This window comes from Argiope bruennichi, chromosome 3, assembly GCF_947563725.1.
Source record: "Argiope bruennichi chromosome 3, qqArgBrue1.1, whole genome shotgun sequence".
Taxonomy (NCBI): Eukaryota; Metazoa; Arthropoda; class Arachnida; order Araneae; family Araneidae; genus Argiope; species Argiope bruennichi.
In genome coordinates, this window is record NC_079153.1 from 111,465,433 (window position 1) to 111,609,611 (window position 144,179).

General features: G+C 29.3%; 3 protein-coding genes, 1 long non-coding RNA gene and 1 pseudogene across 4 annotated transcripts in view; 1 reads left to right on the forward strand and 4 right to left on the reverse strand.

Moving 5' to 3' along the window:
* Positions 1–30,771: 30,771 nt before the first annotated feature.
* Positions 30,772–30,863, reverse strand: LOC129964368 (U6 spliceosomal RNA; annotated as a pseudogene).
* Positions 30,864–55,433: 24,570 nt separating this feature from the next.
* Positions 55,434–59,754, reverse strand: LOC129963660 (uncharacterized). The gene is made up of 3 exons (XR_008784005.1): positions 59,474–59,754; positions 57,848–58,014; positions 55,434–55,560 (listed from the first exon to the last, which is right to left on the reverse strand). It is a non-coding gene; the product is annotated as an uncharacterized LOC129963660 (long non-coding RNA).
* Positions 59,752–110,720, forward strand: LOC129963659 (runt-related transcription factor 1-like). The gene is made up of 5 exons (XM_056078154.1): positions 59,752–60,977; positions 77,199–77,312; positions 94,556–94,792; positions 106,035–106,196; positions 106,297–110,720. The coding sequence occupies exons 1-5, from the start codon at positions 60,611–60,613 to the stop codon at positions 107,169–107,171; spliced, it is 1,755 nt and encodes a 584-aa protein (XP_055934129.1). The 5' UTR covers positions 59,752–60,610; the 3' UTR covers positions 107,172–110,720.
* A 24,088-nt stretch (positions 110,721–134,808) lies between these two features.
* Positions 134,809–139,248, reverse strand: LOC129964300 (uncharacterized). The gene is made up of 3 exons (XM_056079079.1): positions 139,189–139,248; positions 136,734–136,910; positions 134,809–135,320 (listed from the first exon to the last, which is right to left on the reverse strand). The coding sequence occupies exons 2-3, from the start codon at positions 136,852–136,854 to the stop codon at positions 134,884–134,886; spliced, it is 558 nt and encodes a 185-aa protein (XP_055935054.1). The 5' UTR covers positions 136,855–136,910; positions 139,189–139,248; the 3' UTR covers positions 134,809–134,883.
* A 1,562-nt stretch (positions 139,249–140,810) lies between these two features.
* LOC129962931 (transcription factor egl-13-like) overlaps positions 140,811–144,179 on the reverse strand; it is a 7,960-nt gene continuing 4,591 nt past the window's right edge. The window contains exons 3-5 of the mRNA XM_056076934.1: positions 143,650–143,926; positions 142,233–142,381; positions 140,811–140,825 (exon numbers count right to left, since the gene is read on the reverse strand). Of these exons, the coding sequence (XP_055932909.1) occupies positions 140,811–140,825; positions 142,233–142,381; positions 143,650–143,926 (441 nt within the window). The remainder of the gene's footprint in view (positions 140,826–142,232; positions 142,382–143,649; positions 143,927–144,179) is intronic.

Below are 144,179 nucleotides of genomic sequence, written 5' to 3' on the forward strand. Positions count from 1 at the left end.
TCTGAGAGCATGGAAAGCAGGAATGGAATCTATCTTCTCCTCTTAATCAGTATTATTTAGCGATTGTCTTATCGATTTAACAAAGAACTGCTTAATCTTCATCATTGATACTTGCCTCGTGACTTGATATACGAAATAATCACAAACTGATTACTCTGACCGACCTTTTGACACATTGTTAAATTTGAATGACCGGACCGCCGCAACAGCATTGGCGAAAACTGAGGTTGAGTCTTAAGGATCATCACCGACGAAGGTGCTATCCGTCCATTGAGAGGTATGTCACGTCATCAGTAAAGTATATCCGATCCCACACCATTTTCTCACCCAACAGGGTGGCAAGATCCAACCACCATACCGGAAGCTTCTCGTCTTCATATTATAAATAACCGGGGGTTCGACATACGAGATAAAATGAGATTTATACTCTCACATTCTCATGTTTATAAGGTATGCAAATCTGAATTGTGAAGCGCCAGTTCACGAGCTATTTTTATCAACTCTCCACAGTTTAAAATCACGAAGTTCTAGACATGGCTTAGTCGAGCAACCCTTAGTTTCATGTTATTTATTCACTTCGATGTTTTTTTAGAACAAGCTCAATGTTCATTCAAAAGGCTTAGAATTTTCGTGTGATTCAAAATTTAGATATAAAATAAAATGCTTTTTGTAAGTAACATATCTCATAATAATAAATTATAGAAGAGTCGAACTCTGTATCTAAACTCAGTTTTTACACTGGATTCACCTAAACACAGTTTTTACACTTTATATATTTTTAAAAATTACTCTAAATTATAACGATAATATACATATAATGCCGGCCTCCTGGCATAGGGATAGCGCGTCTTCCCCGTGTCCTGGGTTCGAGTCCCGGTTCGGGCATGGTTGTTCTTCCTGTTCTATCTGTGAGATGTGTGAATGTGCCCCCCTGTAAAAAGAGGTTGTGCAAGCGAATGTGATGCGTGAGTAGCTAAGACGTACTCTTGGCCCTAGTTGGCGCTACTAAAATAAGAGACGCTCCCTTGGCTTAAAATCACTGACTTCGTCAGCGAGCTTGTCCATGGCAAGTGCCATTATAAACAACAACAACAACATATAATAAATGCATGTAATGCCGCCGCAATACATTTTGTATTAGAGTAGGATATTATTCTAAAATATAAGTGCACAGTTGTAAAATATACCTAAATATATGTAAAAATGTATTAAATTAGCAAAAATAAAACTGCCTGGAAATAAAATTGATATTATTGAAAAATTAATTCCTGGAATGTTAAGTGGTGTAAAAAGGATTTTGATCGGTAATATTCTTAGAAGTGATGAAGAGAAAACCTCAGTTTTTCTGTTAATATTTAATTAAAAAAATTATTAATATTTTGAGAACCAAAATAACTACAAGCCAAATTTGATCTTCCCTACAAGACATTTCAAACGATTCATTAAGCATGGGTGTATTAGGCAATTCACAGATAGTGTAAGCCATGACAGCATTATTATCATGTTGAAAAAAGTCCGTTTTTTAATTAGACAATTGTGAAATGAGGTTGAATAATAATTGTTGGGTATTAATGTTTTTATTTCATATTTTTTAATAAATAATTGGAACATTTAGTCTGATGAGCAGAGTTTAAGAAACAGTTTTTATTTAAATGTTTTGAACTTCTTAATCTTTTTTTTACATAATGTAATATAAATTATATTAAAAAATCTTAATTGTTAACGTTTATTTAAAATACTTACATATCAAAAAGATCCAAGATTTTTACTTCACATTTTACAAAATTTCAAAATCAATCTATTTAAGATATTGTTTCACAACGGATTCTAAAACCCTCCACGCTTTTGCGCATGCGTTAGGATGGGTTTAATTCGTCAAAATATGGCTGAGAGAAAAGATGAAAGGAGGAGATGCTTACATTTAACAATAAAATAAAATCGGATTATTTGAAGGCTGAATTAAAATAATACTGTCAGAAAAACGCGATACTTACATACCTGTGCTAAAAAAGAAATTGAACAGAAAAGTATCAAATTGGGAGAAAATTATATATAGTATATATGTAATTAAAGTTTATAACTCTTAATTTAAACCAAATTAATTTTCAAAGCTTTATCTTAATTTAGCCCATAGTAATTTCATTCTCTTATTTCGTGATCCAATTCCACTTCCGGTTTAATTAATTCCTTTGTAAAAATAATGCGTCATCAGTTTTGCGTATTAAATGAAAGTGATGCTTCCATTGCCCTTCTCAAGGTTAACACATGTATTGCATTGGCGCGTGGCCGAAAATCCTATGTTATATAAGACTAGTGATCATTTGTTTCTGCGCTTTTCCCTTCTTTACTTCTGCTTTTGTGCTGCGCTGTGTGTACTTGTAAATAAATCATACTTGCCTTCCCAAGATGGATATTAAAGAGAATTAATGTCTATGTCTTCAAACTTGCCTTCTGCTTATATATATATATATATATATATATATAATTTTCAATAATACTTTGTTGTTGCAATGAAATTAAAATCTTTTAAAATTATGTTGCATCAAATATTTAATATCATAATTTTCTTCCCTTGTTGAAAGCTAACAAGGAAAGTTTCTTATTATTCTTTACATCATTATTTCTTCTATATTCCCTGTGCAGTTTACACATGAGGTAAAAAATGAAAAATTCGCATTTACAATAAACAGAACAAGTATAAGGATATTAAAATAACTCAACTTTAATGTCTATAATAATTGGTGTTCAAAATTATTTACTTTTTTTCAAAATATTTTCGCTTTCTTGTATACAAAGAAATAATACTTTAGTTTGACATGTACAGTACTGCGAATTTATAGTACTAGAGAAATGTGAATTTGACATCTTGGGGGATATCCAAATTTATGACTTCTCTAAGTTCGTAAACGCACTTTTGTAATTATGACTATCGCTTTGTCCGTGAAAGCGACATTCAAAAACGCCTTGAACTATATGTGTGAAATTTGGATTCTGATTTTAACACAAAATTTTCAGACTTCTATTAATTTTGAACTAAGTTTATTCAGAGAAAATTCTGATTAAATGTATTATTTTTTCTTAATAGATTTCGTTCAAAATTTATTTAAAGGAAATTGTATCCGGGTGTTTGAGTACAAGCGAGCATGATAGTTATTAAAAATAAGAATCTAAATAGATGTAATTTAGTACATCGGTTTCGTTTCATAAATGCAGATTCTTATCCACTTTTGAAACAGATCCATCGAAGGATAAACCGGCTGTCTGTCAGTACGTACTTTCACATGCATGTAAACGGGATAAATCAAATACACAGAGCCATAAATAAATATTTGAAATTTGTTATGTAATCTTGTTGCTAAAATTAAAGTTTTTTTATCAGATCGGTCGAAAAAAATAAACTGTTTAAAATGCACACGCGGTTTTCTTCACAATACTATTAAGTATAAAAGTCTGACGCTCAGAACTTTGAAAATAAAAATCTGAAAAATCGTATCGTTTACGACATTGGTCAACATCCAATATTCAAGCGGGTTAAAAGAGATATGATACCTTTATTGTAGAGTATACAAGAAAGTTTTATAGGACACCGCTCCCTCTGGAAAAAGATAAAATAAATAAAGTATTTATATAGATTTGAACGATTAAAAAATTCAGCATCTATCTTGCTGTTTGAGACCGACTATTTTGCAGCACAAAACTCTTAAAAATTTCCTTTTTAAAATACATTTTACTCAGGTATAACTGGAATCGATAGCATCGCAGAATAAAAGTGTTTTTGTTATTTTAATTATAGGTCCTTGCCTCAAATAGAATGTATAATGTTTGGAATAATGAAAGCATTGGGAGGGAGTTTGGAATCAGGTACAAAAATAATTAAGAAAACCAAATATGTAAAAAATATAGCTCTCTGTTATATTAACTCTTTAAAGGGCCATTTTTTTCTAGTCATATTATGTTTAAATATTTTTAGGCTTGAAATTAGAATAAGAAAAGGGATTCATTTAGCTTATTAGATAAATTTAATTTGATTAATGAATTAATTTGGTTCATTAATCATTAAGTAACAAATCAAGACACATCATTTTATGTGAGATAAAGAATTGAAGCATCTAAGTTTCTGGCTTACTAAAATAAATGTGTCAGAACTTATGCCAACCTACATAAATTCATACAAAGATTGATAAATTTGGTGGGAAGCAAAACTTTCCATGGCCCTAGAGAGGGTTAAAAGCCTCTTCCCAACTGTTGTGCAATTAAAATTTTCAGGAAAAACTCTGACCACAAGCATGTTTCTTAAGTTCTAAATGGACAAGATTAGAGACATGAGATACATATAAAAAATAAACTCCCAGTTGGAAAATGCTCTAAATGATGTAAAGAATTACATACTATGTTGTTTGAGCCAATAAATAAAAAAATTGAGTAAAAAATAGAATTATAATGTCTTAATTTTTATGAAACCATTCCTTCTTTTAATCATATTTAATAAAATATTCTTTACACACTAACATTTTAAATAATCACTACCTTCTTTTATAATCAAAATTGGATGGGTTTCAATTTTTCATTATTTTAGAACAATCTACGACCGTTCCGATAAAAAGGTATCTACTAATCGTCAAATATTTCTCAAGGCGTGTATTGAATTGAATTGATCTACGATCCTCTAAAATAGTACATTCAAGTCTACATAATCGGATCATTTCTAGTTGTAAAAGTGCGTTTTGTGTTTTGTTTAAAATGTTATGTCAATGATATTTTATTAAATATGATCAATTGAATCGGGAAATGTGTTGAAATTCGAATATCATAATTTTTTCAAAAATCTTCTCATTGTCACAAATAACATAAAGTATAATTTTTCCAAACAATTTAGGGCATTTTTTTAACTAGAGGCAGATGATTAATTCTAATAGTTCTGTTATTAGTTATCTGGTTTTCGACTCGAGTAAAAACTTTGTTCATCTATTCATAAATTAAACTAAATGTGAATGCAACGAATCAGAAACCTGCGTGAAAAAAATTGATTTAAAAAAAAAACATAAAAATTTTGTGTTCATTTAAATACGAAAAATATCTTGAAATTGAGTGTGCTTTAACTCGATTTTTCAATTAAATTTATTATGGTCTTGAAATTTCTTTAGAGATAATTGCTTTTTTTTGCTTGATTCCCCCCAAGAAGAATTTCTTCTATTCATTGCTAGAATTCAAGACATCTTTCTATAAGGATATTTATAAGATATTGCCGGTAAGTGCCTCAAGAAAAAGAGAACTCTCTTGCTTCATATAAAAGCATAACTTGAATATATTCTATTGTGTTGAAACATTTTTCAAAATAAGAAAATCAAGTGAGAAAAATATCAGTGGAAAATTTCATGCATTAAAAATGTAATTTAGAGGTTTCGAATTAAATAAATTTAAACTAACTATAAACAAGACAAGAGTTTTTTTTTAATTATAGAAGACTATTTTTTTTTTTTAAATGGCATTTTTCTTATTAAGCTAAAAACATTTTTAAAAATTAACATAAAAATATAATTTGACTAAATCTTCTACACAATGGACTACAATATAAAGCTATTTCCCCCTATCGAAATTTACATGATTTACATGTAAACGCGTAAAGCCATTTAAACGATTGATAGCATGTTAAAACTATTTCATCTATTAATAGCACATCTGTAAACTGTTCTTTTATGATATACTGCTTAAAAATTTGAAATCAACATCGAAGTTATAAACAGATTAAATATTCCTTTTCATTTATTGATTAACCAATAAATATAATAAATGCGTTATTATATAAATATTAAAAGTTTCCTTTTGATAAATTATTTATCTGCTTTAATTAATAAATTACATAACAAACTTTTTGGTTAATTTAACATTACTCCAGTTTACAACGAATTCAGTTTTTTACCCATTAATTAACATAAAATTTAAAATATTCATTATTACGAATATTGCCTGAAAAACAATGAAATTCATTTATGCTTCGATTAACACTAAAATAAGACAAGATGCATTAAACAAGGCATATTTTCCCAATTGGATTAAAAAACTATCGGAGGCGATGATTTATTAATGATTCAAGTCGAAAGAAAATTCGAGTAACTGCTACTCACCTATGATACCATGGCAGCTACTAGAAAAGAGGGCTCATTTTCTTAATCAGCGATCTCTTTTTGTCAACAATGCACGTTTCTTCATTTTCTCTCGAGAATAGTCGGAAATTCCATTATTTTCTCAATGAAAACTAGCTCGTTTTTCCATTGGGAATGTTGCGCCCTCTATCGTCGATACTCGAAACGAAACTGGGCAAAAAAATCGTTTTATCTTATTTAAATTTTACAATGAACGATATTTTTAAGCAAGGAAATCGGAAAGTGGTAAAAATTGTTTAGCTCGAACATAAAAAAATATGATTAGAATTTTTATAATACGTTAAGCGTTTAAAAATAAATTTTTTAGGAATGTTTGTGGAATAAAAAAAAGTATTATTTTATTAGTGTTTATAGTATTATTTTAGAATAAAAATATTTTGCTTTATTTTCCATTTAGCAAAGAATCAATAAAATCCATTTTGAAATAGATTTAGGAATACATATTTTTAAGTTCTTCTATTCTTTTTTATTATTTTTTTAAATGAAATCTTTAAAAATAGTTTAGTTGTTTTTCAACTTCGTCAGGAATTACATTTGTTAGGGGCGCTTGGATTTTGATGAAAAATATGCTGAAATATTTTTTTAACATATATATATATATATATATATATCTTTTCGCATGCTTCAATTAATTTTTAATTAAAAATTGAATAAACATTTTGTAAAATCCTTTCTTGTTTAGGACTTACAAGCCTAGAAGTAATTCTGTGCCAAATCTGCTAATTCTAGGACTGAAGATTCTGCACCATAGAATAAGTTGCTTAATTTTTGTGTCATGCATATGACATCATTACTGAAAGTATTCTAACCTTAAAATCTTATAATGCTTTATCATGCTATAGATATCACTCTCACATATTCTTAAATTGAATTCTTGTAAGAAAAGAACTGTGTAATAATAGAAAAAACATTCCTCAAAAAATGAAACTTTAATGAAAAGGCTACTTATTAATGAATTCTTTCTATGAAAACTTTTGAAATATATTGAAATGTTATGAATATTTTGAAAATATAAATTTATTTTTAATGAAAATTTATGAATATTGTTAACGCTGCATCATACATAGACATTTTCATAGAAAAATTTTTAAAGGAGAAATTAACAACAACAACAACAAAAAAAAAAATGTTATTTCGAGTATAGACTAATTAAATGACTTATCTTTCAAAAAATAAAGTAATTATTTTTGTAACTGAATGCATGTGTACCAAATTTCATATAATTGGATCGAGTGGCTTATGTGAAATAGGTTAATATATGAATGAATCCATTCATTGCAATATATTTATTTTGAAAATATTTTACAGCTTAGAATGTTATATGCTTGTTATTTTTAGTACCACCACCCATTCATCTTAAATAGTCTGGTGACCTTAATAGCTTTAAATAATAATCTCATTTATTTACGATGGAATGTTGTGATGGATTAATCCTTCTTCCAAGTACAATGAAACTTCATATAACATCTGCTTCAAGCTTTTTCTATTTGTTTTACGTTTGAAAAACTTAGAATAAAAAGGCCTAAAGAAATAGTGTTTGAGAGAGAGGAATTATTAATTTCAACATAGAAACTAAATAACGTAAAAGTAATGGCAACGGCTAAAATATAATCTGATATTTCAAACTGCCACTAGATTTTTGCATGAAATATGCGTTGTTAGTATTTAGTTGACCCAATTTCACATTTTGACTCCCTTAATTTTATAACAGCTGTCAAAATGACAGTGCTATTTTGAAATATCAAATTATATTTTGACCGTTGCCATCAATTTTTTAAGAATTTTTTTAAAATTTATTTGGTTTTCATTCAATTTAATGAGACAAGGCCTTTATTTTAAAAAATCGTTTTCTTAAAATTACAAAATAAGATGCGTAAATGTCAAAAAATAAAAAGAGAAAAATGTCAAAATATAAATTGTTAATTTATCAACTCAAACTAAACTTTCCATCTCAAAATGATTTTATTTCTATTCAACGAAATTCTTTGGTAATCAGATTTGCCACATTTACATTTTCCAAATAATTTTATCTTTTAATGAAAGACATTGATCTCAAATTCGAAAGATAGAATAAATAAAAACTAGACGAAATCATATTGATTCTTCTATTCATTGTTTTTTAAAGCATTTAAAAAATGCTCCTCAATAGTTTAAATAGCAAAAAAAAAAAAAAAAAAAAAAAAAAGATTTCTTGTATTAAAGAAGCTAAAAAATTAAAGAATTCCCTCTATTCATTTTTTCAAATTTAAAAGCTTTTTAATTTTGGAATATTCCTGTTTCACTTAAAAACTTAAATTCACAAAACGGATGATTGGGAAGAATTCCATAATAATAGAACTTAAAAAAAATCAGACTGTAATTATTTTATCGATTCTAAATATGAAGATCTATGGATTAAGCCTTTGACTACCAATTTTTTTTATTTTTTTTCTCTGCAATTGCGTAGAAAATGAAGATAATATCTTCTGTATTAGACAAATCTATTCGATTTTTTTAAATATTTTTAAACCCCCATTGCTAGGACATGATGGCCAAATGCACTATTTAAGCTGATTTTAAAAGGTTAGTGGGATGTGTATGTCCCGTTGGAAGTCAAAGGGTTGAGCTAGCAAAACAACCAAAGTAGAAGTACCTAATTATTTTAATTGGAAATAGAAAAGAAATAAGATGAAGGCTTTGAGGAACTTATCGTAACCTTAATATTATTATACATCTTCTATTCTTGGGAATTCTATTAGAACTTATGAAACCCTTATTATGATGCATTACTAAACTCCTTGTTTTCAAAATTTAACACATTCTAATAAAAGACAAATAAAGCTGAGACTCATTTCTTTGTCACAAACTTCTGGAGCCAAAGATTCCTTGATTTTGCCGATATCTTTGGTTTCCTCTCTAGCATCCTAAAATTGGTGCAGAGAAATTATGATGTTCTCTTTCAGTTATTGCCGCTGTTATCTGGCCATGATGTTGGTTTTGGAACCGGAGGGCTCCAGGCTCGAGTCCATATTCCACCAAAGAACCGTCGTATAAGAGGGTCTAATGCACGTTAAATCATTTGGGGCCAACAGTCCACCCGCTGGGGTGGTGTGGAAATTTGGTGAGGGGATGTCAGTTCAAGAGTCTTCGTCATCTGACCTCGGTTCAAAATGACAAGGTCCATTCTAAAATAGCCTAATGTTGCTTTAAAATGGGACGTTAATATAACTAAACTAAACCAAACTGATCATGATTTTCAATTTTTAACACATTCGCTGCATGATTGATGAACATGATTCGAACCACTATCTAATAAGATGCTTACTCATTTGCTCTCTTTTAATTGTAGTAAGGAAAAAAATATCTAATTAGATAGTCTGTATGAATCACGGGCGATTCACGAGCTGGGCAATGTATTAAAACAAGGAGATATAAACTAAACATAAGCTTGTTCTACTCTCATCAAATTCTACATTGACTGAGAAATTTTGCTGTCACTCGAATGTGAATGACACGGCAGTCAATCTGTTAAGTCCATCAGTAGCATTCAGGTAGTTTCAAAACGAGATATTGATCCCACAAATCAAACTGTTATGATCAACAAGGGAAAGAAACGCCGTTATCAACCACATGACCAGATTCAAGCATGGGATGGTTGTCTTGGATTATCAGATTTATCTAAAATACTTTCTGCCTTGTTACTAAAATAGGATTATGCGTCAATGATTCTTCGCTGGCAGTCAGTATTCTAGATACTATATCTGGAAATCAGTTGTAATTTGAGCTCAGCTGCAGAAGGAGGCCTGCGGTTTATTTCCATTTCTGATCTGCAGCGATGTTTCCTCATTAAGATGTTGTTAAAATTTGGGAAAAAGCTACTATGTTATTACTGGCTTTCTTCATAGATCTATCTTATCTTATCATCATAGATAAGGATTTGATAACTTTTTATTGTGAACTTTTCACAAATTTCACTGTTAAGATGTTTGTTTCCTACAGTGGTAGCATCTGATAATAGTGGTGAACATTTACCATTTTATTGATAGTTTATATCCAATTTTAATTCGTTGTCGTAAATTATCTGCGTATAAATTAATGTGGCCATCTTGAAATTATGTCGACCATTTACAAGGTAACGAATGACTAATAAAGCTGTTTATCAAATATATATATAATGATATTTTAAACTTTTAATTTCAATTTAATTAATTTCAAAGGTTTTATCTTAATTTAGCCCATAGTAACTTCATTCTAAAATATTCTCTTATTTCGTGATCCAATTCCACTGTCTCTACTTAATTAATTCAACAGAAGCTTTATAAAATTGCTGAATCGGCTAAAAGCCTAACTTTCCCACACTCCGCGTGAAGTGGTAGAAATATGTCCAGTAAACACATTCTTTTTAAAAAATCCCTGTGTTTCCCTTACTTGTGATGGATATCCGTCAGAAATCCCTATCAGAACCTTATTAATATATTAGCACTATGAAGAAACATTTTCCCTATCAAAATTTCAGGTTATATAAGACGAGGGATAATTTATTTCTCTCTTCTTTCCCACTTTTGATTAATGAAAAAAAAAACAGCAAACGCTTTGTAAAACAAAGAATTTTATTCTTTGTAGCAATGCATGTTTGGCTTTAAAAAATTCAAACTTCAAAGCTCAGATTGCCCTCAGGCTCTGTTAGCCATTTTAGTAAAAAATTCTTGAGATTTTAAGGGAAAAAAAGTTCTATTCTTCTGAACTAAAATTGACATTCTTGTCTTACAAGCCCAAAACATAATTTATATATGACACAGGTACAGTAGTACAGTAATATGGGCGGTGGCTTTAGGCATTCACAAAAATGGAAAAACAGATTGGTACATTGGTATAAGCAGGTCTATATTTAATGATTTTGAAATTAAATATTGAATTACGATTATAATACCTTACTTAGAAAAGTTTACATAATTCTTCTGAGAATTCATGAAACATATTCGTATAATATATGTTTCAATAACATTCACAAACTTATGATGCGATTTTAATTTAATTGTACTCTGGATATTGCAGCCCAAATCTTTGGAATTAGTCATAATGTTTCTTAGGAGCCTGATTTTAAGTTCGCGTTTTATTCTGAGATTTTATTTCATATGCGATATTCTCATCGAATAGGTTTGAAACACAATAATAATGCAAAATTTTTATCACTATACGATTAAAAAAATCACAAAAATTTTGATAAAAAGTAGATTCTTCCGATATCACATCAAATGAATAAGGTGAAGAAACTGAAGAAAAAAATTAATTTCCAAAATATGATCAATGTAATAGTATGAAAATTTATATTATTATTATTATTATTATTATTATTATCAATATAATTGATATATCATTATTATAATCAATATATGAATATAATAACTATGAAGTAACGTACAAGTTATTTCGTATTCAATGAATTTTAACCTATTATACAAGACGTATAATTCTCGATTGGAAGAATGCCAAATATGCTAGATAATGAAAGATGCCAAATACGCTAGATAATAAAAGATGACACTTTGTATTCTTTGAAGATTCCAGAAAACTCGGAACAGCGGTATCAAATACACAATAAAGTATATTCAAAAAAGAATATATGTAGACACTATATAGCAGACAGCATATAGCTTATTAAATACCAATACAACACAACAACGCTCAGCGTAAAACAACTGAAGAGTTCGCCCTGCCATTAACAATCCAGAGAAAATTTCCTCCTGGTGTGAGTCCTTAATTTTTTTTTAATTTTTCACACACAATATATTTTTCACAATATAGAATTCTCTAAAAGGTTGTGTTATGAGCTATATATGAGTATGTAGTAACATACGTTATTTCGTATTCGATGAATTTTAACCCATTATGCAAGATGTATAATAGGTAATTAGTAAAGATATCACCATAATTCTTGTATTTTCCAGAAACTTTTTGATGCCAAAGTCTCAAAATCCGTCACCAAAGTCGGGAGTCATTGATCTGAAATCCATTAAGAATATATGCAAAACTCTCTTTTCAGTGATAATGCTAATATTGCAGGAAAGTAATATTACTGATTAACAATATTCAAATACTGAAATGCCTTTATTTTCTGGGTGCGTAATATTTTGCTTCAGAAGTTTGGCCACCTTAAGTCCTTAGATGTAAGTGTTTGCTCACATAACATGTATCAAAACGCCATTCTAATTTATTTTAAGAATCCAAGGAAATATAAAATGAAAAAGTATGTGACATCACTACATAACGAAGGACAACATCCAGCCAGATGTTTGACAACAGGCGCAGTCCTGTGTCCGTGATGTAACTTGAATTAATTTCATTGTTATCATTCGAAATGCGTAATTCAACATTAATAGAGAATTAATCTTTGATTATTAAGATTACAAGACAAATTTTCCTAAATAAATACTTGAATTTTTTTGAAAAAATTATTAATTAATCTAGCCGAATTTAGGCATTCAATAAGGGTTTCTAAACTATAAATCAAGATGCGTAAAGATGAACATTCTAATATAAATTTTATAGCATTTTTTTTCAAAATAAGGGTACTTTTATAACAACTATGTAATCTTTTACATGCTTCTTTTGTACTTTTTGAATAATTTATAATGAATATTATATGATTAATATAAATTAAAACAGATATTTCATAAATTTTTTATGCAGAATGTTTTAAAATCCAGTGACAATTCTAATTTCAGCACATATAAAGCTTTGAGCAATCGCACGACAGCTAAATGACTTCACAGGTACTTTTGCTTGTCTTTCGGAATCAGTATATATAATTGTCCATCGGCGTCTGTAACTATGAGTGAAAAATATCCCTCACACATTTGGCCTGCGTCATTATCGAAAGCTCAAATTCCAGCTTCCATTTTGACGTCAAGAGAATCGGCTTGCTTTTCTTTCGTTTTTTCTTAAGTGTGTAAATTGAATAATTTAACTATATGCAAAGCTCAACATGAATAAAAATCACTTAAGTGGTCATAAATTTTCCATACTATTTGCCTTTTTATATTGGATTTTAACAAATTTGAATGAGTAGTTTTATGCTATCCAACCTAAAATTTTATGCTGATACATTATATTCTCAAATCAAGGAGTTAGATCATTACTTGTTTCAGTTTGATTTTAGTCATTAGTTTTAATATGAATATTAATGAACATCATGGATAAAGAAGATCCCACAGCAAGGAAACAGAGATAGACAAGACAGAGAATCGCAAGATGTAAGACAAGACAAACCACATGACATATAATCAGATTTCAAATGTTATTAATTAGATAACAGATCGTCTAAGAAGGGCACATTTTCTAGTCATTATAAAACGAATTTCAAAGACTTTTACCTGAAATTCTATGTACTTTTTCTAAACTTAGAGATCTCATCAGGAGTATATCTTAATTTTCAATCCATTAGGATTAGCTTTTTAATTAGACTCTTAATATCTTCTGTCTACTTCAATTGTCACTGACAGTAGTCGCATAGGAGAAGACTATATATACAGCCTTCCTCGGATCATTAAAAGAACTAATAAGTCAAATGGTTACTAGTAAAACAGAACTGAAAAATTTAATGGGCTTAGAATGCAATCCTGTTATTACAAGGTAAAAACGGAAATCTCCACTATGATAGCATGATTGTGCCTAAGTGGAGGATTCCAAATTTTCTTTTTGTGCAGAGGCATTGCTGAGGTGATAAAAATTTTCTAAAATAGGCCTATCATCCATATACCAAAAATCAATTCCATGGATTTGTTCACGAATTTAAAGCCAAACCTATGGAAAGAACCACAATTTAATTTTCCTTTAGTCCCGAAGAACTATCATTTGAAAACTTTGTTTTTAGTTACGATTGTTTAAAGGATCACTGTGGTAGAAAAATCATAGAGCAAGCTGATTCTGATTCTGCGCTTGTTCATGGATGAGGCTTCATTTTCAAGAAACCAAATGGTATAATAAAAAAATGATATACTTAAACCTTAAACCAACAAGACAGTACGTTGAACAATAATGCTGCATTATCAACATTTAGATTGTCCGATTTATACTGTTTATTCGACTTAAATACAGCAAGGCAGGAGGTCCATTCATATATTTAGGTACATATAAACCTAATACCAACAAGGCAGTGCGTTGCACAATAATGTTGTTTTATCAACATTTAGGCTGTTCGATTTATACCTATTGTTTTTTCGATACATACATGCTTAAGTACAGCAGGTCTGGAGGTTCATTCATATATTATAGGACGATGAGCTATTAGTCTTATATTGCCACAGATAATCATAGAATCATGGTAACCTTGAACTTTTTACGATATCTCAATCTTAGCAATCCTTTACATATCATTTGTGATCCTCTTTCTCTAAGTACAATTGATCCATGAAAATCTGATTTACTAAATCAATATTGTTTTGAATCACCCTGTTTAATTCAGATATATATTAGATATGTATTTAATCAGAAGAGGTATTATTCATGATTGAGATTTCATTATCAAGAAAGCCAAACATCACAAAAATCAATTCAACATCTGTTTGATTAAATGTCTTACTTTTCACGACACTTCAAAACCTTTCAAAAAATGACTTAACGCATTCCTATAAAACAACCTTGGTTGACAGTGCTGGGTACAAAACAACCACAAAATACCCCATTCCGGCTATTTCCACTTAATCATCTGAAAACTCCTTCGCTGCTCAAGCCGTTTTCCCCTTTCTAACTTTTAATTAATTCCTTTCGGCAAGCCATAACTGCGACCGCTACTTTACGGAGAACTCCATTCCTTATCCTTTCCAAATAAAAAGGGAACCGAAAATTAAAGAATAAAAATAAATTCTCACCGCGGTACGGTACACGCAAAACACACGACATCTAAATTAACTCTCTGACAGCAATTTATTTTTCTCTCCAAATCCCACCCTTTTGGAAAGAGAAAAAGAGAGAAAGAAAAAAAGTAGAATCAAATTACCTCCGAACTTCCACCCCTCCCACACGATCCTTGGGACTTTAATTAAAGCATTTAACACTGAGCGTGGGGTCGAGATTAGGCCGAAACGGGGTACAATTATTTAAACGGTTAAAAGGAGTCGAAATCTGGTCGCAGGCAAAAGATAAGGGGCCTGAATGATGCGAGCCAGAATCAGAGATAAAGCGGCAAATAAATCCTCGATTTCCTTTTCACCCTGAGAAAGGGAGAAGTTCGGCTGTTATCGGGTTTCATCGGGAGCAAACGAAAGGGATCGGTAATGGACTCGGGCGCATTAATAATGCAGATTAGCGGCTCAAACTTTAACTCTTAGTAGTTCGGAATCTCTCGACAAAAATACTCTAAAGCGAAGGATGGATCTGGAAAGTTGGGGAATTGGAACAAGCTGATATTGCTTCTTTTTTTTTTTTGTTCGTTTAATTGATGGTTTGGTTTAAGTTTGGACAGATGAATTTTAGGCGGAATTAATATTCTTCCAGATATCGCTGCTGAATGAAAATGAACTTAATTATTTCGAAAGTTAAGAGGAGTATTTTCAATTATTTTAGTCAATTTTTCATTTAAAGATATAAAGTTATTTAATCAGTTTTTGGCATGTACTATCGAAATTGTTGTGCTTGTTAAGGATTAAAAAATTTTACTGGCAGTCTTGAAATAAATTTATAAAGAGTGTCCCAAAATGAATGCAAAACTTGAATTTGCCACAATTTATGCAATAAAGTGCTGGAGAAAAAAACCATTTGACAGCTGATAATTTAGGGTTAGTAAAAATTTAGCGTTACACGATAGAGCAACATGTTTTCATTGTTGTACAATATGTCAAAAATACTGAAAGTCTGGCGGCCACAGCTCGAAAATTTGAGAATTGGTCTCTTAGATCATGTGATTTTATGAGGTTATTTGAAGTCAAAGGTTTATACCAGCAAGCCTACAAGTAAGCGTGCATTGAAGGAAGAAATTCAAGGCTGCAGAACGAAATTCAGCCACATTTATGGAAAAACGTCATGGAAAATTTTGACAAAAGAGTGCGTACGCACTAGCAAAGCCATGGAGGCTATCTGCTATATGTATTATCCTGTTATTCTATGCATAACCCTGTCCTGTGGACTTTACGATTCAATAAAAATATATCTATTTAAAGAAAAAAACCTGTGATTTTATTTAATTCAAATCTTGTGTTAAAAAGTTGAAAAATCCTCTTCTGTCAACATTGTTTGGAGCTACTTTTATCTTAATTAAAGCATAATTAAAATAAAAATATCATTTTCATCGTTGTTTTCATCATTTTAATGAATAATCATTCAAAAGATTCAAAATAGAGCTATTTCATTAGATTTAATGTAAGTTCAGTTCAGAAAGTCTTTTATGAAGTAGAATAATGGTAGAATTAGTTTCTTGACATTATAATCATTTTCAGTATTGTTTTTGCTATTGAATTTTTCGCTGCTTCGCCAAAGTAATCGAATTAAAAGTTATCACTTAATTGGATTTTTGAAAGTTACATCATTGCGCTGTGCTTCAACTAGTTTTCAAAACCATAAAACATATTTTACGTTTGTAATAAATTTTTGAGATCTAATAAAAATTTACTAATATTATTGTCCGTTTTTTTTTACTATCAAAATCTTTAGCTTGAATGCCAAGCAATTTTAATTCAAGGGAAAACCTATACAAATGATAAATATTTTATAAGATGCGAAGAATTGAAGATTTATACAGCGCACCATTATAAAAAAATTTATCATCTGTAAATTTAATAAATTTATTTTATATATTGCAGTTACTTATGGAAAGGGGTACCACGAGTATATGAATGAGAAGTCGACGATCAGTAAGCGGTTTCCAGCTTCCTTTGGGAAATAGTAATGATATAACGTCGAGTTGCTTCCACTCCAATGATGGAACAAACCTTCTGTTGTAGGGGTTGATCAAAGACTTGCGATATCCCTCAAGACTCTATCTTCATGTTTGTATAAACATGAAGATATTTGTATTGAAGATATTGTAAGATATTTGTGACATTAGTCTGATGGTCCCTGCTGTTTAGCTGGGAATCTTCTGTTAGTTATAAAATATGTTACAAATCATGCTGTCTGATTAATGATATCTCCCTATCATAACGTCCATGAAACCTGTCGATAAATTCATGAATTTGGTCATATTTGTGAGGGCCGTATGCATTTAATCTGCTGACAGGAGCTCAGTGTTGTCACTCTGATGTAACATGAAAATTAGGAAAGTAGGGTATACCGGTTTATGTGCGAGATCCATAATATAACAGCCCTCATAATTCCCAAAACGGGATGCAGAGTCTACTAAAACCACAGTAGTAGTATATCCCGCTCCTTCTTCGATATTATTTAGAAAGATTCTTTTATTTTTAATCTTATTATGTTATATTTTCGCACTGGAAATTGAAAGAAAAACGAAAATAAAATAAATAAATAAAAGCGAAGAAAGATTGCAGAAAATTATCATACAAGAGATTTACAATCCTCAGGTTGTAAGACATTCGAACTGGAAATTATTAAAATTCGCCCTCTGCGCATGACAGTAGTTTACCCCTTGAATTTGGCAGCCGTACGGAAAAGATCTATGCAACTTAGCAGCCATCTGTTCCTTTATATCCAAAATTAAAATCGCTTCATATTCTATCTCCTTTCGCTTTCTCTTATAATCCATTTTATGGTTTCTATTTTGTTTTCATATTTCTGTCAAATCTGTTTAATGAATATTCATTTTATTTTATTGGGTGCATTCATCCAAAAAAGATACATCAATAATTTTATTAAATACATTTAAGAGCAGCACAATTAAAAGTTTTGTATCGAAATAAATTTCAATTTTCTATTGAGATTTTTTTATTTTAGCATTGTTCATTTCTTAGCAGACAGAGGTAGTATATTTATAATAGAGGTAATATATTTAGTAGGCAAATAGTAGAGTTCGTATATTTATATCCACTGACGGGATATAAATATACTACCTCTGCTATTTGCCTATTTCAGAGAAATTCAGATATTTTTGGAAGTTGTACCATTCCCCATAGGGTCAAGCCAGTATCTTAAGTTGAGGATGTACGATCTAGAAAAAAAAAGTGGTATTATATTGGTCAAAATAAAAATTTAAGGTAGGTGGTGGACTGAGGCTCTAGTGTATGGGGATAAGTTATCTTTCAGAGAGACTTTCTAGGGAAAATTGACCCTCATTTGTGTTGCATGTGCAGGAAAAAACCTTTATTGCTAAAGTATACCCATTTCAACCAATTCTTAAAATCGTAACCTCTTACTGAATTTTCATTATCTTCATTAGATTGAAAAAAATAAAATAAAGAAAGGGTGTTTCCCGAAGGTTTAAAATACCAAGATCTCATTTGTCTCGAACAATACATGTTTTTACATGTTTAATACATGTTTTTGTTTGTCTGTTTCTCTAACACACTCCTCAATTTCATCTTTACATAATTAGAAAGCTTAAAAATTCAGCTAAAGATATTTGTACGTTAAAATATCCATTATCTTATCAGAGCAATACATTTTGAAAACAAGGATAGTGGCCCGGTCTGCTCTGAGAGTATTGCGAACGGCGCAAGCACACTGGGCCACGCATCTCTGAAGATCTCGAATGCCTGAGAAATTCTGTAAAAGGAAAATGCATTTCTTTTTTTAATCCTTTAACTCTCGATATTTTCAATAAGCGATTTAGAAAGTCAGATTTGCATTTTTCGATCAGCAATAGATGAATCATGTTTTTACTTTCTCGTCTTAGAAGTGCTGTAAAGAGAAATATTGTAATCGTCAAAAACAGGGACTCGAGATTTGGGCGAATTTCAAAGTTTGAGATTTCCCTGAGTCTGGAAAGCATATTTTTGGCATTATGTTACCTGCCAGTTTATGTCTTTCATCTGTTCAAAAGCGAGACGGACAAAATTTGGTATGAAGACATAAACCAAATCTATAGATTTCCATCCAATTTGAAGAAAATCCATTCAGAGGAAATGTATTTAATTCCTCGAGTACATGCAATCTCGATATCAATAAAACGTAAAGAACTAGATAGATGAAATTTGGAACACAGGTTTAGCATCTAAAACATAGATTCTTATAAAATTTTGAACCAAAACAGGCGAAGGGCCGACCGTTTGTTGATTTTTTCATGCATGCAAGCGCAGTAACTCAAGAATGCAATGGATTAAACAAATGAAATTTGATATGTGATATTGGGACTACAACTGTATTTTCTGTATCAAATTTTGTTTTCAATCGATGGGGGAAAAAGAGATGTTCAGAATGCATATTCGATTTTTGCGTATTTGTGTATTAATCGCATACCAGAAATTAATAGCCAAAAAAAAATCGTCAAAAAAAACCCGCGATACATTCAGTAAAAATGCTAGATATATTTATTTCGGAGCTATAGTTCACCAATGCCATCCAAGGTTTCCGTGGCCTTATCTCAGTTCCAGAAATGTAAACGGGAGGTAGGATTAGAACACTCTTTATTTGAGAATATGCAGGAATTTTTTAGGAAAACCACTCTTGCTAATTAATTTATTATTATATATGGTGACAACCAAAGGTTTATAGATATCCATCAATAATTGTATACACTTTTATAGTTTTAAATAATATTAAATAGACTTTTTTCTTCATTTCTTCAAATTTGGCATCGTAGACATATTAACTTTTTAATTATATACCATAATTAAAAGGTTAATCCAAATATATACACAATTTAATATTATAATGTGACTTCTGGGCATTTCATGTCCATCAATCTATTGTAATGCTGAGTATTTAGAACTTCACAAGCTTGCAGAGAAGTAGTGCAATGAAATAATTCTAGCTATATTCAGAAATGCCATTATTTATGTATTAAAAAGTATTGGAAATTTAGTGAGAGCTTGATAAACAATAATGCTTTTTCCCGTGTAAATCACATATTATTCGCAAATTAGCCGAATAAGATCTTTTTAAATTTTACAAAGATATAAATGCAAATAGCAAAAAAATATTGATTGCACTACTTAATTTAATGGAATTAGAATTTCCCTTGAGGTTTGCTTCCAGGATCATAACCGAATAAATATTCCAATATTTATTTAAATATAATGAAATCGAATTACATCTAAATTTTGTTATTACTCTTATTACTTTTTATATTGGCCTTAACAATTATTGCGCCATTTACCAAAAATCCTAAAAAAAAATCCAAATCTTCAAATCAAAATTGAAAGCAATAAAAAATTCCTGAAATCCAGTATAAGGCAAGAAATATTTTCTTCTTTAGGCATGTTATTAATTGCATCCGAAAAAAATTGTAAATTATGATGATATTATTAAGGAATATGCTATAAAACATGTAAGAAAATTAAACAAAATTCGCACAATCTAATAATTCGCATATCAATTATTTCTTATGAAGCAATCTTGTTTCGATTTATTAATAATTATTTTTGTGATTGAAATGTTAACTGTATAAAAAGATAATTATTTACAATTTTAATACATTCCTTGAGTCTTTATCATGCTAATTAATACAATTTAATAAATAGTGAATATTTTTTTATTATTGAAGGACCATGAAAGAATGTGCCTGGTTCCACTTTTGTTTGGACTGATTCTGTTGGAGATCAGAACCAGATGAATCCTTCTAAGGACCCTCAGGAAATGCTAATCTTGGAGTCCCTTTTTACCTTTCCAAAATTTGTAATCGATTTTAATTTAATCTTTATATATTAGTTTTAAATAAATAATTTTCAGAAACTGAAAGAGCAAACGCTTAATTGCACAACGCTTTCAAAAAGAGCGGTTTTAGTATGCCGAGAATTTAAAAAAAAGTGCACAACTGATATTTAAAATTAATTTTAAACAAAATGGTAAAAGCAAATGAAAAAACTTTTCTTAGCACACTCTAAATAATATTTAATAATAGGATCGGGCATTTTTTAAAGTTATAAACCATCATATTCTATCTAGAATTATAAAATAATATAATAGAAAACTTGCAAATGATAATTAATTAGGAATATTACTAGAATAATTTACCAAAATGAATCTAAACAACATTTTTATTTTTATTTTCGGAAGCTTTAATGCTCGGTCTTTATAAATAAATAAAATCATTGCCGCATTTTCCAAAATATCCTTGTCAAAACTGAAAACAATAAGAAATTTCTGGAAATCCAGTATAAAGCAAGAAAGGTTTACTTGTTCAGATAACTTTTAAAATACCTCAAAATTATCTGGACTACATGGGGTCTGTAGGCAATTGGCGCCTTTGCTTATTTAATAATAGAATCCTATTGGTGACAATTACCAAAATTCGTATAGAAAGTAAGTGCTTTTATTTACAGTTGATATAACAGCAATTAAAAAATGCAAGAATGTTGTGTGGTTAGGTAGGAATCAAAATATTTCCAAAACAACAGAAAGTGTCAGTTCATTAAATGCTAAGGAAAACAAAAGAATCGAGGAGTTCATACCCTCCTTTGTGAAATCTCTTTTATACAGGACCATCATATTAAAATTTTATCTCGACAGATTATCAGTCTGCTAAACCATATAAAGGACACAATAAACTTTCCAAACAAATGTGTGGTCTCTAGATGTTGCTTTCAAATTTATAAAATTATTTTATTATATCGTTCATATACTAACAAAAATTTCAGCAAACCATCCATAACTCGTTTTTTGGCAATGAATTAAAAAAAAAATGCTTTCCATACCCCATAAAATACAATATAAAACTATTTTTCCAGATTTGTTATAAAATATTTCAATTCTATGCAATATTATCTGTGTTTAGTATATCATCACTAAAATTATTTCCGTTTTTTTTTTAATTGCAAAAATTCATTCAGACATGATGCACTCACTCAATACAAAAATATAATCTTTGACATTCGTTTATCTATGTACAATTCAGCTTAATAGAAAATTCAAAGAATTTTTATTAAATTATATCAAAAATGTCCTTTAATATACATTTGTAAAGTTTATAAAACATTTTTTGTATTTTTCTGCGATTTTTATTGATTGTAAATTGTCTTATGTGGTAACATAATTATGCGAAAACGTAATTGTCTTATATGGCAATGAAAAATAAGACTTCGTTTTCATATGAAATGTGAAGAAAAATTCAATTAGATATTTATATTATGTTACTTATTTATTTATTTATTTATCTTTGATTTACAGAGTTTTTTAAGCATTCTAAGATTATTAAGAATAGACAATTCAATTTCAAAGTATTATTAATTGCAAACTACATAAACTATAATTCTTAACTGCAAACAAGTGTTTGGGAAAAAAAAATTTATATCTTCATTTACTCGAAACATACAAACAAATATACAAAACATACACTAATCCAAAATAATGAGATACATTTTCCCCAATCCTATATCTTTCTTCTATGTTTGCCTGTTTTTTACACTTTTGTAGGTATTATTACATTAATTTTCATAATTCTGAATCAATAAATAATTATATTTTACAAACCATTCATGCTCAAAGGAAATTAGGGATTGCTTGCTATTAGTAAAAATTAATAATAATAACAAAACGCAAGCGCAACAAAACGCATCTTAAAAATCCAAGAAGTAGCAACCACGCTCTTTTCGTTTAAACTTAGCAATTACTTCCATTGTGTTCTAATAGATGGCGCTGCTTCATATCAATCAAATTTATTTCCTAAATTATTCACCATGAAACGGAAATCAAAATTCACTTGCATTAAAGCTGAATTAATCAAGTTCAATTAAATATTTTTCTATTTCTTCGAAAAAAAATTTCCATTAGCGAACAGAATGCTGCTTAAAAGATTTAAAATGTTTAGAAAAGCATATATTTATAATTTTTGCATATAATTATAACATATTAAAAGCATATATTTATAATATAAAGAATTTAAGTGATTTATTTATTTTTTCTATCTGATATTTTTCTTAGTAAAATTATTTATTATTTCATTGATCTCAGAGAAATAAATTTTTATCATCATAATTAAATTCAGTTAAATTAAGATTATTTACTTTAATTTCCTTATATATTTAATAATTTGATGATTAAAAGGGGGAAAAAATAAACAGATTTTGTCAAAAAATTTTAAAACCGAAATAAAGATGGAATTCTAAGGAAATAAGTACTTTTTATAAAGAAATATAATTCTTTATTCAGTTTGCATTAAATAGACTGTAATGAATTTCAGTGTTTCTTATACCACCAATTGCATATCAAGTTCATTTTCAATAAAACAAGTAAATAAACTTTAAAACAAGTAAAAATGAGGTAAAATTGGTATTTCACTTATAAGACATTTAATTCATTTTAACTTTTTTTTATGTCGGAAAATAACAATTTAGAAGAATTAAGACAACAATAAACTTTAATATTTTATTCATAGCTTTTGAACTTTTAAATCGATAAGTTCAAATACATTTTTAACTTGGATAGTTAATTATATTTTTCCCTTGGAAATTTTTTTTTAAATAAGATATTATTTGAAGGGAAGATCTTATTTATATTTCGTTGTTAGCAGATGAAGCATTCACCTTCATTTATATTACGCGAATATAAAAATTAAAAATATTTATATCATGAATATTTATTAGATTGTTAAAAAATGGAAATAATAATTAAATATTTTATAAAAGGATCTATAACAGATAAAATAAAAATAATTTATTCTTTACCGAAAGGAGAGAAAATCAAACTTCCAGAAAAAAAAAAAGAAAAAAAAAAAAAAAATAGAAATTTTTCAAAAGTTTAAAAGAAAAAAATTATATGTTTTTTTTAAAGTATATTTTCCCATCAATCTACTCATTTAGATATAATATTATTAAATTCATTTTATGAGCTAACTTGTAACTAATAATTGTGTACATTCAAAAATTATAGACAGCAAAGTTGAAAAAAATTATCTTTCTTCTGTAAATGAAATAAATAATAAATAAATTTAACATAAAAATGTAAAAATTTTTCCGTTAACACTGTGTTATATAGATTCTGTTGCATTCTACATTCAAATAAAAATATAGTAGTATAGTACTTGAAATAGAAAAAAGATAAAATGAAATAATAATAATTAATAATTATAATAATAATAACAATAATAAAAAATAGGATAATAATAAATCTTAATTAAATAAGAATAAATAAAAAAATGAAATAGATTAATTTATATTAACTAAAATTATTACTTGAATATATTATTTGAATAGCGTGGAATAATTTGTACACTTTTAAAATAGAAAATTTTTCAGAGTACTTTAAAAATGTGGATTAAAAATTTCATTGCTTTCCTTTTTTAATTACTTATTTCATTTTCTTTTTTTCGTTTTTTTTTTATCTGTTTGGTCGTTAGAATAGTTTTATAAAACTTAAGCATCATATGAAAAATTTGGACTTCAATGTTGAATAAAAAGAAGTAACTAGCAGCTGTAGAAATGTATGTACCGACATTCAAAATTTCGTGTCTTTTAAAAATCCAGTCATCTTTTTGTTTCCTTGTTTTTTTCTCTTGTCAAAGTTACTTTACGGTTTTATTTTCATTCAAACAATGAATGATTATTTCACTCCTTGGTTGTAAGACCTTTTCTTTTTGGGCAGTAATGCTTTGTTTCCTCTGATAAACGGATTTTTCTTCCTTATTTTTTTAAGATCGAAATTAATGATACATTTATATAAAATTAGATTTCAAAAAAAAATTTTAAGGAGCAAAATAAATGAATAAAAATCTGTGATTGATACTTGTTATTGTTTCAATAAATTTTCAACTGTATTAAAACATATCCAAAAAAATCACAAATTATTAAATTTTTGTTTGTCCGCTTATCAAAATAAATAATATTTTTTATTTTAAATGCTTAGTGCATAAATAAATGTGTGTGTGTGTGTTTTTTTTTTTTTTTTTGAAATTTTGATATTTTTATTTAAAATGACATATAAATTTGAGCCAAATATAAATCTAGTATTATAAAGCATGTCGTGTGTATGAACTAAAATTTCTTTAAAGGAGACTGTCTTAGTAATTTAACATTCCAGTAATCCGATCAGTGTTATCAACAGGGTGATAGGGAAACATTTAAAAAAAAGCAACAATAAACAATTGCAAATGGATGTTAGTATCCTTAGCTTCACATAAACAATAAATTAATATTTTGTAATATTTATTAAATAGAATATAATGTTTTTGTTTCATTTTGTGCATTATATAACATTTTGTTCAACAAATATCGGTTTTGCTATTGTGATTACAACAACCCTAAGTATTGTATTATTACTGAGATTACTTTTCTATAAACAGAATTAAAACATCCTTAAATACTGTTTGATAATTAAACTAAATGAACTGAAAACAAAAATAAAATATGAAAAATAATATTTCTTCTTTTAATTTGCTTATCAAGAGTATAAGTAACACTAAGTAATAAGAATTATATAAAAACATAATTGTTAGGCATAATGGCCAGAACGCATTATTTTTACAATGCAGTATATTTTCCGTTTGAAATATGGAGATTTTCGATCTGCAATTCTGCAAAATTGTATAATAATAAATTAATTTTTATTATATATATATATATATATACAGGGTGTTCATTAATTATTGTCGGTGTTTCCGTACCTCATAACTTTCGAATAAAAAATATTACGCAAAAACCGATTACGTATTCGTAAATTACAACTCAAAGAATTTCATTAATGATATTAAAAAGATTAATGAATTTGCACATGGCTGCCCTTCGTGGCTCGTAACACATCGAGACGAAATTCGATTTCCCTCCAAGTGTTCTCCAGCATTTGTGGGGTAACATTTTGAATCGCAGTAACAATTCTGCACTTCAGTTCATCAAGGGAGGGCACAGGGGTCTTGTACACAATGTTCTTGACAAACCCCCATAGAAAGAAGTCCAGCGGTGTTATATCTGGTGATCTCGGAGGCCCTGGGATTGGTCCACCTCTCCGCATTGTTGCCAGGTAAAATTCTTTGAGTTGTAATTTACGAATACGTAATCGGTTTTTGCGTAATATTTTTTATTCGAAAGTTATGAGGTACGGAAACCCCGACAATAATTAATGAACACCCTGTATATATATATATATATATATATATATATATATATATATATATATATATATATATATAAATGTGTGGGAGTGAGGAAAATACTTCTGAGGCATAGCTCTGTAAATTAGTGTTTATATTTAAAAAATTCCAGTAATTAGAAACCCAGATGTTCAATCCAACAAATAGAATCTGATGTAAGACAAAACAGATTTTTTTTTTTCGCCTCAATATATTCATTCATCATTTTTAATCTACAAACTAATTCAAATAAAAAGAGAATATTGAAAATTGTTAAAGATTAAAACGAAATATTTCGCACATTGAATAATTTCTGTTTCATTTTTAATCTTTTCTTAGTAGTATTTGCAGTGGTAAGAATTCCTGCAATGCAGCCTTCAAATGTAAAATTGCCAGTTATTTAACGATAATATTTAATAAGTAAAATATATTTGGGGCTTCCCTCTGAGTATTGCAGATCTTTTTGTTAATATCTTCAGAGAAAATTTTTTTTAATGAAAAATTCTTCCTGGTTACCTCATATTAATTTATAACGGTGGTTTATGTATGTGGAGTTGAATACTAAATCTCAGTTCTGTAACTTATTATGTATATTGAAAAAAATTCGAGGAATCAAAAACCTAGATTTTCACTTCAATTAGTGGAAACAAACTTGCAATAAAGTATCTTTTTTTTTTTTTTTACCTTGATACACTCGTTAATTATTTTTGACATGTATATTACTTCAAGTTATTGAAAAAAAAAATGAATTCATCATTGGTAAAAATAGAATATTTAATAATTTGGTTAAATTTCTAATCATATCTTAGCAATCTTTGCAATGGTAAGAAAATTTGTGCAATGCAATTTTCAAATGCATAATTTCCTGTCATTTAGTGGTACTTAGTAATAAACGAAGGGTGCAAAAGGCATTTGAGTCCACCCCTTCAAATATTGTAGCTCTTCTGGTCAATATCTTCAAAGAAATAATAAATTTTCTCAGAAATATCCCCCCCCCCTTTTCCCCTCATATTAGACACCGAACGCCGTAATAGCGTTGGAGAGGGTGGGGTGTAGCTCTGTAACTTTGTATACGCTGAAAAAAATTCCAGAAATTCAGAAGCTCAAAGGATACGCGGCAGACATGCAACAATTATGTAAATAAAATATCCCCCCCCCTCTGCTGCTCCCTTATTATAATAAAAGCATCTTCACCACATTGGCGCCAGTGATGCATTTCAGGAAGCCGAAACAATGTTCGCATTTCAGGTCTTACGTGAAATACCCCTAAAGCTATATGAGTTACGTTCTGATGGATGTTTCGATCATTTCATTGATGACCCCGTGTGGTTTACGCACAAATAGAACTTGCAAACGATTTCGTTAACACCCCCTAAAGACAAGATTTATAGCACGTAGCTAATAGAAAATGTTAATAAAAATATGCAGAATAGTAGGGTTTTTTTACAGTTGTAACACCAGATCGTAGTAAGAATTCGTGGAAGTGCTTTTGATCGTGAGCCTTGTGATATTTATTTATTTTTTTCGTTACTTCGATCGTATCAGAGGTGACACATGTGGTTTAAGCACAAATAAGATCTTGCAAACGATGTTGTACCTGAAAACAAGATCCATCGCACGTAGTTGACCGAGAAAAAAAAAAGGTCTGTAGAATAGTAGGGTTTTTACACATTCATAGTAACTATTCTTGGAAAGCTGCAGCTGATGTTTTAGAAACTAATTTTTCCCCATCCCCCGCATAAATAACCGGAAGGCCCCAACATCCACTGCATGACATTTTAATAATCACGGATCATTTAGGCGTCCAAGAAATCGGTCATTTCGTGCGAATCGAAAACCCTTCCTTCCCTGAAGTAAACGCACAACTCATCCTGAGTCACTTCACGTGAGAGGTGACGTCACTTCCAGCTTCCGGTTCTGACGTCATCCTTCTATCCAAGCCTCCAACTTCGTCGACCAATAATGGAGTTCGTTGGAAATTACGACACGCTTTCGTCACAGCTGCCAGTTATGGCCCTGAACTTCTGTTCTGTTCTACGTTTACTTCTTGTTTGAATCTGTTTCCAGATAAACACCAGCGTTTACAAGCGCTGTCATATTCGAATTAGCGATTTAAATGAGGAAGGAAAGAAAAAAAAAAAAAAAAGCAACATCGGAATGAATGCTCGGAGGCTATAGAAAAAAATTTTCCGACTAAATTGTTCCGTTGATCGAAATAAGGTCGAATGTTTTTCGAAAATTGGGCTAGACGGTTTCACGTCATATTTTTTAAAAATTAATTGAGAATGGGGAATCCCGCCTTTCGGACATTGGTCGCAACTGTTTTATTGGAGAGCAAGGTGTAATGGTGAAATAAAGAAATATTTCGTAAATGTTTTTTGCGTCATTGGCGGATTGGTTTTTACTTTTTTGAAAGAAATAATGACCTAGTTTTTAGCGCGTTTGTATTCCAAGCTTCGTTGATGTAAAAAGTTGCAGTCAAATATTAAATAGATCTCAGATACATTTATTTATTGTTTTATAATTGGATTTATCAGTGCGGTTACTGTAAAAATATTGGCTACGTCGTCATCTTCAATATCTATCATTTTCTATTTTTTTATTTCTTGTTTATATTTTTGATTGATAAGGGATTGCAAATTGCGGCAAGATGTAAATTTTAATGCGAATTTAATAAATAAATAAATTTTTTTATAAAGTACATTTGAACTCTACATGAACTACATGATTACACAAAATTTAAATTAGAAAATTTAGATAAGATAAAATCTTATATAGTGATCGTATTAATCCATTTCTACACAAGTTCCGTTCTCCTTTTAAGGCAAAGTGACAACTAAGAAACAACTTTCTAAGTGACAACTAAGAAAGAACTTTCCAAGTGACAACTAAGAAACATGAATGATATTCGAAATTACCATTACTTTAAATAAATTAATACACAAACAAGACTTCTTGTAAGCATAAACCAATCACTCGGTTGCTGACGTATAAAAAGTAATAAGTTTTTTACCAATGTAACATTTATGTACAAATATGACTCAATAAAATAATACCATTTCTTCCTTAGCATCAAGTATATTATAAAGCATTTAATAAAAACAGTTTTTGTAAGCATATCTTTATTTTAAAAAAATATTTCAATTATTTCTTATTTTTCTGTTTTTAATTTCTAATTCATTATTATAAATAGTATGGAGTCTTGAAATCAATTTTTCTCTAATTCTTACGGAACCAAAATTTAAATTAATAAATTAACTGATGATGAAGTTCTGAAAATATTAAAACAGCATACTAAAACTAAGAATATTTAAGTGCGCACTGTTTCGGAGCTATCACATCAAGAACTGGATGAAAAAAGTAGATTAGAAAATTCCAACTTTACAAATATGAAACAAGTAAAGTGAAATAAAAGTTTATAAGAAAATACCCGGTTTATTTGTTTCATATTTGCCTGGTTGGTGGAGTGCTAGTAAGTACGAGAGCCAAATTGCGTCATATCGCGTCTTGCATAGGATGTAAATTTTGAATACATTGGAGAAGTCATTTTAGAAATTGCCTATTATGCGTAATAAATTTTACATGGCAGAAATAAAAATGTCAGTTCAAATAATGTTGATTTCAAATACAATCTCAGTGTCAAAAAACTTTAACCACAAATAGAAAAAAAAATGCTTGTGTGTGTGTGATGATATCTTTTAATGTAAGTTAAATCTTTATTAATTTTTTCCTAATTTTTATCTTAAATTAGCCCATTTTAACTTCATTCTAAAATGTTCTATTACTTCTTGATCTATTTCTATTAGTTCTATTATTTCCTGATCCAATTCCCACTTTTAATTTAATTATTTCTAACACGCGCTTTGCACAATTGTTGACTCCGTTGGTTCTCACGCCGGAAGCGAAGGGATAAAATTCTTTAACATCTACGCATCTTTTCAAAAGATAAATAACATTCCCTCGACACGTATCAAAGAAATCCCTATTAGAATCTCATAGTAAAATCACTGAAGGACTAATTTCTCGTTTTTTTTGCTCTGGTGTCACGATGTAGACTAACGCATCCTCTTATCGCTTCTTCCATGAACATAATATGCCTCCTGGGTGATATAAATTAAAGTCAATTTCAAATGTTTTTTTTTTCCTGCAAAATCTATGTTGTTTCTTATGGCACTTGCCATGGACAAGGCCGCTGTTACGAAGACAGCGATTTTAAGTCGATGGGGGGGTTATTTATGGTAGCGCCATCTAGGACCAAGTGAACGACTTAGCTACACACACGTCAAAACCCTTTTTATGCGGCGGACTTCATTCACGCATTTCATTCACAGATCATAATTAAAATCACCCCTGATCCAGTGAGAGAACGACCATCCCTGAACCAGTGCCCCCGGTGATATTACTCTTGACATGGAGGACTTTGTGACCACGACAGCCGCCATGCACCGGCCGGTGGGGTTCGAACTCGCAACCTCAGGGAAGCGAATCCAACGCTCTACCAACCAGGCTATCCCGGCCTTGAAAAAGCGGATTTTGCTTGTCATCCTTGCGCAGGGGCCATGCTAATCTCTGTATCGTTCCAATTTTAGTATATGTACTGCCGAAGCGAGTACGCGAAATCTAACAAAAATCTACAGATTATTTAGTCACGACAGCATGCAGATACCCCCACCCACCCCACCCAGCTGTAAAAAAAGGGGGGGGAAAAAGCCTTGAAAGCATTATTATGCTGAGTAATGACCTTTCCCGGTGATTTTACTCTGACAATTTCCAGACTAATTGCGAATTAACTATTAGTCACGATTTATTTGAAAGCGTCTATTTTTTTATTTATATGAAAGCGTCTATTTTTTATTTATATGAAAGCGTCTATTGTTTGTTTATTTTATTTTAAATTTTGCTATTACATGAAAATTAATAAGATTTTTAATTTTAATCTGCGTCTGAAAAATAACGAATAATATACTTTAAACGAAAATATGTTTTTTTTTAATTCCCCCTTTTATTTTTCTTCATTACAGAATTATTTTTAATAGGGAATCAGAAAAGACTAATTTTTCTGTTCGATATTGGATATTTTTTTTCTCAATGTAAAATCATACTCCCGGATAAAGAAATCGTATGTTTTATTCACGTGATTACAACGTCCTGCTAACAAGTTTCTGCAAGTCATATATGGGGCTACTGACCTTTAAAAAACAGTGTTCGAATGAAACAATTAAATACGTGTATTATTTTTTCGAATAACCTAATATTGGGAACAAAACACAGTTCACATTAATGTTGTTCTACGTTAGATTTCCGTGAAATTAGTAATGATCTATTATTCAAATGTGTATACGTCTCGTTTTTATTTTGATTTAACTCTGCAAAGATCTAATCGTTTATTCGTAAGAGCAAGAAACTAGGTCAAATCACTATTAGCATTGTCAAAACAATGAAAGACACAAGGGTAAACAATTTCTAGAAACAGACTTCAATTAAATTTTTTGTTTATAAGAGTTTTTCTTTTTAAATTTCCTTTTCTTCGCTTAGTACCCGTCAAGAAGTTCCAAAATTGACATGCAGAGTGCGCCAAATAGGGGGCAGGTGGAAAATTCGTTATTGTTCCGTTGGCAGGAATCCAAGAGATGACCAACGTATGTGTGTGTATGTGGAGGGAAGGGGGGTGGTTCAATCTCGAATTGTGAGCAAGCCCTATCCGACTTGTTACAAAGCAGCGTTTCGACTGACAGGTTGTAAATCAGATTTACATTTTATTTATATTTTCAGCACTATTTTTACTTAAACAACTATAAAAATTTTATATCTCTTTTAATAATAAAGGTTTGTGTGTGTACGAGCGCACGCGCGTGCTCAAGACAGCAGACCGTTTGGTCTAGAATTACCAAATTTGGCACAAATATATATCTGGCAGGATCGATATGCAAGCGGAGATACATTTTTTTTTCAATCTTTTTATTTAAAACTGAAATAATTAACAATTAAGCAAAATTCTGGAGGGATTTTATTTTGTGATTACGTCTGTAAATAGTATTGAAAGAATTACTTTTACGACATCTTAAAATTCAAAAAAGTATATTTTTATTAATATTGATTTTAGTCGTACAGATTTTTTCTGTTATTATTTTGTATAGATTCAATAATATCTTTCATTATTGTGGTGAAATTCAATCCATTTTTATTGTTTTGTTGAACATTTTATCGCGCTATAATCAATCATTTTTGAAAGCCAAAGACGAAAATTTTTGTTTATTCTTTGATCTGACAGACTGCACGATGAATCTGGAAATGAAATTATATTATCGCAAACGACAACATGTATTTTTAAATACATTATCCAAACACTTTTTTAATGGCTCTATGATGTCGTGGGATTCTATTCAATTTGGAGTACTCAGTAAACAAAATAAATGGAAAGCTATTAAAAAAAAACAAGAATTTAATGCCTGTCACAGTTAGATGCTTTAAAATACTTGATGCTTTGGGATATAAAAAAACAAGTTTTGTATAAAAGATTTAATTAAAATTAAACGCAGATAATAATCTCGCTGAACCAAATGGTCACCAACGGCAACTATTAAAATATAAAATTTCAATTTATGTATGCATTATTATTCTAAAAAACTCAAAATATAAATAATGTGAACTATATTGTACATGCAGTTGAGAGAAACACAATTTTATTTAATATTTTACATTGAAATTTGAAATAAAATTTTATTGTCTAAATCAATGAGAAGGAGAAGTGTAAGAAGTTTTATCGATTGATTTGAAATTCCGCCCTTTGTAGGGGCGTAACAAAGGGTGTAGGATTGACAAAATGAGAACAGGAGCACAAGACCTTAAGAGCCTTGACCTGAAATATTACTACTTTTGAATTCTGGATTCAAAAATCAATAAATAGATTACTAAAATTAATGGCATGCCAAGTAAGTTAAAATTAAGTGATTAAGACTTTACGTTTATAAATAGTTAGGTGAAATAAAAATAACTAATGCTGCATTATTTATTTATTTATTTTTATAAATAATAAAATTCTTTGATATTAATTAATAGTATTATAATGAGTAATAGTAAATGATTGGAATGTTTTTAATTTTCAAAAACTTCACTCTAATATTTTCTATGTCCTGTGCTGTCCAGAAAAGCTATTAGTTATCGTACATTGATAAAAAATGGATTTTTAAATTTTACTTAAAAACCTGTTTTAGCATTTTCAAATGCTGATTAAGGTCTATGGAAGCGTTGAAAAAGAAAATCATTACGAAGAAGCCACAGAGTAATATCAGTTAACTGATGGTTAAAATTGTTTTACCTTGAATAATATTATTGTTATAAAGCACTCACTGGATTCATCTGGCATCACACCAGATGATTTTTAGTTGTTTCCAATGTTAAACAAGAAGGGGAAATGTTTCTAGAATTCTTGGGTTATATTCAAATTCGAGTAGATAACTATTGCCACTTTCAAATGTTGAATTCTAGGAATTCTTTCAACTGTCCCGCGATATATCGAAACTGCTCAGTTCACGACAGCAATGTTGCTATTGCGTGACGTCAATAAATTAAGTTTCAAAAATTTCGTTGTTTTATTTATTGATTTGGAAAGAGTGGATTAATAAAGCGTTTCGACAATTCTTGTTCTCATCAATCATAGAAAAAATATAGTATTCTCAGTTAATAAAATGAAACATCTTAAAAATAAATGGCACCGTAAAAGCAATTAAAATCCAATGAGAATATAGCATTACTGTTCGTTTAAGAAACTGACTACTTCTTATCGACGATTTTATTCTTCAAGATGTAGACAGGCATTGAATAAGATGAAAGCTTTTCGAGAGTTTCATTCTTTTCCGATGTAAATTTTCAGTTTTTAAAAAAATCATACTAATAGGCTTTAATTCGTAGCTTGTACAATGTTTCAATATATTACTGTTACGAATCTGTGATGCGGCTTCCCAGCATAGCTGGTTCCATAGGAGGTCCCAGAGCTTGGCGACAAACTTGGCGACCATTTGGCGACTTGGCGGCAACTTTGGCGCCAAAATAGATTATACCCGAAACATCGAGAATTTTCCCGTTCCGTCCAGTAGGAACCGAGTTACGCCTCGAACGTTCCTGATTGGTTAAGAGGCTTCTAGCCCGCCCCCTCAGACCTATAAAAGGAGCTGCACCTGCCGGGGAGTGGTCGTGAATTGAGTAGTCGTGGACCCGTGGAGTCGAAGATTAGTCGGGATCGACGGTAAAGAACTGGCCTTCCAGAGAAAAGCGGAGCAGCGACGGAGTGAAGCTAGTGCTGAACTAAGTTGTGCGCTACTGTCTGCAGTAGGGACTTATGTATACTGTTGTTACTGCACGTCTCTGCTGAAGATAATCGTCTTCTGTGCTGTATATAGTTGTCGTCTTTGTGCTGTCCTGTGTGTCTTCGTGTAAATAAACGTCAATGTTTTATTTTCTACTGCCGCCTGGTGATTGAGCGTTCTTCACACCATATAACTTCCACTATCCAAACGAACCCCGGAAATTTCGTAACATTACTTTGTAAAAATTAGCTCTACCATCTTTCATCTGTTCTCTATATAGGTGAAATCAAATCGCAATGGCGCATGCGCAAAACAGCTAGGGATTTCTTTATCTGAAAATAAATAAGAAATTCCAATGTTTCAACATATTTTTCATGCGAATTAAAATCTTTGTTCATTCTTTAAAAGGATATGTTTTCATTTTACGAAAACCATCAAAATACTCAATATTCATTTAAAAAAATTAAAATCTTGGACACTTAAATATATGAAATGAAAAAAGAAATAATTCTTCTATATTTGACACGATATAGGAGCATTATTACCATTTTTCTAATGATAATGGATGCAATATTTAAGATGCTGGATTTCGGGGGTAGTGGATACAGGATGCTTTTTTTTATTTGCATTTTTCAGAAATGAATGCCCAGTTAAATTTTCTAGGTTATTTGTGCTATTGTGCAATTTATTTACTCACATTCCATTACAAATAGTGTGTGATTATAAGCGAATTCATGGCACATTGTGAGACATGTGACATCTATGTTAATTAGACAACATTTTGACTTGTATTAGTTCTGTTCAGTAATCAATTTAGAAGCATTTGTGGTCAAGAGTGTCTAATTCGGGATCCGCGAATAACGGATCCATAACGAATATCTTTTCGATCCCATAACAGAAAGAAAATTTTTAATAAAAACTCGTACCTTAATTTTTAAAAATTCTTAATTATGCGTAATTATTAATAACAAATAACGAATTTTGAATAGTATAAAATTAAATAAAATAATTACGAGAATAAAAAATAAGCTGAAAAAATTTAATTTTTAAAACAAAATATGAAACAAGGTTTAAAAACTTTTTAATCCTTGGGAGGGAAATTTTCTTCGATTTTTTTTCTCTTATAGATACGAAAGTACAGTAGACTCCCGATTATCCGCGCCTGCCACACGAAGTTTTTTTTTTTTTTTTTTTGACTGATTTCTTCAAAAAGGTGCAGTTTTACAGTTATGCTTTTGTAATTACATAATACATTACAGTATTAAAACAGTACATATGTATTCATTTTTCTGTGTATCCTTGACGCCTCTCGTAAGTACAAAGCACTTTTCTGTTTTCATTAACAAAATGCATTTTAGGTTAGTTTTGAGTGACATACTAAAATATTAAGCGTTAGTTAAACATTTCCTGCTGCTTATTTTACGTTTTATTGTACATAAAACGATTTTTCAAAGTTGGAATAACTGTTTTCTCTTTTGCTATACCCGTTTTTAGCTTTTTTCGGATTATCCGCGATTTTTGTTATCCGCGGCGGCCGCGCCACCCAATTCCGCGGATAATCGGGAGTGTACTGTAACACCTAACCGAAAAGTAATGAAAGTAACACAAATAATTGTCATAATGGAGTTAAGTAATGGAGATAATACCTAACTATGGAAATAATTCTTAAACATGCACATGGAATTAATTACTAACCATATACAAATGGAGGTAAAAAAAAAGTGGAGGCCAAAGAGGAAAATTTATTGGAATTATCCAAATATTTGTTAGCCAGGTTTAAAATCATCTGTAAATTCACATACGAAATTATTTTCAATGTTTGTAAGTGGGGCGAGAATTGTTTAAAGTTATGGAAGGATGTAAGTGTCTTGTCAGATCAAAGATTACTGACATTCACTTGATTCAAAATTGTCATCGTTGAAAATATATTCCTAACAATAAGAAAGACTGTAGCAGAGAGAAGATACTAAGTACCAGGAAAAAAACTGTAACTGTATCGCTTGCCATTTTTTAAACGGTAATTTCAAAATAAATCTAAATTTTTATAAAAATTTTGTTTGTTTGAATGAGGGGGATTTAGGGATTTTTAGCTACAAAGGCTGTCATCCCAGCGTTCAACAATATCTCTAATTAATAAATGTCAAAAAATTAAAAATTTTAGGTTTTGTTTTTATTGCGATCTATATATAGTTACAGTTACGTGAAAACCCCCCCCGTCCAGATAGAAAAGGGGAGAGGGAGAAATGGAAGCAAATGATCTGCACTTAAAGCCTGTACATCTTCCTACATCATTAATGGAATAAAAACCGAAACTAAAAACGTTGAACTGCTTATATGAGGAAATTTAGACTATCACTTTTGGACAATTTTGGTTCTCCAAAGGGTTTATAGCCATTACGCTCGAATCATAAGGTTTAATGTAAATTTTTAAAAAAATTGCACATATTTATCGGCGATATCTTTTATAATAATTGTAGGAAAAAAATACGTGCATCGTTTAAGAAAGCAAACAACTTTGGTACCACACATATTTGTTTCCCACTTCTAGCACAATTTATTAAAATTTAAGAAATTTTTAAAAATTAGTCATTTTTCTGAAAAGTTTTAAGAATTGAAACTAAAATTCCTACCTCTGGCATTCTTATTCCTCTTCGCATTCTTTTTCAATTTTTTTTTTTTGTAATTTTTTTGATAATGTTAGTAATAAATTATCAAGGAATTAATTAATGTTCATTAATTTAAAAAAAGAATGATAAAGATACTTTTCCCACTGATTTCTTATTTTCATGTGAGAACATGATGTTGTTTTGGTTAGGAGGTTTTGAAGCTTGAAATTGAGTAGACAATGAATATTGAAGCTCGAAATCGCGTAGGCAATGAATAAAGCATAAATGGCAATTTTCATCATCATCTTTTAATCGCATATATTTTTTTTACCTGCTTTTACCAGTATTACATTATTAGTGAGCATGCTTCTTTGAAAGCAGATGCGTTTTTAAAAGACTGACGTAGAACTATGACATCATAACTGTTATTTCATCTCAAAATCGGTCGAGCTCTAAAACTTTGTTTGCTAACTAGAAAAATTGAAAATGAAACTTTTTAAAAATTATATTTATATAATATAGAGGGATAGAGACCGATAGAAAAGTCTCGTGATTGTTTCAAACCGGTTTAAACTGGTTAATGACTTAAATTAATTAAGATAAATAAGGACTTAAAAATAATAATGCTCTCACATCATAACTTGAAATTTGCGATCGTAGATTTAATTTTAATTTTTTTATTAATTCTTTTCCTAATGATTTTTAATCTTCATTTTCAGTTATTTTCATTGATTTTTATCGTTTGCAGTTTACCAGATGCAAACAAACAAAAATAAAGTCACAAAATTCAAAATTATTTATCTTTACATCATTTTCATGGTTTTATTTATGTGTATTGTTGTTTTGATTTCTCTAATATTCATCAATTGAAGATAATGACGTTTAAGAATCATGAAAACTATTTTCACATAATTTAATTTTAATGGCATCGTTTGTAACAAAATTTCGAATTTTACTATCATTTTTTTAGCGCGATTTCATTTTCAGTAATTCGTTTTAATCTTTATCGTCTGTAGCTTATCAGACGATATTATTGTCACAAAAAATAATACATATTCAAGAACAATATTAATTTTTTTTGCATAGTTTCCATAGCTCTATTTTATACTATTGTAATTTTAATTTTGCTAAGATTCTTCATATTATCCTTCTTCAGTTTGTGCACATAGAAAGGTATAATTTTAAAGATTTTTATGAATTATTTTTTTTTTAATTTAACACAATTAAGCTTATTAGTCATTTTTTATTTCAATTTTTGTAGATGTTTCAAATAACTTTTTTACATAATATTTGTATATAAAATTTAATGTCTTTAGATATTTATTTACTAATTTATTTTATGGTATTCTCATTTGTATTCTTCTAACGTGCAAAGAAAATACAAACAAACCATTTGAAATTATAAAATGTTCTAAAATAAAGTATTAGTTTACTGCATATGACGGAAAGTTTAAAATTGTTCCATGAAAGTTAAGTTATTCTTGTTCCTCTTTTCTATGAAGACGGAATAAATCATGATTTCATGACAAAAGGTTATTGCGTGGATTTCCGCATTCGCGTTTGAAAGTGTCTGGTTTCTGTCTCTTTGAATAATCACATAATATTTTTTTTCTCGCCTATATTCTTCTTTAGTGCTGTTTATCATTCGCAATTATAATAATTTTAATTAATAGCATTTTAAGCTCATTTACGAGTTATTGTACTTAGGATATTAAAACAAAAATCTAAAAGTTATGGCCTGTTATTTTTTTTTTTTTTTTTTCTTTTAAAAGAAAACCAGTTTCAGAATGTTAATATTTTTAAATAGTATTATAAATTGCCTTGAAATGGATACAGTGTTTCTTTTCATGACTTTTTCAGAAGAAATGATTTTCCTTCATATTTCTCAAATACTTCAATGATTTGAGATGTTTTGTGTTTAATTTCGTCGTATATCGAAAAAAAAAAAAAATCAAATCTAGATTTCGGAATAGAATGTTGACCAGTTGGATCCAATATTTGATACAAGTCTAGAATGAAAAGGCAATATATCGATGAGCTAGATAATACAATTATCTAGTTCATTCGGTTATTGTTATTACAAGCATGCAGAACAAACAAAAACCATCGATGGATATGATCAAAAATTTGATACAGATGCATAATTTTTTAGCTAAAGATCGCATACTAAATTTCAGCTTCCATTTTTGTTATGTCATTTAATACTTTCGTATCAAATGAGTGGATAAGTCGAAAGACAATCATCCTATTAAAGAATCTGGTTCGTTTTGTAGTTATTGTGTTGTAACTATAACAATACTTTCTCTACACTTCGTGTACGAAAAAATAATAACATAATAAAGTAACATGGTAAGTAATATAGCAAAGTAACAATACGAAAGAATTACATAATAAAGTAACAGTACAGAAGACGAAACACAGGGTTTCTACCCTTGAACCTGCCCCAGTTCTTGTTCCTCAAGGATTTTATCACAACAAACGTTCCAAGTTTAGTTTGGAAGAGCTAAATCTTCTAAGTCATCTTGACCTTCAACATTTCACTCTGCTCGTCAGATATGTCACGTAAAGAAAATCCACAACTAAATTCATTTCTGCTGTTTTGGTCATTCCTTTGTTTTTCCATTTACGAGATCTCCCCTTCAATTTGATTTGCTGCAAAAGTACTTGGAAGGGAATGATTTTTTTTCCCCATCAAATATGAAATTGTGGAATCTCCATCCCTAAAGAATCTAAAAATCTTTCATGAAGAGATCAAGAAGTATTCCCTAATCTGCACAAAGAAGGACTTGTTTGAGGATTTAATCTTCCTCGTCACTGCTTAGCAAGTCTGATTTTTTTCGAATGGATACACTTGACTTCTATTCTCAATGTTTCTTCGAAAGATATTCTAACTTTCAAGTCATTTCCCATTGGTCATTGTCTTATTAATCATGAACAGAGTTAACTGCAATATAGTATCATCATAAGTTTGAAACCTAACTCTTTCCAGTATGACGAAAATATATCTTGGCATCTAAACTATATAATAAATACGGGAAACACACGATTTGGAAAAAAGATGCGGCCTAAGTGAAGATTAGTGTGCACCAGTTGCTTGTCGCCAATATTGCAACCCATCGGATCCCTCTTATAGCAACCGTACTCTGTTTTGTTTACTACTTTTTGCAATGGTTGAGTTGTATATAAACTACAATTACATTATGAAAAATGTTAAATTAAAAATATTAAAAAAATATATCGATTAAAGATTTTAATTTTGTTCTTTATTATAATTAAAATTTATTAAATAAAGAAAGTAAAGCTTATAATTAAAAGTTATTTTCTTCTTTCTTTTTTTTAATGTGAATACGAACAGAAAATATTTATTCTTTTGCAATTTTTAATTGTCAATATGCGCTTTAAAAAATCGTCTGCATTCTCACTTTAAAAGACAGCTGCAATGGAATTCTTCGCAGTTCTCGTAATTCTTTTGGTGTTATAACGGTTGGTTCCCTTCATAATTTGTTATGTCGGGAGTATTTCGAACCTGTAGAAAGGATTCGAAATTCACTTTTACCAAAGATGCAATAATTTGAGAAAAAAAAATTCTAAATTGGCAAAATAGTCCCATTTTTAATCAGATGTATGGTATAACAGATGAGACACAAAATTTAAATCTAAAAATGATTCTGAAATGGTGTTATATTTTGATTTAAGTAAAACAAATATTTTTTAACTTATATTTGACTGAATAAGGTGTTCCAATCACTTAAATTGACCACCAAAAGTTATTTGTTCAAACGAGTTGAAATAAAAAGGCAGATTAAAAATTGTAAATATGAGTGTTAAAAGTGACGGAACACTATAATAAAATGTCTTTATGAAATCATTAGCAACTTCAATGCTTGATTAGGAACTTACTAGGAAATCAATTTTTTTTCAGAAACTGGCAAAGTTATTTCAATTCACGGTAGTTACTTCTAGAGTTGTAAGTAAACCATTGAAAAGAGATTTTCAAAATTAATTAATGTTAAATTAGGTTTTTAACTAAAAACTTATCAAAATTTCCGGATGTTTTATCAATAACTTAGGAGTATAGTAATATGTAAATATATTTTTAAATTGTTATCAAATTCAAAAGAATAACTTTAAATTAATATCAACCTTATTTCCGTCTATTTTTTAAATGTTACTGAATTTTAAAACATTATGCAAAGGGTGATGCTATAATTTGTAATCATTCATTCGCTAATGAAATACTCGCTATTTGTTTATTCGGCTTTCACAAAATAAAATTCAATTCAAAAAATTAATAAATTTATATTTCAAAAACACATAAGATTTGATTGCTTTTTATTTGAATTTAATGAAATTATTTCACATTTTAAACTATTTTGATACTATCTGATAAAATTTTAAACTTGGTTTAGAGACGGAAATGGAAAAGTATTATAAAAAAGCAAACGATAAAATAAATATTGCTCCTTATTACAATAATATTAATACAATAATCTTGCAACGATATTTTGGACTAGATACTCGTATTGTTTCGTCAATGTTTACTAAGTAGAACCTGTGAATTTAACTTGCCATTCTATTAATTCTGTAAAAAGAATAGCTCGAATCATTTTTTTACATAAAAATATAAAAAATATAATTTTTAAGCAAAGATTAATTTCCGGGCAATTTACGATGAAATATTTTATGATTTTTTTTTCCTCAGATTCAAGCTTCGTTTTCTACAAGTATCTCTAATAATCTATGACAAAATGGAATAGAAGTACTCATATGATATAATCTAGTGTTATCTTTTTTTATGTTGTGTCACATGTTTTTCTCTTTTTTTCTTAGAAGCGCAGTGGATTACAAAATGTAGTTGGTGCGGTGCACTTTATATAAGCGCTAGATTATATCATTTCATATCATTAATTTTACCTTATATCCGTTTTATTAATAATTTCATTTCTTGCAATATATATTCCTCGTTTGACAGAGTTTATTTTTGTTGTGTGAACGACATTTCTTTTAATTATATTGAAACTTGCATATCAAAGGAGTATTCATTTCGAGAATTGTGCAATGGATGATTCTTCATTTTTAAAGCTTTTGTTCTGAGATTTTCAGAAGAATTTTATTATTCTGATTTCGTGCAAAAAATGCAGCAAAATTCATGGTAGTTTTTTGAATTTTCTTTTGTCATGATAAGAAAAATTAATTGATTTAATTTATTAAAACATTGTAACACTTCGACAAAATATAGCATATACTGCATATATTTCATGCAAATAAAAGTTGCTTTAATTCTAAATTGATTGAAAATAATAAGATTGAAGAATTGAATGGAATAAGAATAATTGAAAAAAAATACGAATCAAAATTTGCACGAAATAAGAATGAAGAATTTTATTATTTTTGTTTCGTATAAAAAAATTCATCAAAATTCGCTGATAGCCTTTTTTTTATGATTGAACAAATAATTAATGTAATGTATTAAAATATCATAAAACTACTGAAAAATGCACATTACACATCACATTTTATTGCATATATTTCATGAAAACGAAAATTATTTCAATTCTAAACTAATTTGTTTTCTTTTCACACAAATTTAGCCAAACAAGATGTAAAAAAAAAAAAAAAAATGAAAACATTTATTAAAAATTAATTCGCGCATAATTTTATTAATACGTGCTTATAAGAAAAAAATACGAAATTGCAATCAAATATACGATGCTCTTAAATCATTTTGAAATACGGATAATACCATAAAAATTCTTTCTCCAATCAATTTTTGGTAATCTGTTTATTAATAAACAATTAAAATAAAATGTATTTTAGTAATAAAATGTAGTAATGTAATTAGTAATAAAATGTATTGTTTATTAATAAATAATTAAAATAAATTGCTTTTTAGCAGATTTTTTACATTTTAATATAAATTATACCACTCAATACAAAAAGGCGAGGGGGACTTCAATGCAAAAAAATAAAAAATAAACAAAATTGGAGGGAATTACTAGTTATTAAATCACTATGAGTTTTTTTTTTTTTCATAGCTGCAAAACGCAAATTTTTTAATTAATCCTCAATGTTTTTTACATTAAATCTACATCAAAAACTTCACTTTTAATTTTTTTTCCCTTCAGATATAAATTCTAAGAGGCAGTTTCCAACTGATCTGGCAATACACATAAAAAATTAATGTTTTGATTCAAGTGTTAACTTTTTTTCCTTCAAATATCACATAAAGACATCAGTAATTTCATCTTCTCCAGCGGTAAAGTACTCTTAATTTCACACGCTTTTCCCCTCTTAATTTCAGCGGAACCTGGAAGACGAGAATTAGTTTTCCTTGAAACTCACAACAGCTCCCCCCGATTAAAAGAACGGCGCTTTGTCTGCCTGCACAACGAACTACTTAACAGCAGCAAACGATTTTCAAGTACTGCCACTTGAAAAGTTTAGTGATTCATTTCCTACCCTGCTACTATCTTATTCTCGCTTATTTTATCCCCCCTCTCTGCACCATGTTTATGACTATAACCTTTAACTGAAGTTTTGTTTTCCTAAAAGCGTTTAGAGACTCTTTGTTAGGTGCAGCTGCTAAGAATGAGTAGAAACAGACAATTTTCGCAAAAACACTTCATATTGAAAATTAATTTATGGCTATAGAATCAAAAAATACAATTAATATTCTGTTGAAAATGAGATCCAATGGAAGGTCTAAAGGAAGTTTATTTTTAGCTGATGGCAATATCTATGAAATTTTGAACTGCAATGTTTTATACCTGGCAACAGAAAAAAAATAATTAAAAAAATTAATTTAAAAAAATTGCTTTGAAATTTTCATCTACTATCTGTCTTTGTATTCTTTGTAATTATTAACATACGAAATATATAAAGGAAAAACATTGTAAGCGTCAAAAATTCGAAATCGATATTTGACGAAATTGTATGTTCTGCCTAAGCTCGAAAAACCTTTTTTTTTAATTATGTATTTCTATATATCCCTTCTGTCTGAGTGTCTGTGAATATGGTTAACACAAAAATATTTTGAGGTAGACAGCTGAAATTTGGTATTTTATCCTTATTTAGATTTATATCAAAATTTCAACGGAATCCATTCACGTGAAATTTGTCTGTCTTCCGAGTAAAAGTAAATAAAAGATAATTTCTAAACGCAAAGAGTTCGTGAAATAAAATTTGGAACGCAGAATCTAAAAATCTATTATTCAAATTTTGAACCGAATCCGGCAAAGGGTTCACTTTCTTTTGGTTCGCATGTTACGGTCGGTGATAGCTCATAAACGTAACGACTTAATTAAATGAAATTTCGTACGCAATTTTAACGTATAAAGAGTTGAGTTTTCTCAAATTTTCAACCAAATACATTAAAGGGTTGACGCTAGTTCCTCTGTACCTTCGCATACATGTAAAAATGTAAGTCAAAAATACAATTTAAATAAACGACACTTGATAAGTCAGCTTGTTACTAAAATTGAAGTTCTCTGTTGAATTTTGATTTCAATCGGTCAAAATAAAAAAAAAATTAAAAGCGCCCAAAATAATCAGTAGTGTGTGTTTCCCCCCCCCCTTCTTAAGTGCAGGACCACGAAAATAAAAATATGAGCACTTGTGGCCTTGCAAGTCGAGGGGGAAGATTAACCTTTATTGAGTAACAATGAAAATTTCGGGAAGATTAATTACTACTACTTGTTTATTAAAGTTCATTCATAACAAATGTAAGCGTTTCCTCCAGTTAAATCTGTGTTAACTTTTGCCTTTTATATTTATGATTTAAATAATTTTATTTCATTGTTTTTAAAATAGAAATTAAAAGAAATTTAAATATTTTTTTTCCAAATAGAATTAGATATGCAGAGTCTTTTTTTTTTTTTTCTTCTTCTTCCGAAATAGGTAGTTTTTAATCTATTAATATGTTTATTTAATCCATTCATTTATTTGATTTTAACAAAAAGGTACAAGTTCTTCAGAAGCTTTACTGTTGTGACGATTCAAGTATTTTATTTTTAAACGATATATAAATTTGATCACCACACATTAATAGAATACAAATTTGTCAAACATTCGTTTCCACCAAAAAGATTTTGAGAAATATGACATATATGTTAATCATTGTTTCAACAATCCAATTAAGAATTCAAAATTATATATTTTTTAAAAAAAATAAACGAAAATTCATCTGAAATTCTTTGTTATAAAAATATTCATATGACTTTATTTACCATGGAATGATATTTATTTGAATGATATAATTCTGTAATACATCTCTCTTCCGAATTTGCTCTTGCTTTCAATTTTGTAATAATTTATTGTATCAAAATTTATTTAGACAAATATTTTTAAATACTGAACAATACGTTTTTAAATTTTATAATTTCTAAATGTAAATCAATTTACTGATACTTTTTATATATACTGATATGATGAATCGAATAAAAAAATGAAAACTACTAATGAATTTAAAATTACTGGATATCACCTTTAAAAAAAAACAAGCAAATATTTTTAATGTTTAAATCGATAATTAAACGTTTAATAGCTAATCGTATATTAATTTTTTTAAAGTCCATAATCGTTTGATCTTACATTCAATTAAATTGATTTGAACTTAATTTCGGAGAAAAGTTTTCATATTCTCAATTAATGAAAACAATAGTAAAAAAACAGAAAATAAATATCGTCTGCTATTCGATCTAAATTCTTTCCTAAGAAATCGAATTGTCAATAAAGCCTAAACATTCCTTTAAAGCTCAGATCAAAATGCCATTTCTTAATTGATGACAGATTGTTGCCAGCGCGCCATATAAAAGCATGCGACGTATTTTGTTTGGTCTTGCAAAGCGTTCTTCGTCCGACTGGGACCCGCGCCACAAATAACTCAACGCGTCTGAGAATTCTTCTCCGATTTAGTCCGTTGGCAGCAGCTCAACAGCGACTTCCGCGCACGACCTTGCGCGCTTTTCACTGAAGAGTAATTTGGAATTAAAAGAACTCGAAGCAGCAAAAGTTCCGGAAAAGATGTTCACCTTTCTCTTTAGCAGGAAATTATTTCGGTTACAGTTTAATGAAAGGGAATCGTTGTGTAAGGTTGTAACCAATGAATATTTTGAAGAACAACTTTACTTTTCCTTAGAACTTAAAATAAAAAAATTTTGAAAACATTTCTTGTAACTTTATAATTATCGTAATTCCGTACATAGTTTTTAATTGAATAATGCTTCTATAGTATGTCGCTCTTAGGATTGTTCTAAAAAGATGTACTATCGAATTGCCATTTAGAAAAAGGTTAATACTTTCATTTCACATTATATTAGATTAAGTTTGATTTCAATAAGATCTGTTAGTCATGTCAATATATTGCTATGGGTATAGCAAATGTAAAAATATTAGCAATTTTTTTATAAAAGCAACCTTTAAATAAATGATCAACCCTTGATATAATCAATATATAATTGATCTACTATTTGTTGCTATTAATTCTTCTTAAGTAGGTCACATGTTGCGGGTCGAATGCTAATGTTGACTAAAATATGGGGAAATTATGAGTAAGTGTATAAAAAGGTACTACTAAGCTAAGTTTGCAATATCCTATGACTAAGTCACTGTTGTAGACTTTCACCATGAATTACTTTTGATTTGATTCAAATTCTCAAAGGCCAAATACAATATGAAAAAATAAAGAGTAGCATACTCCTTCTTTCATGCTTTCTGTCTCATATCATATAAATATGTATTGAAAGCTTATAAGCTAGTTAACACCTACGCTATACGAGCAATTGCTTTTGTATTGTGGTCATGTTACTGGGCTGCGAACCGCAAAGTCCCAGGTTCTATCCTCGTTCATCACAATCCGCTACAAATATATTAGCAGGAGGTGTCTAACCGGAAGTTTCTCGCTCACTCTCTAATGCACATGTAAGCTTCCTTTCCACTTCCACGTAAAATTATGAACCTTGGGCAAGGGCGTGTTAGTCATGAATGCTCATATTTTTATTTTCTGGTCAGAAATATGATAGTTGTGTCTTTTGTAGTATAATAATGAAAACAGGTATTTGTGAATTATTAATAGCATGCCATTGGCGACGAATTGCTGTTTGGCGATTAATTGTTGGGATGCGGTCAATGCACAAATGCTAGAAAACCGAATATGTATTTTGGATGTCTTCTTTGCATGTGACTGGAATCGAAATTGGACACAAGAGCTACTACTAAAATCAGAAGATCGCATATCAAATTTTATTCATTTGAGACATTTCTTTTTCGAATAATTACATTTATATGAATTCACGTTTTTTGAATTATTACGTTTATATTACGCTACTCATGTAAAAATACAGACCAGGATAGACCAGGTTCCAAATTAGCTACAGATCTGCACTTTAAATGCTAAATTTATTTACCAAACTTTATTCATTTAACTCTTTTCAATTGTTAGTTATTCTCATGCTCATAAGAGCAACTGAACAGACAAACTTCTAGCAAACAGATTTTGGAAGCAATCAAACTAAAACAAATTTAGTGTAAAGAACATATACTAAATTTCAGCTGCCTAGCACAAAGCATATGTGAGTTATTGTGTTCATAGACACAGAATGAGAGACAGACATAATTCCAAAAATGTGTTTTTCAGATTCAAACGAAATTTGAAAAGGGGAGATTCGTTAAAATTTTGAGTTCGAATTTTTTGATAATTACAATAGTTTTTCTTTGTATATATATATATAAAAAAAAAGTAAAAACATACTGCGTAAATACAAATGCAAATATTCATATTATTGTATAAACTGCGATATCCTTGCTTTATTTATTTATTTATTTTTGCAATAAGTAGAAATCAAAGTGACTTTCTTCGTTATAATAATGTTTCTTTTTTTTAATCATTATCAGAACGTTTGCAAAGAAATTCTTAAACCTTAATTTCATATTGAAAGGATTTAGTTATGTTGGTTTATAATTCTAAATTAAATCATTATGAATGAAATTTATATCATAAAAGGCAATTCTCAAATTGAAACATTCTATTTTGGAGGGTGAGGTAGAGAGACATTTCACTAATTGATATAAACACCATCTCTTAATAAGCTCCAAAGTGAAGCACCAGTAGTAACATGAGTTTAAGAAAGTAGAACCTTACGTTTCCAATGTAGAAATCGGCAATTATGATCTCTCTCTCTCATTTTTTTAGCTGATTTTCTAGAGCAAAAATTTTACAAATGTATGAATTCCAAATTTTTAGCACCTAGAATAAAAACAACAAGATTTTAAATTTGCTATTGGTGAATAAATTCTTTGGGACTTATTAGACTAATCTTGAATACTAGAAAATTTATTACATTAAATTTTAAATATTTATTATAGAAATTTTAATCTAAACGAATCGCAAAGCATTCGATGCCTTTCTTTTCACGGAATATTAGATAAAATCTGTCAAATTCTAGAGAGAGATTGCCTACAAATGATTGCTAAGATTTGATGATCTATTGCTAAAATTTGGTTCAAATTGAAAATTTCTAGAGACCTTAATGGAAACTTAATGTTATTTCCATCGTCGCCATGATGAAATAATGATGCTTTTCCGTTCAAGGGCTAACATTCAGCATTAAAGCATTTAGAATTTGGCCGTCTATCCAACGTAAAATACAAGTGAAATCGAATACATATATGCATTATGATATGCGATATATAATACATATATGTCGGAATCCTAGAAGAAATCAGTAAAAAAAAAAAGATATATAATCGATAATGTATTTGAAAGAATTTTAATACCGTCAGTACATAATGTAGTAATTGCGTGTCAAAAAGTAATGAGCATTCCTTCGCTGTAGATGTCTGAAGTTCTTCTTCAAAAATAAACAAAAGGATTTTTTTTTTTTTTTTTTTTTTTTTTTTTGTTCGGGTGATTATTTTAAACCAAATTTTTTCCCAGTAACTTCTGAGGGTAAAGATGTCTGAGCACCCGAGGGCAGAAGTCTGACTTCTAGCTCAAATGAAGATAGCACACACACACTCGCTTGCGCAAGACCTTTGTACAAGGGAGGGGGGCATTCGTACACCTCACAGAGAGAACACAAGGAAGAGAAGAACCAGGCCCAACCAGGACTCGAACCCGGAACGCCTAGATCATGGGGAAGACGCGTTACCCCTAGACCATCAAGCCGACAACAAGAGTTTTGCCGTGACACTAAAATTCGAAAATAAATTTTTAAAAGAGAACTATAATATGATAAAAATGAAATTTATTCTTGGCGGAAATTAATATGAGATCAAGTTCGTATATTTCTTTGTATTAGTACCAGGTCTTATTGACAGGTGACGCTCAACAAAAGGTTTCAAAAGCATATGTCATTTTAAAACTACTCTAATGATGTTCACATAATGAATTATCGGAAAATTTCTGATTTCATCATAACTAATCAATCTGCTTTATCAAAATTGAAGATCACTACTATTGTAGCAATTTTTTAATTGGTACAATTCTTTGGCATACAGCAGAACTAGTCTCAGAACGTTTTGATATATCTATATAAATAACAAAAAATTAAAATAAAAGTATCTTTTACACACATTTTTAAGAAATATTTTATGTGAGGATATTTTAGCTATATTTGCTTAAAATACAAGAGAATAATGTCTCGTCATTGATAATTTTTCAATGGGCTTCTTTCTACGTGTCTATTTTTTCGTAAAAGTATGGAACATTTGGATGGTTCTATAAAATCCATTCTATACTGCATTTTTTCATTTCTCTGCAAAAGCTATGTAAATATATATAAACGAATATAAATAAATTTAGAAAATTAAGACTAAATAGTATAATCAATTTATTAAAACAATCATTAATTAAATTTTGAAATTAAAAATTTTAAATAAAAATTCAATTAAATTTTGAATACGAAAATTTACTTATTTAAAAACGAAAATATAATAGATAAATAATCCATTAAATTTATTAATCAATTATTTAATAATAAAATACTGACTGATTTTTAAAAAATGTTATGGTTGTTGTGGAAGTATGAACCATTATTCCAATCCAAATTTAAAATCTGCTAATGTAGTACACAATACATTCATGCTAAAAAGACAATAAAAAATTTCACTTAATAAGATAAACATACCGCGGTCTTTTATGTAGTTTAGAAGCCTTTATATTCCCTCCAATTATTTCTTTAAAGTCGAAATATAAAAGTTAAATAATTTGTTAAATTTATTAATCAATTATTTAATTATAATCAATTATTATATATGAATGGTTGTAATGGGAATATAAATTATTCTAATGCAGATTTAAAATATACTAATCTAGTGCACAATACACTAATGTTTGATAGACAGTAAAAAATTTTACATTATAAAATAAACTTACCACGCTTTTTTATGTAGTTTAGTTTATAAACCTTTTTATTTATTCAAATTTTCCAACGAATTAATATTTCTTTCACACTCTTTAAGTGATGAATATAGATAATATCTAATGAATAAGCCTGTGTAAAATCAAAGTGGTTTCTCCCCAATAACTCTGTTTATTAAAAGCGATTATCTTTAAAGCGTGAGTGATACAATCATTGATTATACGTCTCATCTTTTGAAAGATAAGAACTCAATTTCATATCTCAAAGAGTTGAAGGACTAAACCTTTGAAAAATTTCCTTTTATTATTTTCCCAGTGTTACGGAAGTAAGCTTGACAAAATAATGTAATTGAACTTTTGATACAATGAGATTAAAAAAAGATTGCATATTTTTGCTTATTTCAAGAGCAATGAAATTAAAATAATTCTTCTTATCTTTTCTGGATTTTATTTAGAAGCAGCATTTCACTGTAAGATGGTAATACTGGGAAAAACGCACAACTATTTAATAATTTTAATCTCCAGAATATTCGAAGCAGTTTAAAATTAATCCAGTATAATCTTAATTTTTAAACTATTTCAAATGTAGAAAATCACATTTGCCTCCATCGTTTTGAAATAATCTTTTAAATAGAATATGACAAAAAGATTGGTCAAAATGACGAGATTAAAAAAAAAAAAAGTTTAAAAATCTACAAGCAAATACTAATAGTTGGGTGGCATGATGACATATTAAAAAAAAACACTCAAAGAGCTTTGAAGGATTAAAAAAGAAGGTAAAAAAGGATAAAATTAAGAAATTAAATATTTTAATAATTTTCCTATGAAAGTTGCACAGATAAAATAGCGTTCACGTGCAACCCTCCTCAAATTAATATAAACAGATTTTTGCAAATCGATTAATTAAAATGAAAACCTTAAACAAGCAATAATAATAATAAATTTTTGAAGTTATTTTTATTTTAATCATTGATCTCCTATTCAGCAATATCGTTTGTTTGTTGAAATAAAACCATAATTATAAATTTTCCTAAGTATTTTAATTATTCAATTAGAAAACATTAAACATTCCTCTTGAACAGAAGTTTATTTTATTAAATAGCATGTTGTCAAATTTAATGAATTTAAATGAAATTATTGGAAAAAAAACTTTAAAAAAATCCATACTACAGTCATTACTTAACGAATTCTAGATACTTAAGGAGTTTCTTTTATAAATTTATATTATTTTTATAGTATCATCTGATAAAGTATTTCTTTAAAGTCTTACAACTAAGATGTTTTTCAGCTCATTGACCTCAAAAAAAAAAAAAAAAAAATCAAATCATCCTACTTTATTTTGTTTTAGACTTAATTCGTCTGTCGTTATTTTAACCCTTAAATGCACAGCGAAATAAATCTGCATCGTAAGTTTACATCTTCGTATCTCTTTATGTAGCAACTTTTGCACAGTGCTTATTTTACCAAAACTATATTATCGTTTCCGAAAGCAATCTAGAATCTTTGGCAGTTTATTTCTTTATCTGAGACAATTTTCATTGTTGGCGGGTTTTACGAAATACGATTGTTTACATAAAAAGTAATAAAAACATATAGGAAAATTTTTTTCGGATAAGAACAAGGTAAGAATAAATAATAATATGTATTTATAATTTTTTATATACTGGCAAATTTATGTAAGAAAAAGTGGCTTCTTTGTGATGTAAAAATACATCTATAAGTAAAATCGGTTCTACATAAGTTCACTAATTCTAAATTTATTTTGTGAAACAGTTATTACTTTTTTCATATTTTTTAAATCTTTTTTAAGTAACTGTATTGTTCTTTTAATAATTATATTGTTGTTTAATAATTTTCAATAATATAATTTTTTTAAAAATGTATATGTTTTTTTATTGTATTTTTTCCCATTAACTACACCCATTTCCCGTTTGTTCAAATTCTATTTATTAAAAATAAAAATTCAAGCATTTAAGGGTTCATTTTGAAATTTGTTCCTAATTATAGCGAGAACGATAACAATGCATATGTCATTACAATGAATGTGTCTATAAAAGTAATCAATAAAACAATAAAAAGTATTACTGTAAAATGTGCTTGAAATTCATTTTTAAATTTATTAAAATTAGAAGAAAAATTGTAATGAAATAAAAATAATATAAACAATATCACTGAAAAGAATATATTTCAAGAGAGCGAAATAAACATAATTGCTATACTACTGGTTTCGATATTATTAATACCATAAATTTTGAATTAAAATTTTGTGGAATCTTTTTTTAAAAGGCACATGCTACCATAAAAGTAAGAACACTAGATTCTACTGCTTCTCTCTAAAGTGTCTTGAACGATTTAAGCATTAGGCATTTAACAAAAGTATACCATATTTTAAACATTATCATGCAAAAAAAAGCATAAATCCCACAATGAAGATTTCATACTCTGCAATATTATATGTATTTAATAAAAAATTATCCAATTGAATATGAAGCTTAGTTAAAACTAACATTGCATTTTAAAAATATTTAAATGTTCGAGTTATGATGTTTCTTTCTCGCTCGGTAGCTGCGCGGCTATAGCAAAAAACAGCAATTATCAAATATTGCACGTGTTGCTAAATAAAAAAATTAATTTCGCATTGTTCATTTCATATTCTTACATTCTCACAACGAAGTATACAAAGAGAAAGTATAGTTGTCGAAAAATTCGATTTTGAGATTTTGACGAATCTTTACTTTTCAGTCCTCTCTGAATCAGAAAAACATATTTTTGGAATTATGTCAGTCTTTCTGTCTCCTATGAACACGATCATTCAAATATGTATTGAGTTAAATGGATGAAATTTGATATGTAATTTTTGCCCCAAATTTGTTGGCTTCTACCAAATTTTCAACGAAATCCATTTCCCAAAAGTCTGTCGGTTTGTCCGAGGGCTACGCATACATTAACTACAAAATGTAAAAGTCTAAATGGATAAAATTTGGTATACGGATTTAGCATCTAAAACATATATCATCAACTTTTGAGTCGGGTCTTTCAATGAGTTGACTGTTTGCTGGTCTGCATATTCATATATATATGTAAATGAAGTATGGTAAAAAAATAAAGCTACCAAAATGTATATTCGGTGTTCTTTACTACAATAAGAAGCACGAAATTCTCATGTGGTAGATACGAAAATAAAATCTGAGCACTACTGACGTTATACCAGATCCCCAATTTTTATGCGAATGAGAGAGAATTTGTTTATTAGAGAATATGAGAGAAAGTCTCGAGAAGACCACGTGACTAGTTTCTTTTATACTCTAGCATTGAATGATTATGCGATGAACGAAATCACATAATTTTCAGAGAATATCTATGCATATCATTAATTCAGTATGTATAATTAAGAACAGAAACTCGGTTTACTTTTTTAAAAAAATCTATGATATCTTCGTTGTTTATGATATTTGAATGTAATGCCAGCAAGATGTCATCAGTATAGTTGTTTCTTTTAATCATATCTAAAAGTAGCCCTTATAAATTTAAGAAAAATCAGAGCAAAGACAAAGCTGGTGTCTGAATCCAGATTCTATCACATATGCTGCATTTTTTGAATTAGTGCACCTTAAGTCAATTTGAGAAACAGTCATGTTTATGTGAGCTCGGTGTGAAAACTTAGAGAACGAAGTGACGCCCATCTGACCGCAGCTCAAAATAATTTTGTTCTCGTGTAGCTTCAAATAAGGGTGTTGCTCTAATAAATCAATCGATTCGGAAGCAAATCATTATCACACGTGTTGAAAAGTGAGGATGTGGATAAATAAGCGGATATGGGACATTTTACTTTGACGTGAAACTGAAACTATGATGTAACATTGCAGGAAATGCCCCGGGTAAGTTTTGATTTTAATGTTAAGCATAGTTTTAGGAATTGTTTTTCGCCTCTCTATAGGGAAAAAAAAGCAGTTCAAAATAAATAAAACTCAATAATATAGTCGATATGCAGCGTCTTTGAGGATAAAATTTGAAATACAAGAAAATTCACATTGCATTTCTTTCCTTTGCATATTGGGCAGTCTTAAATTTAATGTCTCACAAATTAAAAAAGTAAAGTCTTACAAAGTAATAAACTCGACAATTAAAGAAATATTATTTAAGTTATTGTATATATATATATATATATATATATATATATATATATATATATATATATGCATATATCTAATACACTTGGAAAATTTTCAGGAAATTTTAGAGCATCTGGGAATGCTGTAAATTATTTTCGAACTTAATTATATTATTTCATTTAGTGTCATTTTACCAATAACAAAGAAGTAAATGCTCTTTCTACGTTAAACTGCAAATTTTCATGCAAAAAAAAAAAAAATAATAATAATAACAAAGACGTGAGAAAAATGCGAATAACATCCAATTTATCTTATGCTATTTGTTTATTTAGACCAATTTTTAGTAATTTAACATTTTACTGGATACATAATTAAAATGAACAATTAAAATATTTAATAATTACTTTAAAATTTATTTATTATTTTCTATATATTTTCATTTAATTATTTGGAGCCACAAAAATAATTAAACAAAATTAATTAATTGTGTTAAATAATTTTAATTAATTAATTAATTAAAATTTAAATACTCTTTGAATGCATTTTGTAATAAAATATGCTAATGAGTGAAATGTCGGTTGAAATATAATTATATTTGTTGAAAAGAGGAAAATGTTATTTAAATACTGTGATTTGCAACTCCTTTTTAAAACTCATTATAAAAAAAAACTCATTGTAATATAAATTTATTTTAATTGAATCACTTCATAAAAATTTACTAAAAAAAAGAATCTTTTTTCGTTCTTTTTTTTAAAAAAACTAAAACAAATACTGTTTAATACTTTATTTATTCGTGTTTTTTTTTCCCACTCCAAATTTTATTGTATGTAATAAAATTGAAAAAAAAAAAGTTATTCCTCCAGAACTAGATTGGCAATGACGGAAGTTCCATTTCAAATTAAGGTTTTCTCAACCTCTGTGAAGTTGCCCTGTGAAGAAAGATAGAATGGAGAAAGAAGAAGAGTAAAAATATGAAAAATAATATAAAACAGAAAAAAAAAATAATAATACAATAAAAATTTACCTTCAAACATTGATAAATATACAATTTAAAAAAAAATCAATATCCATTATCTAATTAAAGGCTCAAGATTTCTGGAAAGTAAGATAATCAATTCTTAAAGGCTGTGCACCGCTGTTTAAAATAGATTTCAAGCTTGTACGAAACATTTCACATATCTCTCTCTCATTTGTTCCAGCTTATTTTTGTACAGAAAGGGCTTTTTCAATTTGTGTGGCCACTTTCTATTCCATTTTACCACCCATGCTGCAAGGTGTTCTTTTTCATTTTCTAAGCGTTTTATTGCCGGACTTCCACCTGGCAAAGCCATAAAAACCAGAGAAACCCTTTGCAAACCTGAGACAGCCCATCGATGATTTAGCGAGATCTTCAATACTTCTTACAATATAAGTGTACAATTCCCTTTATATAAGAACAATAACTGGCATAAATCGCTACCTCCATTGCTATCTCTCAATTCTTCCTATGTAAACATTTCGTTAGGCGCTGTCAGCAATTGGACATTTTGGGAGTATTCTGTGCCCCGAGGGGACAACAACTATCCATTGTCCCTTTTCTATGATTGATGTTGTTTTGATTTCAGTCAGGAAACTAAAATTTTTGGCAAAGAAAAAGGAACTCTGGTTATCTAATTTATTTCACTGTTTCGACTTGTTCTTCCTTCTTTATGCGTGCTCTTTTAAACGTAATTTTATCAAAAAAAAAAAAAAAGATATATTTTTTTAATTTTTTCTTCTTTAAATTTAAATTTGGTTATATCGTATATTTTCTATTTATTTATTTGTGAATTTCAAAGCGGTACAAAATATGAAATGTATATCAGTATGAAATGATATTTGTTATCTTTCAACTGGCTGCACCTCTCAGTTTAAATAATTAATTTTATATTTTTGCTATTGAGATAAAAGTTAAATCGAATCATAAAAAAATGAAACTTTAAAAATTAAATTATGGTAGCCTGAATTTTCTACAAAATTTATTATCTAAATTTTCTAGAAATTGCGCAGCCATCTTTCATGTTATTAGACTGTAATTTTGATAAAATTATTTGAAAATTCTCTTCATTTTAATTCTATATTATATTCACGCAATAATCAACATTCTTTCACCCATAATGTAACTTGCTGATAAATATTTTTGTTACTTTAAATATAGCTTTAAATGTATTTAGGGTTAAATGTTTATAACATTCATAGATTATTAATGTATTTTTTTAATTTAATGATTATATTGCTCTGTAATGTGTGATTATTTTGGTTGTTTGTGAGTTTTTGTGCCATGCTTTAAATAACTGTATTTTGTGTAATGCTCATTTATAAATGAATGAATGAATTTTTTAAATTATTCAGATATTACAAAATAATGTTTATGTGAAGTTATATTACATGTAAAGAATGATATACTACTTGCAAATTGTGACATGTGTAACTGAAAAAAAAAAATTGCAATAATTTATAGAGCAGACCGTTGGACACAGTGTTGCCAAATTTGGCATATAATGAACTAAAGAAGCTACAAAGAAATTATTTTGAAAATTTTTTATTGGAATTTTAAACAAAAATGTATTAAAATATTAATACTTTTTCTTCAATAACTTCGAAACTTATCAATTCAAAACTATCCTTTCCCCATTTAAAAAAGCAAAATTGATAATATCAGTTATATTTTTATTTCTTTACTATTTTTTTCTCTAATTTTATGTACTGAACAACAATATTTTTCATTGTTTCAATATCTGCATCTATACATATACTCATTACAGCAGTGTTAAAACATTGTTTTTTTGGACATATTTTATTCTTGATATAATTAAAAGTGAATTTTAATAATAAAATGAAGATTGACGAATCAATTCTAAAATATTATCAAAAATGTTTCAGACAAGAGCTTTGAATATCATTAACTTATTATTTTTTTCGCTCATACAAACGAGGACAAAGAATCAAATTATCATATTATTGAATTATTAGCACTTCGCCCTTCATATGACCCAGTTTTACTTTTATAGTCATTGCTTTTTTTTTCAGTAAGATTTTCTGAGCAAATATTGGGATTTTAATTACTCTGTATTTTTTATTGTTTGGAAATATTAGACCCATACCCATATTTATGGTATAGAACATTTAATTTGTATAAGAAACACTCATTTGTCAAAAAACGTTCCAATAAAATAAGGTAAAAATAATCAAACATACTTTTTTATAATCAGCAATTCGGAGTATATATAATCTTCTCCTGTTTTCAGTTTCTGGTTTGGTCTCTGATCATTTTCTAATTGCAATTTAGCAGTGTAGCGTTAGTACATTTTAACAGTGGCAGATTTCCAGTTAGATAGACTAAACAGTTGTATAGGGCCATTAGGCTGAAAAGAGGTCAGAAACAGGACAATTAAACAAACTTTTTTTTCATAGTTGCGAAATAAATAAGTTAGTAAAAAATGTAAATTCTATGAGCAATAAAATATTAAGGTAATATTAACACTTAATTAAATTAGATGTTCAGGATCCTAAAAGTTTTTTTAAAGTCATTCAGTTATTAAAACGTTTATAAAACTAAACATATTATTCAATAATATTGTGTACAAATGTTTATGCTTGGAGTAGTAACTGTTAGGAAATTTCGGCATTAAGGTTATAAATTCCAAATTATTTTGTCTCCCGTACTTTATTGAAAAAAATGGTGCAATGCATTTTGAACCTGCTTTTGTGCGTCATTAGTATGAATAAATCACTTCACGTGACATTAAACATTTAACTATTTAATTGGTATCGTATCTGATATTTATGTAACCCAGCAACTGTAGCTAATATAAAAATTTTGGAATTAAGACATGAGATAATATACTTGTCGTTATGTTTGTAAGATGTTTTGGTTCGGTATTGGTCTCAGGTCCTGTAATGACCGTTTATGTTTTTATAAGTTCTGTAAATAGTTCATCATGTGTTCAATTCTATTTCCTCGCAATAAATTGTATTTAAATTAAATCTTTCCTTTTTTCGGACCCAATCTTTGGAGACTTTTTATTCATCATCATTTCCACGGCAATACTCTAATATCAAACGGCTGAATTCTCAGCAGTTTTATAAAATATCATTGTAACAGTAACAGATAAATAAAAACAAGTTATAAATTCACAAAACTAATAAAATGAAACATTAACCTAAAATAAACCATAAACATATTCAAAATAAGCTGAAATGTGGAACGAAATAGACCATCTTATTAAAGGAGCGACCTCATATTTATGTTGGCTAGAGTTGCAAAATAGTTAAATCTACCACTGCTTTTAAAATTAGAAAAAAAAAAAAAAGAATATCTTTATTTCAGAATTATTCTACTTTTATTAGTTCGATTTCATTCACTCCGAGAAAATAATTTATTAATCTCATATTTTGCGCTCGAAAAAGCAACAAATGATCAACTATGACATTTTAAATTTGATTGCATTATTGCACAAGAAGCATGAATGGTCTGATAATTCCCGCATTTCTATTAAGATTGACCTTCTCAATGAGATATATGACAAGCAAAGTAAATATGCAATCAAACATAATTTGTTTTTTATCAGTCACTTGAATCGAGGAAAATTTCATTCCTATCAATTCGAAAAAAGGGGAAACAGCGCCATCTGAAATCTGCTACATCAATAAGAAATCCCAAAACGTCTGCCGATGAAAAGCTGAGGCCGATTAGAGCAAAAAAACAAAATAGCGCAACCCAAAAAGAAAAATTGCCTTACAACTTTTATGAATGAAACGGCGATTGCGTCATTTTACGCATCCACGTGGTTACCTGGAAGGCTCGGAGCGTAGGCTACTTACCAAGACAACTATCAAGCTCTCCCTCCGTTGTCTTGGAAACAGGCCAAGCGATGACGTCATGTCCGCCATGGCGGAGGGAAAACAAAACGTCAAATCGCCTCTGGAAAGTTGACTTTTCGAAAACGGTTCCGAACGGAAGGGGATAATTGTTCTCGGATGAAAATCTTCCTCGCAAATTCATTTACCTTCCCCAATTCGCGCTAAGAATAATCTTTTTTCTGCTATCAAATCGTTAAGGAATTGCGTAGCACTTTCATCTGAACGATATTCGTCCGCGTAATGGACGCCTCCACGACAAGTAAGTAGTTCGCGGAAGAATACTAATGATGTTCGGTTCACAGAACCGGCTCCGAAGATGATAACTGCATGCGAGTGTGCAATATTCTCGGAATTAATGGACTTACGCAATATTTGCGTATACCTCCGAGGCACCTTCTAGCGCTACGTTATATTCAGAATACTTTCAAACCAAAACTCATTTCAACGGACGCTCTTGTCTTGTTCGCATCCTCTGCGGTTTTCAAATTTGGTGACATTTGTTAATTGATAACATAGTATCAATATTTGTTAGTTGTCAACAAATATTTGTAGTGATTATTTTTACGCAAGGAAACAAACCGGATTTGTGCCTTATTTTTATTGTATCAAAACATCAATTTTGAGACAGTTATTTTTAGAAACATTTTATTGGATATTTTATTGCGGATATTCTGAAAGAATATTCTTGTTGTGAATTTTGGACTGTTCTGACTGTTTTCGTTGTGGATTAACGTTCTACGAACTATGGCTCTACTTTGTAATCCGAAGAAACAATTAAAAGCGTAATTTTTTAAGGAACCGGAAGAAATCGTTTGCACTCTGAAGAAAAGTTTTTGAAAAAAAAAATACTTTTTACTAGAACCGGAAGAGGCGTGGTTTATGCGTCACGTGCCTTCCTTCTAATCCTCGTGTGGGTTGGTTTCGGGCGCCAGTCACTCTCTCTAGCATGCTTGTTCCTCGCCGGGGAGCAAAACCGCAATAAACAAGCAACAATCATCAGCGAGCCTTCCTTTCCTGCCTTGATTTTTTGACCAAAGTTACTCGATTTTAATAGGCAATGCTTTGTGGTTGACATCTGCCGCCAGTTCTCCTTTCACAATGCATTTGCCCGCCGAGACCGTCAGTACGTGCGGATTCGGACTCATGAGTAGCGGCGATTTGACTCTGCCGTCTACGGAAAAATCGCTTGCCGCTATAGGGGTAGAGGCCGGTGCCGGCGAACTCGTGAAGACTGGCAGCCCCTGTTTTGTGTGCACCGCGCTGCCAAGCCACTGGCGTTCCAACAAGACTCTGCCGGTCGCTTTTAAAGTTGTGTGTCTCGGAGATATCGCTGACGGAACAGTGGTCACCGTCAGAGCGGGAAACGATGAGAATTATTGCGGGGAACTCAGGAATGCGACTGCCACCTTTAAGAATGGAGTGGCCAAATTCAATGACCTGAGATTTGTTGGACGTAGTGGGAGAGGTAGGTGAATTATTTTCATCTTCTATCTATTATTTGCTATTTTTGTCAGTTGTGTTTGTATTTTAAAATGTTGTGTTTGTATTTTAAAATGTCTTCTTTAAATTTAGCATCGCTTAACTTAGACTAAAATTTTATTTTGTGTTCACTAATTTTTAATTGTACATTCTGCTTCTGGATTTTTTTCTATTTTATTTAATTAGGGATATATTTGCACATGTATATAGATTACTATGAAATACTTATTAGTGTAATCAACTTTATATGATAATTATTATTACGTGTTTCATATTCATTAAATATTATTTTGGATAAAAATTAAAAATTTATATATAAAAAATATGTATGAATTTTTACTTAAAAATTGCACATTTCCTTGCATTATTTATTTAAATTGAATTTATATACATAAAATTTACTTTTTATGTTTTTATAATTTTGGTTTATATTTACTCATGTTTAAGTAATTTGTATTTAATGCTAATTCATATTTAGAATTATTGTTCAAATAATTTTTCTGGTATTAATAATAGTAAAATATGACAATAATATGTTATTCCAAATTAATTAATAAGTGATCTACAATCTCTTTCCGCTCTTTTGGGATACTTGAATGTGTATGTGTCGAAAGAGGAAAATAAAATGATGCTTTCTAGATGTTAAATCAGATAGAAATTTCGATCAATTCAAAATTAAATTTTAAACTTTAAAAGAAGGCATTTTATTGCCTACTAAGAAAATTAGCATTTGAACTATGTGGTAATTAATATCGAATTTTTCTAATAATTTTAATATTGTTATAAATAGTTTAAAAATAATTTTAATATTTTATCTTCGTTATCAATATGAGATTGTACTTCCGTGTTATGATTAAATTGCTGAATTAAGTTTCATGTTGCTTCTACTATTTCTTTAATGAGATCACTGCTCTTTTTTTTTTGTTGTTGTTGTTATTTTAATTAATATTTATTTTGGCTTGCAGAATTATCATGACAGATTTTTTTTTTATTTTGTTAGATTCTGTTCATGTGGTTTATTTGTTTATTGGTATTATTCTTTATTTTGTTGATTATTCGAATTGTTCAATAATTTATTAAAATGCATAAATATAATATTTAAGAATATACTTTTATCAATTATGCTTGTTATTGTTGTTTAATAGTTAAGATAGTTTTAGTATAATTAACATTAAGTAATACTAAATTAACATAATCAATAATAACTAACTGAATTAATGTGAAATGAATTTTAATTAATAATAAATTAACATGAAACAAATTTTATGCATGATATATCGTTTCTAATAATAAATTAAATGTGATGTACATAGGTCCTTAATTTAATTGTTATTTACGCGTAACTTTTCAAAATCGAATAGTGTTGAAGTGAAATAATTTGTTAATTCCATTCGTGTTGTAATATAATATTACTCAATGACATCATAGCATTAACTGGAGGAAATTGTGGATTTCTCAGCTCAAAGGTTCAAGATTTTTATGTTTAGTTTTACTAAGCTTCTTTTTAATATTTTACTAACCGAGTTTTACTATGACTTGACTTAATAAAATTTTGTTTCATTTTTCAAAGAAATATATAATATACGGAATTTTTTTATCTTTACGAATTTTAGATTTAACAGATTCTGGAAAAAAAACCCTTTTTTCTTTTCCGTATTATTTTTATTTAAGTCTTATTTAATCAGATGTGGCTGCATTAAAATTGTTCTCCTTTTTTTGTGTAAAATTCCATTCTGACATAAAAACATTGCTTTCAAACTATGAAACTTCGCCCTCGATTATTGAATTCTTGTCATGACCCGAATACGGTGGAGGATGAGACATCCGAATACGTGCCGTTTTGCGCGTGCGCAACATGGGGAAGGCAATCCTGAAGGTTCAACGTGTTGTGTTCTGTACAATTTTTAAAACTTTTGTATTTTATAAACAAACACATGAACTCTTATATTGGATAGATATTATTTTAAATTAGGATAATTGTATTTAAAAATAAAAATCTTGCGTACAAGTAAATTATTTTTAAACAAATAACATTTTTTAATTCTTTTTTTCTTTTTTTTTTGCCTCCTTAGTATATATCTCCGATATATATATATTTATTTAAGTTAGGATTATAAGATTATTCTTATTTGAGATTTAATGTTTATTTTCAACGTTCGTATGTGTAAAGTGTGTTAATTGTCTTTATCTATAAAAAAAATAGGAAAGTAACTTTTTGTCAAGAAAAGGAACGAAAAAAAAAAAAAAAAAAACACAGAAAAAGAATGAGATTAAAATGTATTGCATTATGAATATTGACTCTTAATGAATCAATCAGTGTGTTTTTAATGAAGTTGAAAAAATTATGCGACTCGTATGGAATTGAATAATTAATTAACTAACGTTTAATATTTTTGTATTATTTACTTTTGTGGAGAAATTTAATTCGAAGGGGGAATTCAATCGTATTCAAAAATATGAATGATATTGTTCAATGTTTTTCGATATTGTGGTACTATTATATCATGCAATATTTCTGTAATAATAGGATTTCTCTCTCTCTCTCTCTTTTTTACTTTTATGAATTAATATGACTCAATACTATTAATTAATTCGCCAATATGAATGAATAATATAGTTCATGAATTAATAATACCACTTACTTAGTATGAATCAATATTCTAAATGTGCTGTAATTTTAGTAATGATTTAGTTTCTTCGTGACTAATAAACCAATTAAATTGCTAAAAACAAATTGTTTTATTTTGAAAAAAAATTTTTAAGGATGTTTTCTTGTAAATTATTATGTTTATTATTTTTTACTCAAGCGCATACTCTCATCAACAGCACTTACGTTTATCCAAGGTTTTTCCACTCTTACTCATTTTTAAGGTGCCTTAATCCGAATGAATAAGGTTTCACTGCATTTCAAACTGTTTTGTGTTTCCCATGAGGCACGATACCTCATTTGGGAATATTTGTGTTTAGAAGTTGAGTTTGCACCAATCAAGTTAGGTGAAGATTCCGAAAATTTATCTAGAAAATTTTGCAAGAGCCTTATAAACTTGTAAGACCGGATTAACCATCGAATTCTGTGATTTCCATTGACATCATTATAGGATATTTTCTTTTTCTGTTTCTTTTATAATTCAAATAACATGATCATAAATTGCAACTTTTCAATCACTGTCATAATAGTTTACTTAATTGTTAAATGCAGGAATCAGAATCTTATCTTTCTAAATGATTAGTGTACATTAAGACCGTACATTAGGATTAAATTAGGACCGTATATTTAAAAGATACTATAGTTAAAAAATATTGTGTTAGAATAAAACTCTTAAAATATTAATCATAAATTAAAAATTACATTTCTTTAAAAGCTACAAAAACTGAATATTCTACCTTAAGAAAATAAAATTCTTAAAATATTAGTCATAAATCATAAATTACATTTCTTTAAATGCTACAAAAATTGAATATTCTACTTAGAAAATAAAATTCTTAAAGTGTCTGTCTAAACCCAAACGGCATATACATCTCTGGAAAAAAAAATCAACTAAAAAAATTCCTTTCTTTATAAGGTAATATAATTTAAATCTATGAAAAGTAAATTATTTTTTGCTGTAAAAGTAATTTCAAAGAAAATAGTTATTTTTCTTTTAATTTGAATGTTAACATTGATTTAAACCAATAATTAGTATTTTTTTTAGCAAAGAAGTTTTAAAGAATTAGTTAATAAATTATTAAGTGGTAAGAATTAAAATTCAATCCATTATTATTTATCTGAGTATTTTAAACATTGATTTGTTTTTCATTAATGTGATAAACAATTTATAGGTATTAAACAGGAGGTGCTTTGAGAGTGTTTTGGCAATCTAAATTGATTCTAATTAAATTTGCAGCAATTAATTAAAACTGCAAATTCGTAATAAATATAGTCTTGAATCTCTGTTCAAGGTTATATTCGAAAAAAAATCGCTTAATTTTCTGTATTTAATTTTGAATTCATGCTTCTCACATGAATAGTATGAATATGTGTTCAGTTTTAAATTTTTTAAATGTCAGTTAATTATAATTATCAGTGGTGCCAGAAATATTTCATTTTATATTCCATCAAACGGTAATTTTGCACATTTGAAAATATTCGCGTATCTAATTTTTCGAAAATTTATACTATGCTAAATTTTTTGTGTTTGACAAAAACTGTCGGAGTTAAAAATGAAGAAATATATATTATAGATTTGCCGCACAGAAATGTATAGTGCAATTTACTAGAATAAGAAATTAGAATTCGGAAATTACATGACTTATTTGTAGACTTAAATGCCTAATAAAATACCTAGACCTAAAAAAAAAAGTCGGAAATCAAGCTACGGATAAAAATAAAATTCTAAAAATTTGACAAAATTAATTGGGACTGCTACAGCAACAAAAGGATGCTATACTCAATAATGTAATTTAAACAACGTTGTAATTGAAGAATTTTTTTATAAGTTTCTAGATCATTGTGGAAATTATTTTCTATACATTATATACCTAATTTATTAGCATAAATTTGTTTACTTGTTTCAGTGTAATTATTTCATTGTGAAGTTTTAAAACAATATGAAACTTAACTTACTTTGATATATATATAATATATTGAGATACGCAAAAAGTGATAAAAATTAAGAAAAGCTGTAATCGACATTTTGAAAACAAAGTACTAGATATATTCCTTTTCATTTAAAGGGAAAAAAGAAAACATTTTGTTGATATATATGTATATATATATAAAAATTATTTTCTAAAAGAAAAAAATTAACTTATAAATGTTACTATCTAAAATTAATTGTATTTGGGAATTTAAATATTCGAAATTTTCATAAAATATAAACAAATGCCAGCTATAGTTATCGTCTGATTTTTAAATATAAATGTCTCATACTTAAAAGTCAGATGAAATAAATAATATTTATAGAAATCTTTTGGAGCATAAGAAATCAGTAGATTCTTTCCAAGCATTTTCGAATACGATTATATCTGTTTATTTATGCTAATTTTTTTTAATTGTTATCCATTCTTATTTCAAAATAAGATTCAATTATTGTCTTTCATCAAAGTTTCATTCACTACGCAAATATGATATCATGCGTGAAATATGATTGTGTATTGAAACTATTATGTCCAAATTTTATTGAAGTAAAAAACTACCAAAGAAAAAAGTGTAATTTGTTAATGCAACGAATAACCAATGCTTTTTTTTTTAATTTACTGTAAAAAAAATAAATGATCTTGCTACTATTTTTCCTACGTTGACTAATAAAACTTCAATCACAAATTCTGCTTCTCTTCCTAATTTATATAGATAAGCTACAGGGGAAAAATAATATTGAACTTTTAAATATAAAATTTAAACAAAACCAGTTATACATAATTGTAGATGTTGATCTCCTTGATATCTGAAATTAGAGAAATGCAAAGTCATTATCATCGTTTTTGTTATTGTTTGCAGCTGAAATTGCAGAAAAGGAAAGAATTAAGTAAGAGTTTTCTTATTTTTAACAAAGTCCTTTCCAAATCATTAATATCTAAAGAATGAATAATAATTATGAAAAAAAATAAGGCATGGAAATATTATCTACTAATCTAGATAAAAGAAAAATAATTTAACTTCTTCAGTGTTTGTGGAATGAACGTTAAAAAATGTAATTGTTTAAAATTGTTAAAATGATTTAAATTCTAATTCATATTTTTTTTTCGTTTATTTCCTTATAATGAATCTTTTAAATTTTCACATAGTATTTTTATAAACTTAAACGAATCATCATAATGAAAAAATAAATAAATAAAGGAAAATTCTAACTCTTTTTTTTTTTTCACTCTTTTTATCATAATGAATCTGAGTCATTCAAAGTTTTAAAATAACTATTTGTTTGAATTTTGGCAAGAATTCCTAAAGTGCATGAATATTTTTCTTTTAATATTAATGTTAGTCGAAATTGGGGGGAAATAATATTGTAAATCCTTTTGTATACATAATTCATAAATTTATACTGTGATAACAGTAGAAGTTTACATTTTTCTTATTGTTTTTTATATGACAGAAACCTCTCACTATTTTATTTTATTTATTTTTTACTTTTATAATTATACGAAATTATAATTCGTTTCAAAAATATATATTTTGCTTTCAAATAAAAACTTCGGGTGTTTTTTTTTGTTTTTTCTGCTGTTGCTGATGTAGAAATTTTTTTTATTATTATTATTATTTCTTACAAACATAGTTGAAATTTTCGAATTGAACTATATTTTTGTACATCTTTCCTCTTTGTTTGGTAAATGAAGAATAAACTTTAAAAATATTGTTGAAATTAATTGTGCAAACTAAAAGCAAAGAAATTATGCGCGTTTACAAGTACTACAAATCGATTAATACAAATTTAAAAAAATTTCAGATTATATGTCAAGCAATTATTATATTCACATAAAATTAGATTAAAAATTTTACTATTTATTCTTTTTAGAATGTTTAAAAAAAATCGTATGGTATTTAAATGAAAATTTTCAAATTACTACACTAGTATAAGTTAAAAGTTTCTCTCTAATTAGTTAATTTACTCTTTAAAATTTTGAAACGATTATCTAAAAAAATTTTGTCTTCTAATTGATTTCAAAAAATTTAATACATAATTGTTGATAGAAAAAACGTTATATGAGCATATTTATCTTAAGAGAGAAAATACATAATTTTCCCGACTTTTTATTCTAATTGCAAAAAATGCGAGTACTATGTCCATATTTTATTATTGTGAATTGTTAAAAGCAATAAGAGCAGAAAACAATTTTGATTAAAAAATTCACAATGTTTTTGGATTTCGTCTTTTTTATTTAGAAATAAAATTTTAATTTTAAATATAAAGTATTAATGGTTTGTGATATGTTGTGATATGTTGATTAATAACTTCACGACAAATTAACAAAAAATTTAAAATTTGTAAAAAAAAATTGTCAACTTAATAAATTAAAAAACAACAACTGTTAGTTGTCTACTTTAATTGTACATGAAATAGTATGTAATATAATTTGCAACTTTTTCTGTTTTATTTTACTTCTATAACCGTGAAAGTATTCATTTTACTTTTAAGATTTTTCAAAATATAAACAAATTTAATTTAATGGTAGAGAGCTATTTTGAAAGAAATTATCAGTTAATTTCATAATAGAGTTGGTATTTTTCCCCCCTTCAGAAATTTCCATAAATCATCATTGTTATTGAATTTGTAAATTTATTCTATCTTGTAATTTCTTTATTTTATCATTCGATCAAATTCCGTAAAATTGAAAGCCAAACTGGATAAAGTTGAAAAAATCCTTCAGTTTTTTTTTAAATATCAGTATTTAAAATTTCTCTTTTAATGTTTAAAATGCCTGTCGTATATGAAAATGATAGTGCATTTCCGTAAAAAGAACAAAAATTCCGATTAAATATTATTCCAAATCTACATAGGACATTTCTAAGTTTATATATAACAATTTTATTAAATTATCAGTAGTTTTATTAAATTTATTATCAGTAGTATCAGTAGTTTTATTAAATTTACTATCAGTAGTATCAGTATTCAGTTTTCGAATTAAAAATTCATTATGCCACGCTTTTTTTGAAAATACTAATATATTAATTTATTTTTTACTCTTGTTTAAAAATAGTTATGAATGTCTTTAAATATATAAATAACATAATAATCACGTGCATTTTATTTCGTTCTGTTTTTTTTTTTTGAAGCAATAACTTTATCTTAATTTAAAAGATGTTGCGTTATATTTTTCTTAAGTACAAAAATCGGTAAAATATGAATTGAATATAATAATTTTATTTACCTAACTTTTAAATATCCTACAATTTGTATTCTGCAGTTATTCAGAAAACTAAGGATGAATATTTTTGATGCCTTTTATCACAGTTTTTTTTTTTAATGTAATGCTATTTATCGTAAGATTACAGGAAAAAACATATCTCTTTGTCTATTGTTTGTTATGCTTATATTTTAAAACAACTTTTTTATGTGAAATTAAGGTTTTTTTAAACTTATATAATAAACTTCAGCTTTCTGAGGCACTCTTTCAAACACTTAAATAAAATCTGTTCAAAATACTATACTATACTTTACTATAAAATACTATAATACTATAAAATCCTTCAATTTTTTTTTCATTTATCTAAGTGTAATTTTGATTAAATTCTGCTGCATATTAAAAAATAGATCGAGAATGAAATTAGAAGTTGGTTTTGCCTAAATAACTATGTTTTCAAATCTAAAATTTTATTAATTTTGTTATTTATTGCTTAATTGAGAAATCAATATTACAAAATGAATTTATAAGATGTTTATTAAAATATATATGAAATAAATAAATGAGTTCTTGCATATTAATGCAATGCACTTTATAGAAAAATAATTTTCTAAGATGTTATTTGATAGAAATTTTATAATAGATGTCTGAATAATTCTACAAAATTGAACTTTTAGATGTGATATGGATTTTTTAAAAATTAGGATACAACAGCAAAATGATTAGCAAGAATGACTATAATATATGGAAAATGCTGAAAATATCCATTTAAATCAAAATATTCTTTATTTTAAATAATTAGATACTATAACAGTAAAAGTTTTTCTTTTCTACCTCCAAAATGTGTTTTATTCTTTTTTTAGAACTTCTATTACTATACTTAGAACATAAAATATCCTATTATATTTGAAGTAGAAACTTGTATTTTAATATACTTTATCATAACATTTAACCTTCTAATTTCTTAGTATGAGTGGAATATTTGTTTACTTTTATTTCCTTGAGAATGCAATTGCTTTTAAATGATAAATAAATATATTCATTATTTATCGAAATTTATCCTGAGAAGTTAGAATTCCAGTTTTAATACACTTCATTAATTTTTGTTTTTGAATTTATGTGATATTTATGTGGAAATATATCAAATGTTGTTAAAATTTTGAGAAAAACTGATTTTGGTATAAAATAATATTACATAACTAATTTTTTATATTATAAATAATAAAGCATTGTTTTGATAAAAATTTCGGAAAAAATGTATTGCATTAAAAAATTTCTTTTAAATAATATGCTTCTATTGTGCTATTCTAATGGTTATCGACATGAGTTTAATTTTAGAACTTTTTAACTTTTGAGCTGAAAAAAATAAATTTACTATTTTATTTTATGCATTTGAAATTGCAATTTACTCATTGGTTTTATATATATTTATGACAATTAATGCTATAACTTGAAGAATATATATTTGAATTTGGCTAAATCTTAGCATGTATTTAAAAAAAAAAATGGTGAAAACAAATAGAAAAAGTTGCGATTGAAAGCTGTTCGATGCTCAACGTTCGATTTACCATAAAATGTAGTTTTACTATCTGTGTAAATCAATTTCCGACACTTTATTTAAAGGAACAAAATAAAAATGGCTGGTAGTTTTTTTTTTTTTTTTCTATTCTCTGAATATCAACAAAATACTTCCTATAAAGATCAGTTTTCTGCATAAATGCAATAAATCTATGAAAACAAATTAAATAGTTTTTTTTAAATTTATTATGCTTTTACAAATCATGTGTAATAGTTAATCAAAAACTGCATCAATAATATTCTGAAGAAGTATTCCAAAGCTAAGAGTATGAATTGATTAAAAAGTGTCCGAAATATTTTATAAATCTGATCAAATGTACGGTAATAAACAGAGCTTTATATCATGACAACTTCCAAAGTTTTGATTGTGAGCATATTAATTAATAAATATTTTTTATGTAAATACACTTATTCAGCTTCATTGATCAATAATAACAATAATAAACCTACTAATAAATAAGCAATTTATACGAATATTCATTTATTTTCTGTGAATAATAATAATAATAGCTATTAAAATGCTTTCATAAACGAATGACTCATTCAGCTATATTCAGCAATAATAATAAAGCTATTATCAAATTTGTAACTATTATGATAATTTATTCACTCAAAAATTTGGATTCATTGTCTTCCTACCTTCTCATCATTTAGTATATATTAGTTTGAGCTGTACAAATTAGAAAATAAAAAAAATTAATAAATCAAGAAAATCTGATTAAAATTCTATGATGCAAATATTTTACGAACGAATTATTTGAGGAATTGATATTTTTTAGCTAATATTTTGCACATAAAATCTGCAAAAACTTTCCACAAGACCTTTTTGACCTTTTTTCGAATTTTCTCTTTTGATTCAAAAGATAAATAACATATTGGAGCAACTTTGGCTCAAATTAGAAAATTCGTGATTTTTTAAATTTTTTTTATGCAAGATCATAAATATTTTATTGAAATTTACTTATTTCCTGTAAAGACCTGGAATCAAAATTTTAGTTCTGTTAAATAATTCTTATTTTTACTGTGTGATAACTTCTATCATAGAAAATCATATTTACAGACTTATTATGAATGTGAATGTGTTTTTTACTTCATATATGTAAAATAAAAGAAATTATAAACATAATTTCATTTATATTGATTTCCCTAAAGCCGAAAGCATTTCTTTTTATTTCTTTATATAATAACACGCGATACGATAGTAAATTATTATAAATTTTAATGCTGAACAAACTGTCGCAAGCCTTTCATCTTCAGTCTTTTTTGTCATTTTTTTTCGGAAATTCAAAAAGTCTCAATTCAGAAATTAGCACTTTTTTCTTATCAGCGCTTAATTCCCTAGTGTTTACGGGATATTTGTAGAGATTCGCGGATATGACCTGTAACAATTCTTAAATTATTGTTATCATCCGAGCGAAAATTATAATTCCTTTTGTATCCTATCATTTTGCATGTTTAGGTTTCATTATCTAGCCAGTTGTCTTTTTCTGGCGTATTATTCTTGGCATGATTTTCATTTTTGATATCATTCTTGACAGTTTTTGGAGCTTTTGTGTGAAGTTTCTTGTAATATTCTTCAATTCTTCTTCATCTTTTCTTGGACTCTGTTAGTAGAAATGAGTATATTTTTGCACAAGGGCATTCACTTAGAGCAGTTTGAAAGTTGGTCCTTTGTTCAATGTGTAATAACCCTTATGATAATCTTGACTTCTCATGAAAGCTTTTTAAAAAGCAAGAACGTTTCCTTCAAAACCTGTTCTTGGATTTTGTGTGTGTTGTCAGTAAATTGGTTCATAGATTATTTAGTTTTTCATGACAAAAAACAACGATATCCTTCCATTTTAAGCAGCTTTGTCAGTTTTTCATAAAACACCTTGAATTCATCTAAAATAACTGTAACATTAACTGTACCAATATCTTACCGCCTACAATTGATTTAATAAAATGTAAAAGATTTTAATATTAAAACTATTTTTAATTCTACTTAACCAACAAAAATATTTTAATTCTAATTGCTCCTTTTATTTTCAAAAATGCAGTTTCATTCACTGCAGATTTTATAAAAATTTCTTTGGCTATTTTGAAATATTTTCCATTAAATATCTGCAAAATGTGTGTCCTTTTATTTGATATGCAATATTTATTTTATTTTGGTATTTCTTATTCATAAAAGAATGCATTAATTGTGTTTAGAAGCACTGTTATTTCAATGACAAAAGTAAGTCTAGTAAGCAAAAGTAAAAAGTAAGTGTCTTTTTTAGCATAATGTCGCATATGTGAGAAATTAAAAGGCATTAATCATTAAAATGCACAAAAATAATTTTATATATCAGCTAGTTGAAATAAATATATTTTTTTCAAAAATTATGAATTAAAGAAAAAAAAAAAAAACAGTAGCTGTAAGAACGTCCTTAAAACAAAATACGGAAGAAAAAAGGTTTGCAAAAATATTTGAAAATAAATTTAAATAAATAATAATGATTCATAAACCTTGTATACATGTTGAATTATATTTATAATATTAATACAGTCACAGTCTAATATATAAAAATTATGCCACAAGTTTTTTATGCTGCAATATATAAATGGTATGGGATTGCTACAAAAATTGTGGTTATAAACATTTAAATATTAATTCAGTTAGTGCAAAAAGTTCTGAACAGTATTCATAATAATAATAAATCGCTACAATTCTGTTTACTCTATAAGAAAAGCATTAGATATAAAAAGTAATATAAATTATTTATAGTTTGTTAGAAAATCTGTTCATAGATTGCTTTTCCATACTTTTTCTTATATCTTGGTTAATGTGCATGAGTTAATTGAAATAATCCTATAATTATTACTTATTATAATCATTTATTATGTATTATACTAATCTACACTTACGAATCCTTGAAGAGTACATGCGAAAAATGCAAATATCATATTTAACAGCATCGATAGAACAAGAAATTCACATACAAGAAATGTTTCTGGATGTAATAAAATTTGTAGTTTTAAATTCATTTAATGGGTTTTAAGTATTGAATTTTTTATTGCAATTTTAATAACCAAAATATGTATCGCTGGATATGCATAAAGAAAGTAAATTAAAAAAAATATAGAATTACTTAATCTTATAATTTAAACTTAAGTTGAATACATTTCGTAGTTTTTACGTCTTCAAAATAGAATAAGCAATCAATGCATTGAAAATATATGTTAATCATTTATTTATGCAATCTGCTTCTTAAGTTATATGTTTCATTTTGTATTCTATGTTATATGTGCAAAAAGAAAACAAAAATCACTCACAATGAAAAAATTCAAATAATCTAAATTACGTAGATATTTTTCTCATTTTAATGATAGTAAAAGAATACAGCCCTTTGCGATTTTTTGTGTAAATTTCTGGCCCACATTTCGGCTGTAATTTCCTGATATTGGATTCGACTGTAAGATTCTGTATTTATAACTCGGTTCTACCAATGGCTATCCTTGTATATGGACTTGAAACATGTTAAATCTGTTAAACATCACCCGCTAAAATGGTCTTGAAGTTTGCTGAAGACATACCAATTCGAGTGCCATGCCCGCCATCTGATCATGTTTCAGAATGATTAGATCCGTCACAAAATAATTCTGGTGTTGCTTCGAAAAAACATAAATCTGACTAGACTAAATTAGCCTCTTTTCTTGTGATCTTCAAATTTTACCCAAACTATAAATGAATTTGTATTTTGGAATAGCACTCATTATCGTTTAAGTAAAAATTAAACTTTTCAAAGCAGAGCCACAAAAATAGAGAAATACATTTCTCTCTTACTTTGTAATTGTTTGATTGCAGATCTCACAACGCACTCATCTTCCAACATATTAACTGTGTCATTGTACTAATGAAAAGTTGTTTCTGAATTCATGTGACTCCAATTATTTGTCTACTTTACTCCACATGTGACAAAGTCGCACCGCAAAAGCTGCGACAAATGGAGCCCAACTCTTTTCTACACCTAAACCACACACTCCTACAATTTTACCACAAAACCATTGTGGTTGACAGAGCTGTTTAGTACTGTAAATAAATGGTAAAGGACCATTCTGTTTCTCTATTCAGGCATTAAGTGTTAAGTTGGCAATTCGCACTCAAAAACCATTGCTACCGGTTTTTTGGTTACTCACAGTTTTATCAGTTGTGAAAGTTTTAAACTATTTATAAACAACGAAGCATGTTTCTATTATTTGCAAATTTTCAACTTTTCTGAACGAAATATTTTTTTTATAGCAATTACAATTATTATTCTGCTGCTCCGCAAAACTAAAATTCTTACTTAAATTTGAAATAATAAATACGTTAAGAGCCAAACCTGTTTTATCGTCTTTTCCGTTAAACCCATGTTATTTCATTACATCGATATGCTTGTGGTTGGAGATCTGTGTAAGGTTTTATGTAGTTCTTGTATGTAATTTTCATAATATGTATTAGTTTAAAAAGGCTTCCTTTTCAGTCAATTAACTATGGTTCTTATTTGAGCATAATTTGAAACTAATAATTAATGGAGTATGAATATTAACGCATTTTGTAAAAAAATTAACTGTCTATCTATCAAATTACCAGGCTGAAAAAATTCGATTTGTTTTAGGATTAGTTTTTAGGATTAGTATTTTTTTTTAAAAAAATCTTAAAATGTCATTTGTGGGTATTTCTAAAACATAATCGTAATATTTATATTAATTTTATAATTTTTGAATTTTAATATAATTAATTTAATATTAATTTTATAATTTTTGAATTTAGAATTAAAGGAGTTTCATCAATAAAATTTGTAATTGAATTTAATTTTTGAAGTGGAATGGAGCTGCCACATCTTAGGTCTTAGTCACTAATAAACAGAATCCGTCGCTTTAAGATGCTTGATTTTGAATATATGGATAGCTGAAAGTATGGATAATTGTATATTTAAATATCTGAGCTTTTTTTGAAATGCAGTAAGTTCATTTTCCATGTTTTATTCAATCTTGTGAAAGTTGAAAGAATTAACAAGAGCCATACAGAATTTTATTTAAAATATATTTACAATATTTCACAAATTGCAGCAGTCATTATCTATATAAAATTGTTGCCGAAATTTAAGTTTAGATGTGCATTTTATTTATTCCGCACTTTTATTTTTTTTATATAAACCATTATAATTTGTAATTCGAGTACCCTAATTTTACTGATTATTAGATACTATTATTATATCTAATTCAATATTTCATTGCTCAAACTTATTTTACAACTCTCTTTAATGTTTAATTTTGAATATAATCAATCTTGTTTTCTATAATATACTCCAATTATATCAAGAAATACTTCAAAGTTTAAATCGACTAAATAATCATTATTCTAATCATCATTCTAAAATTTGTGGTATAAAATATTTTGAGTGATTATATATATATATATATATATATATATATATATTCAAATTTCTATTGAAATATCTCTTAAATGTTTAGAATTACACATAATTCATGTAAAAATAGTTAGTTCATCGTAAATTCATAAATTTTATGCGTTTAAGGTCCAGTCTTCCAATTTTTTTTTTTTTTTGCAAGGAAACTTTATGAAATTGCTTTTATAACTTTTCGAAATTGATAGAAAAAAGAAATTTTTTTTTTGTTTAAAAAGACAAAGTTTTAGTTTCAGTGCATTGCATTATTGTTTTTGGAAAAATATACAATATCAAATTTATGATGTTGTCCTTATTAAGTCTGACTGGAATTATAAGTATATAGTATAAATTTTGTTTTTTTGATAGTTTATATTATTTTATGGGTATGAATCTGCATTTAAATGATTTGTATACATCAATATATTATTTTTAATAAGCTTGAAAATATGAAATTTTTAAAATTGGAATTTGAAAAGCGTAAATTTATTCAAAAGATGAATAACTTTGATCAATTGCCAATCAAAAATTAAATTTAAATTGCATTTGTACTAATATACATTAAAAGAAAAAATTCCTTTGGGTGAAATTCGATTTCCAATAGACTGCATTTATTTTAAAACAAAGGAATTTGGATTGCAATTCCTGCATTTTTATTTGTTCTTTTTCACTAAGCAGAGAAAAGACATTAGCACAATAGCAGTCATCCATGGCGAATTATATCGTCGCTGAATGAAATATTCACAATTATTTTCTCACGTTTATCTTTAAAACGTAACAAAAATTGTATTTATTCATATCTTCTTAGTCATTTTTGTATTTATTTATTGCAATGCGAAATTTGTTTTCAATTGTCTTGAAACTGTATGCATTCAGAAATTTTTTCCAATTCATTAATTGCATTATCTTTATTTATGTTCTTTTATAAGCATCAACAATTATTTCTTTTTTCTTCCTTGCTTTATAAGTAAATTTTGTAATTATTGAGAAGTTTATATTTTGGATTATTTTATATTTTTAATGATTGAATCTTTCTTCTCTTACTTCCCGACGTTTCGGTATTTTGAAATTTTGTATGCCTATGTTTTTTTAGATTAATATAATATCAATTTTTGTATTTTTAAAATCTCAATCTCAGTTGATAATATCAGTTGATTAACATAAATAATAGTATATAATTATAATATTAATATAAATTATAATTAATTGATTAATATGAATTAAATTTTTAATCCATACATATTGCGCCACTTAGTAGTAAGATTGAGAAAAATTCTTTTCAATATTTCATAGATTTTTAATAATAAACTATAAAGTCTGCAAAGTATAAGGTAATTTTTTAAAAAATTACTTTTTTATTCAAGTCAAATATGTTTTTATTAAATTTATTTTCTTTACAGGAAAGAGTTTCAACCTGACGATCCACGTTGCCACTAACCCACCTCAAGTAGCCACGTACAATAAAGCGATAAAAATTACTGTTGATGGACCTAGAGAACCACGAACCAAATCTCGTAAGTCGTCGAATTTCGAACATATTAAAATTACATATTTAAAATTCAATTTCTTTGGATTTGTAAACAATAAAAATTGTTTGTGATCTTATTGAATGCTAAATAAATGTACACCTGAATTTATTACCGCATTTTGAAATTATCTTTCAAAAATTCGAACATCAAAATTTATTGTTTGTTTAAGTTGGATTATTTTTGATAATTAGTTCCCGAATTTAGATATTTCAAAATATAACTTTTTTTCTAAGATTTTAAATTCTATTTAAACTTTGACTGAAATGTCATTTTTGAACGCTTGTTTAAAAAGTTGTCATTAGTCCTGTGCCATTATTTATAAAATTATTAATATATAATTTTAAAAATACAAAAACATTGGAATGGATGGTCATTTTCAAGAATAAATAAATACTCTTCCATTCCAAATTTTTATTTTTATTTCATGCAATTATTTTTGTTATTTTATTCATCTGGAAAGAGATATTCTGCGTTATTTTCTAAAATATAAAATTTTAAAATTTTTCATAAGCATCTTTTATTTTAAAATATTTTATATATAGAAAGATATAGGCTAAAATAGATTAGGCAGCATTTGGAATCTTACCATTACAACTAGCATTTTCAGTTTTTATTTTAATTGCTGAAAAAGAAAGTTTTTTTTTAAAAAAAATTATTTTCAAATGTTGATTTTATAAATTATAATTAGTATTTAAAACTTACTAATTGAACATATTGGTAATATGTGTATTGTAATCTATGTTTTCATCTATTAAGAAAACATTTTACGTTTAACTTTTTTTGTGTGTTATTAAAATTGAATATTCGGTATGAAATTATTTGCCAATGCAGATTTTATGAGTTACAATTAATGTTTGCAACTTTTTACGAATAGTTTCAATTAGATTTCTGATCATTTATATCTATATTTGATTTTTTACGTTGTTTTAAAGCAAATAAACCTCATATTTATTTTGCGTTATTCTAAGCGTGTATTTTCGATTTCAGTGTTGGCTATTTATTATTTCATTAATCAGTGGATCAGCTTTCTATTATGTTGAATTCTTCAGCGCGTTATAATAGAAAGAATGAAATATTTAAATTTCCATATTTAATGTCATCTTCCAAGTCATTTTTAATTCTATTTCGTTTTAAAGAGGAAAAGAGGATGCTCTTTATAGTGACACTTTTCAACTCTTTTTCTCGGAAATAGAGGTCGTGGTCTTTAACGTCTATTTGTACACGCGGGTCTTTTTCTTCCTTTCATTTTTTTGTACATTCAGAACGATATACCGGAAACGCGATAGTGTAAAACGCGCAGTACAGGTATCCCAGTGCACAGATTAAGAAGATCATTTAGTTTATCCAGATGGCAAAGTGTCGGAACTCATCGGATATTGACTGCAAGAGTTTTCTTATAAACCTCTCCATTTCCCATGCCTTAATATTTGGTATCGGCTTTCAGATTTAAATTTCATTTGACTTTTAAACAACGCTATTTCAATGTCTATGCCCCTTTTTCCGTATCGATATCTGTTCGGAAAAGTAACTGAAAGATCTGTGCGTACGTGACAAACAAGTGTCGGACCTTTCGTATGTCCTTCGCACAGTTGTAAGAAAGTGCTTATGCTCCTTAGAGTCTATTTGCCGACGCATTCCAACCTAGTTCTTCGAAATTTAATCTAAAATGATTGTTTGTTCAGGAAATGAAGTTTTACTAACACTTCATAACCAGGCACGGGCTGAAATGGTTTTTTAAAAGGTTTTTTCTAAGAAAAAGCATCTCCAGTTGTTCTAAAATAATATTCATTCCAATATTTCATGAAGATTTTTACAACGAAACATCTAAACTTTATTAGGTTCTACCATAAATAGCAACTATATTTTGAGAAATATTATTGATTGGAAGATTAAAATGACGAAATGTGTGAGAGCATTTGCAGTAAAACGGAAATGTCAGTACCGCCTTGTTTTTTGCTTTGACATTTTGAATTTTCGTTTTTCTGTGATTTCCTCATGGTTATGAGGTTAAAATCGCCACGGAAATGATATTGCGTTATGACACAAAATGAAATAATTTAAATTTCGCTTTTTATATGTTAAAATTCTTAATAAGTAGACATATTAAAATTATTATACTATAGAACAAAATTTGAATTAAAAAATGAATTTAGAAATGACAAAATGATTTTCTGGAGAAGCTGATAATTTTTAAATAGAAAATCATAATAAGGATTTATTATTATTTTTTTTTCAAATTAACATCTTTGCATGATAATACATAATTAATAAATATAATTAAAAATTAAATAATTAAAAAAATTATTTCTATAAATAAGTTATTTTAATAAACAAACAACATATAGAGCTTTGAATACCAAAGTTGCACATCAAAATAATCAGTGTTAGTTACGTCTAACATTTTTTAAAATATTTTTCATTGAAATTTTTGATTGAATTCATTGTTTAGCAAGTAGGCTCCTTCAGCAAATAATGGGATTTTAAAAAAAACTATTTAATTTTATTCAATATGGACATAAGGTACGGAGTATTTCACTTAAAAACTATTTAATAATGCAAATTCTTTGTTACAATTTTTAGTTTTTCCTGAAAAAAAATTTAAATAAATGCGAATTATAAATTTTTTAGCATTATTTTAATAGAAAATTCAATTTATCTGAAAAAATTTAATTATTTACGAATTCGAATTAAGAAAAAACTCGAATTAATTAAATTCCACTGCGTCAATCATACTGATTTTGAATCATTAATATTCATATATCATCTATTTACACTTAAAACTTAATTATTTATTATAACAATTAATTACTTTTAATTTTTTTTTATTTTTGTACTTTTAATTTTTTTATTCTGTATTGCCAGAATTATTATCATTATTATTTAAAAAGATTTAAATATATAAATTAATAGTATTATTCTCTGTAACGTTATTTTTCCTGTAATCAGCTTGATGTAGGCAAGAATTCTTTAAAGGAATATTAGGTATGTTCATAATGAAATTTATCATTATGAATATACCTAATTATACAACATGATTCTATCACATCATGTTTTAAGTGTATAAAAAATAAGTAATATTCTTGTATTTGAGGCAGGCAAGTCCGTTGCTATTTCTGCTTCTTATATACTTTTTGAAATAATTCCAAATTAATGTATCAAAACCCTATTTACAGTACAGAATTGTTAATCAATTGTTATACGATGTTTCAAATGAATATTTTTTTTTTTATTATTATTTCATCTATTCAAGAAATGGTCTTTTAATTTGATAGTAAGAACTAGCTGCATTTAAAAAAATCAGGACGATTCAATGAGAAAATCAGACAAGAAATCAATTAATCATTCTTTATGTAATATTGCATAAGATAAAAGTAAGAAAAATGAAAAAAATAAGAGGGAAACGACAATTATGTGAGCGCCTATCAAAATTAGGTCGTCATTGAATCTGAACCAGAAAGAAATGACAAGATTTTTCTTACGATTGCATAATGCATTTTCAGCCCTCGTTGTCATGTTATATAAATAATTGATTCAACAGGCATCTGAACAGGTGTTATATAAAGTGTTGTTATCATTACGAAGCTGTTGCATCATTCTTACTTTAAGTAATTTTCTGTTAACTCTTTATAATTTTTAATAACAATTCCTTGCTATCTCTGGACAAATTCTCCACTATTTTTCAGTGCAAACTATTTTACTCGTATTTTCTCTATAGGAGGAAAGTCTATCCTAATTTGCATATTCGTTTTTCTTATTAGTAGAAATTTAGCAATAATTTCCAGTTCAATGACGTTAGTTCCTTTGAAGTCACTGGCATTGCGTCAAGGTTTCCTTGTTGCCTTTCAATAATTTTTAATTTCAAAGGTCACTGGCAAGAGTTTGGGTTAACAATGCCGCATGTGAGAACACCACTCAAACAAATTCGCCTACCCCTACTCCTGAAATCAGAATCATTGATTCTTTAACTCTTTGTACCCCTATGTCGAATCGGACTTTTCATTTTCAAGGGATAGTAGCAAAATAATTATGAAATGTTAATGTTATGAATTATTAATTTAATTCTTTAAAAAATATTCTAATTTCATTCTGAGCAGATCAGGAATTAATACTTAAACTATACCATAGGCTTCTTAAATTGCATCATGTTTCTCAAAAATAGACGAGTATGAAATATCAAATCGCAAAAATTGTCGCCTCCGTTTACAAATGTCTTATTTAATTATCAATAACTTGCTTTAGTTTTCAAATGCCTTATTTAATTATCAGTAATTTTCTTTAGTTTTCAAATGCCTCATTTAATTATCAGTAATTTTCTTTAGTTTACAAATGCTGTATTGAATTATCAGTGACTATCCTAGTTTGCAAATGCATTCATATAATTTTATTGAAAGTTTTCAGCAATTTATTTAATAAACGAGAAATAATTTTTAATTTCAAATGTTTTATAAAATTCGGATAATTACATTTTTATTTAATTGACTTAAGATTTCATAATGAATTATTATTTGTGTGTTATTTTTTATAACAATGGTAAACTACTAAACTGTATAAATATCGTTTTATATAGTTTAGTGTCAAAAACCAATAACTTACTTTAACAAAATAGCAATAATTTCCAATTCCTAACAGCAATAGCAAGAGATTCGACAATAGTGATATAGTGTTAAATGCTCTGCCTGTAAAACAACAACGAATTCAAATCCTAAGTGCTGGGAGAAAATAAATACGATTTTATTTTCAGGAGATTAAGGCATAAAAGGCATTTGTATAAAATAACTTTCTACGTCCCCCGTTGTTGAGAAGAACAACATCGCGTGGAAGTCTTTCCACGAAAAACGACATAGCACTTATTTTCAGCAACCGGGGTGGAGTGGGAAAGGATTTATTTATGATTCCTATATGAGACATTGTTAATGAAATGTTACGCACAGTAAAACGCTGCTCTTATTTTCAGCAGACAAGGAAATAAAGGACATTTGTATAAAATAGCTCCCAATGTGCCACGTTGTTAAGAACTAAGCCAATGATATTACACCACGTGAAGATCTTACCGATGTCAGAGGATATTGTACTTATTTTCAGCGAGCAGACGGGGTGGGTCGGGCAGGATTTATCCCTTGTCAGCAGCCGGCATGAAATGACAGAGTCGGTGGCAAACTTTTCGTTTGTTTCTAAAAATTGTTTTGATGCTCTTTCAGAAGGATGCGCGTGTAAATAGATTCTTCATTCTGCAGTCTAGAGGGATAGATTACGTGTCCTACACGTGGAACGTCGCCCGTTTGTCGCTTGAGCATCACCCTGCTTCATGAAGAGAGTGAAAAAAAAGACCGAGGGGATAATAAAGAAAGTGACGGTTGCCCATCTGTGTCAAAAACGTGGTTTCGTCCTCCAGCTGTCTGTTTGCTTTACGCGCTAGAAATTTTGCGCAACTCACTTTTTTTTTTCCAAACCAGACTGCAATCCACCAAGCAATTTGTGATGAAAAACAAAAATACTGGATGCACGCATTCGGGACTGGCCCGAACAAAAGTTGGAGGGGGGGGGACTTGAAAAAAGTTTTATGCAACAAAACAATTTTTTACTCTTTGATATTACATTGCACATATTGGTCTATTAAGAACTTAAGAAATACATGGTAATGACAATCGTTAATAAAATAAAATAAATAACCTTATTAAATATACAATTATTAATCTGAATTCTGATATAAAGTTACAATATCGTGTTTTTGTTTCATTAACATATTTTATAGCAAATTATTTGATATAAAATTAATGTCTTCATAATTTAGATTTTTTTTTTTTCTTTTTGGCAAATATGACAGATGAGTAAAGAGACAAGAGATCATTGACCTGAGTAATTACATATACGAATGATGAAATATTAATTGTCTGCAAACATGTAATGGATGATAATTAACAAATAGGATCGATAAGAAATAAGATAAATTCGTCTCACGATGATATTGCATCTGCCTCATAGTGTGTGGTTAAAATTCCTGTCTGTATCTGAATCGCTTATTTTCTCAACAACCAATGAAACTGCACATGCATAATGCTTATCAATTCTTAAGTTGTGTTTTCTCGAAGAGGGAGGAGCCCCAAACTGAGACATCAGCAGGTGGGGACCCAGTACTCTCTCTCCAGAGAGCAATTATGGTTCCAGAGGTGAGTTCAGAAGGATTTGTGGCCCATCTGCCAAGTCTTCGATCGCCTTTCTTGACTCACCGGCTCCTAGGTGCCTGCCTCACCTGAGCGCCTTCTCGTTTCATTGCAGCGGGGCAATCGACTTGTTTGTCGGCGTCGTCCTGTGGATCCTCCCTTGGCTTAATGGACGCGTTGTCCTTAATGGAGCAGTGAGTGGCGGAGGGCTCCAGGCCTTTTCGGTTGACATTTAAGAAATCGCCGTGGCAATGACTTTTAATCGCGTTACCGGTGGCTTCTGCAACGGTACGCAGAAGAGATATCATTATGCATAAATGCGGGCGATTATCGTTCGTAATATGGAAAACAGGATGCGTTATATTTTTTTCCTCCAAAAGTTCCAGAAGGTGGAATGGGTTGCTTAATGATCTTTCTGTAGAGGGAAGTTGCCTATATTGATAGGAAAATTATTCTTGTTTACGGAATTTTCCTGCCATTTGCATTCCATTTTTGATGTTTTGGAGATTAATTGTCGTCAGACACGGATTAAAGTACTGTATTTTTAAATTTATAAGTTCATATTAAGTCATTCAAAGATACCGTTATACATAAGCATTTGACCTGTATCAAATACATATCAAAATGACCTGTTACACATAAGCATTTGAAGTATTTCCTGCATTGTGTGTTGAATCAATACGTCGTCACATTCCCAATATACAGAAGTGCCATCTAAAATAGTAGTAGGAAAAAAAAAGAAAGAAAGAAAGAAATGATTTAAATATTCTTTATATCGATATATTCCATATATCGTGATAATCAAATGAGAAATTAAGGTATTGATTAGTTATCAATCAAATTAAATTTCTTGTAATGTAATTATTAGCAAATTTTAATAGCATATTTATAATCAAAATATTTCTTCGGCTTTTCTTCTTATTTTATGTGCTGATAAACATAAGAATCTGAAAAAAATAATATATATGAAAACTTCCATGAGGACCACTGTTTTTAATGTAATCCTACTGTGGAACTTCTAGTACCTTAACTTTTCTGTTACATAAAAAAGTTATGTAAAAATAAATAATACTGAATATGTGAAAAGATTTTTCTTTGATGTAATTATATACTAAATTTAATTATAATTTTAAAGTTAGCTTTGATTTTAATATCAGTTATATAACACTGAAACCTGGAATATTTCTTAATAATAAAATTCAAGGAACTGAAATTAATCTAGTTCTAAAATAAACTTACTCCATATGCAAAATAAATTATTTTTAATATTTAATTACATAATCAAATATAAAATCTGATAATTTACATTTTTTTCAATTCAATGTTGCAAAAGATGGATCAAATTTTCTAAGAGAATATATATAATTATTCATAGGCATAAGAATTCTTTTTGAGTATTATTATTATTATTTGAAAATTCGTATTTAATACTTTGTATTCTTAATTCGTATTTTTATCGTTTTCCAATACTTAGATTAATTTTAACAGAATCTGTGAAACATCAATCTCATATCAAATATATTTGTTTTATAAAATATAAATAATGATTTACATTTTTTTTAAATTTAATGTTGCTCTAAAAATGAATCAAACTTTCTAAGAGATTATATATATTTATTCATAGGCTTAAGAATTCTTTTTGAGAATTAAATTTTTATTGAAAATTCGTATTCATTAGTATTCCAATCAGTTGATATTTCATAGATTCTGTTAAAATTAGTTTAACTCATATCAAATATATTTGTTTTGTAATCAAATATAAAATCTGGTAATTAAAATTTTTTATTTAATATTGCATGAAAGGTGAATCAAACTTTCTAAGAAATTACAAAAAATTATTTATAGCATAAGAATTCTTTCTGCGAATTAAATTATTATTGAAAGTTCGTATTCATTAATATTCTAATACGCTGATATTCCATAAATTCTGTTAAAATTAATCAAACTCGTATCAAATATATTTGCTTTATAATTAATGCAAAATTTGATAATTTTAAATTTTTTTAACGTTGCCTTAAAGGTGAATCAAACTTTCTAAGAAATTACATAAAATTATTCATAGGTAGAAGAATTCTTTCTGAGTGTAAAATGTTTCAGAAAATTCATATTCATTAATATTCGCATTTGATGATGCTTATTAGATTCTGTTAAAATTAATCTTACCCGTGCCAAATATATTCGTTTTGTATTATAAAATTGAGCATTATTTTGATTCAGCTATCCTTGATTCTAATTTGCTGTTTTTCTTTCCCATATTTTATTATTACGTTGGAAAATTTCGAGTATTTTCAATGCAGTTAAAAAAAAAATATATGCCCTAGTGTTTGTGAAGCTTCTTTTTATTACCGGGAAAGTGCATGACTTAACTAGCTGAGATAAAGTGATTATTTGTTTCTCTTGAGTGAGTAGCGAAATAAACATTTCGCGCTTGAAATATTTGTAGTGGGAGATGTTTATTCAGTATATATAAACACACTACTTAGATGTTTATTGCGTTGTTGCTTATTTTGCTTAGTTAATGGATTGCTAGGCAAAATCCAAAAGCAGGATATTAAGACTGCTTTAATTTCATTATGCTTCGTTTAAAGATGACATAAATATAAAAGACTGAATTATCGCTTGAGGAATTGTTTAACATTTTAAGTCTTTCTGCTCCTAAGTCGAATTTAACTCGTTATTCTGAGAGATGCATTGTTTTTATATTCTTCTTAGATAATAATTATTACAAAAGCCGTACAAATAGAAAATTCTCTAACGTTAATTTTTAAGAAATTAAAACCAATCTATAAATATATTTTTGATCTTTCTAAGCTCTGAAAAGAATCTTGACACTTTTATAGTATAATTATGCATTTTATTGTTTTCCGGAGGGCAAAAAGTTAAAACAGGTATGAATTTTTCTACGAAGTCACGGATGATAAAGTTTCAGCCATTATTACAAATCAATTGAGCAATCAAATTTTTAATTTCGAACCAACATTACTCATCAACCATTATTCTGAAGTATAATGAGGAATGCTTTGAGATGGACTGCGTAATATTGAATGTAATTAAATGATTAAGCTGACATACTTTTTATTTTTTCAAACTTTCACACCACATCAGCAGAAGGGCGTTTTAGGTTTAACGTTTAGGGCGGATCTCCACCCCAAGACCTTCCACTTAGAAAGTCTACTCTCTGCCACGAGACCACTGCTGTCCCCAACTTTTTGCTATTAGGTCACCATGATCCCTTTCACCTGTGAGTTTTTTCTTTCTATAAATGCCATTATCATCCCACTTTTCTTCCAAATATGCATCCTTTTCCTGTATTTTATGGAATTACTTGGATTATAACTTCGTTAACCACAAAGAGAAAGTCCCGCATTACAGGAAACAATAATAAGACAATAAGTATTATAATAACCTTAAAAAATTGTTTTGAATCTCGTACCGCTGGAGCAAATTGACGCACGCGTATTTCCCGCGTTTTTATGTTCGATTCGGGTCACGTCCGACCGGTCGCCTATCTGACCAGCATCTAGTTTTCTGAGAACACTGTTGCTCCGAAACCGTGCAAAATCCTTTCTCCTTTTTCAAAATTCGTGTTTTTCATCACTCGCGCTGCGTCAGCCCAATTTCATAAGTCATTCACAAATGGACAAGGTATGGTTAGTACATCGGGACGGGCGTTCTTTGGCGACAGCCGCCCATAAATTATTTGCATACTTTCTTTTCTTAATTCCCCCCTCTGTATCTGCGGTTTATTACATTCGATTTCGCGGATGGCATCAAATAAGACGAATAATTGCCATTAGCTGTCATTCTTGTTTTAAAAAGTTACTTCTGGAGGATTGGAGATCTGATTTGTAGCTGTATTGTTAAAGATTCGTCTTGTTTCCTAGTGGAAGTTTTTGTATTTTAATTCTCTATCAAATGCAGTTATTTGAAAAGAAGAGGGGGGGGGAGATGATTTCTTGTTTTGGCGTAGAGGAAGTTGGAAATTTCTTCCTACGTCATATTCCTAATGTATTTGTTTTTTAAGATAACTTATTCTTAGAAACTTAATCAAGTTTACAGCAGTATTTTTTTTTCTTGTTATTATTTCCATTTTGTGAAATTTCTGTCAGACTTGCAATTATATTGGTATGTTCGACATTAACACTTGTTAGTACTAAATAAGGAAGCGTCATTTTATTCATATTAGATAAAAAAAAAATTGGACATACTTATGCAAATGTAAAGGAACTACCATATAATAGATTTCAGTTGCACTGTTATAAATTGTATCTAAGTGCATGTTTGCCATCGTAACTGAATCAACTACAACTCGTTGCACTTTAGAATGAATTTGGAAGTAATTTTTTTTTTCTGTATTATTTTGCGAAAACGCCCATATCTCAAAATGTTGTTTGAGAAATGATTTCTTTTAAGTTAATTATAATCAAGTAATATTTCTTCAAAAAGATTTAATTAAAAAATCATGGTTTAGGAAAATTAATAATTCGAAATGAGGTACTTGCAAATTATTAAAATATGTTCAATTTTTAAAGATTTTAAGCATATAATTGTATAGTTTCTAAATTATTTTATATTATATTTCAAATGAAGATTGTACGATTCTGTCTTGTATTAATCATGTATTAACACTTTTAATTGGCGTTGTTTCATCATCTGATCATGGCTCAAAGTGTCAAGGTAAGTCCTAGAACAGGCTTTCTACTTTCAAAACGGGACAGTAAAATAAATTGAGAAAAAAATTGGTTTAAAATTGTTGTGCAAAATTTAAATTTTACACCTTTTTCTCGACTTATGTGCTATATAATTTATGATACCAAAACTAAATTTAAATCTGAATATAATTTCATATAATGATGGTACATATTGGTGTACTATTGTATATATACATTGTATATGATAATATACAAATATAATTTCATATAATAATGGTACATATTATCCTTTTTTTTTACATCATGTGCTATATTTAATTGAATACTTTTTTTTTATTTTATGTGTAATTTTTATAACCGTTTGAGTGAAAATAGTACTGAAAAAAAATACAAATCCGATTTACGATTTCGATTTGCAAATACTCTTACGAAACGGAACCTGTTCGTAGATCAATCAGGAACTATATAAAACTTTCGGGTTTCACTTTGTGCTTCTTGTATCCGGGTTGTTTAAAACATGGCTGTTGACCCTAAATGTGGTTACGTGCTTGAATTTGTTACGTAAAAAGTGGCAATATTTTTGTCACATTCCTTATTATTAATAATCCAAAATAATTTAGAATAATCTTCATTATTGCTTTTATGATGACGTCATTTGAATAACTTTTTATTTATTAATATCTTATTCTTATTGATCTATTTTTGTTTTGTTTTGTTTATATTAAAAACTAAGCAGCCTTATAAAAAAGCTTCTTCATACGTTTATTTTAGATGTGTATAGAAGAAATTCAGGAAGCTTGCGTTCACTTAGAAATCAGATAGTACTTATTTAATGATTACAGTAGCAGTTTTATAACATATTGAAGGAAATGTCATTTCTCCCGGTCAAATTAAAAATGACTAATGCTTGTCATCCAATATCTTCGGCGATGATGGATAAACAGCGCCGACCGATATCCTATCTTATCATCATGGATTAAAACAGCAGTTAATTCGTGAGCGGCGGTCGTGATTTGAATACTCAAACCACTCATTCTTAATTTCCGTTAAATCGGATTGCATCTCTCAAGAAAGAGTGTGTCATAGCTCGGTGAGAAGGGGACTGTCTATAAATTGAATTTCCACTCTGGAAGTTTTATCATTTGCTACCAAGTTTCCAAAGAGCTCAGTCCAAAAGCAGAAATTTTATATGAACGTAACATAAAGCATCATCTTCTTTAGTAATGAATCCATTTAATATTAATATTGAATTAATAACAATTAAATTAAATTTAAATTAATTTAATATTACATTAAAATGAACCCATTAATTATTTAAAAATATCACCAAAAGTAGCATTTATTATCTCAAATTGCTAATTTCAAATGTCATCTATTCAATATTTGAATTGTTTTTGTTCTTAAATTTGTGTACGCTTTTAAAGCATTTTTCCCCCCTCTAAATAGAAACATTTTTACATTTTTTTTAAAGAATTATTTCCTATGTTGAAAGTGTGTCCATGCAACATTAACCTACACTGTATAATTTTGTTTTTTAAGAGGACAATAATCCCCTTTTAATTTAATAAGCAGATAGGTTTAAAAATATTTGATATAATATATTTAATATTTAAATTTTTTTTAATATGAATATATCTTATAAATAAAGAACAAGATAATCTTGGATCAGTGGCGTAGCGAGAAAAACAAACGCACAAGGCATAATAATTTTTTTCGCGCCCAGTTGTCATCAAATTCAGTAAATATAAAATTCGCAGCATGGTATTATTTTTTCGCCTCTTCCTGATATTTCATATTAAAAAGATAATATAAATGCATTAGTGTTTTGTCCCGATGGGACCACTTAAGACTGGCGCCCGGGACATCCTTGCCCCTTTCTGTCGCTACGCCACTAAATAGTTCTAAAAACATTTCATACCTATTCTCAAAAGGAAAAGGAATATGACTCCTAACACGTAATCTTAAATCTGTCGGTGCTTCCAAGAGAAGATGTATGTCTTTGCCATAAAAAAAAAAAAAAAAAAAGGCACGGTATGCTTTCTTATTATAATTCTTTGAAGACCCATTGTTCCAGTGTATGCAATCAAGTATCTATCTGTCGACACACAATAGACTCTAAACCGAAATTCATTAGCATTCGCTGCAATGAATGTATGCCCCCCCCCCCTGCCGCAAACTAGTTTCCGGCCTTGCACAAGAGTTTAGTAAGAAAACATTTTTGAGTCATTTTTGTGTGACCACTCATAAAGTGAGCGGCTGCTCATCAAATTGCTTTTTTCCTCTGCGCCGCTTTAACAGAGGAGAAACGAGCGAACATAGTAACAAATCTTTTTCGCATACTTCAATGATTTTTCGGACTGTTGATGAATTTCGACTTTGTTTTTCCTCCTCGGAATTCCGTTGTCTGTGGAACAAAAGGTGTGACAGGATGGAGTGTGTTTCTTCGGAGCCGCTTTAGTCATGATTGACTAACGAGCCAGTGTCTTTGACATTTTGGGTATTGGATTCGGATTTCTTTTGGTGTCTTGCGCTATTAGTAGTTAATGGCCGGGAAGTTCTTTATCACGTGAAACATCTGGTTGTGTCAAACAATGATGCATTTCCTTGCTTTTGTTGTTGTTTTGTTTTCTTCCAATAAAAGTTCATTATTTGATTTGGCATCCGTTTCATTGGATAGCGGATGTTAAAAAAAGAAATTCTAAGAAAAATCAAATTTATTAAATAATTAGATTCAAAAATTAGAAATGAAATAAAACTTGGGAAAATACATAGGGAATTAAGAATTTCGTATTTAATGCCAATTAATTTAATTCTTGACACCTTAATGAATCTTTCAAATTCATGATATTAATTGATTGCTTAATTTTTTAAATCTTAATGTGTTACTTGCCTATTCCATCAAACATTCTAAATTTCTTAATAGGATGGGCAAACAATTTTTGTCTCCCCCCTTTTTTTGAAAATAGCTATTTTTTTTCAAAAATATTAATCCAATCAAATATCTAACTAAATTAGATTATTAATGGAGTTAATTCATGCTCATGTAATACACGACATTATGCGATAAATTTATCTGATTGTTTTTGTTGTTGTTGTCAGATATGTACAATTATTTCATGCAAAGTAATTTTCATTCAAAGAGGTGTAATTAAAGATTGATTAAAGCCAGCCAGTTAAAATCTACCATATTTTATAATAATTTATAATTTTTTGAGGTGTTATTATAATTTATTTGGAAATTTCAACAGGAGATCACATTGTGCGATTTTTTAGAGGAAAATTACAAATAAATATACTTTATTTTTGTTTATAATATCCAATATTATAACTGAAAAATTCACGAATATAATAGTTAATGTGCAATAAATAATTATTAATCATAAGGAATTATAAAAATTCATTTTACATGTAAAATAAATAGCCCTTATTTTTACAATCATTTTTCTAATGCGTAAACTTGATCTGTGAATAAAGACCCTAAATGGACTCTTATGGAAAAATACTTTGATCATAAAAACGTGGACATAGCCCCCCCCCCCTTGTTGTTCTTCAACATTTTCCTAGGAGGGTAAAATTCTACCCCAGAAAATCAAGCAAATTTCCTAAATATCTAGTTTTGAATCTTGTTAGTTATCAGTAATTAATACATTATCTTATCATTTGTTTTCTAAACTTTAGAAATGCGTCAAAAATTTTCTCCTCAATATTCGATTGCGAGAGAAAAAAACTTTATAAAGTTTTTCTGTGAATTTAAAATTAGCTGTAAGAAACAAGTTAAGAACGTATGAACAAAAACATCAAAAAATTAAAATTTTCTTCGAAATTCTTAATTGAAAAACCTTATTCTGACAAAAAGTATCATTCAATATTCTCGAAAACGCCCCATCCCATCCCATCTGAGCGCCCGTGACGATCCACACGAATTCTAAAACAACCAAAAAAGGATCACCTGCTTTCCCAAAACGAACTCACGATCGAAAAAGGCATTCTCCCGCACCCCCTGAAGGCATGGTGCAAACGATTTTCCTGGAGCGAACCTTTTTCAAAAGACCCGCTCGACCGGCGGAGGCTGGAATTCAGGGAATGCTGGCCAACGGAAATGACTTCACAACTGGCAACCTTGTCCGCGGCCCTTTTATAGAACGAGAAGGACGATTGGTCCGCTTGCATCATGGGAGGTTCACTCGTTTCTTCCGGGAATCTTCAGGTAGATTCAAATTCTTTTGCCAGCGCCGACACCTTGTAACAAAAGATAAATAGTGTGTTTAAAAATGAAAGAGGCAAATTGCTTCGACTAATATATCAAAAGACACCGCATCGTATTTAGGGATTGTCAGAGGTTCTCTCTCTGTTTAATGTGCCAGTGTTGCATCTTTCGTAGAATAATCGAGAATTATTTATGTTTGTGATAATTGATCGGTCCTGAAAAACTGACTGGCTGAAGGTTTTTATTTTACCGACATAATCTATTGGTTTTAATTCTTACAAAACTTACTCTTCATAGTTTTAGGCAATTCCTGAATGAATCGTGAGAGGGGGAGATGCCCCAAGCATGAATCGTAAGTTAAGACATCTGTATGGCGATAAAATATCCGTATGTGTATGTCACATTTTAAAGAGAAATATCCTGAAGGTGTAAAAAAGATCACATCTCACACTGTTTACTCTCACTACGCCACTGGAAGGGTGGGGGGGGGCAAATGATACTTATAGTTCTTCACGAATATAAATAAAGAATCCTAATATTTGCCATTTTTTTAAATGTCTGACAGATAGATATTTTGTTTAGAATCGATTGCAGAATTTCACACACAAGATTAAAAAGCATCGAATAATTATTTGAATACAAATAATATAACACATTTTTAAAACAAGAAAGTATTAAATAATTTATCCTAGCCCCATGCGGATTTATAACCCATGCAGTTTGCCATAAAAATTTGTGAGTGAGAATTTTAAAAATTCACAATCATTTAATCATTTTACTCAGATTAATTCATAATCACAAACATTTTAATACGTTTTAAAAACGTGATATATTAAAAAAATTATTTAAATAATTGTTAGTACTGATTTTACCCAACACTACGATAGGCCAAAACACCACGAATAGATCTGCGGTTGAGTTCTATGCTCTAGAGAGTTGGTACTACAATTCATTGGGCGTGATGAGGTGGTCAGAAGAGAGAAAATTACTATTTTGTAGATAAAGGAGGTTTTCAAGGGTGGCTAAATGTAAGTTTATTTTGTGTTCCAATTGAACGGGAAAGCCTAATTATTTCAAATTTTTAAGATTTTCGCATTTATAACTGCTATTTACTTTCCCACGTATATACTTTTATACAAAACGTTGCTTCCACGTTCCTTTTCCGTCAAACGATTTTTTTTTTCAATTATTGCGCTCACACTATTTACACTTTCGGAGCGTTTGAAAAAGTACAAAATTTTGTAGATAAGTGAGGATTGCGCTATTTCTGTGAATTTTGTATCACGTAGCCCTTTCACTTTCGTTTATTTTCAGAAGACAAACGCATTGGGTTTTGTTTCACATCGAGAACTGATAAAACTCTTTGGATTTAAAAAAAAAAAAAAAAAATCCAAATTGCATAAAAATCTAAAGCGAAAATTAAGCAATCCGTTTCTTATAAATAAATAATATCCTTAGTTGTTTAAATACTCTTTTGGTCTTTACAAATCAATGTTATACAATTAAACTGCTTTTTTTTATAGTCTATTGTAATAAGTAATATATTTTATAGTTTAAATACTCTTTCAGATTTTACAATTAAACTGCTTTTTCATTTGATGAATAATTTCTCTTAGCTTATAGATGGGAAATAGAATTTTATTTTCTGAATTTTAGTCATAATAATTATAAAGCTTATTTTTTTATAATAGATTTTTAAAAATTATGAGAAAGATTTTTAGTAATGAAATATTTTGAAAAATAGTTTGATTTTAAATTCACTTATCTCTTTTTTTCTCTCTCTCTCTGTTAAATTACAGATAAATTAGAATTTTTACCCTGAACAGATTTGGATCAGTAGATTCATTTATTTGATTTTTTTCACTTAAATATAGCGAAAGTTTGATCATGCACCTTTATTGTGATTCCCATGAGTGTGTTTTTTACTTTAGAAATTTAAAAATTCCATTTCGTTTAAACATTTTACTTATCCCACTTTCAGAGTCTGGGTCAGGGAATATTTTTTTTTTCAATTTTTTATTTATTTAATATATATATATATATATAAATTAAAAAGATAATTTATAAATTGTTTCTTTTTAAATGACATTTATAGAAACAAAAATAATTACTATTCACTCTCTAGTTTGAAACATAAAGCAATTTAATCTTTAGGATTTCAATCCCATGGACACTGACATTAAACTTCTTTTTCTTCTCACCCAACAGGTCTGCCTCACTTGCAGATGAAATCCTTTTCCCCTCGCAGCAGTCGTAGTCCTAGCAGCTCACCCAAGGTGGATCTTATCAATTTCCAGGTGTCTTCCGACCCACCTGTTGTACCTCTGTCACTGCCCGAATCCACTTGGAGCGATGCCTTTGAACCAGTAAAGAAAGAAAGACAGTGGAATCCCGTTGAATTGCCTTCCAAAGTGCCTACGGTGACAACCTCCTCCTCGACACACGGTAAGAGCCCGATTTTTCATTGTGTGCCTTACAAATTGTTTTTGAACCTTCCGCAAATAGCATTGGTCACGCTGGACTGCTACTTTTGTCCCTTTTGTGGATGGATTTGTAAACTTAGCTGGTGGTCCAACTTTAGTATCTTCCCAGAAGTATCTCATATTGGTGACATCGTTTGTGATAAGAGTCGTCTTGGTAATGCTATTATATAACTTTTGAGCCCTTATCTTATTTATTAATATTTGTCCGTTAACTTCTTGACCTAATTATTTATTAAATTTTTTAGTCAGATTGTGCGATCCATTTAGAACATTTTTTTTTGTTTTTTCAATCCATATAATACCATAATGGATGTCTGAGATACTGAAATGTGGCTAAGTTATTCGTGCATTTTAAATTGATCGGTGCTTTGATTTCATGATCATCGCCGTTGTTGTAACGATGAAAATTGAAGAGAGAGTGCCGGCTCAACTGCGATCCTCATCATCTGACCACGGTTCGAAATAATGAGATCCGATTTAAAATAACCTTCATGTTGCTTCACAGCGGGATGCAAATAAAACTAAACTAATTAGCTTAATGTCATATTTAAATATTTTTTTTAACTCTGTAATTCCTTGCATTAGCCAGACGTGACACTGTCTGTGAAAGGGTTATAATGGAACTTGTTAATGTATAAACCCCTTTTTAACGATATTATTACTCTTTTTTTTTTTTACTCATAATATTCTTGTTATATTATGTATCATCTTATTATTAAATACTGCATGAAAGCAGATTGATATGTACCGTGGGAAAAATTAGAAAATACTGAAGCATTTGCAGTCTTAAAGACAAACAGAAAAAGTTGAAACATGTATTAATTTTTTTTCTTTGGTAATCATAATGGCAAAGATTAAAACAAAATTTGATATATAATCTTGATATTTTTTAAAAATATTTTAAATATTGTCTCTAGTTAAATTTTATATTCTCTATAAATGGATAAATTCAATAAATTAATTTTCTAATTTGTTTAATATTTTTTTAATTGCTTCATAATTTATTTATATGAATGCATTTTTTTTTATAAAGGTAACATTCTTGTAAAAATTTGATAGATATCGTGTTATATTTTGGTTACATTTTGTAAAATAATAAATTAACGAAATATTATTAAAGTGTACATTTTGGTAAAAGGTCTTATTTATAATCGAAATAATGTATGTACAAAAATCAATATAAATAAAATTAATGATTTCATAATAAATAGAAATGTAATCGTGAGAGAGAGGGAAAAGTAAGGGGGGGGGTGGAGATAAAAGCATTATCCTTAAAAATAAATTCGAATTGGATACATTAAAAAATATTCTATTCCTGTTATTCTCTCTATCGGAAATACAGATACCATTTATACAAAATTTTAAATTCCCGACTATCACTTTCTATATTCATAATAAACAATGCTTTTCTGCAAGATTTCATTATCCTAAACCGATTCATTTATTCCAATAATCTAGTGAATAAGATTTCATCCTCGATTGAAATCCCTTATCACACAAGAATAGCTCCCGATTCTCGCCTTTGTTGCTGATCGTGCATCAGCGGCAATGAATCAACACATAAATTTAGTCTGTATAAGAAATGTTGTGATTTGTATTAAAACATAAGCAGCATTGTGATAAGGAAGCCACCCTTCCTGATAGGCAAAGACCAAACAAGCGCGGTATTAAAAAAGCGCTGATAGCTGGAATGCTCATTGAATCGCGAAGTGTCACTTCCGGCGTGCAAACGCTGTAGGTTGGGGTCAGTGAGGCATTGTAAAGCGGCCCACGCAATACAATAGTCTTGAATCATCGATGCCAGCCTTCAGAAGGACTAGTTGTTTTGGGCAGGGGGCGCGGACACGTGTGCGGGACTTGTTTGTAGGTCGGGATTCTTCGGCGTGTTCTTACTTTCTTCACGATGCGATGCGGTTTATTCAATTCTTGCATCTGATCTCTGATTTATTGAAAACGATTTTACTAAAAAGGAAATTTTGTATCTTATATGAAAAAATTATGATTTATTCTTATTGTAAATGAGGAAGTTATTTTAAAATCAAAATACCAAATAAAGAAAACCAACTTATTAATTAATTTGTTCTTTTTGTTTTTCAACTTTTCTTATTTCCTTTTTCTAGTATTTTCTCCTTACTTTGTATTGATTTTTTTTATGAGAGTAGGATTTTAAATATTTTATAAATGAATTTTTTGTAATAATTACTATAATTCAAAATATTCTTAATTTTTTCCCCCATTTATTTCTTACTTTTCTCCATCGTACTTTTTTACCTTGCTTTTACATTGTAGGTTTTTTTAAAATCTTTTTTTAGGGTGGGGGCGGGTCTAAATCATATTTGCAACCAATTTATAAAAATCAAATAAAAAAATCATGATTTTAAATGATGATATTTGGCTTTAATTTCCATTGGAACACAACTGAGACATAGAGACAGTGAATTTCAATATCATTTTATCCCCCCTAGTTATCATTTAAACGACAAAAAAAATAATAATAAGATATTTTAAACTATATCGCTTAGTTAAATTTTTTTCATACCCAAATTTAAGGTTTATTTTGACCTTCAAGATTAGTATAATCGATTATTCGGTTGAATTTAATCATTTGATTTGAATTTTAGACCCAAACGATAGTGATAAAAAATACAGCCTATAATTTTTCTCCTTATTGCTTCTAAAATGATTAAAAATAATACAGTATAATATAATATAAAATAATACAAAATAGCACAATGTTTAAATATTCTCGTGCCATCAATAATATTATTTTAATTAATTAATTTTTTTTACTTAACATTTAAAAATCTTATCATATCAGATTATTTGATTAACGCTACATTTTAAGGTTGTCCAAAGGCTATAATGGGACATGCTTCTTCTTTTTTAACATTGTCAAGAAGACGAGAACACTTTCTCCCTTCAAACGTTTACGCCACAACAGGAAAGCGACATTTGCTTCCGATGATTGAAACATTTATGCACGGGGCCCAAGGGATAATTTTGATGGAATCGGGTCTCGAACCGTGACCTTATTTGAAATAACTATCAATATCTTGCGGTCTAAATTTAGAACATAATTTTATTCATTGATCATCATTATTTTAACGAAACTCGTCTGGTTAAAAATTGAAAACAATTCTCTTTGAAATAATCAGGTTGCGAGTTTTGACCACAAAAATGAATTAATATACAAATTTCACAAACATTATCAATTATATATTCCCCGCACAATACCATTGCTAGATTCCGATTTCTACCTGTTGCGGGTTGGACGGCTATTTTGAAGTCTTCTAAAGACATCATTTTTCAACGAGGAGAAAGAGACAAGGAAAAACCCAGCTGCCCGACCTACTTCCGAAATGGAAAGTCGACCAAGTCGGTCGGATCACACGGCGGACTTCCAGGAATATGGACACGATGCGGCAGAGAAGGGTCCTGCTCACCTGTGACCTGAAAACGAGTCGCTATTCTCTTGACCTTGCGCCTTGGGTGTGTCCGCCCAGCTGGTAGATCAGTTATTAAGAATTATTGCATCTAATTGTTGCTCTGATGAGATCAACGACTCGTTGCTTATTTTTCGATTCTAATTTTGGTTTTGCTGTTGGCTGCGTTGATTGGGTGGAGGAATTCTGGGAAAAGTTTCATGATCATTGTAGATGGTCACCGTAGATATAAATAAATGGAATCGATTTGGTACTGGTAGATTGGTGGATGTTGTTTGAGAAAAGTCTAGTTTTCTATTCTTGATCCCAAAGTAATGTTTATGGCACTTTGAAAACTGTCATAAAGGCCATGATTCCCTCTAAAAATATCTCGAAGTCGGGGTCGGAGATTCAAGATATAAAATCCGATTCTACTAAAGATCCATCGTGTACACTGATCAAGTGCATGTAAAATTTGACACCATTCGCGAAAAATTTTTCCCTTTGGTGTAGTGGAAACGTTTGGAGAAAGAAAATGCTAGTTCTTGTATCGTCCTCGTCATCTGAGCGAGGTTCAGAATAATGAGATCCGATCTAAAATGATTCTAATATTGCTTCCAAATGGAACGTTAATACAACTAAAGTAGACAAACAAATTAGAATGCAAAGCATTTGATGCTTAGAAAATATTTTTTATTTTGTTACATTTAATATAATTATTTGTCATTTTTAATGAAATAGGATTCATATTAATATATTTATTAAATGCTCTCATTTAACTTAAATTCTTTGTAAATATGAAATTTCTTATCGATTTTTCATTTACCTCTTGTTGAGCTAGAATTGTAAAGGTTTGTATAGCTGCGCATTAATATTCTAGCTGTTCTAAGAGTTAGACTGTATATCCTCGGCTCCACTTGCGTCTATTGGCTCTTCTATAAATGTAAGAGAAATCAAGGCACATATACTCTTGTCTTACAGAAAAAGAATAAGTGTTGATCCAAATTAGGTTTAAATTCATTTTGAAAAAAATTAATTAAAAATCAGAGAAATATGAAGTGATAGCAGAATTGATATCACTATAAAGTTAATTTTTTGAATTTTAGGATTGGAAAAAAATAATTTTTTGTGTGTCGACTTTTTCAGATATTATGACGGGAAAACGAAAATTCTTTTAACCTCCCCTTTCACTCTCTTTAAAGAGACGTGGAAACTTTTCAATAGCGCAGCAGATCCTTCTTGATAATAATGAACATGTGTACCAAATTGCGTTTGAATTCATCGAGGGATGAGGAATCGTAGAAGATGCAAACAAATGGACATTCAATTGTATATATGCATCTATCTCCACCTTAGGGCCGCGGTGGCCTGGTGGTAAGGTCTCGGCTCTTGAGCCGTAGGGTTTCAGGTTCGAGACCCACTTCCACCGAAGAACTGTCGTGTAAGGGGCTCTGTTGCCCATTAAATCCATCAAGGCCAAGCGACCTCCCGCTGGTGTGGCGTGGTGTGGAGAGGGGGGCGCCAGTTCAGGTGTCGTTCTCGATATTTGACCGTGGTTGAAAGTGACGAGATCCGTCTCAAAATAGCCTTAGTGTTGCTTAAAACGGGACGTTGATATAACTAACTATCTATATTTTATGTCTATATAAATAGATAGATTATAATGGATTTATTGCCGAAGTTTACATATATAGTAATGATATCTCTTAATTTAGTCCATGTTAACTTTATTTTAAAATATTCTCTTATTTCCTAATCAATTCCCACTTCTTTATTTAATTAATTCTAACAAGCACATAGTAAAACTGCTGATTCCGTGGTTCTTTTACAAAGAACAAAAGGATAAAAATCCCTAGCATTCACACATACTTTTCAAAGACACCTAAGATTCCCTTGCCTAAATTGACACGTGACACAAAGAAATATCTATCAGAATCTTTTAGTAAAATCACTGAAGGGAAACATTTCTGTCACTGTGCTCTTATTCGCGATGTAAACAGGCGCGCGCGCGCGTGTGTAACAGCTAATCTAATTTAATTTAGACATCTTATACAAAATGTAAACATCGAAAATTGCAATCCGTTTCTTAGATGATGAAGCTTGCACGATCGAATGTTAAGCAGTACACTGCTCGAAAAAAATTCACAAGTACCCTCACGTGCGGTTTGGGAGCAAACTCACCGAACTGACAAAAAGCAATAATTTCGTTAAAAACTCGTGCCATTTTTTTCACTTTGTTGTCCCTCCCCGAGTCACCTTGGTTCGTCACCGACCTTGCTGGCGCGTGGCAAGTCACCTTGCTTGCTGGGGATGGGCAGGTGCCGCCAACAACCTGTTCAGTAGGTGACTGCTATGCATATTTCCTGCCGCTCATCAGGGGTGGGACCGGGAGAGATCGAATCCCACTTCTGATTTATAGGTCACACTTATTCCGCAATTGTTCGACCAGAGACACATTCGGGTTAACGATGCGAGGATTGCCAGGGATGTGGTCAATCCGCAATGGTGCATCTTAAGGTGGAGGAACAGGAATAGGAAAGGAAAACAAAAGTTCTTTTTTCCGTCTAGTATTTATTTAGAAACAACGAAAAAACAGGTGCGTGCACCACTTTTTCCTCAGACGCTCTGTTCTCGTTTCGCATCCGGGTTTTGTTTCGTTTCAAGTCAAAAATAAATTATGTCTAAACGTATATACAGACATTTTTTTTATTTTATCAATTAAGTGATTTTTTTTAATAATTTCTTTTAACAATATGGAATTTTTTTTCCATAAGAGTTAGACTGATTGACTGACTGTTCCAAACCCAGGTAGCATATTCTCTGCACAATATTGTGCAATATTATATAATATCAATCAACATTCCACAATATTATGCAATATTGTATAATATCAATCAACATTCCACAATATTATATAATATCAATCAACATTCCACAATATTATGCAATATTATATAATATCAATTAACATTCCACAATAATATGCAATATTATATAAAATCAATCAACATTCCACAATATTATACAATTTTGCGAATATTTATAACATCTTACAATATCGTGCAGTATTTGTGTACTACTAGACAACTGGAATACATATAAGATACATCTAATCTTCTACAAGATAATAAATAGTTAATTACAAACAAACAAACAAATTCAAACGATGACTTGGAGACAAAAATAACTTTACGTTCCTATATTGTCTGATACGACAATAAATATCCTAAATAAATTGTTATTTTAATTGGAAATTGCATAAATTCATAAGTCAAGAGATTAATTAAAAACATATATAAAAATTTTATGCATGTCGAATTATTAAAATAACAAATTTAATTTATATAATTTAATCATATTGTCTACTGTAATCTTTCTAAACGAAAGAAATTTTTCTAGAAAAAACAATTGACTTTTTGAATAGTAATAAAATTGGCACAACTCTCTCAAGATATTCAGCCAGCATATAAATGTTTAAATTAATTTTTTTATTCCTTTAATTTTTAATTATTCATTAATTATCATAAAATATTTTCTTTTTGCCAGTTAAAAGAGTTTGTTTATGAATTCTGTGTTATGTTTAACAGCATTTTTAAGTCTTTATATCTCGTTGTTTTATCTGGCCTTGAATAACTTATTTTCTTAAAGTAAAATTTGCGTTGCTACGAATGTTATATAATAGCATTTCCCCGTGATAGCTCTGATTTATCGTTGTTTTTGCGGAAACAAAGTCTGTTTTAAAACTTATTACATTCAGATGTTTGTAGTTCATTATTACGAAAAAATATCATTACTTCACATTATATTAATTACATGGTAACTATTTTTCATTGTCTATTGCTAGAAAATTCTTTCTTACCGAGCTAGGTATTCCCCCCCCCCTTACTCACCGCATCTTATTTAACAGACTTCAAATGGCTGCTTGGTTGTTATTGTGCTGTGAGTTGTAAATTAAAATAAAAAAAAAAATGGCCAACATTATTCATATTGTTTAATTGACATATTTGATAACTCATCTCTATGGAATCACGTGTCACGCTTTTTAATTTTGAAATTGTAATTTCAGTTCTTCTCCATATTATGACTATCTAATCTAGTCGTCTGTAAAAAGTTGTCTGCTTATTTAAAATGATCGAGCTTAACGATTTCTTCTTTATTATGTTAAGTAGAAGGGAAAGTTTGGTCCTAAAGCTATGAAATGTGGCGTCATTAACTTTCGGCCCATAAACTATGGAGAGGAATAAAGAAAGCTGTTTGCTGTCTGGTTTCTGAACAGACAGATTTATTAAATGAATGGAGTGAAATTATAATGGATTAGCAGTGAAACCACGTCATCTGTTTCGCTTGTAAGGAAATAATTAAAGATAATAATAATAAAATAAATGAAGTTTGAAAAAGATTTATGGAAAAGAAACGCAGTTTCATGAGTTAAGAAAAATCTCCTTGTTTTAAGATTCGTGCTTTACGTTTCAACTGCAAAACACTGACGATTCGAAAGCGATGGAGATGTGCGACTCAACTCGTTTTACTAAACATCGATAGGTAATTTAGATAAAAGAGTAAAGAAAGATCGAAGATGAATGGAATTTCATTTTTTAAGAGCGTTTTATGATAAATATTTTGATAATTATTCAGAATCGCTTTCATTGCTTTTTAGAATTCTACTGTTTCTCATATTACTGATCAACTTTTGAGACACAGGCGCATCTATTTGCTATTGTTGTTGCCATTTTCTAAACATGTTCTTCCTGAACTTTTCCGTACAGACTGGCGAAAATTGTTGTAAACTTACTCTTAAAATAAATCAGTAGATCATATTGCTGTACTTTTTGACTTCCCATATTTAACTTTAATTAAACCATATTTTAACCCACTGTAACATTAGCAAATTCATTGAGCTGTACTTCGACATCGTTTTTGGAATGCCATATTGCATTTCAAGGCAATCCAGTGCTATTGATTATTGCTTTTAGAGATCTACGTAAAAACAGCTGAGTGAAGCAATTGTTGTGGGAGGGGGACAAAGACCGAAAAACCACCGGAGACCGGTAATGGTTGACTCTGTCCTATTCTTCAGGAACACAGGATTAAATGGTTGAAACTTCATTTAATTATTATGGTAAAATAAATTTGAACAGAATATAGAAGAAAGTTGAAAGTTTTGTTTAGTAGCGTAATAATTTCGCTTAGTCACTCGCGTAATAGTCATGCGGTAGCCTATTACACTTCTAAAGAAACAATTTTCAACAGATACTTTCAATTCGTTCATTTTGCTAGAAAAGAAGACATTCTGACAGAGTCTACGACATCTCTCAATGGAATGAAATCGCAAGAAGCAATTTCTGAAGATTTAGATCGCCACATTCTGGCGGGTATCGAACGTATATTTGGTGATGCGTTCAAGTAAAACGTTAAAAACAAGTAAATCTACGTTAAAAAAAATCACGTTATTGTACAAAAGGTAACGCAAAGCAAACTTCCAGATGAATATTCTTCATAGTGTTTGATGTGAAATAGACTAACATATCAATGTTACGCATGTGACTAGGAAAAATCATATAGGACAAAACTTAAGCAAGGCTGTAAGCTTTTTTCTGTGTCTTGCTCGAAGTTTTTTGTTCATTGTTAGCAAAGAAATTAGAGCCATTCAAAATCAGTGCAATTGCTTTGAATAAACGTGCATGAACTAAAGTATTACTAAATGCCATACCATCAGGTAATGTGATGAACTTAATCTTTTAAATGCCACACTATAAAAATTTTGCCAGAGCCCCGTGCTCTCTAATTACACAACTATAGCTAATCTAATTGGTTTTGAAAATTATATTTGTACCTATTTTATCGATATTAATAAAAGGATAGAATGTTCAGGCAACGAAAGTGAACAGTGGACGGGGACCTTCTTGTTTGCATTCATTTTGGAAATTCACCAAAAGAAAAAAAGAAGACATCCTCTTATTTTGACTTTTCTTCAAAAATCACCGAAGCATCATGATGAAAAGCCTTGAAAAAAAGAAAAGACACTCTGATACACTTCCGACTCTCGACATCTTCTCGTTTCATCTGGACGAGTTAATCCTCCAAGTCGAGAGAGAGAGAGTAGGAGAAGGCGGCGGAAAAAAGGCATCCGGGTGCACCGTAAATAGCCCATCGCTTCGCAGATCACAGATTATTTCCCTGAAAGGATACGTTTAAGTTATTATGTTACTCTTCCGAGGTATAATATAACGCCTATAGAAGTATGAAAAACATTATAAAAAAGAGGGGGTTGCAGCAACCGGTATAAACAACGCCTATTTAACTCTGGCTCCGAAGTGGCCGGGGCACTAGGAAAACTCGAATGAGAAGTCATTTCCGCTCTTTTCCCGCCACTGAGTCGCAGAGCGGGGCCCTACCGCAGAAAACCGCAAAATTCGAACAGAAGAATAAAAAACAACAAATGACAGACAGGTGGAGATGGTAGAGAAAAGAAGAAGAAACATATTGGAAGAAGAAGAAAAAAATTAACATCCAGGGTGTTTTGTAAAAAGTTGCCTTGTGCTGCGGTTGACAATCTATATCCCTGGCTCAGCCCTAACGTGCGCCCAAAGAGGGTTGAGGATAATTATAAAAACTCAGGATGGCCGACGCCGACTGGCCTTTCATCATCATCACGATGAGATGGATGAAATTCTGATTCATAAGTGACGCCTAACACGAGGAAGGGTTGATTCATCAATGGCAGGTCACGCTTATTGCCCATTGCAGAGATATCACATATCGTTTAGAAATCACATTTGATAGTATGATAATGGTTTATTTTTAAGACAGAAGCGTGCTTCTTCATATTAACAGTCAATTAAGACACCGTGTCTCTCGGTAATCTGGGAATGATCAAAATTACTTTGTCACTGGTTCCTCTTTTACAAAGGAAAATAACTCTGAAGAAACAACTCTCTAATGGAGGGTCTCTAAAAACTAACGTTTGAAAAAGTTAAGTGTATTTTTTTTTTCAAATAAAATCAGTATTATAAATGTTATGCATTATAAAAATTTTCGAGGTCAGATATAATCAATAATTTTTAGATAACGAATATTACCAAGAAAAATTCCTTTACAAATTGTGTGATGCATACTTGCCTGGTACATAGTACAATGAATTTCAATTCACAATGCACCTATTCGTTATGAAAAAAAAAAATAGTATTGTGCATGCTTAATAATGCAACAAATATGCTTGGCGGTTGTTCGATATGATTTTATTGAATTGCTAACGTTATACTTTAAAAAAAAAATAACGGACTAAGCGCAAAATCAAATTAATGCATGAATTTGATTAAAGGCATTGGAAAACGTTGTGTCACTCATAGAAGATGTGTCAGATTTAGAGAAAATCTTAGCCTTCTCCTCCGTATCTTATAAAATATCTATTTTTCTTTTGTTTAGGATAAGTAATAGGGTTTTAAACAGTATCGAACGCATCTTGCGTCGAATCTTTCCAATTATTGTCGGCAGAAAGAATGCGACTCAGATGAGTTCTTTCTCTCTCTTCATTTCTTTTTAAAAATAAAGCTGTCCTTTGACTGGATTTCAGATTTGTTTTGCTTTCCAAAATTTTAGATCCCGAGGGTTTCATTTATAAATGTAATAAATCGCATATTATTTTATTTATTTGCCAACAAATTCATTTCATGTCAAAAATAGGCATACCGAAACAAACTTTGCTTGATATTGTATTTATTATTAAAGTTGAAATGTATCTTTAAACTATGTATTTACAATCCATATTTTTCTTTCTTGCAGGTTCTGCTGGTTCAGCTTTGGATTCGTCCACTCTTTCCGATATACCTTGGCATGCTTTGCCTACCCCACCGTACCCACAGCATTTACTTCCATCATCTGTGTCCACTGCCTCTTTTGCTAGCCGGCCAGAAGATCAGCTCGCGCCCCTTGTTACTACATCAGGTACCTTATTTTAATCAAATGCATTTTAGTTTTATATATTATTGACTGATCACAGATTTCAAGTGGTATCTAATTACGACTATGTTGCTTTATTTTCTAGTATTAACACCAACCCTGTTTAGTCCTGGCCCTCCACTTCCGCCTCAACAGCTTGCGAATGATGATTTCTTAGGACTGTATTATGAACCTCTGCCATCTTCATCCAAGCCATCTCAAGATTTCAAACTTCCTAAACTTGAGCAAGATGTATTCAATGAGAAAGCGTATCAACATAGTCTTCCATCCACGAGTAACCTCAGTTCTGCCTTACACAGTGATTTCAAACAGCCTTATTTAACGACAACGTCGTCATCCATTTTATCGCCAAGTTTTCCGCTGTACTCATCAGAAACTCAAGGCAACTCTTCCTTGTTTTATTCTGGATCAGGTGTCCAGGCGCAATCTTCCCAAGAGCTTGCAATGGACAGCAGTGAGTCAGGAACAGCAGCTTTGGTGTCGTCGAGTGTTCTAAACAGGACAGCTTCTACATCAAGTTCTATTCTGCCACCTTATGGGTCTTCGACAAGTTATCCAACATCTTCTGTTGGACCATCCATGCAATCTTCTTTCCAACTGCCTTGTTTAGAACTCTTCGGGTCGAATGATCCAGGCTTCACGCCAGGTCCTTTGACAATGGCCGCCAGTGTTCTATCGTCTTCGTCTTCACCGTCATCCACAGACATATCATCTTTTGGTCTGGAAATTCTCGATTCTGAGCTTCGGACTCCTCCAGTCACAACTGCTATTTCATCACTGTCATCGCCATTTTCTTTGTCAGGCACTGTTCCCATTCAAAGAGAACAGTCTTACGTACCAATGATGCAGGACCAAGTACCCATATGTACAAGTACAAATATTTATCAAAATGTACCTGTGACCGCGCCTGCTACTACATCGAGCTCTATTGTGCAATCCGATGTGTGGAGACCATATTAAAAAAATTAAGCATTAGCTGTTATAAATTTCTTTGTCTTTTCTTCAGTATTTCATTTAAGGTATTGGAATCTGTTTCGTATTTGCAAAGTTTTTGTAAAGGTTGTGACAGATATGTTGTTTTATGTTTCTCTTAAAATGTTACTCAACTTTGTTTAAAAGCTTGCCTGAGAGACTACAATACGGCTCCAAGCAATGCAAGCCGCAGAAGCTCCAAGCAATGCAAGCCGCAGAAGCTCCAAGCAATGCAAGCTGCATTATAAATGCCGCAGAAGATATTGTCCATTGACTATTGCTGCCAACTGCCTCGGATTACTAGAAAAAACTGCATGATGTTTTTACGTAAAGTTATATATCCAAGTCAGATTGCTTATGAATTTCTGACTCTAAATCTAAATATATTGAGAAAGACGCTTAACTGACGCAAGAGTTTCTCTGTAAGTTCCGGTGAACACTATTTTGTCTTTCTGTTATTGGTGTATGTACATAAGTTGATGAAAGTGTTTCGTCCTATACATTTTATACATGTTTATATGTATACGTTATAGATCTGAAAGAGTGGGATTACTGCGTATATGGCCTTTGAATGTTATTATTTTAGATATTAATGTAAATATCTAGAATATTTTAACGAACTGCTTATAGCTGAAGGTTATTTTAATTCGGAGTTGATGCAAAGAAATTATAGTTAGGATATCCCAAATTTTTCAGAGCTTCTTTTGGTGAAACTGTTAAAACAAAATAGAAAATGTTATTTGGATTACAGAATGTGATAATGTCAAAAGAAAGTATAATTATTATGTTTGAAATATTTATATAAATAAAAGATATAGGTAAGCAACAAGTTTTTGAAAGGAATTGAGTTTGTACATATTTCCGTTCCGTAATGGTTCTGCTTAGAAATATGGCCGCTATAATTGCTGTATATATATTTTGAACTAATTAATAATTAAATACCAATATAGCGGCCAAAAATGTCAATTAGTTTTCTTTGAAGTAAATATCATGTAAGAATAACTATGTTATTATAGGCGAGACAAGAAGGTTTAACATGGGAAATTTAAAAAGAAAAGTATCATTAAATCACTAATAATAGTGAAAATTCCTTGGCTGAAGTTAATAAGTGTTTTTTGCGAATTTTGTTAAATATTTAGTGCATTTATTTAAAATATACATAATTAATTATCAAATTCATACTACAGCTAGTGACATCTCAAGTTACGATTTCATAGAAAATTAAGTGCAACAGAATCGCTGATGAATGACATCACACGTGTTTTTAATCATCTAGAAACTATAGAAATAATTCAATAAAAAAGACAAGTTTTTATTTTAAATTTATAACTTCTTTGTATTGAATACTGATATTACTGTTCAAAATTAATTTCAGTTGAAATATACAACTTACTTTTAAATATATTTGGACTTTATTGGGAACTAGGGAAAATTATACAATGCTCATGGCTTTCAACTTGAGATGTCACTTTTAATATACTTTTTAAGTAAATATTTTTTAAATGAAAAACTTATTTATTTTACAGCCCATTTCTAATTGTGATATTAGTAATTGTAGCCAAGAATTATAATTTAATATTATAATTCTTGCCAATACTTTAGAACTCCAATTTTCCGGGCTAATCGGGACCAGACCGGATAATGGAATATTCGTAAATCCGAATAATTGACGGGAAAAAAAGATTGTATCTTGAGGGGAATGTTTTTTTTTTTTTTTTTTGCTAATAATATATTAATTTGATGACTACAAAAACACTATTGTTTGCATTTTGCATACCACTATGTTTTATTAAAATATCGGTGCTTGAAAATATCAGTAAATCAGTCGTTTTCTATCTTTATTCGACTTGCAGAGTTTTTTTCCCCCTCTCAAAACGATCCGGATAAACAGAAATTGGATAATTGGAGTTCAGTTGTTATATAAATGGTTTCAGAATTGATTTGTGACATTTTAAACAAAATTTAATCTATTTCCAAGTTTATTAGAAAGACATCGATTGCATAATAATGATAACAAGGAACAAAGCGCAGGGAAATATCATGCATGTTTTTTCTTTGCATTCTAAAGCTTTATTTAAAGAAATTCGTTATCAGTGCTACTCTATGTAATCAGTGATCCGATTTTTGTAACACTGATCTGTGATGTGTTTTTGTCAGATATTGCTTTAGTCAAAGAAATCTTGTGATATTTTTTCTTTCCCTTCACAAGTGACTTTTTTTTTTATCTCTGTTTATAATCAGTACTCATTTTTTTGCCACGTCACTGTGCATTTGTGAAATGTAAAATACGTTCTATTATTGTACGTTTTGTTATTGTACATCATTCAGATATTTAATTATTGTTTCATTCTTTTGAGGAATTTCTAGAAAGTTCTTAACAGAACTAGAATGAGTGCTAATTTATTGTATTTTTAAATGTTGTGTAGAATTTATAAATTATAGAATCAAAATATTCTAGAGAAATATAGATCAAAATTAATTTTGGAATTAAAAAAGGGCTTCGTAAACTTATTTCAATTACGACTTCAAAATTTAAAAAATATATTAAGAAAATGATATTTTAAACAATAAAAAATTAAAATTAAATAGTTATTTAACAAGTTGTGTTAAAATTGTCTAAATTTTAATGAGCATATGCCCAAATTTAATGAAATAATTTTAATTTTTAATGAAAATTTAATATAAATTTTTATGGGCATTTTAAATTTTTTTAATGAAATCGTATTAATTTTTAATAAAAGTTGTACAAATTTAAATTTTATTGAAAATTTTGAAAAATTAGAATGAAATAGAGATGATTTTCTTTACGATCCTTACCTACATGGATTTGTAGTGAGCACATTGTTTTGACCGCAATTAGGGGTGGAAACCTGAAATTTAAGCAGCCCTGAGAAAAAATAAGGTTGAAAATGAAATATATCTGACTCCTTAGTTGGCAAATTTTTCTCTACCTTTGATATTACCTATTATATACTTATTATCGCACAACTGACTTTAATTTCATAATGAAAAATTTCTTATTTATTAATAAATTATTGAATATTTATGCTCCAAATTATTTCTTAAATAATACATTTTTTTTTTTTTTTTTTTAGTATTGTATTATTTTTCTCAAGTGCATTTAATCGAGAGAAGTTATAATCAGCTATTAATAGTATTTCTCAAAAATAAGAAAACAAAATTTAGTTGGAAAATTTTTTGGAAAAAGATTTAAAATCTTTCTTGATTCTATATTTTACCTCATTTTAAGATAGAGACTTTTTTAAATGCATTTGGTAATGCATTTTTTTGAGGAACTAAAATATTGTAATATTTATGTATTTTTACATACAGAACTGTACGGAAATAATTATATCCAGTCTGCTTATTTTCTTTTTTTTGTAACATGCGAGAGATTGTTCATCCCTTCATGCTATTTATTTCCACCAGAGTTCAAATATTGTTCCCATGACATTTCATTTGTGATAGTTGAACTCGTGGTGTTTTTTTGTACCGAAACTCAAAGTTACTTTTAATGTATTATCTTGTAAGTATCATGCTGTGTCATGAGAGAATAAAAAACACTTTTTACAAGAATGAAAATCTTTTTTATTTACTCCTTGTCTGTTTGAATTCACTAGCTTTAATACTAACTTCAACGAGAATTGATCCTACATCTTTCTCCTTTATAATTATTTATATTAACTTGTTATTACAAATTCTTATTGGATCAGAGTTTTTTTAAGGTGTATTTAATGTATATTTTTGTTCATATACTTTGCATATATTTCATACAGATGTTTTCGCCATTGATTTTCGACTTCCTATAGATGAGCTTATTTAAGAATTTAAGAGAGTAAAATGAGAGCAACTATGGATAAATAACAGATTTATAATTTGCACAACTGTGCTGATAACTTAATGAAATAGATTCAATGAAGGAAATAGACTAAATGCATAACTTAATTAATAGACTTATGTATTGTTCTCTAAAATTGCTGAACACTACAGTTTAAGTTGAATACAACTGTTTTTCATACAAATGAAACATTTTACTCCTTGAAAAATATATACATTAATTTATACAAGCATAGTGGCTCGTGCGACTCAAGTATAAGCTATTGCCAGCTTTTTACAACTTAATATAGTTTTGATTACAATTATATTATATCGATATGTCACAGTAACTTTGGAGAAATAACAGAATTGCAATAGTTAAGTCAAAGAAATAGACTCGTCTATTATCCCATGATTTGTATCTCACCACATTCTTCTGAGAGATTAACCGACTATATCTGCATTGTATTCTTATTTTTGGACTTCCTTTACAGGAAATACAATGATCTATATCATTTAAATAATTTTTATTTATGAATTTATTATAAATCTTTTTCTTACATAATTAAATACCTTTAAAAATCCTCACTAAAATCGAAATCAAAAATTGAATGGGCATAGCTGACCTAGAAATGGAAATAAAGAAATGGCGTTGTAAATTTCATGTCGTTGTTTTTAAATTGATTAGAATGGAAAAAGGCGTAGTTCTGTTCGAGAACAACAAAAATTCATACCCGTTCGTACCTGATTCACATTAAAGTTATTGAGATCCAAAATCTACTCCTTTATATTTCATTTGACCACAACTAGAACGAGATTCACCCACAAATAGTCAACTTTCTTCTTTTCCTCTGCTTAGCATTATCTGAGGCTTCACTTGTATGAAGTATATGTAGAGAGCGAAAATTCGCTATCACAATTTATTTATTTCTATTAAAAATATAATAAAGATTCATTATGTTATCTACAAATCGGGGTTTCCATGGCAACTCATAAGTACATAATACAAACCAGAGCGCAGTAACATCTAACAATGGCGTGGGGAAAAAAGGCCCTAAAACTAGATGCTAATTTAATCTAATCAATAAATTCTTATAAAGATATGCTTTGATTTACGAGACTTCTATCATTCAATGAATTAATCTGAAATCCTTATGCAATTTTGTTAATCCAAGAATTTTCGCCACCAAATAAATAGAATATGCGAATTAAAATAATGTTAATCTGTCTTAACCGTCAGTTATAAAATATAATTGTGTAATAGAGTAAATTCATTCGCAAGTGCATATATGTCAGCAATTCCTAGCTTATTATTAATTTTGCCATTTCATTTAACTTTTTAATCCATTTCACATTTTATAAGAAAAAAATAAGGACTGAATGCTTAATGTAGTATGACACAGCTTTTACTAGGAAGAAACGATTTCACAGCATGTAGTTATATGTTAACTGATATGTATTCATATATTAGTCAGAAGACCGTGACGCCATTGAATTGATTCCACTATAATCGTGAATTGTCTTTCTCGTGATTCACTCAGAATCAGTTTTACTTACAAAATATACGAAGTTTTTGTTCTCAGAGAAAATAAATCATTAAGAGAGGGTTTCCATTAAAAGTCTTTTTATATTTTTTATGTACTGTTGATATTTATGGAGAATCCAAAACTAATATTTTATATTAATGCACTAAATGCGACAAAAATATGTCTTAATAGTTTTTCACTAAAAATATGGAATGCGGGTATTTTCTGAACCACAAAATAATGGATTGCGTAACGACATTTCTGTCTTTGTTTAAGAAAATTGTTGTTGGCCTTGTGAATCATGTGACCATATTTTCTCACCGCACATCCAATGGCCGTTTGTGAATTTGTACGTGATTAAATGGGGATTTACCACTAGTTCAGGGTTCACATCTCAATCAAATGTTGACATAAACATTCTAGTACGAAAATATTTCCCTTGCCATTCAAAAGTTTTTCCTGGATGAATCGCCAGTACACTTTTTTATGTAACAATAAGAGAGCTAAATGAAACGATGTGTGGCAGATTATTATAAAATTCGTTTAATGTATTATCGTTTTCTAGTGTATTTTGGAAAATTTTTAAAAGGAAAAAAATGAATATCCTTAGTTATATTTAAATGAAACTTCGCGAAGTCTCAAATGTTCTTTTAAAATGGAAACTTTGAAGTAATCAATTGGAGACCTCCCTTTGATATTCTTGTATGTGTGCATATATGGGTCGTGTTTTGGTTAGCTTTTTTCGTGTAGCAAAGAAAGTTGAGTTTGTATTTTAGATATCTTTTCCTTGATTGATCAGGTCTATTATTTAGATTTATTTCTGTTGAGTTTTAATATTTTCGTAATTTTAATATGAATATATGAAATATACAAAGAGAAAATATTTCAATCACCCAAGTAAAATAAGAATTCGAGATTTGGAATTTGGGATGTGATTTTGTGACTGGCTTCTAATCGGTCAGAAAAAAGATGTCTAAAATATATATTCCCGCGATAGATTTAGCAAAAATGGTAGATTTAAGCCAAAAATAAATATTTCGCAACTACTGTTCGGCAGTGCTATGCAGAACATCTGCTTATTCGGTGATTTTTCTAAGCCCATTCGAACGAAATCATGAAACAAACGCAACCTTTACACTTTTATATATATATAAAAAAAGAACTTCGATAAAAAGCCTTCCGCTCAATCTCTCTCTTTCTCCCTGTCCTATATGGGTAAAAGTAAAACAGTATATAATTTCAAGAATTTTTGTCTGACTGCCAGGCACACTGATTAGATCTAACAACATCTTTCGAATCAACATAGAGTTAACATTTATTTTATGATAACTCTACATTTTTCGCGATTCATTAAACAAAATCAAAAGGTTTATTTGTAAAAAAATATCTTACATCACGAATCGTTTATTTTGTAATTGTAATTACGGCGTAAAAAATTTTACGAATCGTTTATTTTGTAATTGTAATTACGGAGTACAAAATTTTACGAATCGTTTATTTTGTAATTGTAATTACGGAGTACAGAATTTTACGAATCGTTTATTTTGTTATTGTAATTACAGAGTACAAAATTTTACGAATCGTTTATTTTGTTATTGTAATTACAGAGTACAAAATTTTACGAATCGTTTATTTTGTAATTGTAATTGCGCAGTACAAAATTTTACGAATCGTTTATTTTGTAATTGTAATTACGCAGTACAAAATTTTACGAATCGTTTATTTTGTATTTGTAATTACGAAGTACAAAATTTTACAAAGCCATGCATTAAAATATAGTTGTTTTTTTTAAATCTCTGCCCATTGAATTGACATTTTTTTCACTTGAATATACATTTATACTCAAATAATAAGGAAGTTATAATGAAGTTCGGTTAATTACACTAAAGACTATAAAGCAACTCTAGGACTGTTTTGGGACGGACCTCGTAATTTTGAGGTCTGGCCAGACGACAAAAGCGATGCGCGGACCTGGTGGTTTCCCCTCCAAACTTTAGTACAACTTCAATGGAAGAATAATTGGTTCACGAGATTTGATGTGGGGTGCACTATTCGCCCATATATTGCGAATCTTTAGTCGAATGTAGTTTCATTTCATTCAGTCGAATGTGGCTCAGTCGAAGTTGGGACATTATCATTAGGCCAGATTGGCCCTGAAATTATCGAGACAAGAAGGATTCATGAATTCTGTACATGGATTCAGGGCTGGTTGGCTTGTTGATTTAAGTTTAATGGTGCATGAGCCAAAAATGAGCTATAGTGCGCCAATTATAAGGTTTAAGATGGTACCACGTGAGGAGTTAAACGTTTAAATAGATAAAGTACATTAAAAAATAATTCGGTAAAATATCAGTAATCAAAATTTAAGAAGCATGTTAAGTGAAGCAAGTAAAATATCCAAAATTATCCATATAAAATGATAAAAACCAATACCTTTAAAAAGTTAAAAATATACTGATGGGGAGGTTCTCCCATTAATGGATTTAAGGTATAGATTCTGAACATGCGAATAATATTTTTATAATTTGCATTAAACTATATTCACAAACCGTTTTTATTATATAAATTATCCTAATATTTCTATTGAATTGTGATTTAATTATCGTTATATCGTTTATTTTACAATCGTTAATCTTCGCCTACTCCCAATTGCTTATGAGGATTTTTGATTCCTACTAAATTCGCTCATTTGATTAAGTTGCTTTTAGTTCAAATCACGGCACCTAGGAAAGAATTTTTTTGAAAGCAATTATACTTTTTTCCCACTCTGTTGATTGATCTTATCATGAGCATGCGCCTTACCGTCTCCATTTCCTGTCTGCAGCGTGAGAGCTGCTCAGCAATTGGGAAAAAATTCGTTATTGGTCAGACGATACCAACGGACACTCGTGAACACGTACGGTGTCAAAAAACATTTTCCCACGCCCTCGACCTTGCATGGGAACGTTTTCCTCCATTGAATGAAGGAGGTAAAAATCGAAAATTCGGAAAGGGAGAACGTGCATGTGTTTTCTTTTGTTTTCATTCCAAATAATTACGCTGCTAAAGTTGTATAGCTCCAAAACAAATTAATCGGAGAGAGTTATATTTCCTCCTTTTATTTCTTATTTTCTTGCATACGAAGTATACAAAGGAAAATTATTAAAATTTTTGGACAAGAGATTTTGAATAACTCTGAGTTCTGATAAACATATTTTTTGAATTATGTCTGTTTATCTATGAATATGATAATTTAAAAATGCTTTCAGCCATAATGAGTACTTTATATCAAATTTGTGGATTTTTATTAAATTTTGGGCTCAATTTATACGCATGAAGTCTGGCTGTCTAACTATCCGAATACAAGTGAACGCTATAATTAAAAAAATAATAATAATAACTTGATAATTATAATAACTTGAAGGTAATAATAATAACTTGAAGGATTAATAATAACTTATAATAATAACTTGTAATAATAATACTTAATAATAATAACTTGAAGGATTAAATTTGATTCTGTGATTTAAGTACGATTGTCTGTTGGCATGTACATTCGCGTTTACATAAATGTAATATCTCAAAATTACAACGATCTAGATAAATAAAAGTTTGTATACAATCTTATTATTAAAATTTACTTCTATGCCAAGTTTTGGTTGAAACCGGCAAGGAAAAGACATTTCAGGTATATACCTATTTTCTTCAATTATACTATGAAGAGCATAACACTCATGTGCTGGACTCAGAAGATAAAAATCTGAGCACTTGTAGCACTCTCGTCCGAACCGGAAATCCACAATTTTATGCGATACAAAGAAAGGGGGATAACCCCATTTGCTAAAGAGTAACTGTGAAAATTTCTGGGGGACCACTTCCACTGAAAAATAGCAATTAAAAATAGGTTTAGATTAGATTTAACCTATTTTAGATCAACAGAATTTATTAATTGCTATATTTCCAGTGTGTCTTTAACAATGGGCTTTTTTTCCCCCCTTTCTCAATGTGATCCTTATCAGCGATATCGAGGCGAATTTAAGAATAAAGAAAATAAGGAAAGTTCCTGAAAGTACTGGAATTTTGGCAATATGTTCGTTAGAAGCGAAGATACAATAACCTCCTAGAACATTACATGCCTTGTTATAAGAGCTACAAAAGCGGAAAGCATAGGAGGGAGGAGTCACAACTAGTAGGCAATTGAATTGAATTCCAGTGAGTAGTAAGCGCATTCTCTCTTAGTGCTTTGTAATGTTGCGGATACTTAATAACGATATTCTGCTTTGTGATGCTGATTTCTATAAGAACTATTTTGTATAGGTTTTGTCTGTGTTTTGTTGCCTGTGTTTCATGTTTTCCTATAGAATGAAGCATCATTTTTTGGTACTCAGCTGGTTGGAATTTTCCAATTACACCAAGCGAAAAGATTTTGTATTTTTTTCCTTAATAATATTCTCCATGGAGAATGGAAGAAATATGTAATAAATATTTTATCTAATTACCAAATTCGAACTGGTGAGCAGAAAGAAAGAGAGAAGTAAGATAGCTGTTTTTTCTGAATCAGTGACTCTGACCAAACAGATATTACTCAACTATAAGACCCCCATTGCGTTTTTTCACTAAATATATAGAAGCCAATTAAAGTAACTGTATAAATTTCTCTGTTGTATTTAATATTTATTTTGTACTCAATAGCTAGGGGCTTTTGGTTGAATCTGGTATCACCAGATTCAACCAAATACATCTCTACTCTACAAATATAAAACGTCCTACATATATAAACCGCTAACGAACGTGGCACAGAAGTGTTTTTTATTATTCATTGTCAAATAGAAAAGTCAAATGAAAAAAAAAATCATCGTACGAATGTTTCTGCATGTTTTTTTGAATGTTTTTGCAACTGCATTTAATTCAACTGCATTCACTTAGCTATTTAATGGAATTACAAGATATTATTAAAAATTATAGGAAGAGAGCTTGTCGTATCGTAAAAACCTCTATTCAACTATAAGAAAAAGCATTTAAAGAAATCAGGATGATAGAAATTGACTCAAAGAGAAGTTTTAATTGAGCCCAAAATTAGGCCAAATTGATAATTGCTAAGACTTGTCCATAATACCTTGTTGCTTTCTTTGATGTTTATATTTTCATAAACTATTATCGAAAAGAATGGTTTTAATATTATTTTAAAATTCTAAATTCATTTTTTTCATGATATTAATTTCTCTTCTGTACATCTTGAAGAAATTTTTAAAATTTAGTTTCATACGCACTATGTAACAGTGTTTTAACGTTCTGATGAAATTCAAACTTATCGTATTTGCATTTTATGTGATTAGTTCTGGTTAAATCAATAGTTGACAGTCAAATGGTCCTTGTATTTCAATGGAGTAGAAATTTAGAAAGTGAGCTTTTGAGGCAACTTATCGGTTAACTTCGGTACGAAAAGAGGTCTCGAGATGACACTTGTGGATCTTGAAGGAGGAGTGTAAATCTTATTATATTAAATTTAATTCTCACAGGCAAGTAATTAAATCAATGGATTACAGAAGTTTTCCATTAATATTCGGTACATGGCATGTCATTACATGTTGACATGCTATTTCCTTTTAATGGAAAGGAAAGTTTTGGACGCTAAGGAATTTCGTGACTGGAGATCCAACGGATTTCTTTACAACAGGACATTTACTGATTTTGTCAACAGTCGATAAGATGTTTAACAAATGATGAATTAATGGGCTTAACTTTGTCATATTTTTTCCACAGAAAATTGCTTGTTCGCGGTCGTTGATGATCTGATTGTGAGAGCAAAATCTATTTGTAGATAGTTTCTTATGAATTTATGGAATAAGGGTATGTCTTTATGTATGAAAATGATCAAACAATTTCAGATACGGGGTTCCCCTTTTTGTTATAGTAATTAAACATCAGTTTAACCGTTGAACGTCGGCAAAAAGAAAAAAAAATTATTAATAATTAAAGAAACTATCTAAAATTAATGGTTAGTAAAACTAAATCAGCTAATCTTTTAAAAATAAACCTTTCATACAAAGGTTTTACCTACACCTTTGTATAAAAGGTTTAGGTTGGTTTTAAAGGTCTTAACTTTTGTGTTAAAAGGAAACTTTTTAATACAAAGAACATGGCTTACTATCTATAAATTGTGCGATGACTGATGAAATAAATAAATAGTTCAAAAAGGTGTAGCAGGGAAGACCATTGAATTGGAACTACTAAATTTGGAACAAAGTTACTTCTTGGGTAGCAGATACTTTCTAAGCGCTTTTTCAGAATTTTAATTCAAAAATAGTTGAAATATTGATGTTTTTCATTAATAATTACGAACCATATTATATAAAACCATTTATACCCCCTTTTAAAATAAAAAAAAATTAACTTCTTCCGATTATTGTTTTATTGTAATTTTAGCATATATTGAGGTATATTCAACAACAACACTTTTCAGTATTTTGTTACTATGTTAAACTCATATTTCGATGATATTAATGCATTTCTTTTTGTGAGTTCGCTATCATTGTTATAGATGGAAGTAAATTTTTCAAAATAATATAAAAACAAATTAGTCAAGTCCAAAATGTCATCAGTCTACTAAATTCCTATCTAGAGGCTTGAATCTCAATTTTTGGCAAATGTATGTGTGCATTTTAACTGATTTCAGATATTAATGAGTTGACTCCAATACTGAAGGATAATTCTAATTTTTGTTTGATTAATATAAGTCTGCATATTTCTAACATATCACGAGTGGGAGACAGCAAAATTTCGAAGTCCCCAAGTTGGAGTCTAGAAGTACAAAAAGAAACTTGATAAAATTTAAAAAAAAAGCAATTAAATAAACTTTGGGAGAAAAAAAAAGCGCTTTTCAATTTCCAAAGTTAAACCAGGGTGCTCTGTAATCCAGACTTTCCCGTGGCATAAAGCACGACCTTTATCGGCTTGGGAAGGGGGTGTAGGAAATGCAGAAATCCAGTTAAAGATCAGGGGGGGGGGAGACGGTTATTTATAAAATACGTATCAGGAGACAGTGGGGGAGGCGTTGACAGTTTAAAAATGACGTTCGGGAGGCAGGGGATGCTCTGGGGAGCTCCGCAGCACCATTCGGGAGCAAGATATCTCCCCGCTCCTCCCGCCGGACTCGATGTAGAGAGTCGGAAGAGGTCATTTAGAACCGCTATCTCTGTCGGATGGGTTAGGCAGGGGACGCGGCCTGATATTCCTTCTCATTTTCTTGGTTTGCTCTCGAATAGGGGACTGTCATAAAAAACAAAAGTATGCCTTAGAGATACTTAATGGAGTCAGCTTACTTGAGTATAGAATGGAATTAAGATACTGGCTTTAAAAACTGTATTATTCTACAATATTTGACTTTTTTTTGTATATTTTCAAATGTTTCCATTATGGATATTTGGAAATTAACCACTTGAACGTAATTCTCAATCGACCATTTGTTTTGCAAATGGTTTAGTGTCATCATGAAATCTATTGTTTGCTAACGGATTCTAAAAACTTCCGAGCTTTTGCGCATGTGTTCGGATGGATTTAATTCGACAAAATAGAAGATAAGAGGTAAGATGAAAGGAGGAGATGTTTAAATTTAGCAATAAAGTGAATTCCGGAAATGTGCACATCCTTCCGTGATTCACCCCTTAGTGAGATAAAATCATGGAAAAGTGGTCGTCTCAGAATACTGAAACGAACAGTAAAGCTCATATCAACACCTGTTTACTGTATAACAGGAGAATGGCCAAATACCAGAAGTCCATGATGACAGGGGAAGCTCTAAACTGAGATTTTACAAATATATAGGTTCATATTCTTTATTTATTTGCGACTCACTTAAAGCCCTTTTTGGGGTCGCATTTAACTATTTATACTTTTGTTTGTTTGCATTAAAACTGATAGACAAAGTGGAACAACAAACTTTATGACATTAAGTCTTTCATTGAAGAATTATTAATTAATCTGTACAAATGTGTATTCATTTGCATCAAACCGCATACCGTTCGAATTCATAATCAATCTGCATTTGATATTGCCAGGTACTGCTTGCTTTCGTTGCAAATGTATTATGTCCAGTAATCGTATGCTAATCGCTTGCCACTAAATCTATGTTCAGAAATTTGTAAATCAATTTTTTTTTTTTTTGGTATTATCTATTCTAATTGGTCAACACATACTTGCTTGCTTCAAAGAATAATTACGTATGAACGAGCTTTACTCTTAATCATTTCTTACGTTGTTCAATATTAGCCTTTCATGATAAGAATCAACAACATTTAAATTACAATTTTTTTCCACTCTTCTCATCGATGTCACTTTATAACATACTTCAGGAAAATCATGACAAACTGTGACCTTTGTATCATCAATTTTTAATAAACAAAACCCAAATCTTCGTGAAAGAACGTTAATAGGATATTTTATCTATATACTTCCATAGAGGATATCGTAGATTCGGTTATCAAAATTGAGTTGATAAAGTCTATACAAAAACTACTGCAAAACGTAATGATTAAAAAAATCCTAATCTCTGTATAACGAATCTCCATGTTTCTTCAGGCTTGAGGAAGTTTAATCATATATGAATTCAAATCCATTCATCAGGTTAGCATGTGCAAAGAATCTTCATTGGAATCAGATCTCAAGATGCCGAAGACCTGGCATAAAGGTAACACGTCTTCCCCGTGATCTGGGCGTTCTGATTTCGAATCCCGTTTCGGGCATGGTTGTTCTTCGTCTTTGTTCTATCTGTGACGTGTGTGAATGTGCCCCCCTGTGAAAAGGGGTTGTGAAAGCGAATGTGCCGCTTGAAGTAGCTAAGTCGTGCTCTTGGCCGTAGGTGGAGCTATTGAATAAACAAGAGATGCCCATAGGGTTAAATCGCTGAAAGATAATCGTTAACGGGCTTGTATGGTGCCGTAAGTCACAACACAACAGATCTGAAGTCAGTGATCCTCACACAAGCATTCAAAATTAAATAACACCAAATTACTGCAATCCGCCCTCTTTGATAGCAGAAATATTGAATCACTTTTGAATTAAGTTAGTCAACAGATTTCAGGAAAACGACTTAAAGCATAATTAATATATTGGTGCCAACACTTAAGAAGAGTTTTTGACCGACAAACTTTTGATGCATCCAATAGTGGAGTCAATTCATATTCACTTAATATAATAAAGTACACCGAGTCAATTTGACTTGGAATCTAGGAGAATATAAAAGGTGGGGGGGGGGGGATGGATTCTGCATCACTTATCTACGTAAGAAAATATGTAAAAAGATTCAATTTATGATAAGAAGGGTTATTTTTACCATGTGACTACTACATAGTTAGACATGAGTTCATGAAATAATTGAATTCCATTTGGGAAAGGATTTTCGATCATTGGTTGACACATTAGAAAAAAAATGTGCAAATCCAAAGAAATATGCTATGAAAATCTTATCAATGCCATATTTCAACATAAATTTATGTTGAGCAAGAAATTGGCAACGTCTATAAAAATGTGTGGAAACCATTTGAAGAAATGAGGAGCTATAATATCTCCATGTTAAAGTTACATCGGAATGGATGTTGGATGAAAATTTGTTGCATATTTATTTTGATTGACATAATTTGAATCGTCAATTTATCATTTTTTTGTATATGAATGAAGAGCTATAACAATTCCATGTTAAAGTTACATCGGAATAGATGCTGGAGGAAAATTTGTTACATATTTATTTTGATTGATATAATTTGACTCGCCAATTTATCATTTTTTGTATATGAATGAAGAGCTATGACAACTCCATGTTAAAGTTACATCGGAATAGATGCTGGAGGAAAATTTGTTACATATTTATTTTGATTGACATAATTTGAATCGTCAATTTATCATTTTTTGTATATGAATGAAGAGCTATAACAACTCCATGTTAAAGTTACATCGGAATAGATGCTGGAGGAAAATTTGTTGCATATTTATTTTGATTGACATAATTTGAATCGTCAATTTATCATTTTTTGTATATGAATGAAGAGCTATAACAACTCCATGTTAAAGTTACATCGGAATAGATGCTGGAGGAAAATTTGTTACATATTTATTTTGATTGACATAATTTGACTCGCCAATTTATCATTTTTTGTATATGAATGAAGAGCTATAACAACTCCATGTTAAAGTTACATCGGAATAGATGCTGGAGGAAAATTTGTTACATATTTATTTTGATTGATATAATTTGACTCGCCAATTTATCATTTTTTGTATATGAATGAAGAGCTATAACAACTCCATGTTAAAGTTACATCGGAATAGAAGCTGGAGGAAAATTTGTTACATATTTATTTTGATTGATATAATTTGACTCGCCAATTTATCATTTTTTGTATATGAATGAAGAGCTATAACAACTCCATGTTAAAGTTACATCGGAATAGATGCTGGAGGAAAATTTGTTACATATTTATTTTGATTGATATAATTTGACTCGCCAATTTATCATTTTTTGTATATGAATGAAGAGCTATAACAACTCCATGTTAAAGTTACATCGGAATAGATGCTGGAGGAAAATTTGTTGCATATTTATTTTGATTGACATAATTTGAATCGTCAATTTATCATTTTTTGTATATGAATGAAGAGCTATAACAACTCCATGTTAAAGTTACATCGGAATAGATGCTGGAGGAAAATTTGTTACATATTTATTTTGATTGATATAATTTGACTCGCCAATTTATCATTTTTTGTATATGAATGAAGAGCTATAACAACTCCATGTTAAAGTTACATCGGAATAGATGCTGGAGGAAAATTTGTTGCATATTTATTTTGATTGACATAATTTGAATCGTCAATTTATCATTTTTTGTATATGAATGAAGAGCTATAACAACTCCATGTTAAAGTTACATCGGAATAGATGCTGGAAGAAAATTTGTTGCATATTTATTTTGATTGACATAATTTGAATCGTCAATTTATCATTTTTTGTATATGAATGAAGAGCTATAACAACTCCATGTTAAAGTTACATCGGAATAAATGCTGGAGGAAAATTTGTTGCATATTTATTTTGATTGACATAATTTGAATCGTCAATTTATCATTTTTTGTATATAAATGAAGAGCTATAACAACTCCATGTTAAAGTTACATCGGAATAGATGCTGGAGGAAAATTTGTTACATATTTATTTTGATTGATATAATTTGACTCGCCAATTTATCATTTTTTGTATATGAATGAAGAGCTATAACAACTCCATGTTAAAGTTACATCGGAATAGATGCTGGAGGAAAATTTGTTACATATTTATTTTGATTGATATAATTTGACTCGCCAATTTATCATTTTTTGTATATGAATGAAGAGCTATAACAACTCCATGTTAAAGTTACATCGGAATAGATGCTGGAGGAAAATTTGTTACATATTTATTTTGATTGATATAATTTGACTCGCCAATTTATCATTTTTTGTATATGAATGAAGAGCTATAACAACTCCATGTTAAAGTTACATCGGAATAGATGCTGGAAGAAAATTTGTTACATATTTATTTTTATTGATATAATTTGACTCGCCAATTTATCATTTTTTGTATATGAATGAAGAGCTATAACAACTCCATGTTAAAGTTACATCGGAATAGATGCTGGAAGAAAATTTGTTACATATTTATTTTTATTGATATAATTTGACTCTCCAATTTATTATTTTTTGTATATGAAATTTATAAAGAGAAAATATCATATTTGCCAAAAAATTTCAGCTCGAGATTTAAATGTATTTTTCCTTTCAGATCTCTCTGTATCCGAAGAAGAATCAATATCTTTAAAATTATGTATGTAATCACATTTGGAGATAAAAACCGTCTATGGGCTCTTTTATTCATGTCCACGTGAATACGATAATGTAAAAAGGTAGATTAGTGAAACTTAATATTAGAATTTAATTTAACTTTATTATTGGAATTCTAGATCTGTAATAAATTTTGAAACAAATTTGTCAAAGGACGACCGTCTGTCAGTCTTTATACTTGAGATTATAGTTTAGTTTAGCTATATTAACATTGCGTTTTTTAAAGCAACAGCAGGGCTATTTTTTGCAAAGACCTCGTAATTTTCAACCACCTTTAGACTGCGAGGACGACACCTGAGCTGGTACCACCGCTCACTCCTGATTTACTGAGCATCAAACCCGCTTGCACGAAGGTTCTTCGGTGGAATCGGGCCTCGAGCATTAACCCAGTAGTCCCGAAGACGAAATCTTACCACCAATTCACCACGGCCCTCATATTTGAGATTATATGTAAATCTGTATATTTGAGTGCTATATGCGATAACAGTTCGCAATGATATACATACGAGAAATCTGATATGGAGCCTTATCACCACGATTATAATTTATATCAAAATTTGAATCCTATTAATGGAAAAGAAAGCATCCGAAATCACACTCATTTTCCTCCACTTTGCTATGATTCAACAAAGGGCATTATTGTGTGACGATATGAAAATATAGAAGAAGAACATTATCACTGCCATTATTAATGTATTAAGACATGCAAACGTTTCCAATTTCTTTTCCTCGCTTAATTATTCCATGCTTATATTCGCCAACGGTCTGTGCTTCTGGTTCATTTAATTGATGTCACACACACAAGCAATAGTAATGAAACTTTTGCAGAAAATATATAACAGAAAAGTCTCTATTTTCATCTGGAAACTAAGAATAATACATCACGACTTTTCAAGAAAAGCAAACAAAAGGGAGAAAAGGAACATCTGTCAATGTTGTTTAAATATAAGTTTACAGATGAAAAAATGCTAGATATCACTTTCAGTACGGTGTTTTTGTTTTTCACATTTGATAAAAGATTACATATTATGATACGTCAAAAAAATCTTCTCTCAAACGTGTGCAATATGAAAAGAAATTTCTTTAACTGAATTGCGGAATAATTCAAATTTACATCAACACATAACGACTCGAAATCAACTCAATCCAGTTTGATCTTAAGTCAGTCAGTCAGTATTTCAAAATAATATTTTTACTGAATATCAATAAATAAATCGGTCTGAATTGGCGCGACGTGGAATAGATGGCTGGATATCCGACTTGGCTTAATTTCTTTCACTGCATTTGGAAATAGTGTTCAGCGAATGGTTTAGAAGAAGGAAACTATCAGCGTATGTTGAACGTGGGAGGTCATCCTTTAATAAGACTCTTAACGAAGATGTGAAAGGGAAGCTAATTCTCACAATTAACATGTCTAAATAGATGAGATAAAAAGATTGGTATGCAATACTAACACTCTACTGACTTCGGATAGAGTGTTTGTGAATGATCGACTCTAGTTCTCAGCTTATGATACATACCAAATTCTATTTATCTGAACATCCGCACAGATTAATAATTTTGGTCTTTCCCCCCATTTTCAAGAAAGTTTAGCCGGTGTCCATGCATAGGGGTAGCGCATCTTCCCCGTGATCTGGGCGTCCCGGGTTCGAATCCCAGTTCGGGCACGGTTGTTCTTGTTCTTCATCTGTGTTCTATCTGTGAGGTGTATGAATGTGCCCCCCTCCCCCTGTAAAAAGGGGTTGTGCAAGCTAAGTGTGAGTTTCATCTTCATATGAGCTAGAAGTCAGACTTCTGCCCTCGGGTGCTCAGGGGTCTTTATCCTCAGAAGCTACTGCATCCCCTTTGCGTGGTAACGCGGACACGATATCATCATCAAGAAAGTTTAAAATATAAAAATGTATCTAAATCTTGATTAATTATTTTCTCTCTATATATATATAACTACTTCACATACTATTAGGTAATTATTTAAATTTATAAATTCAGTGTTTCAAAAGCTGTCGGAATTACATTTTCTTTTTTTTCAAAAAGTAAATCATTGCGATTTTTCTGATGGATAAACTGTTAAATATTTTTTTTGATAGATTCAGATAGTGATTAGTTTTGTTTTCAACACTCTTCATCGTAAAAAGGCTTCTGACGTACAAATTTGACGTTGAATCCGGAAGAAGGAAGAGAACACCAAACAGGAAGGAATATTTTTTCCCAACATTTTTGGAAATTCATTTTTAATGCGATAACCGAAATGTTGAAATATCTATAGTTGAACAATTTGACACCACACCCTTGACATTTCTTATTTTTCTTTATTATTTCTTCGCCATCAATCTTTCTTTCTTTTTCGTTTATAATGTTTATATATATCATTGAAAATATATGTGAAAAAAAGTTATCCGTATAAATTGTCGATGGCAGAATTTGCTTGCGCCAAGTTTTTCAGAAAATAAATGATTTATATTGATAAATGAAGCCCGTTGGCGTAGTTCGCGCTCCCAACGCACATGTCCGAGGTTCGATCCTCGAGCTGGGCAAGGTCGACTCAGTAAGGTCGATAAACTAACGACAAAGTATGCTTGAGAACTAAACACAGGGGGTTCCGCATTAGGCTGACCACCTAACAGGGACATGCCTTGCACCGCAAGGCCCTCGGTCAAGAAAGCAGATATGGACACTATAGGCCTTGGACCACATGGGTTGTCGCGCCACTTAGTTTTTATTGATAAATATTACACCAATTTACTTCCAAAAACATAATGTGACAACATGCAAAGTGATAAAAATTTTAATAGATTTACTGAGTTATTTTAATATTTATGTTCTAAAAAGTTGATGACGCTTTTAAAAAAACAAGCATATCAGGAAACACTGGAAAAAGTACACATAATAATGCTTTGATTTTGAATGATTTTCTTTATTATATGTATATAAGCATATCTGTAAAATTTTATGTTGATACGATGAACCATTTTTGTTTAATTCTGCACGCAAGCTATGCAAATACAGCACTGAGAAAAAGGACTTTAAAGTAAGCGTTTCTGGGGGAAAAGTCAATAGCGACCTTCCTGTTTGTGAATACATTTTTTTTAAACTAATTAATGTACACACTTGTGCAATACCAAAAAAAAAAAAAAAAAATGTTCAGAAGGGTTTCGACGACGAAATTAAATCATAAAAAATTTGGAGAATTAAAGGTTTAAAGGTCCTTAAACTTATTAAGCTTAATCAGTAACATATTCGTCAAATTTATAGATCGTTTTAGCAATTCCTATTTCATCAAAGTTCGCAGATGATGTTTAATTTTAAAACAAATTACCTTATACAATACAAATCATCTGAAGGAATATTTTACTGCAAAAGGCAAAAATCATAGAAAATCCTTTGATTGTCTTCGTTATGTTTTTCTGTATATTTGTATGAAATAGATTACTTTTGTACCTCTCAAATTAAAGTATTTTGATCACATATTTTTAACTGCGCATCCTTTCTATACCTGCTTGTATTATACAAGTAATGGTGGTCGTAATGAGGTAGCTCTTTCCCCTTGACCACCAAGGGTGAGACAACTGGTGATGTTAATTAAGTAAACAAGTCCATCAATGTTAAATTAAGTAAAAGTTTATTGTAAAATAAAATGTATGAAATTATGTATAATTTTTATATGAAAAGTAAATTTTATAACAAAGAAAAAAAACTCAAATAAAAAAGAAATGATAATGAATGAAGCTAAAACCATTAAGTCTAATTATCTGCCATCTGAATTCGCAGTCGAATTGCATGAATAAAGCAGCTTAGAAACAAAGCAGTGATAGAGGGGATGATTCAACAAAAAGCAAACAAAATTTAAAAACATATTATTGCTTAGATCATGCTTCCATCTATGAATGGGAAACACTTTGTATATATATATATAAAAGTAGCACTTTTCATAGTTTTGATTTAAAAACATAATAAAATTTAAAAATTCAAAGGAAAAACGTTAAAGTTGGATATAAAAAAAGTTTTAATTAATTCTAAACATATTCATTAAGATTGTCACTAAGGGGATCATAATTTGTACAAGAGCGAAGTGATAATCAAATTGACGCAATTTGAAAATAAATTTCATCGATATAAGAGCAAATGGCAGAAATTTTTCCCTCCAGTGATTTTACTTTAAGGAATAGGGACTTCTTGCCGCGTGTAGACATAGGAAAGGGAATCTTAGGTATCTTTAAAAGAAAGTTGTAGGCATTAGGAAATTTTATGCTTTCTCTCGGAAAGTGAGAAAATGCTAAAGTCATCAGTTTTCAAGAGCGCGTGTTAAAGAATATTAAATTATTGGATTAAGAAATTAGAAAACATCTTAGAAGGAAGTTAATATCGTTAAATTAAGATAAAAAGGAATTAATTAGGATTTAAATTAGATTAAGAGATATCATTGCATATATATACTTAGGAATAAAAATGAATTAAAAAAATTAAGGTATACATTCTGATACGACTTTTAAAAAATCAGATTAATTAGAATTAATGTTTCATTCCTCGTCTACTCATATGTAAGGAAATATATTTAAAATTATCATTTAATTCTGAACATGCAAGAGTGGGAAAAGGGTATAAAATTTCAAATATTTAAAATCTGGAAATGTGTTTCACTATACCGTCCCCTGAAGGTGAAACACCGTTTTTTATCCATTTGATAAAACGAAGAAAACTTTTAAATCTAAACCAATTCCAGCTTTTTGCATATCCAATTAAATCCTTTATCACCAAAACCGTTTTTGATATTTTTGCGGCATTTTGTGATTTTTTTTTTCCTTCAGGAAAAACAAACTCTGGAAACAGTCTTCCACCCCCCTTCTAGAACAGATCCATCAAGCTCCCCCTCGATTTAGTTTATTTATTATTTTTTTTATGGAAAAAAACCTCTTTCCACAAACTGTTGTTATCAGGACCACTAATGTCCTATTTAAAGAACCAGGATTTTTTTTCGTACCTCGCAACTTTTCTTTAAAAAAAAATACAAACGTACAAGCATTAAAAAAAAATGGAGTAAATCGCTTGTTCGCATGGCAAACTATAAGGAAAAGTATCATTTTCTCAATGTGCTTATGTAAAGTTCTCTTTAAGGTAAGATTGCCATTTGGTTAAATGAAATCTTACCGTGAAAGTAATTAAGAAGTTTAAAATAGGATTATTGCTTTTGAATGGGTTAATTAGTCTGGAGTAATTTGATGTAATGAAATGGAACTTTGCACTCAAAAGAAAGGGAATTAATGTGTATTCAAATTAGAGGTGAAACTCTAAAAAATGGTAATACGTATGCTTCATTTATTGAATGAAAATTAAAAGTAATATTAGAATAAATAAAAGTGTTATGAATCTACAATGCCTGTTTTCCTACTATGTTAATTTTTTAAATTAAAAACAGAGATTTACAAGGATTCTCAATGAATGATTTAATGACCTCCGACCTTGGCGACTATTTAGTGTTAACCCCGGGCGCTTGTTACCTTTGCTATACCACTATATTTTAATTAATTTTGAAAGTTAAAAATAGCTAAACTGACATAGAAATGAACTCTAGAATGACACATGGATATCTCATTCCATTAATTTTCCGCAAATTACAAAAGAATCTCGTGGGAAGCAAACATACAGATATACGTATTTTCTTTTCTATATACTACTAGCCGCCTTTGGCGACCAGCCGGTTCGCCAATCTTAATGTCCGCTTAAATTTTAATAATTAAATATTTTACGCAATTCCTACTTTAATAGATTCTTCATCAAAATATTTTGAAACTTCAAATTTTGATAGTTATATAATTCACTCATAATATTATAAAGGCCTTGAGTCATAACGTAATATGTATCTTTCTAATTTTCTATTAGCTCCCGTAGAATTTGTGCTTTAAATTAAAATGGAAAGAATTAATCTGCAATAAATATAATAATATTTTTTTACTGAAACGAAGCATTTTTTTATAATATGATTACTGATAATAGAGTCACTGAGCGTTTAAACTTTATGGGCACTAAAGAATATGTTTCTTAATTTATGTATGCATCAAACTTAATTTATGTATGCATCAAACAACTGTATAATTATGTATGCAATCATTATGTATGCAAATTATAAATGCATCAAACACTAAGAAACTAAATTGAATCGTTTAAAATAATCGGTCGAAAACAGGTTTAAAAAAACTACTTAAAAAACAATGTACTTAAAACTATAAGCCTATAAAAAAATATATATATAACTAACATAAATACAATTTAATTACAAAAGCATGCAAATAACCTAAAAATAATTTAAATCAAGAATCATCCGTTTTCAACAATCAGAACACAATGCTCATGCGTGAATTTGCAAAGCCAGTTACGGTAACGCAAATGCGTGAGTTTTTCAACGCCAGTTGGGGTAACGTTATGCAGATTAAAAATTTTTAATTTCCTTTATTCTGTGTTATTTTAATTCAAAAGTACTTCAGAATGAATCTGAAAGATCGAGTAACAATGTTTAATTTTAAATGCATAAAACATTAAGAAAATAAACAGAATCGTGTGAAATAATCGGCCGAAAAATGTTAACACTAGCCTGATTAGCGTGGGGAAAAAAACTGAAGCCTTACTCATTTGGCGGTGGGGAAAATGGATTTTTTTGGCGGGAAAGTCAGTTTTTAATTAATAATTAAAATTCTAATTAAAAATTTTCAAAAAAAGGGATCCCAGGTGCACATTCCCGACCTCTAAGGTATACATGTACCAAATTTGGTAGCTGTAAGTCAAACGGTCTGGCCTGTAGAGCGCCAACACACACACACACACATTGAGCTTTATATAAGTATAGATTATATTAATAAATTTAGGATGAAAAATAGAAAAAAAATATTTCAGTGTTTTTCACTTTATTCAAATCATCAAATAAATACATATACGAAACTATAAATTTAAAAAAAATATCTATACATAAAAACAATGGATATTCATTTGATTTCTCATTCATAAAATTCGGACATAAAATTTGGATGTCAATATCAGGTAGACTTTTTTCATAGAAAAAGAGAGTGAATTTATGAGTGATTACATTAAAAAAAAATGGGTTTCCAAAATTTTTTTCGCAATCGCAGTGCTCTCGAGATATATTTACCTTCTTATTGTATTAAAATGCTGACGCAACTAGATAGCTATCAATCATTTCATCGAAATCATTCTGTAGATTTTATTTTAGGGCACGGAGGTTTACGAGTTGGTTTCAGGAAAACTATATTTGCTTCTAGAATACAATAACACATAAATTGAATGTAGCGACAAAAATCTCAGAAAATTTATTTTATAAGATAGTGGTTAAATTAGAAAGATAGTAGATAATCTTGAAATTCAAAGGTAAGTTGCAATAAATTAAAATTACAAATAAGAATTTTTTTAAGAACACATTTTTCAATCACTGACGCTTATGAATGCTCTTATTTAATGTTTTCTTGAAAATCAGTTGTAACAAACCAAACTTTTTTCAAATTTTTTAAGAATTTTTTTTTGTTTAAATTGATTATTATATTATCCCTTGAAATCATAGAACAAAAATTTTTAAATAGGTTTTTTTTCCTATCCGATAATTCTGACTGATAAAAAAGACATATATATATATATATTTTCTAGAACCGTATTATTGTTGATAAAATATAATTTTTCAAAGAAATAATTCAGACATGGATGCGAAATTTTTTCAAGTTAGTTCCTTCAAAATAACATGTACTTAAGTTAAATTCCAAATATTTTGCTTAAATTTAAAAAAATAAGCAACCCAAACAAAAATATTTTAAAAATTAAAATGAAATCTACGATATATATATATATATATATATATATATATATATATATATATATATATATATATATATATATATATATATAATTTTTTTAAACTCTCATTTTCAATTTTTTTAGATGGCAAACAAAGTTTTGGAGCTCGGCCGATTTTGAGATGTAATAACAGTTATGATGTCATAGTTCTACGTCAACCTTTTAAAAACGCATACGTAATAATAAAGCAATACTGGTAAAAGTAGGTCAACTTTTTATAAACGCATCTGCTTTCAAAGAAGCATAATAGTAATAATGCAATACTGGTAAAAGCAGGTAAAAATATATATGCGATTAAAAGATAAATTGCCATTTATGTTTTATTCATTGCCTACGCGATTTCGAGCTTCAAAACCCCCTAACCAAAACAACATCATGCTCTCACATGATAAAAACTAAGAAATTCCAAATGTGCCCTTTTTTCAGACTATTTCTGATTTAATTACGCTATTAAAGTGCGTTATGCCTCATCATTTTCCATGTCTTTAAAACACCTATAACGTTCTCGTTTAAATTTTTGTACTCAGATTAATGGATTTATATTTAGAAGTGTAAACCAGTATTTCAATTTTTTCGTTCCTTTTCCCACATTATCCGGTAACATAACCAGTAGCCTGTTTAGAAATAATCATCTTAACAACTTAAACCAATAAATTCACTGCAATGTGTTTCCAGTGTCAAACTGCAATTCGATTGAACTGTACATGCTCTTACGAAAATAAACCGGCGTTCGATATAACCGTCAATAAGTGATTTTAAAAATTTTAATCGGATTTTTTTATAATTTAATGATATATCGAAATTTTAACATTGCTCTTCAATAATTTTCGAGCATATTACCTTACAAAAAAAAATCAAAAAATCAAAAAAATAAACACACACATTTTTACACCTTTTTAAATTTAAAAATAAAAATAAATAATAATTTTTACGTGATGCCAATTTTATTTCGAAGCAATTTTTTTTAATTTTAATAATTTTGTTAAAAATTAATTTTAAACACAAATTATAGCAGTGCTTTTATTGTATTGAAATGTAACAAAATACCATCGTTTTATCGACCTTTTATTCACGTGTTTTCGTTACTGCTAGCATTATTATTATTATTTGAATTCCAGCTTTAGATTCTAAAGCATAACTTTCACAATCCTTTTTTTTTTCATGATGATGTTTTTAGTTTGATATTATTTCTGTAAATTGTGGGAAATTAAGATATTACGTACAGAAAGTTACTTCTGGTACAATCAAGTCGTGGAAGATAATACAAAGAAACAAATCTAGAACATTATCAAGATACAATGTTTCAAAACTTGAACTTTGTATCTCTGACACACACACACAAAAAAAAAAAAAAAATAGATAACTAGATTTTAAAAAATAACCATTTAGTAGAATTTGAATAATTTTCTTTCTGTCAAACCTGATCAAAATTTCGTCTGATTCTGAAGAAAATTTCGTCTTTGGCTAATGTTTTTTCATTAGTGAACAGAAATCCCAGTATGCAAAACAAATAGCTTGAACCAAAGAGTACACTTTTTGTAAATGTAATAATATTTTTAATTAAAAGAAATTAGTCACTTTTTTTTAGTCTGAATAGATGGATTGCGTAAATTAATGTTGTTCCCAAACCTTTACTTTTTATCTGAAACAATCGTTTCATCGTCTATTTCTTCTTAAATCAATATGCAATCAAAGCATGAACATTCTATTAGGGCTCATGTTTAATGCAATATTCAGAATTATATCCTTGGATGGTAAATGTGCAATTGATTAAATAATGTTCGCACTATCTCATTATTTGAAATGAAGCGAAATCGCTTAGCTTCGTATGTTTACGATAAAAATAACAAGGCTTCACAAAAATGGATTTTGGTGTCGCCATCTATGTTTGAAAGAACAAACTTTTAAGATTTCTTTCTACTGCATTATCCTAGAAAAAAAACATAAACTTTTATACCTACCTCTTTACTCGTGAATAATAAGATGGCTGGAAAATAAAATTTCAATTTCAGATAAATCATTTAGTTATACCAAAAGCTATATTTCGTTTATCTTCTTAATTTTAATATATTAAATAAATATATTTTCGTGGTAAACAGAAACAATTTTCTTAGAAAAAAAGCAAGATTTATTGCACAGGAATTTTCAAAAATCAGATCTTTTTTGAACTATTAATGGTTAAGAAAAGATTTAATTGCAGAATTTTTTTTTATTTGAAAACATTTAATGCTACTGAAAATTTTAAATTTTAAATGTGAGCAGAAAAAGATAAACTAACTGACAAACAAATAAATAAAATAAAAATTAAAAGGCTATCGCACGCATTTTATTTCAGCTTATAATAGTTTATCTTTTATTTTCTTCTGATAACGAAATCAAAATGTAATAAATGCTCATACATTTTTACACAACTAACTTATCTATAAATTTGAATAATTCGTTTGCTGACGGTAACAAAAATACTTTTTCATGCGACTTTTTCTTCAATATATAAAGCCAGTTTGTGTTAGATATTAAAGAGAGATTTCAATAAGGTTTGAAGACATTAAAATTTCGAATAACATAGAACGGTTCTCCAACTAAATGGGAATCATAAGACAATAAGGATTTCAACAAAATTTCAGTATGTAAATGGGCATACATTCAATATTATTTTAAATAGAATTTTCTTTGTCGCCCTCATTATTTTGCCCATCATCTATAATAAGAGGCCTGAAGTCGTCCTCATCGTCTGAATCTTGAGTTTGACTTTGTTGAGATTTTGCCTCTACTCTCTTTCCAGCAGATGGACCAGGATGTGATTTTCCCGGAATTTGCTGTTGAGGCACTCGGATTCGAGTCCAGTTTTTCTGAAATTCCTCCATGTTGATCATCGGAGGTGGACAGTAAAATGCGCCTGGCCATAATATCCAAGGATTCCAGAAGGTGGGCTGAAAATTGTCAGGAAACACAGGGCGAGGTGGGACAGGACACATGGGATTGGTAAATGGCAATAATGGTCTCAGGTTGTTAAAATAAGTTGGTGGTGGACAGCGAGGATTTCCCTTCCATGTCGAAGTTGACTGGCTTGCTATGGATCCTTTGTTGAAACCTGAGAAGATTTATTAACCTGTTAACTGGGTATGACGAAATATTTCATTGCAAAATGAACAGAATATAAGTTAATTACCCAGTTAATGGGTTAAAATATATAAAGTTCAAATAGCAAAAACTTAAAAGATCTATTTTAAATATTAATGTGTATAATTAATGGTAATTTGGTCATAAAAGCTGGAAAGTTTTGTTACAATGTTTCAAAGTTATTTTACGCACGCGAAAGCTGTTTGTGAGTAATTAGACTTGCGGTGGAGTAGTCACGTGTTTTTCTTGTTGTTACTAAGGCAATCTTTTTAAAGCACGTCATAATTTGACCGCACATCTTACTCGATTGTTTGACCAAGAAATTATCTCTGGATTCGATATGTTTTGGATATCAAAATGTTTTTATTGTACTTTGTATTGTTTCAGCCTCATTTTTTTATTGTTTCCATCTACGATTTTTTTCATTTGTTCAAAATTTATTATTAAAATTTATAATTTTAAATTTAAATTCAGATTTATTTTTATACCACTTAAATTATGTTATAAAAATTTAAAGTGTTTTATATTTATGATTTATTTATTGTTAATAAATTTTATACTTATTATGTCTTTGAAACGCTTCTTGAGAAATGGATGTTCAATTTTATTTAGAAACCAAAAACATAAAATAAATAAACGGTACTAACTGTTTCTTTTCTCTTTCTTCTTCAAGTTTAAGCCCAGTTAACGTTTTTAGCTCACAAAGGAAAGAAGTTCTCACTTCGAATTCTTGGAAGAAGTCAACTCAGAGATTCGCCATAATATCTAGTGGCTTGTTCTTCGACGTTGTTTTTCTCTTTCAGCTATCTTTCTAGTTAATTTTGCCATTACTTATTTTTATAATGGCTAGATAAATAGTTAGAAATATGTTTACTTTGTGCATTCTTTATCATTTAAATTTTTCCTAAAATTTTTTGATATATCCTACACAATTAAAGACATAATAATTCTATTAGCATTTCTTGGAAGGCTGACTTTACAAATATTGTTCCTAATTTATTTAATTTGGCAAGTTTCCTTTTTTCATTGTAAAAACCTGACATTTCCCATGAAAATTATTTAAAAAGAATTTTATTGTATCTTGTTGAGTTTTGGCAGCCAATTCATAAAATTATGCCCAAAGTGAAACGGCTAAAATGAAGTTAAATTTCTTTAATGTTATAAAGATATGTTTTTAATCATTTAATTGTAAAACAAATATGTTGAAATAAAACATCTCATTCCGAAGTTTAAAATTTAAAATTTTCTGTAACAATAAATGTAAAAAAAAAAAAAAAATTGACAATTTGCTGCGATTGCATCTAAATAAAAAACATTCTTAATGATATGGACAACATATTTACTAATAAAATAAAATAAAAATTTCAAACAAATTGTTATTTACCGTGATATGGGCAGTTGCACTGAGGCGTGCACATGTTTCTGCCTGGCAGTCTGTTGCCAAGAACAGGCCAACCCCGACAAGCATAAGGAAAATAAAAAGGCGAATATAATGGAGGATTCATTGATGGATAGGAATGCTTATCTTGAACTGACTGTCTGGAGTCTTTGTTGCCATTTTCTAAACGGAAAATATTTTTTAATTTCAATTTTTTACTAATACACCTCCTTAACAAATAGTATATAATGAAAACACGTAAATAATGGTATAAAGGAAACTTTATTGACTGTAACTAAACCAGTTGGAGTATTCTTTTGTCGACTTTCTGGTAAATTAACACAATATGCTGCGTCTTGTGCTTCATAATATAGTGAAGAAAGCTGAGTACAGATTTGGAGTTTTTTTCTTTCCACTGATTGGATCCAAAACTCGATACAGATTTACTATTCCACTGATAAATATCAATGTGCTAAATTTCATTTATCTAGCTCTTTGCGTTTTTGAATTATCGTGTTCACATACATTTTGTAATGAATTTGTAATACTGTTTCTCTGCACAATAAGTCAACATGGTGAGGAAAATAGTTTTACAAATATAGCAATGGATGCCGAAACAATACACAACGGTATCAAACTTGTGAATCATTTAGTGAATAAGGGACGAATATGGCAATAAAAATGGGAGATACAGAATATTCGAGAATCTTGATGATAGCTCCATAAGGATTTGAGTTACGAGTTTGTTCTAGAACATTCGAAACCCTGTTGTGGAGATTATAAAAACGCGAGAGACAAAATCAGTAAAGAGTAGGAACAGTTGAGTCGAGCTCGAGTTAGTAATCGAGGAGAGACAGAGAGTTATTGAACGAAATCTTTCAGAGCGTTTTGTTCTGTTGTGATTCTTTTATAATGATCTGCTGTTTGTGTGTTGATATTTACAGCGAATACTGACTTGATTGAGCTTTGACTGTGTTTTGCTTCCGGTTATTCGGTTTCCCTGTAGAATAAAGCAGTTTTATCTGTTATCGTGACTGTTGGAGTTTTCACCGGGCACCCACATATTATATTCCATAACAATATTTATAAGCAAACAGACAGACATCCCATTGACGAATTTCGTTCAAAACAAAAATCTGCATCTTTAATGAAGTCGCATACCATATTTCATGCATATAACATTTTACGTCTTTCAGTTGTCCTTTTCATAGACAGATAGATATAATTTCGAATATTTTCTGATGTCTGAAATGAAGATACACAGAAGTATCGAAGTTGAATTTTTTTAAACGATTGCAATATTTTCATTTAAAATACTACGCATATGAAAAAGTGAAAAAAGAATGATAGCCAAAATTTAATGAATATAAAAGTTCAATTACAATGATATACCGGATTTTAAAACGTCAATTCCAGCTAAATAAAAAAAGGAACATCCAATGTAGTTTTGATTTTAATACATTTTAAACTCAGTTTCTTGCATACGTATAACCTTTCTTGAAATTGTTTTCAAATTCTACTTAGGTAGTATCAATTTAATACATTTTCTAAAAAATTCGAGAATAGTCAGGAAAATATGATTGCAATTCCAAGTCTGTAATTTATTTATTTATTCATTTATAAAGTTTTCGCTATATCTTTTAAACTCTAGTAGTTCAATTGAGCTCTGGAGAAGGCAAATATCTTAAAAGGATGTTGATATCTAAATCAAATGGCCGTTTTATTCTTAAGATTCCTTAGGTTTCATAGAACCCAAATTTGCTTTTTTTTAGAAATCCATCTATAGAGAATTCTTCTCTAAAACAGCTGTTGTCAATAAATCTGTGTTATGAAGACATTATGCTAACCGGAAAGGATGATGTGGAGTCATTTAATCAAAATACTGAATACAAACTACTCGATTGAGATGAAATTTTAAATTCAACTTTCCAAGTAGCACACACACACACACACACACACAAAAAAAAAAAAAAAAAAAAAAAAGAGAGAGAGAGAGAGAGATTTTGCCTTTATCATGATTCAGTTCAGTTTTAAATTTAAAGATGAAGCACTATTGAAGATTTATACTCACAGGAGAACTTAAAATATATGATAAAATGTGGTTCAAGCATAAAGTCTCAGGATTAAAAGGCTGTAAGATTGAAAATGATGCCAATGTTATAGCATTTTATTCTTACTGATGAGCAAATATTTCTCAATAATTCTACGAGGCATAATATTTTTCATATTCTACGAGGCATAATATTTTTCATATTCTACGAGGCATAATATTCTGTTAACAATACTGCATTTCATTTCCTTATTTATAAAGTAGACTAATATGCCATCATGTTTACATTGATATAATTTAGCATTTTCTGGCTAAGATTTCAGTCATGATACTATATCACAAGAATAATTTATTACTGAGTAGAAATGATTATCATATTTGTAAACTTGAATAAAAAGGAAGGCAACTCACCACTGAAATTCTTATTCTCATTATCGCCGATATTTTCAGAATTTTTTTCCTGAAAAATAATAAAAGAAATATGTAAAAATATTTCGCGGATAATAAACTATTAGCTTAAATTAATATTAATAGTGAATTATTTTCGTCCATTAAACGTTTTGAAAGGGATTTTTTAACACTTGTTGTAGTTTAATTCTGAGAAATTTTTAAAGCGTTTTCTTCCGCTTTCATTTCACAAAACTGCTTTTTTCCCCCTTACTTTCCTTAATTGACCCTTTCCAACTCTCAGCTTAGTTTCAAGTTACCAATTCTATTTATTCTTTCTTTTTCACCAACTTTATCTTCATCATAGAATATTCTAAGACATAATCAACTTCTTCGCATTTTATTTTTAAATTTAACTTGCAGCTTACTTTGGCTCTCTTTCTAGTTACTACCGTCCTTTTTTTTTTTCTTTTTTCTCTTCAGCTGAACCTTCAGTTACCACATGTCCATTGGGTATGAAGGTCTTTTGTCCTGTTGCCTTAATTAATCTTAAATCTGCATTCGTAATGGTTATCATCTAGAAAACTAAGATGCGCAGAGAATAAATCCACATGAGAAGACAAATGGGATCAGTGTCATTGGAGGTAAGGGGGAAAAAAAGTGAAAATTGAGTGATGCTTTCTGTGAATCAACCCTGGTTAAGCAACCGCAGCCATAAATATCCTTCGCCTCGTCGTGGAAAAACAGAACGCCGTGACCTTAATAATGAAACCGCGCTCATTTAATTACTCCCCTTATTACTCGATAATGTTTGGGTAATCAAGAAAATTAGTTTCTTTTGCTGCATAAAATTGACCATGAACCATAAAGTGACGTTAAGGTGCCATCAAAACATTGAGGTGTCAATGACACAGCATGTGTGTAATTCGATAGTTGAAGTAGAATTATGGCGCATTATTGAATACACGAAAAGAGAGAGAGAGAGAGAGAGATGCATATCTCTAGAAATTAGCGATGATATTTATTCTAAACTACTATATCTATTTTATAAACTTTTTATTATCATATAACAATACGATTCTTCCACAGTGCATATGGTATTAAAATGAATTCAGAAATATTCAATAAGAGTCACCAATTTCTGTGAAACTTTTGAATAAATGAATCAAGTAGAAGGATTTGAGGTTTCTAAAATTTATAACTTTAAAGTAAAACAAGTAAAGTGCCTTACAGGTTTTGGAAATTTCGATAAAGCCCAGATGTATTTTTACAACTTGGAGACAAAACAGAATAGCGAAAATATAGCCTTCTTGAGGATATTTTGATGTAAAACTTCACTTAAAGAGACTCTATAGATATGCAAGCTTCACGATGTATTAAATATTTTTTTATCAAACTATGCACCCACAAAAATTGATATTGGCACAAAAAAGTAAAATTTCCGCGCTAACCATTTTGTATCTTCAATTTTATTTACTTTCATTCAGCTGATTTACTTACCATTGCAAATAATTGCATATCATCCGGCGTTTTTTTTCCCTCGAAAAATATCGAGGTATATAAATAACTGCTCATAACAATTGTAGCAAAAAAATACGACAACTTCTTGTATCGAATATACATAATTTAAATTGCAGATTAAGTGCCTATAAAAAGACATCCTGAATGAAAATACAAAAATAGTTTCAAAAATGAATTTAAAATCGAAAATTTATTTAATAAGTTATATTTATTGAATTGCATTCTGAATCTTGAAAATTAATTTTAATAGCTAAAATTATATATCAGTTAATCTATTTTTTGCTCTAAGTTTAAGTACATCAAAAGAGTTTATTTTCCGAAGCCTTTATTTTTTTCAATTTTGAAAACATTTCAAAACTTTTTATAGATACATCGGTTTTTGCAATTGCATATTTAATTTTTTTGTAATTTCCAATAGTTAGATTTCGAAATATGTTATTACTCCCATATTAAGAACTAGATTAAACCTCAGAAATTTCCTGGGCATTTTAAACAATTCCAGAAGCCATTTGAACCAAAGCAGAGCATAAAATTTTTATTCCTAAAATACATGTATCGAACTTCAGTGAAGGTTTATTATTTGAATCAGTTGTTGTTTCTCGTGGCACTTGCCATGGACAAGCCCGCTGTTATGAAGACAGCGATTTAAGCTGGTGGTGAAGCGTCTCTTGCTCTTTTTTAGTAGCGCCAACAGTACGACTTTGCTACTCACGTATCACTCATTCGCTTGCACAACCCCTTTTTACAGGAGGGCACCTTCACACATCTCACAGATAGAACAGAGGAAGAACAACCATGCCCGAACCGGGACTCGAATCCAAGAAGCCCATATCACGGGGAAGACGCGCTACCTTTATACCAGGACGTCGGCACTTGAATCGGTAAATTCTTTTATTTGAAAACTTACAATATCATTGCTTTATGCGTAAAAACGCCAAAATGTTCCAATTCTATCACTTTAGACCAGTCAGCAAACTGTGGCTCGATCGTCAAATGTAGCTCTTTGGATCCTTCAGTGTGGCTTGTCCAGAAAATAGCACATGCAAGCAAGCACACATAATTTAAGCAAAAAAAAAGGGGGGGGGTGGAGATAGAAAGAAAGAAACTTGGAAATATCTACCTATATAATTAAAATTTTAATAATGTGACTTTCAAAAGAGATTTAAATCGTTGAATTGTTGATAATTGGCTTTGTTGACTAATGAGTTTGCCAACCGCAGCTCTAGATCAGCAATAAATTACAGCCAAAGCCTATGCTTTTATTGATAGGAACTTGCAATTTGAATAAGGAAATTAAACTAAATGACATTACATTGGGACATCTGGACTTATCACAATGATGTTCTTCCGAAGGTATGTTTAGAGTGGTATGCAATGTCATAAATGTCATTCTTTAGATAAATGAATCCAGCAAATCATGATATTAATACTGATATTAACTGACAAACTATCTTTGCAAATATGAATATCAGTTTCGATTTGTTGCTTCGGTTAGTATAGGAGTTTCTAATACACCTATGAATATTATTGTATGAGCTGCAATTCACTTGGGCGTCTTTGCTGCTTTGGGGTGACCCACCGCTATCTTCAGAGACGAAGAAAGTTTTGGAACTGGGAGGTGTCTCCTTCAGCTTTTGCTTCCTTTCTGCTTTACTTTGTTTTCTCATCCTGGCTTCATTAGGGCTGTAGACATAACCTAGGGAACAATGATCTATGAAATTTCGCAAACAGTGTAAATATCTATACAGCTATATAAATATGAGTCGTTGCAAATATCTCGATTTAAAAACAGATTCGTCTTAATCTTTTCAAATCAGCTTCTTATTTCATAAAATTTATTTTTGCTTCTAATAATCAAATTTAGAGATGATTTCAAATCACAATTTGAATTTGTTTTATTTTTAAAACTCTCAAAACTGTAAAAATAATTTTTAAAGGAAAATTAATAAAACTATTCATATTAGAAGGTTACTCTTTTTTTTATTTTTATTGGCATTATACTCTTTTATTTCATTTAAACATTCGATTCAATAAACTTTAAATACCAAGAGATTAATAATTGACGCAGATACTGTTAAAAGACGTCAGATTTACGTATTATAAAATATTCCAATATGCTGCATTTTACTCTATGAACATTCCAGAAAATACAGGCATAAGTACACAAAAATAAGCCAGAATATACACAATGAACTGCAATTTTAAAAACTATTAAAACAGCAACGAATTTTGTAAACTGAGATAACACAACTTTTTATGAAGGATCATTAACGAGAACAATTTCCCTATTATAAAATATTCGGAGTGAAAATGTAAAAATAATTTTTAATAAATCATTAAATCTTTATAAGCACAATCTAAATGCTATTTAATTTCAGAATTGTATATATGTTTAATTATAAAACAATACACCTTTTTTAGAATCATAAGACAATGGAAAATAAAAGTTTCAAAAAGTAATAATTAATTAGAAATTTTGTTTCAAGAATGCTGCAAAATTTATAAAATACTTGATTTTATTTGAACAAATTTGATCCCACGACCCATGTAAACTAAACAAAGCTCAAAATTAAATTAATCAGAAAAACAATTCTTCATTATCTCCCCCCCCCTCACGGTTATAGACCCTCAAAACAATTGCTTACTTCACTTATTACTTTGACCCTCAACATAATACTTTTTCTTTGTTTCCTTCGTATGCAAGAAAGTAAGTAATAAAACACCTTGCCACCCAATATTTCAAAAAGATAATAAATCAATCACATAAAAAAATAATATAAATATAAGGTATTAGAAATCGGGCACACAAAATATTAAATCATGTTGTTAAATTGGAATTTTTAGCATTGATTTAAAATTCTTGAATAGAATGCTTGTCGTCAGTTTGTTTTTTCTGCTGCAATGTCAGAAAGAAAATTCACTTTATTATAGTTATATCTTTCTTGGCGATAAATAAAAATTTACTTGGATAGGTCTCTTTGTGTAACTTTTCCAGGGCTTGTGCCTCCTTATAATATTTCATTTTGTCTTCATCGCTCAAATCTCTCCACATATTTCCCAAAATTATGCTAATTTGGCGATTAGTCTCATCCGGATGATCCATTCCAACCTGACGCCTATGTTCCTTGGCGAAAAGCATGAATGCGTTGGGTGGACGGCAGATTTTATTTGGCCTTGGTTTAAATATAAGATCAGTTAAGCTTGGCGATAGGTCTCCGAATTCAAATGCGGCATTTTCGTCCTGGAAATAACAGCCATTTATTCAATTATTTTGAAATAAATTGCCCCAAAACTGCATGCAAGTGAATATTCGGATAAATAGTTCCTCTCTTTGATTCAAAATTTAATATTACTTTTACAATTCTGGTTATAGTTTGCTTGCAGATTTCCATCTATATAGTTAATATGAAGAAATTCATTTATTTATATCCACTCTATATGTAATTGAGTTCACATGCATATGGTCAGACTATCTCTAGAAGGATTTCGCTCAC

Coding starts and splice junctions, on each gene's coding strand:
- LOC129963659 (XM_056078154.1), top strand. CDS start 60,611: ATGCATTTGCCCGCCGAGACCGTCAGTACGTGCGGATTCGGACTCATG. Junction 77,313..94,555: donor AGAACCACGAACCAAATCTC/GTAAGTCGTCGA, acceptor CTCACCCAACAG/GTCTGCCTCACTTGCAGATG. Junction 94,793..106,034: donor AACCTCCTCCTCGACACACG/GTAAGAGCCCGA, acceptor TCTTTCTTGCAG/GTTCTGCTGGTTCAGCTTTG.
- LOC129964300 (XM_056079079.1), bottom strand. CDS start 136,854: ATGAATCCTCCATTATATTCGCCTTTTTATTTTCCTTATGCTTGTCGG. Junction 135,321..136,733: donor GTGCAACTGCCCATATCACG/GTAAATAACAAT, acceptor AAATCTTCTCAG/GTTTCAACAAAGGATCCATA.